This window comes from Macrotis lagotis, chromosome 2 (genome assembly GCF_037893015.1).
Source record: "Macrotis lagotis isolate mMagLag1 chromosome 2, bilby.v1.9.chrom.fasta, whole genome shotgun sequence".
Lineage (NCBI taxonomy): Eukaryota > Metazoa > Chordata > Mammalia > Peramelemorphia > Peramelidae > Macrotis > Macrotis lagotis.
Genome location: NC_133659.1, coordinates 22,112,501 through 22,255,704, shown reverse-complemented (window position 1 = coordinate 22,255,704; position 143,204 = coordinate 22,112,501). Strand labels below are relative to the sequence as shown.

Genomic DNA, 143,204 nt, shown 5'->3' with positions numbered 1-143,204 from the left:
ATCATGGCTGAGAGGGGCTTTAGAACAGTGAATGTCAAGGCTAGGAGGGACTTCCTGGTATACATGCTATATGATGTTAGGATTGGAATAACCCTTAGAACATAGGCTGTCAGAGCATAGAACATAAACCTGAAAGAAGACTTCTTCACCTATTTTGTGTCCTGGACCTTTGGGGCAAAGTGAAGCCTATGGACCTCTTCTCAGAATCATTTTAAAAACATAAAACATAAAATAAAATATTTAGAATTACAAAGGAAACTAAAAGGGTCAACTATCACAAGATAGCTTTTAAAAACAAGTTCATGGACCCGAGATTAAGAAAAGCTGATCTAGAAGGTACCTTAGATCAAAGAACCGTAGAACACAAAAAGATAAAGCTGAAAAAGAAAATATTAGTACCCCCCTAGTCTAATCCCATTATTTTACCAATCAAGAAACTGAGGTCCAGATTGAGGATGTGACCTGGCCACGATGTTGATTAATCAGTGTGTGCTAATTGAAGAGGTGAAGGCTTTCTTTCTCTACTGGAGCAAAATGTTCCTTGCTGAAGAGAGTCATTTCCTCCCACTAAGTGATTCCTATCCACACGATATTTCCCAGGTCTTAGGAGCCTAGAAGTCTGTGACTTTCTCCCGTTATGTCCATCATTTCCTTCCTTGTTTCGAAGCCATCTTCAATTGAGTTCCAGTCCCTGCCCTGCCTATCCATCTTCCTTATCCTTCGATATTTCCTCTGCACCTCATGACCCATCATAACCTCAGTAGTATTTTTCCTTTTGCTCCATCCACACCCTTTGGTATTCTGATCTGATTCATTTGGATCCAAAGCATTTCAACTTGTTTATGGCCCATTCAGTCAGATGTTAGTCCTAAAACCCCTTCCTTGGCTTAGTTTCTCCCAAAGGAATATATGTCTGGGATCCCATCCAGTCCTGGAGATTAAGTTTTAGCTTTTTTCCCTAGAATGCCAAGGGGAAAAATACTGCATATGTATGTGGTGTGTATGCACAATTATGTATGCAAATAGTATATATGACTTGTATTTCTATATAAAATATGCACATCGACTTCTGTGTATGTCCTTGTATATGTGTGTGTATATAGAATCTACATGTCGTTATATAAATATGCCTGCATATGCACATCGACATATCTCATCCTGTGTCCAAAAAGTCTAACCACTTACTTTATCTAAGACTGACTTCCAACCCATGTCTTTTGGTAGCTCAGTGGCTCCGGACTAGCTTCCTTTGCAGATATATAAAGACCATTTGACATTTATCTCTGTTTCCTGGGCTATTTATGGTCTGTTACCTTCCTCTGCCTAACATGAGATTATATTTGGGGGACTGATGAAGCAAATATATATATTAAAAGATATCTTGTGTAGTTGACCCTTTTAGTTTCCTTTGTAATTCTAAATATTTTATTTTATGTTTCATGTTTTTTAAAATGATTCTGAGAAGAGGTCCATTTTATATATATTTGAGATTAACATGCCAAAGGAAAATTTCAGGACACTCACACACCCACTCATGATGGATGAACGGATTTTTAGAAGTCTAAACTTGACCCATTTTTGGATGGTATGAGGATGACCCAGTGGCAAGTCCTATTTGACAATATGGGTATATTTTCTTGGGTAGGTAGGAAGAAGAGAGTCCTGAAATATAGTCCATGAGACCCTGCACTCTTCATGGGGACGTATGACACCAGAGAACAACAGAATCATCGCATCCCACATTAATTCCAGTGGAAAAGGACTTGAAAAAAAATTTTTTTTAAAACACAAATAAAAAAGAAAAGGACTTGAAATCTTGGTCTTTCTTTCCTCTTAATGTGACCTTGGATGAATTTTGTCCCCTTCTGAACCCTCCCTTCTCTTCATTCATGATCCTGGCAATCGTAGTCCTTTCTCCATCCATTCTTCCCAATCAGTTCTTCAGTTTTCAGGGCCTCCCATTGTCCTGGCCATCCTTCTCTGAAGTCTTTGCTTCAACTTCCCTCCAAGGTGGGCTCCCACAATTATCCAGTCTATGTCTCTTTGTCCATAGTTGTTTGCATGTTGTCTTCTCTAATAGATTACAATATCAATATAAGAATTAAGTGGCTGAGCAAAGGTGAGTGCTTGGCCAGGGCTTTGGCCAAGAAGTTATAGCAAGCTAAATGGTCCCTACTTCACACAGCTTCAGAATTAGAGAGGTCCTTCGATGCTCTGGGGTCAGTCCCACAAAGATGAGGAGACTTGGAGCCAGAAAGGGAAAGGGACTGACCTTAGGTAAAGCCATTCTCTGGGTTGTTTTCAGGAATGTGCTTCTTCCTCACTTGTGTATGATAATCTTTAAGGGGTAAGTCCAAGATCACACAGAATACATGAACTCTACTTGAGTCTCTTTCCCAAGTTGTTAATGTATCCCCCATGAATCTATAGTCATGTATTGGAGGCAGCTCAATGGTGCAATGATAGAGCACTGGCCTTGGAGTCAGGAATTTGAATCTGGCCCCGGACACTTACTAGCTGTGTGACCTTGGGCAAGTCACTTAACCTAACTACCAACTATCCAGAACCATCTCCAGTCGTCCTGATTCCTACCTGGCCACTGGACCCAGATGGCTCTGGAGGAGAAAGTAAGGCTGGTGACTTTAGCACAGCCCCCCTCACTCAAATTCAATTCATGTGCTTGTCATGGCATCATGGCCTTCTTTGAGAGCAAAGGACAAACATCATCATCATAGTCTTGCAAATTACATGACAAGGTAAAAAGGGTATTAATTCTCTAGTCAGAAGATCTGGGTTCAAATCCTACCCCACCCCAATTTTTATGAGCCTTGTGAATGTCATTTCCTCATCTGTAAAGGAGAGGATTGGATTTAGATGGTCCCTTCTAGCTCTGGGTCCATGATCTTCCCATAAAAATATTTTGTATTTGCTTCTCTGGATCTTATTTCCCACCTCCTCCAATAGAATGTAGGCTTCTTGAGGGCAAGGACTTTTTATTTTTGTCTCCATATCCCAGTACCTCACAAAGCCACCCCTTCATTGGATGTTTTTAATAAATTGAATTTAATTATGAATCAACTTGGTAAATTTCATTTCTGATAGCGACTGGAGCCTGAATAGAATCATAGCTTTAAAGTTGAAAGGAATTATCTGGCTTAAGCCTGGCATTTTTACAAATAAAGAAACTGTGGTTCAGAAAGGTTGTGAGCTGTCCAAGATTAAACAGCTAGTTAGTAAATAGCAAAGGCTGAATTCGAACCAAGGTTCTTGTCATTCTTTCTGTTAAACCACACACCACCTCTGGAAATGCATGAAAGAGCTCAGAGTATATTTGACCAAAGGTAAGCTTAGGAGGGCATCGGGTTCTCAGAAGTTCCCATACAGGCCCTAGCAAGGGAAGGAAAGATCCAAAACCAGCAAAACTGGGCACTAGACTTTACCAACTTGGCCATGTTTCCAATGGCTATTCCAAATTCAGTAAACAGTGGCACTGCTCTCTTCCCCACCCCCAGCTACCACCCCTAAATTTCAGGGGTGAACTTTTTCAACATGGCCCAGATATTGGTTTAACATGTGTTTTTCTCTGAATACTAAGCTCTGCTAAGACACTTTTTTCTTTAAGAACAGAAACTCCACTGGAGATTTGATTTGGAAGGGGGATGGACAGGCTGATGATATATCCTCCCAACCACACCACCCCCCTCAAACACTCTCCTAATGGGAACCACATGGCCTGGCATTCAGGGAGGCCCTTCTCACTTTGACATCACTGGGGGAGGGGGAGTCAGGGAGGAATAGCTCACCAAAGGATGGAGGACTCCGGTAAGGAAATGGTGGGAAGCTGAAAGTGGGGCTTCAGGCTTTGTGCTCCCTCCCACCTCCCCAAAGTCCCCACTGATGAAAAGGGTCCTCTCTCTCCACTGACATTTGTTATGACTCCAATTTTGATTATTTACATGGTGTAATGAAATACCCTATTCCTGGTCTCTTTTGCTCTACCCACATATGACTGTTACTGATTAAGGCAGAAGCGTGTGGTCAGAGGGAAGGGTCCTGTATCTTGGACCTGGGATCCCAGTTGGAGACCTGGCTCTTCAACATGCTCCCTGGGTAACCCGGACAAGTCACCCTAGCCCTCAGTTTCCTAGATAGAACTGTGTCTAGCATCCCTTCCAGTCATAAATTCTGGGAAGCTCAGTTAAGTGGAGAATCCTTGAGGCTGCTGTCATTTAATCAAACAGTAGGAGTTTAATAAGCCCATACTCAGGGCCAGGTGCTGGGTTAAGTTCTGACACATTAAAAAATAAAAACCAGTCACGGCTCCCAAGGAGTCTCCCTTCTATCATGAGAAACAAAAGGTATACATCTAGGATACATTAAAGAAAAAAGATTGTATATGTGTATGTGAATGTGTGAATAAATGAATGTATGAAAAAAACCATTTATTAAGTACCCTACTATGCTCCAGAAGTCTGCTAAGCACTGGTGATATAAAGACAAAAGAAATAAAAATTAGTAGGGGACAGCTAGGTAGCAGATTGGATAGAGCATCAGTCCTGGAGTCGGAGTCGGGAGCACCTGAGTTCAAATCCAACCTCAGACACGTAATAATTACCTAGTGTGTGACCTTGGGCAAGTCACTTAACCCCATTGTCTTGCAAAAATCAAAAACCAAAACAAACAAACAAACAAAGAAATACAAAATAGTTCCTGTCCTCTAGGAACTTCCAGTAAAACTGGTTGGCTATAGATCTAATTCTGCACCATCTCAGTTAATATTAAAATGTAAAGGGAGAAAGGTCCCTGCTAGAAGGAATGGTTCTGAATATCAAGGTCATTAGCTTCCATTAGCTTCTGGTCTACCATAATGAACTGCTGTTGTATACTGAGTTTGCTGTCCACTAAGACCCTAAGGACTTCTTCAGATGAATTCTTTTCTAGCCAAACAGCGGCTATCTTAATTTGTGAAGTTAATTTTTTAACAAGTATAGGACTTTACACTTAGCCCATTTAAAGTGCATCCTGTTAGATTCGCTCTTAGCTACTCATCAGTCTAGATCATTTTGGATGACTGAATAGCATTCAATATGTTAATTTACTGTCACCCTGCACTAAATCATTTTTAAGAATATTAAATAGCATAAAAAGAGGAATATTCAATACAACAAAAGAAGAAGATACAATTCAACAAACAAAGGGGGACTGCAGGGAGCATTCCACTAACAATATCCTTCTAAGTTAACATCAAACCAATAATGGGCTTTTTAGGTCCAAAAATTAAAACTATTCCAAGTTTACCTAATTGAACCATCCTTTAAAGTCTATGTCTCTGTCTTGTCCACAGAGATAGCATGGGACCTTAGAGATTATCCAACCCAGTCCCTTCATTTGGAAGATGTCTGTCTTTCAATCTCAAAGAAGACCATGACATCAGGGGAGGTGATGCCATGTGAGGGGGTGCTGTGCTAAGTCACCAGTCTCACTTTCTCCTCCTCATTCATCTGAGTCCAGTACCTTGATATGGAGATTGGAGATAGACTTGGATGTGAGGTACTCTGGGGTAAGTGACTTGTCCAAGGTCACACAGTTATTAAGTGACAAGGGTCTGAGGCTAGATTTGAACTCCTGTCCTCCTGACCCAAGGTCAGTATTCTATCCGCTGCAACACCTTCATTTTATATATGCAGTAAATAAATAAGGTCCTACAAAAGGAAAGTAATTTGACTAAGATTATATAGGTACTAAGTGGGAAACTCAGGATTTGAACTTCAATCTGATGCTAAACCAACACTCTTTCCACCACAGCGTGAAAGAGTGAATTTGTCCAATGTTTTGAAAAAATCCAATCAAACTCGATCTGTAGCATTCCCCTTTATGAAGTGAGTTTAGCATGCTCTCTTCTTACTAAACTATTCTGGCACTCTGAGATCACCATTTCTTTTTGTACATGTCTATCCCTTTAATAATTTCTTCTAAAATTTTATTAGGAATCAAAGTCAAATTCATTGGTCTTAGTTACACTCTTGCCTTTTTTGGAATATTCAAACAAAACTTGCTTTTTCTAATCATAGAGTACCACAACTGTCCTCCGAGTGTGATCTTTCCAAGATTATTGACACTGACTCATTCATTTCTCTTGCCAGCTCTTTCAGGACCCAGAAATGCAATTCATCTATTCCTAGTGACCCAATCTCATCACGGTCTGCTTGGCTCTCTTTTATTATATCTCTAGTCATCCTTTAGTTACCGTCTCCTCTCCTGCTCCTCTTTAATCATTCAATCTTTTCATCTACTGCCAATTACGGAAACCTGGTTCCCATTGAGGGAAGATGTCTCATCCCCAGCTACACTTTCCAAAATCAGAAGCTATTCCTCTTATAGCTCTAGACACACTCAACAATTCATTCATTCAGGAGGCATAGTCCCAGCTATCCACTGCCTAGTCCAGGCTCTTCCTCTGCTACCATCTTTTGGCAGCACTTCTTCTTTGAGTCTTCCTCCCTTCAGTCCAGATGCTCTTTGTTGTAATCTACCAGTCTCCAAGTCACCTTCCCTCCTTTCTCAAGTATTGAGTATGTGATTCAGAGTTACATCCCTCCCTCCTCTTGCCCTCATACTTGGGGGTTTATATATATATTTATATATTTTTTTCATGTGGCCTTAGGAATACCCTGTCTTCTTAGTTAACCAACCTCCTTAATTCCCAAGAGCACCTCAGCCACCACAGGATTGGTCAGACCCATATTTTTCCTATTCCATATAAATCTGATTCTGATCAGAGATCCCTTCCTTCTTTCCCTGTGCCTCAGTCCTGCTAAACTTATTCTTTCTTCTAATGTTTCAATTAAACCTTTCTGTTCTTCCAATCCATCATCCCTATTCAGATTTTACTTTATGGTCTTCAAGGTGTTGACCCTTTAGTTGATCTGTTCAAATATACTCTGTCTTCCACCTTTGACCCTATTCTACCACCATCCAAATACTGAAAATCCTCAACCCCAGGTAACCCCCACTATCTGTCTTTCCTCCTACTCCTATGCTGCTGCATATAAGGGAGTCACAAAACCAAGTCAGCTAGGTTAGATATAGATTCATGCTATCTAATCGCAACTGGGGGCTCACAGCTAACATAAATCCTTTTATTCTTATCTGATGGACTCTGGATCATACTCCCAACAGGACCATTTCCAAAGTGTCTCTTCAATCCTTCAGTGCCTAATTCCATTCCCAATCCCCTCTCTCAAGAGATAACCTCACCACTTTCCTGATGAAATCAAGGCCATCATTCATAAGCTCCCTTATCTCTACTCAAAACCTCACTGCTATTTTTCAAGGTCAGCTTCTCTACTTGCACCTTGTTCCTATCCTTTCTCATCTCTTCTGCAAATGTACCCCAATGATCCGTCATTCCCTCCTTTTATCTCATCTATAATCCTCCCTACTGATGGCTATAAACCTACACTCAAGTCTCTAAATCAAAAAAGAATCTCTTCACTTGCCCCAAGCATCTCATCATGTTATCTTCTCAATCATCCAATCTCTTTCCATCCCAAAACAATCAGATTCCTAATCCAATCCAACAAAAACTTATTAAATGGATAGACCTACAAAGCAGACCATTCTAAGAGATGATTCTTTCCAAGAGTAGCTTGATTACTAAATTAATAACCTTTCTAAAATCCTCATCTTCCTTGAAAGTTTTCTGTGCAGCTTTTGATACTGTGGACCAAATTTCTTTCCTAACCTATGGTTTGCAGGCCCTCCAAGAGATTCATGGGATAAACTTAGGGGTTCCATGAATTTAGATAAGAAAATAAATAAATCTTTATTTTTTACTAACTCCTATCTGAAATTTAGCATTCCCTTCAGAAATGATTTTTGAAAAACATTCTTCTAGAAAGAGACCCATGAACTTTGGCAGATGGCAAATGAGGTCCATGATGCAAGAACAGGTTAACCACCACAAATCATCCTGGATAGTCTCTCTTCTCTTAGCCTCTATGATACTTCTTTCTCCCAGTTCTACCTACCTGCCTACTTTATTTCAATTTTTTGTGGGGCCACTTTCCATCTCTCAATGCCTATGCATGGGCAATCTCTTGAACCCTCTGCTCTTTTCTCTACATTCTCTCATTTTGTAGGACCATTAGTTACTCTGAGCTCCGCTGTCTTCTCAATATAAACAAATCCCATTTCTTTGTATGGGACCCTAAAATTGTTCCCGAGTTTCTGAGCTGTTTCATCTACTGCCTCCTGGACATCTTCATATGCATATCCTTCAACAGCTCAGATTCAAAATGTCCAAAGCAGAATTGATCATCTCCCTTTTAAAACAGCTCCTCCTCCTAGATTACTTTTATTTAGGACATCACTGTCCAGACACACAGATCTTAGCATCTTAGTATACAAAAAGTTCCATAGGAGTTAGCATCATTTTGTGGCAACAGCAAAAGCTAATGAGATCTTGGGCTACATTAAGAAGGACAAAGGTAGATGGTACAGTGAATAGAGCACCTGCCTCAGTGTTGTGTTCAGAAGCAGAGAAGTGGCAAAATAAATAGAGAGCTGGGGCTGGAGTTAAGACTTGAGTTCAAATCCAGTTTCAGACACTCTAATTGTGATCCTAAGCAAGTCATTTAAACTCTGCTTCAATGTAAAAATTTTCCACATATGCAAAATGGGGCTATTAATAGAGTTCTTGGTCATGACTAATATAGAAATATATGTAACATGATTGTACATGCATAATCTATATCAGATTATTTACTATCCTAGAAAAGGGGGAGGGAAGGATGGGGGGAGGGAGAAAATTGCAACTGAATCTTGAAAACCATCTTTACACATAATTGGAAAAATAAGTAATAATTTTTAAAAATAATAGGGTTGAGGGCAGCTAGGTGGCACAGTGGCTAAAGCACCAGTCCTGGAGTCAGGAGGACCTGGGTTCAAATCCGGTCTCAGACACTTAATAATTACCTAGCTGTGTGGCCTTGGGCAAGTCACTTAACCCCATTTGCCTTGCAAAACCCTAACAAACAAACAACAACAACAAAAAATAATAGGGTTGTTGCAAGAATCACATATAAAATGGTCCATGCTGCCTGCTTCTAGCAGTGATGATAGAGGAACAGAAAAGGGACTAGCAGATGTTAAGAATAATATAATTTTTAGACCTCTTATGAACATTAGGAGTGCTGTGGATGGTGAATCGACTTCAAAGCCAGGGAGACCTGAACAGCTATGTTCAATGACCAGGGCATTTCCTCAAATGGAGGTTCTGGAACTTCCCAATAGGAAAAGGGAGTCAACTGTAAGATTAGAGTCAAGCCATTGGCCTCCTTTATATTCCTATGTATTTTATTTTATGGATTAAATATACTATTTTGAGAAAGGGTCCATAGGTTCTGACACATACCAGATGGATGACTGTGGGTAAGACACTTAACCTCTCACTGCCATGGATAACTATCTAAGACTATAACTTTCTGAAAAGATATCACTTCCCTATCACAATTAAATTGACCAGTCCAGTCCTTGTTCCTATAGATTTTAATTTAACTCTGAAGACTCAAAATCTGAGATTCTTGTCCAATGATCATTGAGAACATTCTACTAGGAAAAAAAGGAAGAATATTAGTGTTGGCATTCTTGCTATAAATGAATTTAGAAAAGAAAGAAATGAAGTTGCTTTTTAATAGGAGGACACTTCAGAGATTTTTCTCAGAGGAATAAAGAAGCCAGTTTATTGAGCCTTCAAAGACTATGAAAACATCATTTCATGGGATATTTGGTAATCTTGTGTTCCTCTCAATAAACATTTTTTTTAGTTTTTTTTTTTTTGCAAGGCAATGTGGCTTGCCCAAGGTCACACAGCTAGGTAATTATTAAGTGTCTGAGGTCGGATTTGAACTCAGGTCCTCCTGACTCCAGGGCCGGTGCTCTATCCACTGCACCACCTAGCTGCCCCGCTCAATAAACATTTGAAAAAAAATCACCATGAAAGTGATTACCATTTCTGCCCCAGTATCTATTACAGAACAGGAACAGACAGATAAATTCACTGAAGAACCTGATGAAACCCTTGAAACTGAATCAGCCTATATGGCAATATTTAGTAGTTTCAATGCCAAAGTAAGCACAGGGCAAGATTCTAAAAAAGATCATTTAGCAGTAAAAGAGGTAAAGGGTTTGGGAGAAGCCTCCTATCTAGACAGCATAAATATTTCTTTCTAGAAGCACCTAACAGCATTTCAAAAAAAATGAAAGAGATAAAAATTGAATTGGTAAGAAACACCTAATTAGTTATATGAGTCTCATTGATGAAACAGCTAGATGTATAGACTTAGATTCCTGACTCATTAAAGCAAAAATTAAAATCAGTACCAAATTAGAAGGGGTTAGTAGGTGCTAAGCTTGTGATACCCAGAGAAGGAAACTCCTACTACCAAGGCAGGTTTAGCCTTTCTCTGAAACTGCTCTGATTGGATATTTGCCTGGGTCACCAAGAAGTTCAATCATTTGGCCAGTGTCCCATTGCCAGTTTGTGTCAGAGATAGGATCTGATTCCAGGGCTTTATGGCTTCTCTCCATGATGCCAAACATCATAAAAATAAAAAAAAGATGAGACTTAGATTGGAAGTAACTTCAATCTGTCCTTTTAAATTTACTGATGCCAATAAATGGAAAGTGAAAGCAAGAACAGGCCCCAAGATAAAATATGCTCGTTTCTTATAGAAGGATTACCAATGCAAAGAAATTGCTATGAAGTCAGCCAGAAATCACTTGATATTCTTTCCAAGGAAGATGTGGCAACTAGAAGAAGGGAAAAGAAAGAAAGGGGAAAGAAAGGCAAGGCTAGACAAGGCTCATTTTAAAATGACCAACTAAGTATAGGCATTGTAAAGCTAAGTGCTCTACTATTATTATTATCTTTTTTGGTTCTCACAACAACCAGGCTAGGTAGATGGGGTTACACTGCCTGTTTTGTAGTTGAGGCAAACAAAGATCACCCAGCTAGTAAGTACCTAAGGGTAGATTTGAACTCAAGTCTTTCTGATCACAGGACTCGTACTTGATTCATTATGCTACTAGCTACCCCGATAAGATAGATAGGTAGATAGATAGATAGATAGATAGATAGATAGATAGATAGATAAATGGATGGTAGATAGATGGGTGGATGGATGGATAGAAAGATAGATGATAGATAGATAGATGACAGATGAATAGATAGCCAGACTGATGAATTGATAGACTGATAGATGAATGAAAAGACATAAAGATAGAATGATAGATATGTAGAAAACTAACTAGATGAGAGAGAGGAGAGAGAGACAGAGAGAGAGAGAGAGAGAGACAGACAGACAGACAGACCAATAGACTAATTATTGAGTACTTTGCTATGGCTCAAAAATGACAAATACAAGAAAAAAGAAAGACCTCTGACTTCAAGATGCCTTTCTAACATGAACATGGACAGACAGTACATAAAAGGAAGCTGAAAAGGAGACGGGGTATCCCAAAGTAGATAAGTCTGAAGAGTCAGGAGAGGAGCTGGGAGAGATGTTATTCAGGAATGACCAAGGGAATTTCCTCAAATGGAGGTTCTGGAACTAACCAATAGGAAAAGGGAGTCAACTGTAAGATTAGAGTCAAGCCATTGGCCTCTTCTATATTCCTGTGTATTTTATGGATTAAAAATGCTATTTTGAGAAAGGATCCATAGGTTTCACCAAATGAGTCCTAGATTAAAAGGCTAAAGTCCCTGCAGGGGCTAGAGGAAAAAACTGAGACTTAGCCAGAAGTTAAGTGACTTGTCAGAGTCATACAAATAACAAATGTCTGAGGTAGGACTTGAACCCAGGATTTCCTGACTTCAGGTCCTATGCTCTCCACACTATGCCCTGATATTTCTACATTTAATATTCCATCTAAGACAGTCACCATGATGATCAGTGTGTTAGGAGAAGAATCAAATCACGCTTTTGATGACCTCTGCTTTATGACATTAGCACCTGGTGAAGGGTGGACTGGAGAAGGGAGAGTAGGGAGACCAATTAGGAGACGAGTTTAATAATTCAGATGGAAAGTGGTAAGGACTTTAACCAAAGTGGGGCTATAGGAGTAGAGAGAAGGATTCATATGCAAAAGACATTGTGAGAATAGAAATAAGAATATTTGGCAACTGATTGGATATGTGGCATAAGGATGGATGATGACTCAAGAGTAATACAGAGGCTACAAATATGGGGAAATAGAATGATGTTCCTTTAAGAGAGTTAAATTGGGTTAAAGAGAGTTTAAGGGCAGAGCTATTTTAAACATTCGAATGTAAGCTCCTTGAGGTCATAGACTGTTTTTTCCCTTTTTTGTTTTTATATCCCTAGGACCTACCAAAGTACCTAGAATAGGATAGATACTTAACAATGCTTATAGAGAGGGGCAGCTAGTGGTGCAGTGGATAGAGCACTGGCCCTGGAGTCAGGGGAGCCTGAGTTCAAATCTGACCTCAGACACTTAATAATTGCCCAGCTATGTGACCTTAGGCAAGTCACTTAACCCATTGCTTTAAATAAATAAAAAAAATTAAAGAAACAAAAAATAATGCCTGTAGAAGGGCAACTAGGTGGTACAGTGGATAGAGCACCAGTCCTGGAGTCAAAAAGATCTGAGTTCAAATTCGGCCTCAAACACTTAATAATTACCTAGCTGTAAGACCTTGGGCAACTCACTTAATCTCATTGCCTTTGCAAAAAGCAAAAATAAATAAATAAATAGATTAATAGAGAGATAGATAAAAATGCTTGTAGAATTAAATTAAATTGAATTAAATGTTGTATATTTATGTCTCATTCCCCTCATTAGATTTAATTGTCCCTCAGAGAAGTTTAGGATTAGCCTCAAGAAGACAAATAGAAATGATAGGTCTGCTCAAGCATTTGATAGATTGTTTTATGGAAGGTGAACTAGGCTAATTGGTTTTAGACCCAAAGGACTGAATGAGGGGAATATGAGGCGTGAGGTCTCATGCTAAGTCAATTGTAATACAGAGGCTACAAACACAGGAAAATAGAAAGAATGATGGTTTCATTGAGAGAGTTAAGTTGGATCAAGGAGAGAGTTTGAGGGCAGAGATATTTTGAGCTTTGGAATGTAAGCCACTTGAAGGCAAGAAAACATTTTTATTATCAAAGGTGCCAGTAGCCATCCCCCTTCTCAGAGATGTTTAAGGAGAGGGTAGACTACCATTTGTGACAAATAAATTCCTTTGAGGTAAGGGTTAGACTGGATGGTCACTGAGGTCTATCCTAACTCATGAATTCTGAGAGTTTATGATTTCTGGGAGCTTCCTTAGAGCAAGAAGTAGTTGACTTCAATTTTAACACAACCCTAGCCTGGTACAGTCCTCTCAATACCCAACAACCTTAAATTCAACAAAGTTGAAGAAAAAGGCATTGAATGGCATGGGAGAAAATAAATCCAATGCTAACATAGTTGGCTGAGATCTCTAAAATCTAGTCCAAATGACCTGATTTGACACTGGTGTCAGTCCTGTATTGTAGGTACATAGAGCATCATTATCCCCATATAGAAGATCTGAGGCCTAGAGAGGTACTAAGTGACAGTGCAAGCTTGTCAGAAGCAAGGTCAAGACTTGAATTCAGGACTTCTGACTTTAAGTCGATGGTTTTTATAGTATACCTTCATGTTTCTCTTAATGCGCATGTGTGCAAGTTTTTGTTAGGGGGTGAGGAGAAAAAAAAATCTATTTTCCTTTGGACCTACTATGCCAAAGTGACTTATAAACTTCCAATAATAATAATGGCACTACCCCAGAGGGTCAAAGTTGATCATAAAAAATCATTTTAGGGAAGTTTCTCTTTAGAGGCTGGTGGGTAGTTGGGAAGAGCTCAGAACTCAGAGAGCATTTCCATGAGGAAACACATTGGGTGGCGAGGAAAAGGGCACCCAGCTGTTGATGACCACCCACATTGGGTCTTCTGGAAGTCAATGGTAAGTCATAGGGTAAAGGACTTCCTCTCCTGTGTATAATCAGGTCTGAGATAAAGCTGTTTCTATGTGATAGCCAAGCAAGACAGGGCCTCAAAAGATGCTCAAAGGATATGCAAAGGCAATTTGCAGATGAGGAAATAAAACCTATCCATAGACATGAAAAATTGTTCTAATTCATTACTGATTAGAGAAATGCAAATTAAAGCATCTTTGAGGTACCACCTCACACCTCTCAGACTGGCCAATATGACCAGAAAGGAAAATGGTCAATGTTGGAAGGGATGTGGGAAATCTGGGACACTAATACATTGTTGGTAGAACTGTGAACTCATCCAACTTTTCTGGAGAGCAATTTGCAATTAAGCCCAAAGGGCAATAAAAATGTGCTTACCCTTTGATCCAGCAATACTTCTACTGGGTCTATACCCTGAAGAGATCATGAAAAAGGGTAAAAACATCACTTGTATACAAATATTCATAGCAGTTCTGTTTGTGGTGGCAAGGAATTGGAAATTGAGTAAATATCCATCAGTTGGGCAAAGGTATATTGGGGTATACCATAAATTGTGACATATGAATGTGATGAAACTCTTATTTTTGTTCTATTAGAACCCAGGAGGAATGGGATTTCAGAGAAGCCTGGAAAGACTTACATGAACTGATGCTGAATGAGATGAGCAGAACCAGAAGAACATCTTAAACCCTAACAGCAACATGGGGGTGATGATCAGTCCTAATGGACTTGTTCATTCCATCAGTGCAACAATCAGGGACAATTTTCGGGGATCCATGATGGAGAATACCACCCGTATCCAGAGAAAGAATTGTGGAGTTTGAACAAAGACCAAAGACAATTACCTTCAATTTTTTTAATTGTCTTATGTACTACATAATTTTCCTATCTCTAATATTTTATTTCTTCCTCAAGGATATGATTTTTCTCTCAACACATTCAATTTTGATCAATGTATATAGCATGAAAACAATGTAAAGATTATCAGACTGCCTTCTGTGGGGGGGAGAGGGAAGGGAGAGTGGGGGGAAAAGTATGAAATTCAAAACCTTACCAAAAAAGATAGTTATAAACTACTATTGTATATAATTGGAAAACAAATAAAATATTTATATAAAAAATTAAAAATTAAAAATTAAAAAAAAGAAGATGCTGCCATGAGGCAATGGAGCATCATGGAGAGAGGCAAGACTTGGAGAAGGATCAGAGAAAATCATGGGATCATCAATTCTGAGTTGAAAGGTCTTACAGGTTATCTAGGTCAATCCTCCCCTCCCTCATTTTACTGAAGAGAGAATTTAGGACCCAAGTCATTCAGGAAGTAATTGGCAGACCTAGTACATAAATCCAGAACCTCAGACTGCAAGATCAGTTGCCTGGGGGCAGCTAGGTGGCACAGTGGATAGAGCACCAGCCCAGGAGTCAGGAGGACCTGAATTCAAATGGGTCCTCAGACATTTAATAATTACCTAGCTGTGTGGCCTTGGGCAAGTCACTTAACCCCATTTGCCTTGCAAAAACAAAGAAAAAGATCAGTTGCCTCTATAAGTACTAGATTAGGAGGGGTCAGGAACTCAATGTGTAGACGCATCCCTTGGGACTAGTCCTTGCCCATTAACTATTGTAAAAAGAACCAATCTCTAATTGAGAAACTGAGGAGGACCAGAAAAAACCCCTTTAGAACTAATAGTATTAGAACCTATAATATGCTAGAACATAGAATATCAAATAATAAAACCTAAAATATTAAGATATAGAACCACGGATATTAACATATAGAACCCAGGGGCAGCTAGGTGACACAGTGAATAAAGCATTGACCCTGGAGTTAGGAGGGTCTAAGTTAAATCTGGCTTCAGACACTTAATCATTCCTAGCTGTGTGACCTTAGGCAAGTCACTTAACCCCATTGCCTTGCAAAAGCCAAAAATAGTAGAACCTAGAATGTTATAATATATCATGTTATGATATAGAAACTAAAATATTTAATATAAAATGTTAAAATAAAAAATCTTGAATGTTGGGGTAATGAACCATAAAATGTTAGAAAGTATCATATTATGATATAGACTCTAAAAGGTTTGAGTTCAGAATATTAAGTAACTTATTTAGAATTCAAAATGTTAAGATTAAAAAACCCTTGAATATTAAAATGTAGAACCCAAGGATGTCAGAATGTTAGAATATCATGTTTTGATATAGAATCAATGTTTAAGCAAAGAATGTTAACATAGAACTGAGACTATTCAAATGCAAACATTTCTGACTAACTAGCCTTTCCAGTCTCCTCCTTTGAAAGATGAAGAAATCTGAAGCTCCATAGTACCTGAATGATTCATCCAGGTCACACAGTTCATTATTGACTCTATGCCCTCCATTCCTCTCCCCAAGCAACAGTTGATATTCTAAATGACATTTTAAAATGGATATAAAATGGCTAATATGGAAATATGTCTAACATAATGTATAATCTGTATCAGATTACTTGCTATCAAGAGGAGGGGGGAGGGAAGGGAGAGAGAAAATTGTATAACTCAAAATCTTATAAAAAAAAAGAATGTTGAGAACTATCTTTGCATGTAATTGGAAAAAATATAAAAGAAAAAAGAAGTGCATGTAAACTCCTTTGTAAATGTTAGAGTGTTATGTAACCATCAGCTTTTATGGTTATTTTTTAATAATTAACAATGTATATACTCATTACCTTAATATTTCCCAACCTAAATTTTCTCTAAGAAAAGAAAATGACAATGTCTTTCCTTTTTTTTTCATTTAAAGATAAATAAATTTGGGAATAAATCAAAATCATTTTCATAAATGTCCCAAAGGTTTACTATGCCTGATGACATCTATTAGGTGAGATGACACTAATGGGAATAGCTCCTATTTACATGGCCCTTTACTGCCTTGTACTTTTCATTTTGTGACTCAGGGCAAGTGACTTCACCTTTCTGTACCTCAGTTGGACCAAGTAACCTCTTTTCTAGCTCTAATAATATGCAGAGTATACATTTGCAGCTTTTCCCCCCATATTTGAGTGAATCATGCTACCCCTATAAAAGATGAGGTTTTGAATAGCCCATTTACATTTAAGATGATATTAGAAAAGAACTTACCCCTTGTGGTTTAGTTTAATTCTGTACCCTTTCCTCAGAATGAATGGGTCAACTGGAGACTCTTAGGTAGTTTTTTTTTTAAACTGAGTAACCCAACTTCAAACACATTGAGCATAAATGGTCATGACTTGGATGTGTTCTCTTGTATTGGAGTAAAAAATTGGGAAATGTACTAGATGGTCTTTCACCAAAACAGACCAGGCACTGGATTAAATACAGATTTTAGAAGGTAAGTCTCAACCTCCATTTGCCTTCCTCCTTCCTAGGAAGTAGAAAAGGAGGAGATCTAGAGAGACTTCTTCCAGTCCTAGGCTAAAGGTCTCTCTTCTTTCTGAAGTGGCACAGCAGCAAATATCCTAGCTTAGGAATGATCTGATCCAAAACCTGAAGTTGGAAATGGTAGATACTACCGAAAGATGTAATGCCAAGGAATTCTTCAGAGAAACCTGAGAGAATCAAGCATAGCTGAACAACCTCTTTAGAAGAAACTCCAGGTCTTCTGAAGGACAAACTCTGTTAAGCAAGCCATGAACCTATTTTAATTTTGAACCCACTTTTCCCATAGACACCATGCATATTTATGGGAGATTGCTTTCTGCATTTATGGGAAGTATTTTGTAACTCTAGTTCTTGTTTATTATTTGAATAAATTCCTTTGCTAAAAAGTTAATTAAATCTACTGTCTAATTACTCATAGGAAGCACACCGATGGGGGCTTGTGAACTATAATTTTAGAATGTGGTACCACAGGGTGCACCCTTAATCTTTGAGAAGTTACCCTATGTTAAGATGTAGGAATTAGGGAAATTAGGGAAATAACTTAGAAGTCTGTCCCCTATGATAGAGTCAGACTCAACCTCCCAAGTTGTACCTCTCAGACCAGTACTAAGATCAATGTACTATAGCTGTCTTTCACTGTCAACTTGTCTCTGGAGGGCATTGTAATACCAGTTTTCAAGTAACTCAACGTTTTTTAAAATATACACCAGAGGAAAAATGTCTCAGAGCAGTGGGCACAGAAAAATATAGGAAAGCCCCGGAAATTTGGCATATTTTCTCTGGCAACCAAGCCAGAGCATCATTTCATTACTCAGCAGTTCCCTCCTCCCTCTCCAGAGAGCATAGGGTGTTTTCCAAATTGCAGGGTACTGTTTGCTGTCGGCTCTCTGGAGATGTTAGCTCTTTGGTAAAACCAGACCAGGCTCTCATTACAAAGCCTCAAACCAGACTGGGCCCAGGCTCTGCTCCAATTTGGGCCCAACAAGTCCATCCTTTGACTTGAATCTGAACTTTTCACCCCCAATCAATTCAGAACTAGACTATTTAAAAAATAATTTTATTTTGTCTGACCTTGACAACTGAGGCTAAAGAGCCATCTCTTTTGCTAGAGGATTAAATAGCTTGGTTGGTGAAAAGAAAAAAATCTAAGAATTATATTGGAGACTTAGGGCTAGAAGGACCTAGGGACAACAAATATTAGAGCTGAGAAGCACATAGAATATCAGCATTGAACTGGACTGTAAAATAAAGAATATTAGAGCTAGGAGGGAACCTCACAATAATAATTTTAGGGTACTTTAATTTTAGCAAAGCAGTTTTCAGATATTATTTTACTTGCTCCTCATAACAACCCTGAGAGTTGTTAGATCTTTTACTATCATTATCCCCATTTTACAAATATGGAAACTGAGACAAATAGAAGTTAAATGATTTATCAAGGGTCACACAATGAGCTGTGCCAGATCAAGGTGTCCTGGCTCCTAAGATTACTAATGCTCTTTCCACCACAGGATGGTTTAGAAAATAATTTTATGGTTTTACTATTTTGAGTGTCTTCTGGTTTAAACTTATTCAATCAATTAAAATATGTTAGGTGTTCAAACAATAAATATTTATTAATCTCTATTATGAACAGGAAGAATTCAAGAAAGAAGTCATTTCTTCTTCAATCCCTTTTTTTTATTTTTAGGTTTTTGCAAGGCAATGGGGTTAAGTGACTTTCCCAAGGCCACACAGCTAGGTAATTATTAAGTGTCTGAGACTGGATTTGAACTCAGGTACTCCTGACTCCAGGGCTGGTGCTCTATCCACTGTGACACCTAGCTGCCCCCTCCAATCACTTTCTGAAAGATAAGAATGATCCATGGATATGGCAATTCATGGTAGCAATGTAGGCCCTATTTATGATGTCAGATATACATTTTCCATGCATGAAGATATTTTACACTCCTTTAATCTAAACATCTGTATTAGCCTCATATTATAGATGAGTTCAGAGAGTTGAATTGACATGCCCAGAATCTCACAGTGACAAGAAGCGAGTCAAACTTAAATCTGATCCAAGCTCCCTAGGGTTCCTTTGATCACCCTCTGCTTCCTGGTGAGGCATCTAATATCTGAGTCCCCAGTGCTCTATGAAGACTGTGAAGACCCCCCCCCCCAAAAGCTCACCATCTAGAATAACCATGAAGGACCATCCATATAGGACTTTAGAGGTCTGACTTGGTTCAATCTCATTTTACAGAAGAAGAAGAAACTAAAGCTTAATGATCTATGTGTAAATGTTACAGTCTCCCAGTCATTCCTCGGGTCACCTTCCTTTGCTATCTCCTTCCCTTTAAGTTAACCTCATGTTCAATTTAACTTTGAATATTAATAACAGTAGTTGTTGTCCTTTGCTCTTCATTATGAGAGAGTAGTATGACCTCAGGGAAGTGATGCCAAGACTTGCAAGTGTCTTAGATTTAAATGCAAAACCTCCAGTCTCATTCCCCGCTCTGGAATCATCTGGGTCCAGGAACCAGATATAGATCCTCATATATATTATAATTATGAAACTCAGATTTGAACTCAGGCCTTCATGATTCTAGGTCTACCACTAATTTTACTTTGCTCCCTATGACTAAAGGCAAATACCCAAGTCCTTTTCATTGCAACTTTGGGCAAATTAAGATCAGCATTAGAGTACCTGGGCTTTGATCTTATCTCTGCCGTTATGTGACTGAGGGAAAACCCTTTCCCCTCTTTAGAACTCAGTCTAGCAAAATGATGGTTAGGAAGGACAAGATGACTTCCAGGATCTAAAGTCTAAGGTCTAGCTTTGGAACTTCATCGCCCAATTGCATTGTGTTAGATGGATGAGACAAGTGTCTTCTCACCCACAGCCTCCATTATTCTCCTTTTTTTTTCTTTTCTTTATTCTTTTTTCTCTCCTCACAACAACTTTTTTCTGTCTCCTTTCTCTCTTGGCTCATAGGATTTAGAAAGGCCCTGAAGAAGACCACCTACTTTGTGCCTTTATTTTATAGCTAAGGAAACTAAGGCTTCATTAAGTGACATGGTTAAAGTCATAAAATAATAAGCAATAGAACTAAGATTTGAATCCATATATTCTGACTCTTTAGAGCTAAAAGAGACTTCAGTGGCCATCTGGTACAATCCTTTCATTTAATAGAAGAGGAAACTGAGGCCCAGGGCAAGTGACTTGTCCAGGGTGAGTAAGTAAATACAGCTTTCCCTCCTTATCCATGCTGTATTTCTGCAGCACCATCTTTCTAAATCATATGCCAATAAATAAATCAATAGATTATATGCTAGAGATACCGCCCCCCCCCCCCCCCCCCCCCCCCCGCTTCTTACCTCACCCTTGAGGCCAGGCCCTTGTAATTCTAGGCCAATTCTCTGCTTCTCCTTCATCTTGCTATCTCGAGTGTCAAACTCTGGATCATATCCGTTCAGTGTTAAGGAGAGGAGGACAAATTGCGAATAAGAAAAAGTAAACATCCACCTTACCATGGCAGTCAGAACATTTGGATTCAGCGGTTGCTAGCCAAGCATTGGCTCCATTCGGAGTGTTATCAGCTGCTTCTGAGGGTGTCAAGGTCTCCCTTACTGGATATCTTTAAGGTATAGCTGGATGTCCCCTGGTGGGTTCTATTGCTGTCTTTGTATTTATGGCTGTGGTGCTTAGTGTAGGGGAGGTGGTTAATGCATGAGCACATGGCTTTGAACTCTGGCTCTGCTGCCAGTTCATCTGTGAAGCCTCAGTCAACTTGCTAACTTCCAGGGTTGCCCCAGAAGACCTTTTCTGTCTCTAAATCTGTGGTCCTCTTAGAGCATAATCTTTGGAAGGTCTTCAAAAAGCTGAAAAAGCCTACTCTAGGGGCTAGGAGACTGATTGACTCTGTGTGTGTGTGTGTGTGTGTGTGTATGTGTGTGTATGTGTGTGTGCGTCTATGTGTTTATGTGTTTGTATGTGTGTCTATGTCTATGTGTTTGTGTGTCTGTGTGTCTATGTGTTTGTGTGTCTCTGTCTATGTATTTGTGTTTGTGTGTGTCTATGTCTATGTGTTTGTGTGTGTGTGTGTGCGCGTCTATGTGTTTATGCGTTTGTATGTGTGTCTATGTCTATGTGTTTGTGTGTCTGTGTGTCTATGTGTTTGTGTGTCTCTGTCTATGTATTTGTGTTTGTGTGTGTCTATGTCTATGTGTTTGTGTGTGTGTGTGTGTGTGTGTGTGTGTGTGTGTGTGTGTATCTGTATGTAAAAACCCTGAGGGTCATGGTCTTCTTCAAGAATGAAAGACAAGCAATAACCTCTGTGAGTAAAAGGACTATCCCCACTGCTTAGAAGTTGACTACACAGCTCCTTTCTTTTCCTCCTTTTCTTCTTTCCCTCTTTCCTTTCTTTCTTCCTTTTTCTTTCTTTTTTCTTTCCTATATTTGCCATATCTATAGATGCTCTGCTCAGAGGCCTAGTATCATTTCTTGGGGTTTGCAGGCCCAAAATCACTCTGGCTCTCCTTCACAGGTCAACAACAAAGGATCTCTGGGCTAAGCTGACTTGGTCATAGTTTGGCCCAGATTGGCCAACCCCTTCTGGGCTGATTTTTTTTTCTTTTAGAGTATGCAAACCAAGCTCTTTTTGCTTCTTTTTTTCTTCCCTGCCTTGATCACTGAGAAACTGTAAAGGTCTTACTCTTCTACCAGCTGAATTTTTTTTGGAAGTGGTCATTCTTGGCTTCTTTGCCTCATCTCTCACTTACTTAACCTTAATCACTGAATAGGTGTTGCCTCAATCAAACTGTTTACCTGGGAAAGACCTAGCTTTGAAAGAACAAGGTCTCCTACTACAATCAAGGCCATCTCTAGTTATCCAGATTGGGCCATCATATCTGTCCACTCAACCCAGATGGCTCCCAGGGGAGAAAGGGAGGCTGGGAACTTATCACAGTGTCCCCCCACTCCAATCCAGTTCACTTGAATGTCATGGCATCACCTTCCTGATGACATGGTCTTCTTCAAGAATGAAGAACAAACAAGTCTGAATTTGTCTATGTGTATGTGTGTGAGTGTGTGTGTGTGTGTGTGTGTGTGTGTGTGTGTGTGTGGTAGAGTCTGTGTCTATGTGAGTCAACACTAGCCTGGTTACTTTGGAGAGCCTCACACCCATGTTGGCACCAAAGGCATGGATATTTCGAGTTTTCCATAATTCCATATCCCTAGTTCTATAGGGTTGTGATCACAATGATCACTACTAAGTGAAGGACTGTCCTTCCTTGGCTCCCACTCTCTTAAAGTGCTGTCTCCCATTAGAATGTAAGCTGAACATAGTGACCAGTCTGGGGACATAAATGCTTGAGTTCAAATCCAGTCTCAGGCACTTCCTAGCTTGTGACTCTGGGCAAGTCACTTAACCATTGTCTACTTTACTTTCCTCATCTGTATAATGGGGATAGTCGCCACCCCTGGATTCAAGGAGATAATATTTGTAAAGTGTTTTGTAAATATGGTAAAAAGTGCTTATAGCATTAGATAAATGAAATGGTATAGATACTCACCACTACTACTCCTACTTCTACCCCTCCTCTTATTGCTACTACTACTGCTGTTCCCATTGCTACCACTGACTCTGATTAAGATTATTCCTATTATTCCTCCTCTGAGAGCTAAACCAAACTCTTCCCTCATTAATGAGTCAGTATTTCTAAGATGCTACTGAACAAAAGAAGTTAGAGGAGAGGATCTTGTCCTTATCTAAAGCCAGAAACATAAGCTCCTTGAGGGCAGGAGATAGAAATTAGACCCATGCTTTCCTTAAAACAGGGAATTTCTATATAGGGAACTCCCTCCACTTATTCTGGACAGCACCCATCTCTGCAGCTTAGTCTTAGTTGTCTAGGGGCTGACTTCCAGTGTTTCTGACCCTTAGAACAGCTCTTCTTCTTCTAGGAAGCTCTCTACAAAAGCAAGGCAAGGACCATTTTCACTTTTATCGTTATATATACACAGGAGGCTCATAATGCTTTTCAATTTCATTTTTTTGTTATTGTTTTTGCAAGGCAATGGGGTTAAGTGACTTGCCCAAGATCCCACAGCTAGGTAATTATTAAGTATCTGAGGCTGGATTTGAACTCAGGTCTTCCTGACTCCAGGGCAGGTGCTCTATCCACTGGGCCACCTAGCCACCCCCAATGCTTTTCAATTTCATCCAGTGGAAGGAGGACCCAGACAAAAGAAATCCTTCCTGTTCCTTTGAAGGATTCTCCCTGACAGATGTAGGTTTTTCTGTAGTCTGAATAGAATCAGAGGAGAGCCTGGTAAAAGGGAGAAACAGCAGGATGCATGGATGGATTATAGGTTGACTTCCCCAGTGTGCCATGGACTGACTATGACTCAGATCCCCAGCACAGCCTCCTGGGCCTTCCCAGTCAGATAATGGGCATTCAACTGATCCCCTAGAGTTGGCAAAGAAGGGGTAGATAGTCCTTTCATTGAACTTAGCCCTTTCTCTCCAGCCTGGAGGATCAGCATGATCAAGGTCACCAGACAGACCTTGTGTTGGCCATGTGGCTTCCTCTCTGTGTGTGCAGTTGGGAGAGAAAGCGTGAGTCATGTGCTAAGAGTAAACTGGGGGTTTTGCAATTACTTGTTTTGGGGAGTCTGCTCTTTAGTCTGTCCTCAAGGAGACCCTGTCTGAAGCCCACTTTGCAGTAGGTCATTGAGAGCCTTGAGGGAAAGAATAAGTCTGAAGGCTCTCTGGAGACACCAAACTGCCATCCTGAAATATCCAGATGCTTTGGAGAAACTGTATTCTTGCTATTTCCTCATCTGTGTATTCAGTCCCTTCAAAGTAGAGTGTAAGCTCCTTGAGGGCAGAGACTATTTCATTTCCGCCTTTGTAACCCTAAATGTGTTGCTTTATCACACCTTAAACTTATAAATGAAAGGGATTCTAATGACCCCTCAGTACAATTTAGGAGACTCACCTGGCAGATAGCCTTGGGAGTTTTCTTGGCAGAAATACCAAAGGGGTTCCATTGGCTAGCTAAGGGGAAGTTGGGAAGACTCATCTTCCTGAGTACAAATCTAACCTCAGACACTTAAAAGCTGTGTGACCGTGGGCAAGTCACTTCACCCTGTTTGTCTCAGTTTCCTCATTTGTAAAATGAGCTGGAAAAGGAAATGGCATATCACTCTAATGCTGTTACCAAGAAACATCTAAAGAAGGGTCAGGAAGAGTCAGACATTACTGAAGCAACTGAACAAGAATAAAAGATAGCAATGGGAATGGGGAGAGGGGAGAGGGAGCAGACTTTGGGGCCTTCTGGGTTGTTCAAAGATCAAAGCTGAGGAGTATTCTACCATCTGGGGTGCTATTGGGGAGACTCTTAAAGTTGGAAGGGGCCATAGAAGACTGTATGCTAATCCATAGTCTTGGGTCCTGGTGCTGATACCTACTTGCCCATTTCTCCTTAATTGCAAGTCAAATAAATAATGTTCTGCAGCTGAAAATGAATTGCAGTAGGGGAGAGTTTATCTGGCTTCTCCAAACAATGGAGCCCTGACCACGATGGTGCTCTGATCCCAGGAGCCATCCTTTTCAGCTCTCCTGACTTCCCCAAGTCACAGAGAGGGACAATGAAGCACACAGAGCAGAAGTAATTTGTTAAAATAAACTTTTTCTTCTCTTTGGAAACTTTCTCAGTTTCCTCTTCTGTCAAAGGGGGCGGTAGATTAGTCAATCTCCAGGGTCCCTTTGGGTTTGGACATGCTACATCATTCCTGTTCTGGGTCCCTCTAACTTTTGGATTAACATTCTACTTTTCTAAGATCTCAACACATTTCCTTAACACTCTCTAGTCTAAGATCACTTTCAGTTTTACCATGCTGGGTCTTCTCTAAGGACACTGGAGGGGCTGACATTTCAGTTCCAACAGCCCAGAAAATGAGGGCACTTTGCACCTGTTAGAAGATGACTACTCTGCCTTCCAGTGGTATATCCTCAGGCTTCTCTCAGTTCCACCAACTGGAATTTGGGGGGGTCGAATCCACTCTTTCCTGACATAAAGTTACTTGGAAATTTAGTTCTCTCCTCCCCACCCCCAGCCCCAAACAAACCATCAGTACAAAGTCTTAATGCTTAACAGCCTCATCCTCTCACCATTCAAAGAAGGAGCCCGGGAGTGAAGCGACTGGGGTGTTCTCTCATTGGTCCGGCTCCCAGAGACCCTTGGGAAACACCCTTCCCAGTTCAATGCAGCTGGTTCCCACCCCCTCTTTCTCTGTCTCTGTCTGTCTCTCTCTCTGTCTCTGTCTCTCTGTGTCTCTCTGTCTTTGCCTCTATTCCCTCTGTCTCTGTCTCTGTGATAAATCACTGTCTTTCTTGGTCTCTTTATGCCTCTATTTATGTAACTCTGTCTTTGTATATCTCTGTCTCTCCACCTCTGTCTCAGCACTGACATTTCCCTCTCTCTGTCTCTCCCTAGTCTTTATTTCTTGGTCTCTTTATGTCGCTATCTCTGTCTATTTCTATCACTCTGTCTTTTTCTCTTTCCCTTTATTTCTCTTTCTGTGTGTGTCTTCATCATTATATCTCTCTCGGTCTCTTTATGCTTCCCTATCTCTTGGCTTTCTTCCTTTGTCTCTCTTTCTCTATGTCCCCTTCATTTCTCTCTATGTCTCTGTGTCTCTTTCTCTATCTCTATCTCTGACTGTCTGTCTCTCCTGGTATCATTATCTCTCTTGGCCTCTTTATGTCTCTCTGTCTCTATCTCTGTCTCTCTTTGGGTCATTCTGCCTTTGTCTCTACTTCTGTCTCTTTCTCCATCTCTTCCTCATTCATCTCTCCATCTGTCTGTCTTTCTGTCTCTGACTCTCCCCTTTCCTTCATTTCTGTCTCGATTTTTGGCTTTCTCTCTCCCCCCCTCTTGCTCTCTCCCCCCCACTCCCTGGCCAGTCTTCCTCAGTGCTCCCCCCAGACACCCTCCCGGGCCAATGCACAGCTATAACAGTGGATTAAAGTGGGGAAAGAAAGCCAGCTGCCTGGGTGGGTTCCTGGAGAAATCCAGCGAATTTTTGTCAAGGGGGAGGGCGACGCGCCGTTTGCACTTGGGGCTCAGCCTGGCCCTGGGCCTAATTCTAAGGACTTCAAAGATCCCTGCCCCAGGCAGCTGAATTCTTTTTCAAAACAAGAGGGTCACAGGGAGGGGGTCAGGGGCTGAAATTAGGGTTATTTTTTTTTTTTACAACTTTCCGCCTGGCCAGAGACACATTAGAGGGAGCTTGGTGGTGGGTTTCTCTAGGGGGCCCAGGGCTGCCTTTCAGTTTTTGATCCAAAGGGAAATTGTAGCCCCTGAGTCCTGGCTGGCCCACGAAGGGCCCCAGGCCCCAGCAGAGGGGAAGGGAGTTCCCTGGGAGACTCCTCCCCAAGGCTTCTCTGGCCAGGTCTCCAGAATCTGGCCTGGGCAGAGGGAGGCTGCAACAACAAGCAACACCCTTCCCCTAAACTGGGATCTGCAGGAAGACAACCAGAAACAAGAATGAGATACCACTTTGGAGTCAGTTAAGGAAGCCCCCGGCACCATCCCCCCAACAGGCTGCTCCAGCTGGGCAAAGATGATCCAAGTTATTTGGGCCTCACCAAGCCCGAAGGGCTCACAGATGGCAGAACCATGGCCTGTGTCTGGGTTGGGAGCAACCTGGACAGAGATTTTGTAAGAGCACAGAATGGGAAAGGAGCCTTAGAACTTGGAATTTATATGGAAGGGATCTTAGGGAATAGATGAAAGAGATCCTAGGAGATCAGGTGTGGGAGCAGGAGAAGCCATGAAATATAGATTGTAAGAGCTAAAAACAACCGAAAAATATAGATTGTAAGAGCTAAAAACAACCTTGGAACAGAGAAAATCAAAACAAGTTTTAGTAGAAGTGAATGTAGAATGTTAGACCAGGAGATGACAGACCTGGGAGGGCCCTAGAACAGGGGGTGTCAGAGCTGGGAGGACCTAGAACAGGGGGTGTCAGGGCTAGGATGGAGCCTAGAACAGAAGACTGGAAGGGGTCCTAGAACCAGGAATGTCAGGGCTGGGAGGGGTGTGAGAACAGGAAATGTCAGAAGGAGAGAAAGAGAAAATTAGAATATATTAAGGTAGACCTGAATAGACCACAATAAAAACATAGAACATTAAAAAATAGGACTAAAGGATCATCCAGACCCTCTCATTTTACAACTGAGGAAGGAAAGGGAGCTCCAAAGAGGTATAATGATTGTTTTTAGCCACACAGACTGAATTCCAGGACCAGGGATCTCGGGGGGGGGGGGGGGGGGGGGGGGGGGGGGGGGGGGGGGGCTTGGAGACAAATAAGGAAACTGAGTCAGTGGACAAAGGTCAGCAACTAGTCAGAGGCAGGATATAAACTTCCTTCCCAGAATACTGTTTTTAAGTGTATAAAATTAAAAGGAAAAACATAATTGCACAAAATAAAATACATGGGATTACAACAAACCTGGATTATATTGAAATATAGTTGTTAAAAAAAATTAAAACCAATTTGGGTACTTCAGGTGGCATCCCTGCTCTGCACTCATCTTATTGCCTAAATGTATAAGGAAATGAGAGACTGAGGTCTATGATTTGCCCAGGCTGCCATACATCATCCACATACACCCCAAGAACTTTCAGGTAATTCTTTTTTTTTTTTTTACTTTTTTGCAAGGCAATGGGGTCGAGTGGCTTACCCAAGGCCACACAGCTAGGTCATTATTAAGTGTCTGAGGTCGGGTTTGAACTCAGAGACTCCTGACTCTAGGGCCAGTGCTCTATCCACTGCACCACCTAGCCGCCCCTTTCAGTTAATTCTTTACAGGTGAATTTAACCCTTAATGCCCCAGTCTGGCATTCAAGGCTGTCTACATTTTGTTGTGATCCTGTCTTTCTTATATCACTTTCACTTTAATTTTCCCTTCCTGTCAGATTGAACTTTGATAGTGAGATTCTATATTGACAGAACAGGAAGAGATCCCAGAGGTAATTTTGTACATCAACTTTGCAGATGAGGAAAATGGAACACCAGAGAGTCCAAGTGATTTGTGGCTCAGTATTGGCAGAACCAAGGTAAGCCCGTTCATGATTCTCAGACTTAAGCCTTTTACTCTTTGGGCATCAGGTACCCTGAGGTGGAGACTCATTCAAGGTTCTAACAAAATTGGATGGAATTATTATCCCCATTTTATAGATGAAGAAACTGATTAAAAGACTTGCCCAGGGTCACACAATTAGGAATTGTATTTGAACCTGAATTCCAATAGAAACTTCTTGAGGGCAGGTCCTGTTTATACTTCATATTTGTATCTTATTACATGGGAAACACTTCATAAATGCTTGGGGACTGGATTTTTTTTTTAAAAAGTGTTTTGGAATTTTTTGTTTTGACATCACTTTTATTTCTAAATCCACTCCTCCCTTTTTTCCTCCCCAGAGAGTCAGCTATAACAAGGGAAAAACAGTGGGATGGGCAAGCCATCAAAGCCAACCAATCCATTGACCACACCTGATAGTTCACCCAAGGCTCCATGGAGGGCAATGGATTTTCAAACATTAAGCAAAGCAGACTTTGCCCTGTGATAGGGAGAAAAACAAAAAAAAAATTTTTTTGCTAAGGCTTAAACAAAACTGGGAATCTGATTGTACAGACAGCTGGAAGAACCAGAGGAAATGGAGAAGCAGGCATCCCTTTTTACCAAAAACACTGAATTTATCAGAAAAGTGAAGTGATTGCCCCAGGGTCACACAGCCAGCATCCAGCTGAATCTCCTCATTGAATCATAGATTTAGAGATGGTAGGTGTTTTCAAGGTCATCCAGTTTTTACATTTTACAGTTGAGAAAATGGAGTGGCTATTACTAATAATAGTATTCATATAATGCTTGGACACTTGCAAGGCAAGTGACAAATATCATTTCATTTAATTCTCATATAACTCATAGAGATTAGTGCTATAATTATCCCTATTTTACAGATAAGGAAACCTGGAGTCTGGTTTGTCAGGGTGGAGGGTAGGGTATGGGAGTAGGAGTTGTTAGAGAAGTCTCGGGATAAAACAATTAGGTGAAAAATGAAGAAAGCGCCTAAATCCTAGAATGGAGATGCAGTGATGGAAAGACAATGGGATCTCCAAGATCTAGGTTCAAATCCCGACTCTGTTTATTACCTCTGTTGCTTTACCTCACTCACTGGCAACTAGTGAGATCTAAATCTAACACTTACCATTGATTGTACCTCTATTTACTTCAGTTTCCTCATCTGTTTGAATCTGACCTCTGACACTTTCCACTTACCAGCTGTGTGACCTTGGGCAAATCACTTAACCCTGATGGCCATCACCTAGATGGCTCTGAAGGAGAATGTGAGGCTGGTGACTTAGCACAGCATTCCTCCCTCTCTCAAATCCAGTTTACCTGCTTGATATGGCATCAACTCCCTAATGTTATGGTCTTCTTCAAAAATGAAGGACAAAAAAAATTATAATATGGAAATATGCTCAATATATATATAGTTATTTATATATAATCTCTATCAGATGACTTCTGTCTAGGGGAGGAGAGAGAAAATGTGAAACTCAAAATCTTACAAAAGAATGAATGCTGAAAACTGTCTTTGCATGGAGTTGGAGAAAAGAATAATTAATTTTAAAAAAACAGTGGACTTAAAAAGATCACCTTGAAGGTCCCCTACCATTAAATCCATGATTTTCCTCCTGAAAATTATGAACTAGATAATCTCAGTAGATAATTGGGAAGTCTTATGTGTCAGGTTAGAGACTGAGAGACTAGAACTAGAATCTCAGAGCCAGTGTCATCCCAGATTTGCCACCCACACTCTTAAACCAATGACATGCTGCTTGTAATCCCATTACCTTGGTCAGCTTCCTTTGCTTTTCTTCTTCCATCCCTCCCCTTGATTAGGTGACCACCCATTTATTCTGTTGTCCTGAGTCAAATATCTGTCCTCCCCGGGAAACAGGAAAAGAGAAGCGATGGGACAGAAAAGGGAAAGTTTCTGTTTACCCACAAATACCACAGAAATGAGGGAAAAGGAAATGCTGAAATAAAGGGCAGTGAATCATAGGATCTCAGTGTGTAAAGGGACCTCAAGGAGAAATCTTCGAGTCTGGGCCTGAACCAGGTATCACCTCTATTCTATCCCTGATAGTCCCCCCATCTCTCTTTTTTAGGGTTTTGCAAGGTGTTATAAATGAATGAAAAGAAAAACCTGCTAGAATGAGAGAAAAATTGTACATTTTATTCATGAATTTTGCAAGATACACCTTATGGGCACCTCACACCTAGGCGTGAGGCACAAATCAGTCCTGGAACTTCAGTAATTTATGGTCTTCAGAAACTCCCCTCCCTCTTGGATGTTCATAGGCTCTCAGTTTGAGTTACAATCTAAGAGGTCCACCTATTCCATGACATGCCCCTAATATGATTCCCACCCCCCCACATGATCCAAGGCATGATATGCTAAAGAACCCAAATCGTCACAGGGGGTGTGTGGGTTAATATTCGATGCAAACTCAGTAGCATTAGGTCAAGAGTGACCCTGGGTTTGAGGTTTGCTATCCCTGGGATTAGGAAATCTCTTTCAGTCTTGTGATTGGCTGGGCCATTCTCCCTTTGTAATGGATTCCCTAAAGGCTCCCCTCCAACACCCTACATTCCTCACACCAGGCCATGGGGTTAAGGCACTTGCCCAAGGTCACACAGCTAGGTCTTTATTAAGTGTCTGAGGCTGGACTTGAATTCAGGTCCTCCTGACTCCTGGGCTGGTGCTTTGTCCACTGTACCCCTAGCTGCCCCTCCCCATATCTCTTATAACCCCAACAAGTCATTTCCAATTGCTACCTAAATCCCTCCTACTGACCCAGATTACCTTTTGCCTAGTGAGGCAGCTTTGATTTATACAGAATCCCAGAGTTTCAGAAGCAAATTCAGTAGACATCTAGTCCAACTGTTTTTCATTCCTGCAAAAGAAAAAAAAATGCCTTTAATAATATATGCAACTATAGGTCATTTCATCTTTGCTGAAGACTAACAATGAAAGATAATTCAGTCTTCTGAGGCAACTTTCTCCATTTGGGGATGGACTTCCTACTTGAGGAAGGGTAAACTTAGATCATATTGAGAACATTTGTAATTAAAAATGAAAAGCCAACAACTGGCATACCTTATTGAACATTACAGCCCAGTGACATTGGTGTCCTGGCTTTCCCCGCAGATAGGACCTTCCATCTCCCTGCTCTGGGAATTGTCTCTGGCTGTCCCCCATTTCTAGAATATACTCCCTCCTCAGCTCCAACTACTGAGTTCCCTAGTTTCCTTCAACTTCCAGTAGAAAATTCTATCTTCTCCAGGAATCTTTCCTTAACTGCTCTTAATTTTTGTGCCCTTTCCTCTTTTTAATTTTTTTTTCCTTTTTAATCCCACAATCCTGTGTATAGCTTGCTTGTGCAAATGTCTTTGCTTGTGAGTTCCTTGAAAGCATGGGCTGTCTTTTGCTTCTTTTTGAACTTTAATTGCTTAGCATAGTACCTGACTGTGCTAATTAATACTGTTATCACCATCTAACAGAGGGGGAAACTGAGGCAGGCAACTCTGACCTCTCTCCCCAGAGTCATATTGCTATTAAGTGTCTGAGGTCAGACTTGAACTTGGTCATCCTGATTCCTGGTCGAATGTTCTAGTACCATCCACCACCAGTTGTAGTTGGTTATAGATACTAACTCAAGTGGAGCTAGAACCTCAGCAGTATGAATTTTGCCTCCAGCAATGCAAATCAATTCATCTATGCCTGCCCATCCTGTGCAGTCTTTGAGCACTTCTTCCCATGAATTTACCACATGGAGACCATTCAACATGCTAGAGGCATGAATATCAAGAATTTTGACATTTTTAGGATAGTTCTTTTTTACCATTACATTTGAAAAAATTTTATTTAAGGCAATGGGGTTAAGTGATTTACCCAAGGTCACACAGCTAGGCAACAATTACTAGATATCTGAGGCCATATTTGAACTCAGGTCCTCCTGCCTCAGGGTGGTTGCTTTACCCACTGTTCCACCTAACTGTCCCAGGATCCATCTTAACAAGGGAACAGCCCATCTTCTTTTTTGCTCTTATATTTCTCTGGTGCCATATTGTTTGTTTTCATTGGCCCTTTCTTGTTTGGAATGCATTACAATCCATTGGCATGCACCAACTGAAAATCTTCTGTTCTTGCAATTTTTTAGGATCCTAGGGCCGTAACAGACCTTAGCAGAATTTGAAGAGACCTTCCCCCATTTTACAGCAGGGGAAAACTGAGCTTAAGTGTCTTGCAGTGTTAGAGGTTAGATATGATTCCAGGTCTTTCTGATTCTCCAGTCTACCTTACCTTATTACCTTAGATGGCCCACCCTCTTAGATTCTTCTCAACCCCAATATTAGTGGATTATAAACTCACTGGAATGCTATCCCTAGTCATCTCAAAGGAGGCATGGCTCAATGGACAGACTCATCTTCCTGAGTTCAAATCTAGCTTCAGACACTTACCAGCTGTATGACCTCAGGCAAGCCACTTCACCTAGTTTGCCTCAGTATCCTCATCTGTAAAATGAGCTGGACAAGGAAATGGAAAACCATTCCACTATCTTTGCCAGGAAAACCTCAAATGGGATCACAAAGAGTCAGTCACAACTGAAAAATGACTGAACAAAAGGATCATTGAGGAATGGAAGGGATTGGAGACAATATGGGGTTCCAGGTTCCTTAGAGAAAGGGACAGATGGACTTCCCCCAACCTTAGAATCCTTTGTTTTATTCAAAGCACAGCTCAAGGGCTCCTTTCTACCATAAGGTCTTTCCTTTCAACCTCCCCTCCTCATTAAATTATACCTACTTGTTGCCTTTTTAGGGTTATGCATCCATTTTTGTTTTACAGCAGTAGAAGTCAAAGCTACTTCAAGAAGGCCAGAGACTATTTCACTTTTGTCCTTGTATTCCTAATATTGAGCATAGTGTCTGACACAATCAGCCCTAAAGAAATGCTTGCTAAATGAATGAATGAACCCACAACCTACTGGAAATATGTAAGGAAGTCAATTCAGCTGAGGATAGTGGCTGGTTAATAGAATGACTCAGAGGTGGGATGGTGAGATTGCACAATGGGTGGGAACAATGATCTTTCCTTCCTCTGAACCCAAATAGCACCCTGTGTACTCGTCTCTTGCTCTTTAATCTTCTCTTTTGCAGGGAAGTGCTTTTCCCAAAGCTAGGACTAGGGATAAGCAAGGGAACCAGCTTCTGCGGTACAATTGCCTACCTACATGCACACATATGTAAGCTTCTTGAGAGCAGGAACCCACTTTTGTTTCTGTATGAACCTGTTAGGAGAGGTACCTGAAGGAAATAAAATAGGAAAAGACTGGAAAAGTACAGTTGACTTTAAAAGCCAGAGATGCCTTCCTGAAGACAATGAGAAGCCACTGGAGTTTACTGAATAGGGAGTGACATGATGATCAGGGCTGCTTTTGGATAGTTGAGTTGCTGATGGAGTGGAGTGAGGAAAGGAGAGGAGTGAGGTTCCCATCCTATAGTGGTGGCACTCTCAGAGGACAGAAGTGGGTCTACATAAGGGAGATGTAAAAAAGGGAGATGGTGGCAACTGATTGGAATTGTGGAGTGTGAGAGTAGAGACCAGACTGGGGTTAGGTGTCTTGTCTTGGGACACAAAAGTCATGACAGTTCAAGGTCTCTAAACTCCAGAGTTCGATATCCCCACAGTCCCCACCCTGAGACCCCGGCATACAAGGAATCCAGAACAGCCAGAGTGTAATTAGTCGTGTTATGAGCTTTTATTTCAAAAGCACATTTATACAGCCAGGGTTTTGCGGATACAAACTTTTGTGTTCTTGTATTCTACAAAAGTCTCTGAATAGTCTTTTTCTTTACAAATGTCAACATTACAAAAATACGAACAATATCACCTTTTTTTATACAACCATCTCTAGCTGTCACTATCTTTTCTTCATTTCCTGACAACTCCTAGAGAGCTACAAACATTTTAGTTGACTAGATGAAAAAAAAAGTAACTTGATGCTTTTTCAAGCAGCATGATGTAAATAACACAGGTCAAGACACCATTGATAATCATAGTGGATATATCTAAAATTGTTTCAGAAATAATATTTTACATAGTTAATTTTTAATGTTTTATACATTATTTATATAATATTTATATATAAAAATCATAGCTTGCTATAGTTGAAATGGCAGGACGGATTCTTGAAGATGAGTGTGCTGATGGCCAATCCGCTTGGTTTTATATGGCCCCCTCAGATGCTAAGCCCTTTGCAAGGTCTTCACCCAAGATCTAGAAATGTGGTGGTGGTGGTGGTGGTTTTTAAATCCCTTTTTTCCTTCCCTGGGAAAGCCAAGTCATTGGATTGCTACCTACTGCCTCTAAGAAAACCTAACTTGTCGGGCCTTCCAGATAGAGGATGAGGAAATGAGACTGCCAAGAGATTCTAGCAGGCATGGTTCTGCCCTGCAGTTTGTGAAAGCCTGCTGAATCCTCAGCTCCTGGGACTCCATCCCAAATCCATAGTGCTTTACACATCTCAAGAAGAATGCCTAAGAGGGCCCCTGGGTCTCATGAGCCCCCAGCGGAGGTGCCCTTAGAGGGGAGGGACAACCTGTTGCCCTGGGCCAGGTGGTCTTTTTTCCCATCTCCCCCTACCCCCCCCCCCCCATCCCGTTGTACTTTTAAGGTTGATTTCCTTCAGGGCAGAATCCAGCCCTAACCCTGGACTTGTCTAAGATTATGTGGCTCAAGGGACAATGCCAAAATTGATTAATTTTAAATCTTTATTGGGGGGGAGAGGAAGGGGGGGGCAAATGCCTCACTTCATCTAAAATGCACCTGGACTTAGCCCAATGCAAGTACAGATCAACTTTGATGGCCATTCCCTGACCAGTCTGAGAGCGATGCATTCAAAGATAAGGGGTGAAGGGCAGTAGAAGGGCATCACTCCCCCTCTGCTTTTCACCCTTGTGCTGTCTGTAAAGTCAGTTGTCCACTCGCTAAAAGCGAGCTAACTTCGGTCACTGGTTGGAACGAGGGTAAGAGGGTAAAGTGGTACGTAAATAAGGTACTAGTCCTGTCTGGACAGCTCCTTCTGAGCAGCCAAACTACTATACTTCTGACATTCTGACTGGGGGGGGGCTCCCGGCAGGCACAGTAGGGAACCACACGCCCCAGACCGGGAGGCCAGAGAAAACGGTGAGAGGCAACTCCAGAGATCGCTACCCACAAACCTCAGTTCAGTGCTGTCTTTGCCTCCTGGAGGGCTACAATCGGAAGTGGCTTGTAGGATGGGGCTGGACCCGTCTCCGTGCTCACCTGTGAACTAGCCAGCATTCACTACAACATGAACACGTTGGGCCAAATACGTGCCCAGAACCCAGGCACTTGAAAAGGACGTGTCCGTTTTCACTGATGTCTCCGTCTGGTTGAACCACAACCAATTTCACAAGGCCACAGAGTAAGATTTTTTTTTTTTAAAGATTGGGCGGGCAAAAAACAGTTTTCCCCTACATTCTACTGTCTGATGAGATTTGAGAGCAGCAGCAGGTGGGTTGCTGTCAGCAGTCAGTTTGCAAAATTCTCCAGGGGAGCCAAGCGGCCTACACCATATTGTGGTGATTGTTTCTGTCTATGATGTCCACAGGGGAGAGGATGTCCTTTCGGATAGGAGGGGGAGGCAGGGAAATAGTTGTCTTGGTTTTGAAGAGGTCGGACACAAAGAAAACCTAGAAGCAAACACAAAGAAAGGAATCATTAGGCTACAACCAGGCTTAGCAAATGGCATCAAAGAAATCAAAGCACCTCTTAGATCAACCCGTTTACCTTGTATCCTGACTAGAAATCAGTCTCCTAGGCACTATTTGTATGTATATTGTTAGTGACCCACAGTACCCAATACTCAGTAGGCACTTTACTTGTTGATTTGGTATCTTCTTGAATACTTTTGGTGATGGGGAACTCACTACTTTATGAGGAAGGCCATGTAATGGACCAGTTCTTATCTTTCAGAAGCTTTTCCTTTTTTTCTGGGCAGAAATGATCACCCCTTTCCTTTTAACTCTCTCAGTCACTAGTAGAACAAAACTTACCAGTTCTCTTCCACACCCAGGTTTTCCAAAAAACCATCTCTCCCCTTGGGCCTCTTTGAAAGGGACAATCAGGGACATCTAACAATTGTGATCATTAGTTTCTTTCTTACTTTTTGGTTTTTGCAAAGCAATGGGGACTTGTGAAGGTCACACTGTCAGGTAATTATTAAGAGTCTGAGAATAGATTTGAACTCAGGTCCTCCTGACTCCAAGGCCCCTACCCACTGTACCACCCAGCTGCCCCAAATTTGTTAGTTTCTAACTATCGTTCTGCCATCTTTATCTCTCTTTTTTTGGTTGACATCAGTCCATTAAACACTCACTAGCAGATTGGTAGAGTCTTTCTTTATTAAGAGTGGCAAAAACTGAACTCATATTTTGATTTTCTGACTCTCAAACTCAATCCTCTTTCTTCAGGACCACCCAATCCCCTGAAAAAAACAAGTGAGCCTGGACCTCCACTCCCAGAAAAATCATTTTCATGGTCACAGGACCGACAGTCTCCTAAGAGTTTGGGGGACCATTCCCTTGCTTTAGATCGTGTTCTCTTATTTAATTTATAGCTAAGGTTCAGAAAGAAAGTGACTTGCCCAGAATTAAATATGACAGTTCCATGGCATCATCAGGGTATAAGATCCTTACAAGGATGGGTTTATGAAATCATGGATACCAAGGGCTCAACCTAATCCAAGCTGCCATTTCCCAGTTGATGACACTGAGGCACAGGGAGATAAGGGATCTGGGAGAAATCCTGTGAGCATAAGCAATAGACGTTCCTGAGGCAATATTCAAAGCCTGGACCCAAGTCCTTTGTATCCTTTTAGATGAAGGAATCTAGAGTCCAGAGACATCTTGTGACACAACATGATTTGTTCAAGGAAAAGGCATGGCCAAAACTTGAACTCAATTCTCCTGACTCACAGAGGATGGAGAATAGGTCTGAAGAGCCTGAAAAACCTGGGGTTCAAATCCCATTTCATTCATTTACCAGTCATGTGACCAGCCAATTTCTCTCTATCTCAGATTCCTCATAGGAAAAATAATTTACTACATAATGTGATCATGGGAAAGTCACTTAGTCACTAGGGATTACCTTCATCTCATAAGGTTATTATTAGGAGCAAATGAGATAAAGTGTTTTTTGCAAACTTTTACGAGCTCTACAAAGATCCATTGTGATCATGGGGGTGCTGGTAAATGTTTAACAACCAGTCCCCCCATTTCCCACCCCCTGGCAAAAGTAGGCACACACTTCTAAATTTAATCTGTGTATTCATATTTTCTCTATCACCTTAAGTCTAAGCAAAGAGTAAGACAATAAATCAAACCCTAATTTGTAGCATTTGCTAATTCAGAAGTATAACAAATATAACAGAAATATATATATATATATCAATTTCTCTATATAAATATTATAAAAATTGCTCATACTAAAAACTGAAAAAAATCAGCTCTTGTTCCCTGCTTCCAAAACATCCCTGGCTCTGATTATTCATCCAATGAATTTTCTACCATCCCGTGATTCCTTCAAGAAAATCATATTTTTGATTTATTATTTGAAGAAAGTCAACTTTGAAATCCAATCTTTGAGGAAGAAGTGACCCAAAATGGAGGCTAAAACGACAAATGCATAGCTTTCACACCAATCCCGAACAGCAAAGATGTAAAGTTAGCTCTATCTAGCCAAATCCCCTTTCCAACTGTATTTCTCTGTCTCTCTTCTCTCTCTCAGACTGGCTTGAGGTTATATAAACACTTTGAGGATTCATGAAACACAATCTTGGAAGGGCTTAAATACTGTGTTAAAGAGGCCTAGGGCTTATGCCTGAATGGGAAGTGGGGGTTGGGGGGGGACACACAAAAAGAGCAGTGAAAATAAAAACTTCACCACTTGGATCAGAGCCACTTCCTGGAGAAGGCGCTCCCCACCCTTAAAGAAAACTTGAAGGCGTCAGGAATGTCCCACAAAAATGAAGGATCTCTGACTATTCTATAAGGCTATCCCACCCTTACAAATTCCCATCTGGCAGTTCCTCTTGGATCTGGAAATGGGAAAATGAACCAAATGACCATTATGCAGGTTCTAGATTGATTCTACGATTCCTCCCAGCTCTGACATTCTATGTTCTCTGACCTCATGTTATTTGTATCAAGGTCCCTTTCAGTTTCAAAATTCTATGACAAACAAACAAACAAACAAACAAAAAAAGATCCATATACTTTTTTAGGTCATTGTCCAAAAAATAAAAAAAATCTGAGTGAAACACTATCGAAGTTATTGGGTTTCAAGCTGTACTATTCTTGGAATCCCTGCCCTTTCCATCAGAGATAAAATAAGGAGGTTTCCAAAGCCTGGCGCTTCACTTCTGTTATAGGTCCATGTGTTACTTACAGAACAAAATTATCCTGGTCACGTTTAGCCTGTGATTGCTCCCTTTGCTGGTGCAAAGCCCAACCTGCCATTCTGATTTTGAACACTGTCTTCCACATTGTTCTTGTACAGCTCGCTGTGTTTACATGTTGCTTCCCCTACTAGGATGTCAGCTCCTTTCTTGGGGGCCATGCTGTTGGTTTTTTATCTCCATCACCCTCTGCAAATGCTCATTGACTAAAACGCTCCAGGAACATTAGTGTCAGAATCCCAGAATTCCAGTGTTGGAAGGGAGCCCAAAGGTCTTTTAACCCTAGTGTACGGCCAAATCAATGGGCAGCCCAGACAAGGATACAGTTTTCCCAAGATCACACAGTTTCAAGGCCAAGACTTGAACCCAGGGTCTTTGAAACCTAATCAATGCTCTCACCCCTCTACTATTCAACTTCATGAAATCCAGTAAAGGGGTCTTGGTGGTTTTCTCCTGAGTCATGGTAGAAGAAAGCTCTTTGTACAGAGTGGGTCTATGTGTGAGGAAAGTCCTTTGAGTCACTTGTTAAAAAAAATGTGACACTTCCTGCAACTATTTGACTAGACAAAAATGACTTGTCAGAGGGCTGTCAGGGGGAAGAGTTCACCATGGGGTTCACCATGTCTCCCAGTCACGGGTCCTGACTTTCAATGGTCCGATCCAAGTCTGAGAGCTAATGCACAGACCAGTCACTCTTTTCTACTGTCTCATCTACTTCCTTGGGATATGTACAGATGTGCAACACCGCCATCGGGCAAGGGCTGAGCCTCTATCTTTGGGGAGGATGGAAAAATCAGCCTAAGAAGAAGTCTTGAGATCTAGTGCCAACCCTAAAAGGAAACTGAGTCAACAATCAATTGATGAACCTTTAAATGGAGAGCGCACTAGCCTTGGAGCCAGGAGGACCCAAGTTCAAATCCAGCCTCAGACACTTTATAATTCCTAGTTGTGTGACCTTGGGCAAGTCACTCAAACCCCATTGCCTTAAAAATTAAAATAAAAACAAATAATCAATTGATAAACTTCTAGCGAGCACCAACTATGTCAGGCAAAGTGGGACATGGAGAGAAAAACAAACAACTCAGCCTTTGTCCTCAAGGAGCTCACATTCTGTCTGTCAATCAACCAATAAGCATTTATGATTATGTTAGGGCTGGTCTTTGAGGTTAAAAAGACAAAAATGAAATCATCCCTGCCCTCAAAGAGCTTACTTTCTTTTGGAGGAGAACATAGACACATATAAATAGATATTTTGTGTTGGGAAGGTTTTAGAAACAAAACCTCTGGTATCTTTTAAGAAAAATCAGAATCTTTGCATATCAGAGCCAGAAGAATTGAAGACTACAGGAGATTAATTGCCTCAGATGCTTCCTACCTCTCTAATTCAAATCCTTTCACGTTCCTGTGCCTTGTCTTCCCCCTCTGTAAAAGAGAGGTATTAAATCAGATGGAGATAATTACCTCATGAACCCCAGATAATAATTAAGAAGCAGAGGAAGAATCCAGGTCTTTCTTTGGCATTGTTCCCTCATAACACTGAATTTTCAAGATATGGAATTTCCCTTCATACAGGGGACCCAAAGCAGTCAGGGGAAGCTGGTAGTAGATTGAATGGAATAGAAACTCCTGAAGGCTCTCCACAAGTGAGAATGATGCCAAATAGAATGAGATGGACTTTTATGGAGATAGATGTAAAGTCCTGTATACTTAGATTTAAAAAAAAAACCCAACAACTGTTCAAGACCCATATGGGGATGGGGGAGTTGTTCCTGGGCAGCAGTTTGTATAAAGGAGAATTGGGGGAGGCTGGGGACATGAGGTTCAAGGAATGAACTGCTGAACACATCTCTCTCTGGTTCAAACCAAGGGAGATTATAGACCTACAGCTTCCTATATCACATCGGTCCTCCACCTGGAACATTCACTCTGTTGGGTCCTGGATATGAATTATCCTGAGTTTGTCTGCAAGGTGGTCTAGTGAAAAGGTCCACCATTCTGCTGAGTCTAGGGTCTGGCCCTGTAATGGATGCTTTATAAGTGGAATGGAACTGAATTTGATATGAATCAACAGGAAGCCTTTCTCAAGAGCCCATCTCAACTTGCCAACAGGCCAGCATTTGGCCTTAACTCTCCCCCACCCCAGCTACAATACTCTATTGTCTTTATAATGATCTAAAAAGAAGTTTTCTTGAGGACCAGATCCTCCCACAAATATGTTTCTTGGATGTTTGTCTGGAAAATGTCCATTGCCTGGGAATCTGGCTGCCCATCTGGCCCTCTGTATGGTAAAGGAACTCAAAAGCCCTGCTTGCCAGCTTCCTCTATTCAGCTGAATGGGAGTGATCCAATTACTATCATTACTTTTTGACCTCAATAATGGGGCTTCCTTCAGAAGCTTTTTAGTGCTGGGATTTGGCCAATAGCTTTGGCCTCTCTATTTTCTGAAACTTGGGAGGCAGCATGGTGTGGTACAGTCTGGGCTGGGCAAGTAGCTGAAGACTGGATTCTAAGCCTGAGAATCAGTTTCCTCAAATTCAATAGGAGAAGACTGGACTGGCCTTTCTCAGATCTGACATCCCCTGTTCTAGCTCCTCCTAGTTCTGACATTTCCAGTTCTAGGTCTTCCCAGGTCTGACATTCCCTGTTCTAAGCTCCCTCCCAGCTTTGATATTCTATGAGGCCAAGAGATTCTTTTTCAGTGCTCTTTTTCTTGTCTTTCTTCCCTAGTCAGAGATCATGGATGGCAGTGCCCTTCTTTTGGCACACAAAATAGTAAGTTCTAGAGTCATGGGAATCTGGGGAGTCATGAGTACTGGTCAAGGAAAGACACTGTGTTTTTATGAATTTCATAGGTAACCATTTCCTATGCAATGGAGGGTTAACCCATGGAAACAAGGTTCTTACCCTTTTCCCCAACCTCTCCAGGAGGGAGGAGCTGATCTGGCTTTGTGTTACCAATCAGGAAACAGAGCAAGGTCTGTGGGTATACATATGTATGGACACCTGAGTGTATTCTACTCTGGCAGACTCTTATCTCTGTCAGAGAGAGAGAGGGAAAGAGAGAACTGAATAATAAGCAGATGAGGAAATCAGACCCCACCCACTTCAACTTGGGCCATTGTCTAGACAGACCTGCAGAACAGGACTCAAGCCACCTCCATGGGGAAAGAGCATGCCATTGTTCTACCCTGTTCCCTAAGGCTCCTGGGCCTTAAAGCAATTCCCTGACCCAACTGTCTCCAGGCCAGGGAAAGGCTTCCAAGAGTCCCCAGCAATAGCCTCAGCCATGAGCAGAAGGTTACCTTTCCAGGCCCGGCCATGAGCGGTCAAACCTTGTATTTCCAATCCTCATGCTCCTAAACACCTGAGAGGATTAAATTCCAAGGTCTTTCTCTCCATGTAGTTTGCTACAGTGGGTAGGACATTTGCTTTGGAGTTAGGAAGACGTGGGTTCAAATGCTGCCCCAATATTTACTACGTGACCCTTAAAACTTGGAGCTCCCTTACAGCTCTATGGACAAATTGAGACCCAGAGGAGCTGGAACTTACTTAAGGTCACAAACTTGTCCATGGCAGAGCCACATCAAGTCCTTGGACCTTCCACCACTCCATGTGTCTTCCTCACTAGCCAGTAGCACCACTCCACTCTCCTTGGTCCAGGCTCAGAATTATTTTTTCCTTCTTACTAAGTCAAGTGCAGAGAGCTGAGCTGACCTTGGGTCAGGCTCCCATCCTGTGGAGCCAGCCAGAGCTTCACAGGATGGAAGGCCAGGCCCTCATTTCCCTTCTTGAAAATAAACCTCTGACCAACTGGATGCTCCAGCCAAGCCCTTGTTTTACTCCAGGGTAGCAACCACAATGACACAAGAACACACATTTACATGGAACAATTCACAATCTCATTTGATCTTCCCAAGAACCCGACAGGCAGAGAGATGAGGATTGATTATAGCTGCTTTGGGAAGATGAGGAAGCTGGGACTCAGAAATGGGGTGACCATGCCAGAATGGAACAAGCCCTGGACTGAGAGGCAGGCAACTATCATTTTCCAAGGTATTACCTCTGGCATAGTTAGGTGGCACAATAGATAGAGCACTGGCCCTGGAGTCAGGAAGACTCAAGTTCAAATCCAGCCTCAGACTTAATAATTGCCTAGCTATGTGACCTTGGGCAAGTCACTTAACCCCACTGCTTTGCAAAAAAACCAAAAAATAAAACAAAACCAAAAACCAAAAACCAAGCTATCACCTCTTCTTCTAAAAGACGAGGTTGGGTCATATAACCATCAAGGCCCTCACCTCTCTGAAGGTTCAGATCCTACCTATAGCAGTGATTCACCAGGCCACCACACCACTGGATTTCTGAGCCTCAATTTCCCTATTTGCCCAAGAAGGATAATGAACATTTTCAATCCCTGTCTTGTAAGGATGTTGAGAAGAAAATGCTTTGTGAATCTCCAAGACTCAGCTGCCAAGTACCTCTCTGTAATTATCATCCTCTGCCTATGTTACATTCAGGATCACAGAGTTAGGAGACAAAAAACCTAGTGAGGAAGGAACCCAGGTTCTTGACTCAATGGTCAATGCTTTCTATTATCCCCCAGATGCTGACAAGGAAGGTTTGCATTTTGTTCAAGTGGGGGAGTGTGAGAATGTAATTAAGGTAATCCAGTGCCAAAGAGGTCAGCTTCCCACTAAGCAAGGGATGGCATGGGCCTAGGCTTATGCCAGGAGAGCACAATGGTTATCACCTGAAAGTCCCGAGTCAGGGAAGTGGGGCATCTCTGGGAAGGGAGGGCTGCTTCTGGGAACTCATTTCTAGGGCTGTTTCCTTTGGGTCTGAATCAAAACATGTCCAAACAAAAAAATGGAAGGGGAGGCTTCATCTCCATGCTTCAACAAGTACTGAGCACTGCCAGCTTCTCAAGTCAGGAAGACCTTGGTTCAAATTCCACCTGTGATATAGCCAAGGGCAAAACCTTTCATGTCTCTGGGCTTCAACTCTCGCATCTGTAGAATGAGTCTAGGGATTCACAAAGGCAGAGAGTATGCCCTTCCTAGAACTCATGTTACCACTGAGCCCTAAGCAAGAAGTGGGATTGCAAAGGTGAAAGGAGAGAAGGTATATGCATGGACAGCAGATGATTGGTAGAGTCTCAATGGCCAGATAGGAAAAAAGAATGGTCTAGTGAGGTCATATAAAGACAAGTTATTGCTAATATTTAACTGCTTAAGGAAGTTGAAGTCTCTTTGGAGTTCCCTATATCAATGAAATTCCAGGTTTACAAGACATCAATCTGCATTGGGAATTCCCTAGATCACTGAAATTGTTGGTCATATTTCTATTATGCTGAAAACAATATTTATTCATTCATTCAATGAACATGGATTACTCAAGTGTCTACTATAAAATAAGGGTTGCTACTCACTATGCAGAAGGCCACCAATGATCCTTGTGCAAATCCTGCCAAGACATCTGTGGGGTGATGCTTGTGGTCAGACACTCGAGACAAGCCAGTGTAGAAGGCCATCATAATCAGAGTGAATTGCAGAAGGGGCCGGAGCAGGCGGGCTCCTCTCCAGGTGAAGCGGGCCTGCAGGTACAACTGGAAAAAAGGAGAGAAGACGATAACATGAGTAGCAGCCTCTAGACGTTGGACATCAGAATAAAAGGAAGGTTCTTTAACCAGAAGTCAGATGGATGGATGGGGGTGTCAAAGTGAAAAAGGGATTAGATGGCTACTGAGGACTAATTCTGGGCTTCATCTTTAATACTCATAGTGTCCTCTTGGACAACCCTTTCACTTGCCTGGATCTCATCTGTTAAATAAGGGATTGACTTAGATGGGATCTTGAGGTCCTTTTCAAGGCTAGATCTGGTTCCTATAAGGATCATCATGATGAGAAATAGAACCAGATATTTCCAGATAGAGTTGCCTACAGTCCTAGAAAGAATAACACTTGTAGAGTCCAGTGAGCCTGGACTCAACTCTTGGATGATGAGTCTAGACAAAACTTTTGGGGAAAAAAGAGTAGACAGTTATAGCACAGGTGTCACGAAGTGGATGAGATCACATATTCACTGAAACCTTACCTCTTGGCGTCAGTTTCATTTATTATACTACCAAAATGGGTACAACCATCCTTATCGTACCCATCGTATAAGATTATTTGGAGGTGGGTGCTTTAGATATCAGGAAGTGCTAGAAATGGGAGTTTTATAAATTGTTGTTCAGTTCTTTCAGTTGAGCCTGACCCTTTATGACTCAACTGAAGATTTTCTTGGCAAAGATACTGGAGTGGTTTGCCATTTCTTTCTCCAGTTCATTTTGTAGGTTAGGAAATTGAGGCAAACAATTAAGTGACTTGCCCAGGGTCACCCAGCTATTAACTGACTGAATCCAGACTTGAACTCAGGTCCTCCTGACTCCAGACCCAGAACTTCACTCACTGTGCCACCTAACTTCCCCACTTTATAAATTATATTTTATTAATAATCAAATAAAATCCTGATTTAAAAAAAAAAGAATCTGTGCTCTGATTCATCATCAAAGTTATAGCCACAGAGGGTTAGTCATATGCAGGATGGAAGTGCATTGGATCTGAATAATATCAAATAAGACTGGAAGAGATGATATAATCAGAAATAAAAGAGAGATTTAAAATGCTTTGTAGGACAGGGACAAATTGTGTGTGTGTGTGTGTGTGTGTGTGTGTGTGTGTTTGTGTGTTGGGGGGGGAAGGGGAGTCACCTGAAGAAGAAAAGTGGGTGAGAACTTTGTCTGAAGCAAAAAAGAAAAGCAGAAGTGACGTCATTTGGTTATTGTCCACTGGAAGTTATCTGGACGGAGTTTCCGTTTTAACCTTGGGCCACAACCCACTTCCCAGGTTCCTGTGGGAACATGGGAAGCAAAAGGGAAGAGACAACCGGACAAATGGCAACTTCCTCCCTCAAATCAAAGTGAAGAAGGCAGGACAGGATGGGAGAGGAAAGAAGGGGGCGAGGAGAGGAGTCGGAAGGGAGCCAGGGCAGGAGAGGCTAAAGATAGAGCAGGACGGTGCCCTTCCCCAGACAAATGGCCACCTTCCTGTGGCAGGCAGGAGGAGGAAGCTGGCAGAGCAGCTTGGGGAGGGGAGGAGGGGCAGGGTCATGAGGTCCTGGTGTGACAGAGGGCTCAGGCAGCATGAGCAGGGCTGGTCTCTGAGGAAGGAGGCAGAGATGGAGACAGGGCTCAAAAAGTTCTATGAATGGAGAACAGAGAATATCAGAACTGGAAAGGAGCCCAGAGAACAGGGGATGACTGGGGTCCAAAAGTCCAGAACACAGAACATAAAATGTTAGAACATAGCTGCTAGTTCACAGAACACAGAACGTTGAGAACCTAAAATCTCAGTTGTATAAAATAATTGGTTTGGAAGGAAACATATTTTCTCTTCAAAAACATTCCTTCAATAGGAAAAAAAAAACTGAAGTGTAGAGAAAGAGAAGTGACCTAAGATTACACAGCAAAGTTAAGACAATGAATGGTCCCTCATCGATACCAAAAAAATTAAATTCTGCACTAAGCGAGAAACCAACCAAATACAAACCGAAATTATGTTGCAAAGAAGGCAGGGAAATAAAACAGATGAGGTAGAATCAAGCAATTTTGATGGAAAAAGGAAAACTCCCATTGAAATGTCTCTAAAACATAAAATATTTAGATAATTTAAAGAAAATATTTAAATCTATGTGTTAAATTTGATATATTAAGTATATTTATTAAAAAAACACAACAAAATATTTGAGAAACATCAAGACACCATGTGATTTTGTCCAGGTGAGAGAACTGACCCTCTGGTCAGATATTAAGATTGAAATTGGATTCATAAATTCTGAGCTTAAAATCTCATTCTGCTGTGTGTCCTTGATTATTTCCTCTCCCTGGGTCTTAGTTTCCTCATTATAAATGGGGACACTGAATTAGATGATCTCAAGTTTCTCCTTGAGCTTGAAATCATCAAGTGTGCCTATAGGGTCTGCTCTTAATCACGGACTACTGGCCTCAAACCAAGCGATCAAGCTAGCAAAGTTAAAAGGTGAAAGGGACAACCCGGTGGAGCAAAGAAAAATAAACTTACTCTAGAGTGCCATCATCTACAATCTAGGCCATTCCCAGGGGCTCTTCTGGCCCATCCGGTCTCAGATCAGTGGACCAAAAGCCAAAGAGGGAAGCACTGTTCCATGACCAGATCACTAGGATAACAGATGTCAAGAAGTCCCACCTAATTTTGGAAAGGTGGGGAGGGGGATGGAAATAAGGAGAAATCAGACCAACTGAGTCCTGGGCTTGGAGGAAAATTTAAAGAACTGGAAAGAGGCACCCTGGGGCCATGAAAAAAGAATCTGAAGTAGGGGGATTGTTCTGCTCTATACTGCCCAGGTGAACCTGGGAAAGCTACTTTCCTCCTAAGATCCAAGGCCCCTTTTATTCTAAGCCATAAGCTCTCTCTCAATTCCCCCAGAAATGATGACCTGGCAACTGGCAAGTGATTTGGAGCCAAGAGGTTAGCTAAATTTTGCTTGATCAGAAGAACACAACTAAGAGAAATGGGTAGAAGGAATAACAAGACAGCTAAGAGCAGTGAGCACATTTTAGGATTCACAAATGCTTTATGTCGTGAGGTAAAGATTATTACTATCCTTACTTTGCAAAAGAGGAAATTGAGGCTGGAAAAGGTTAAAAGGTTCTCCTGGAGACACACAGCTAGCAAGTCGCTGAGGTAGATGTTTGAATAAGATCCTGAGGATGAAATTGTCCTATAGCTCATGGATTCTGGTCAGAAATTCCAAAGGCACTGGACTCATCTCTTCAGCCTTCAACCCACACCACCCCCAAGAAGCCATTCCTGGGAAACCTTTGTCCCATACTCACTTCCCTTCCCTTGGGTTGGACTTCCCCTCTGAGCAATCAGTGAGTCTTATCTGGCTTCCCTGATTCAGCTTGTAGCAACTTTTGGGAGGACACGTTCATTCTGATCCCCATCCCCTAAAACACACTCACACTCTTTCTCTCTCTCTCTCTCTCTCTCCAGGCCTCAGACTTTCAAGGGTTTCTGAACTCTAATTCCTAAGGGTTAGATAAATAAATTGCAAGAGACTGATGCATAATAATAAGAGCTAGAAAAGAAGAGAAAAAGAATGAATGAAGGACACCTGAGGGAAAAATCCACTTTGAGTATCTATGTAGGAATAACAGTATAGATGATGTAGCAGCTTTCATCTTCGATCTCATTCAAGTTTCAAGACAGAGACAGAGATAGAGATAGACAAAGACAGAGGGAGGGAAAAAGAGAGAGAGGTAAAGGAGAGAGAAAAGAGAAAAGAGGGTTTTTCTTTTCCTTTTTTTGCAAGGGTAATTCTGACCACAGGGAGTTCTGGGTAAGGAAATACAGAATTTACCAATGCAGACTGATGCACCAAATTTAAGAGACTTGCCCAGGAACACACATCCAGAAATTTAAATTCGGCCTGCCAGAGATGTTTTTCCTGCTAGGGAGGATTAATTTCCTTTTCCAAATAAAGACACTCTCTAGTTTGTCTAAACTAGACTTTTTTTTTTTTACTGATTACTTCGAAGTCATTTGCCCAAAGTCCCAAAGCTAGAAGGCAATAGAGCTAGGATTTGAACCCAGGTCCTCTGAAACCATAGTCCCTAACACCAAAACTACCTCCTTCTACAAAGTGATCAAGTTAGGGCCAAGACCATAATTACGGGGTTAGGTTGTAAGCACAGAAGAAGAGGGGTCCTTACCTTCCACCCAGGGGAATAAATACTTTTGGGGAAACAAATCTCTTATGGACCCGTTCAGTCACTACTGTATCAAGATTTTAGAGAAGAGAGGGGCTTAAAACATGGGATCTGAGAATACTAAAGTCAAGATCTGAGAGCACAAAAGATGAGGACAGACAGAATGAAAGAAATGAAAGGGACCTTAGATGCTGAATATTATTAGAACTAGAGGAAATCTTAGAACACGAATGGCAAGGCTAGAAGACCCTTGGAGATGAACTCTTTCAACCTACATACTTTACAGAGGGAAAAAATTCCTAGAAAAATAAATGGACAGCATAGAGAAACCATCCATCCATCCATCCATCCCTCCATTCTGAAGTTGGGTCTCCCATTATTGCCCCAGCTGAAAGTTCTGAAGCCATTCAATGTTGATTGGCATGAAATATTTGCCTTAAAAATTCAGGGGTGTTCCAATTATTTCCTCATCAATACAATGAGGAGCTTGGGAGGATCTCTATGATTTCTTCCAGTTCTAAAGATCAGGAAAGTATCTGCATTTTTTCTGAGGAGAGGGCAGGGAGAGGTCCTTAGAATTTGATAAGTTAGAAAGGAAAATACTGACTCAGTTTGATGCCGGAAGCAGATTTGGGAGGGATGGAGGGAAGTCACAAAGAATCTCAATTAGGTCAGGGGTAAACATCAGACAGACCGATCCACAAAGTTGTAGAGAGAATTTCTGAGTAGGTAGAGGCAGGGCTAAAAATAGCAAGGGATTCTTTCCCAGTTCTGAGATGATGAATTGAAAATCTTCCAAAAAAGATGGTACTGCCTTCTTAAACAAAACCTGATACACACAATTTAATAAATATTTTAGGGCAATTGTAAAATGTGTTTTAAAGTTAAGAGGTAATTTAGTTCAATTGTCTAGTTTTAAAAAATAATAACGAATAATAGTTGCCATTTATATAGAACTTTAGGGTTTGAAACACACACACACACACACACACACACACACACACACACACACACCACACACACACACAGAGTTTCATCTGATTCTCACGACTGCTGTAAGATGAAGAAGCTAAAGTGCAGAGCCTTTCCTGGGCAACAAGAAACATAGTTGGGGGCCTGACTACTTTGGGTCTTTGGCATCCAAGTTCAGTATTGTTACTGGGATGTCCCATCTACTTTTGCGGTTGGGGTCTCCCTTGCCTGACCCCAGTCCTAGACACAGTAGTCAGAATAGAAATAGTTTACCTTTGGACTCCTGAATAGTATCACAGCTAAAGCTCTTGTATCCCATTAAATGATTTGCAGATGGATGGAACCTGGAAATGTTTCCCATCCCTCACCCTGCCTCCATCAGCCTGGGGATAGCCAGGGCTACAAACAGTAAAGAATAGACTCTTTGTCATTAATCCCACCTACCACTCTACTTCCTCCAGACCAGTCAGTTTGGAACCACTCCCTACACCTTATCATTGAAGTCTCCCAACCCTCCATTCCACAATCCCCCCAAGGAAGTTTGAAGGTGACCTTGGGTTTTCACAGACTATACCAGCAAAAAACAGCCAACTCTGTCAATCTTTACCTAACCCATGGAGCAAAGAGTAGATATTTTGTCAATATAAATCGATTGACTGATTCATTCATTCATTCAGTCAGTCAGTCATTCTTCTCCAACATTTAACAAACATTCATTAGTTTTTGATTCCACATCTCTGAACTAGAGATCTGAGCATATCTGAACTTGGGAAATCCAACCTAAGATGGGGCACCATGAAACTGGAAGAGACTTTAGAGACCCACTAATCAGTGCCTTCACTTTACAGATGAAACATCTAAAGGTCCCAGAGGCCTCATAAGCTGGTCAAGATAAAGCTGGAAAATGACAACAATCCTGCTTCGGATCTAAAGATGCTACCTCAGAATTCCAGTCAATGGATTCATAGGGATCATAGGTAGCAGGACAAGATTATAGATTTAGAGTTAGGAGGGACTTTGGAGGCCAGAATATAATTTACTCTCCCTGCCCCCCCCCCCAATTTTAAAGATGAGGAAACAGCCTCAGAAGTCACATGACTTGTCCAAGGCCATACTGCTAATTCATGTCAGAATTTGAGCACATTTGAACCCAGGTCTCCCAGACTTCAGGACTCTTTTCCAAGAGTTAGAACATAGAGCCACCAGGTCCTTCCCTGCTTGAACTAGCGCTAAAGGAGTTAATTTGAGAGAACTAATGCATTATGGGAATGGCAGAAGAAGGGAGAATAAAATCAGAATCTCTGAATCTTAGTATGAAGGAGGACCTTAGGGGTCTCCTGCTCAATCCATACTTGATGCAGAAGAACCCCTATGTCAGGCCCTCCACAGATTACCTGTCCTCTGTTTGAAGACACCCCCCCCCCAATGCTGGACCTCATACCCTCCCCTAGGGCAGTCACTTTACATTGAAATGACTCTAATTCTTAGGAAGTTTTTGCTAACATTAACTTTAAATGTGCCTGCTTGCAATTTCTGCCCTTTTACCCATTCTGCCTAGATTTTGGAAATCATCCCTCTTTGTTTCTTTCTCTGGGAATGAAATGGATTTTTTTTTCCAATTTGGAAAGTAGAGGGCTCATTCAGACCAGAGAGAAGATACCAGATGCAGGCTGTATGTTATTCCACCCATATGGGACAAATCCACCATGACTAAATCACACAAGCCCAAGGTTCTCAGAATTTGGCTGCTACCCTGTTCTGGAGGCCTTGGCCAAACTCTCCTGTGCATCCACAGTCCAGCTGACAGAAACATTTGGATACAAAGGCAGGCAGGGGAAGGAGTGAACCAAGGGTGACCCTGATGGTGATGCTCTTTGAATGAATGATGGGAGATAAAAAGACAAGGCTTAGGAGGAGGATGTAAGTTCCAAGTGATGGGCTGTGTGACTTTGGGCAAAACACTTGCCCTCTCTGTGCTCCAGACTATAAGGAACTAGAGATCATCTCATCCAGTCTATTCTTTCTACAAATGAAATGGAAGCTTTTAGAGGTGATTCTGTACCTCCTTCATGAATCTCATGCTCAGGTAGAACTAATCTCCCTTCCTCAAACCTCCCTCCACCTAGTAGAATCCCTATATCTTTCAAAGTTTGACTCCAATGTCATCTCCTATGGAAGGCCTTCCAAGATTCCACACTTTTTAGTGTCTTCTCCAGCCCTCTACCCCACTGGAAATTGGGGTATCCCAGAATCCCAGGGTAAAAACGACCCTATAAAGGTCATTTAGATCCAACACCTAATTTTGCAGGTAGGGAAACTGAGATGGAGGAAAGTCAGATTGCCCAAGTTCACATAGGTACTAAGCAATATAAACCAGAATAAAAATGATAAATATGAATGCTTATTGAATGGACTTTTCCAAGATCACTCAGATAAGGTAGTAGGGAACTTTGGCCTTTAAATAAGGTCTTCTAACTCCTAGCCCAAACATCTGTTTTCCACCTATTGAGGCCACCATCTCTCTTTGGCCAGACCCTGCACATAGTAGGTCAGTAAGGGCTGCTGGCAGGAATCAAAGGATTTCAATTGCCTACCCCTCCTACAACTGGCATGAAAGACCAAAGGCCAAATCAAGCCCACATCCGCCAAATGAGCCAACCCTCTCCTGGGGAAGAAACACAACCCGGTCCCAGCTAGGACACTGCTAGGTTGTGGACAGCATGATGCTTAGCTAGGGCAGATGTAAGTTTCTGGGGGGGTTGTTGTTTTTAATTAACATTAACCTCCTCCATAGTCTAACCTCATCCTCCTTCAATGCCCAGAAATAATTAAATGTTTGGGACACAGCTGTTGCAAAAACACCCCCCAAAAAACACCTTTTCAGATTATGGTCTAATACCGAGGACATCAAGAGGGGGATGTGCCCAGTAAAGGGTCAGGGGTCACTATGGAAGTCATGACTGTTCCCATTGACTTCTCCTTTTCTTCTGTCCTCGTGACAGGAGGAGATTTGAATGAGATGATTTCCAAAATGACTTTGGAGACCAAACTAGGTTCTCAATCCCAACTTAGATATGAGTTGTGTGACCCTAAGCAAGTTTCAGTCTCAATTTCCTCATTTGTAAAATAGAAATAATAATAATTCCTACCGTCAGAGTTAGAGTAAGGATCACGTGAAATAACACTTCAAGACTTAAAGGACTGAGTAAATATGATTAATATCATTCCCCCCTCAGAGAAACAGGAGCAAATTGGGGGGAGAGATGGGGGGGAGAAGGCTCAATGGTCTTAAAGGAATCATATATTCAGAAACCTGTCCCACTCCCCACCCCACTAAAGTTCTTGCTGGCATCACAATTGGCCAAAAGAAAAACATGGGAGTCTGTATAATAAATTTGAAAAAAAAGCTCTATTCCCTACGGAAACCTACGCACGGAACACTTCCCAAGAGGTGTTCTTCACTTGTTCCTGAAAGTAAAAGAAGGGAAATTCTGGGAGGGAAAAGACATTCAAGGGGTTTTCCTTTCAGTGAAAATCGTTTGTTCTGATTGCATCCAGAAAAGATCAGCAAGGCAGCCCCAACACCTGAGCAGCATTCCCTTCCCTCTTGCCAGAAGGTAATTAAATTAGAAAAATAATTTCTAGTCCCCCAGTCAAAGTGAGCAGTGGGTAGAGCTTTATTTTGGAATAGAATTGAGAGAGATAGAGAGAGAGAGAGAGAGAGAGACATAGACACAGACACAGACACAGACAGACAGAGACAGAGAAGGGTGGGGAGAAAAAGGCAGGAAAGGAGAGGGAGAGGGAAAGAAAGGATCAAAAGAGAAGGGGGGAGGAAGAGGGAGAGACAAAGGAGAGAAAAGAAAAAACAGAGTGAAAGAAAAAGAGAAAGGTGTGCTAGTACTCAAAAAAAATATGAAATCTGTGTTTCATGTTTTTTTAAGTTGGGGTCCGCTTTTCAGTTTCATATCTAAGATAGCAGGAAACTCAGGGGCCTCCCACTTTATAAAGGTTTGGAAAACAAAACAAAACAACTTCTCCTGTTCTCTTCTTCAAATCCCTAAAAATGCTTTTTTAAACAAATCCAAAACAAATGTTCATTTTTCCACCAGATTTTCCCCTCCCATCTCTGTGTCTGACCTCCTCAGACCCCTCAGTGAGGTCTATTTGAGGGCCAAAGGCAGGAAGTTCCTATGCACACCTGCCTCATTCACTGGGAGATGAAAGGAAGGGCAGAGTCGAAAGTCTGGGGCAAAGACAAACAGAAAAGCCCACACAATTTGGATCTGGCATCAGCCTCAGGAAGCAGGTCTGGTCAGTGGCATCTAGCCGGCTGATAAATAGAAATCACATTTAAGGTTCAGTCACCTGAACCATCTGAATACTAATCATCCTTTATAAATTAATAGGACTTTATTTCCCTTAAGCTTCTTTCTTCATTTTACATATAGAAACTAATCATGGGTAGTGGCTTAACCACAGTCCAAGAAAACAGTAATCTACCGAGAATCCACCCCCTTGATGAACACAAATGAATTCTACCTTATTAAAAGAGACAAAGCAAGTCAGGGGAATACTTTGCCCTCAATAGCAATAGATCCATGTTTGTTGACCTGAAGGAGGCATGTCTGTTGGGTTCAGAATTTAAATGGAAGGACCCTCAGTGATCTAATCCAATCCCTAATTTTAGAGAAGAAAGTTGAGTTGGATTTCCCCAACATCAATAGCAGGAACAAGAGGTTTCTGACTACTCATCCAATATTTTTTCTGAATTTTCATTTCAGATGAAACCACTCAATTGTCCTATGGGTAACAACACCAAAATGAAGCAAGCCAATGGTCAGTCTTGAGTACTTACCGCCAAGTAGAGCATGGTATACATAGAGAAGGAGGCATGACCAGAGAAGAAGGACTTCCTACAAGAGAGAAAGGTAAAGGAAATTTTAGTTGAGTCAGTTGGGAGAGGACAGGTAAATATAGGGCTTCCTAAATCACACAGGAGCTCGATTCTTGTACTCAATCAACGGATGCTTCCTTACATTGGTATACAGTTGGTGTCATACTAAAGACAAACTCACACTGATGAGCAGAACCAGAAGAATATTGTACACCCTAACAGCAACATGGGGGTGGATGATCAACCTTGATGGACTTGCTCATTCCATTAGTGCAACAATCAGGCACAATTTTGGGGTATCTGCGATGGAGAATGCCATCTGTGTCTAGAGAAAGAATTGTGGAGTTTGAACAAAGACCAAGGACTATTACCTTTAATTTAAAAAAAACCCAACAAAACTGTTATCTTATTATATAATTTTGCTATCCCTTATACTTTATGTTTCTTCCTTAAGGATGTGATTTCTCTCTCATCACATTCAGCTGAGATCAATGTATACCATGGAAACAATGTAAAGACTAACAGAATGCCTTCTGTGGGGGGTGGGGGGGAGGGAAGCCAGATTAGGGGAAAAATGGTAAAATTCAAAATAAATAAATTAATTAATTTTAAAAAAAGAAGACAAACACACTAATTTTATTCACAAAATCACCTTAACTAATTGAACCCACTCAAAAGGAATTCCCACTGTAACATACTTCAGATCAGTACTGGGGATCTGAAGACCACCAAAGTGGGGGAAACTACCATGTCTGAGGTAACCCATCACACTTACTTATTAGATTAATATTGTAATAATTTTTAATTAATTCACTAATAACCACTAAAATAATTATTATCAAGTATGTCTGCTTTTCCATAGCTTCCACCCACTCATTCATTTGTACTGTAGGACCAGGCAGAACAAGTCCGATCTCTTCCATGATAGCTTAGACAGTTGAAAAAAGAAATGATCATGTCCCTCTCCTCTCCTCTACCTGCGGAGACTTCCTTTCTGCAGGCTACATATCCTTAGTTCCTTCAACTAATCCTCACTTGTTATAACAGAGCACTAGACTTCATACCAAATAGATCTAAGTTCCAATTCTGCCTCCGAGACACTTAATATTTGACCTTGTACAAGTCACTTAAACCACTGTGTTAAGTGCTAGGCAGGGGGTGAAAGGGGGAGTCTCTGGCCTCAAGAAGGTTCCTTTAAGGTATAAAGTGAACAACCCAGTGAAGTGGGTGCTAGGAGTAACATTAGTTCCATTTCACAGATGGTGAAACTGAGGCTCAGAAATTAAGTGACTTGCCCAGGGTCCCAAAGTTATTACCTGGTAGGATTCTCCCCCACACACACACCCAGAATCTACACTTGTGTCTAAGCTTTTTCTAAAATACCCAGGAAGGTAATAGGATTCTCTGATTATTTTATTGTCTGCATTCATCTGCTTTATACAGAGTTGTTTGCACGTGGTCTCTGTTGCCCCACTATTTGCTCTATGTGAGCGGGGAGTATGTTGCCTTTGTATTGCTAACCCTTCACATGATGTCTGGTCTCCAGCAGATGCTAAGTGAATGCTTATTCCCCAACTGAGCCTGGGCCTGGCAGAGGACATCCATCCTTATCTGTGTTTGGGGTTCTGCTTTTGTCCTTTTCTAGACACAACCTTCCACCCTCATACCTGGCTTCCTGGACCTTGCTGTCATCTCCGCGGCACTCATAGATCTGGACGTAGCCCACTGAGCAGTTGACTTTGCTGAAGTCGGGATTACAGACTTCCAGGAAGTGGGGCCGCAGGCGGCCTACAGACACCTTGGCGATGTCTGTGAAGGACTGGCTGATGGCGCAGCCAAAGACAAAGCAGCCCACTTGCTTGTAGAGTGCGGCCACATACGGGTTCTGGATCACAGATGGAGATTTCTCCTTCAGGTAATAGATTCGGTAGAACTCTCCTGTAATGATCTGAAATAGAAAGAGGAGAGCAACGACAGGACCATTACACAGGGTCAAAAAATTTAGGAGAGAAGAAAGGGTGGGAAACAGAAAGAGAGGACTTGGGGGGGGAGGGGACAGAAGAGGCGGAACTACAGAAGAGTTCTCCTAGGACTGGAAAGAGGGACATTGGCTAACATTGGAAGCTAGGTCTAGAGACCTATGAAATATTAGTCCAATGGATCCATTTTAACACACGGGAAAACTAAGACATGAAGAACATTATGGCCAAGACCTTGTAACTAAGAACTACCTATGCCAGAAATACTAAGTATTACATTAGAGTTCAAGAGGCCTGTAGAAACAGGGTCAGTTTTGGGGGTTGGAAAAATACAATTTCAAGCTCGACCAATGACACATTCCGATTGTGTGAAAGAAGTTGGGAAAGTCATGGAATCTCTTAAAGTTTTGGTCAATTTTCTGAGAGTATTAGCAGCAGATCCTGGCTGCTGACTTACAACCTGAGTGACCTTGGGCACGTCATGATCCCACTTTTAGGCCCCAGTTTCCTTTCCTATAAAATGGAGTCTGGACTTACTGGCTTTTAAACTCCCTTCCAGCTCTGACATCCCCTCTTCTGAGACCCCTCCCAGGTCTATCATTCTCTAGGTTCTGACAATCCAGGACTCCATGATAGTAAAGCTAAGCAGTGAAACACACCAAATGTATACCAAATGGAGAGGCCATCTGATGAAACACATGCCTGGTCCCTCTTGTCTTAGCTCCAAAGTACAACCTTGGATATTTCCTGATTTCAACCACAAGCCAGAAACAGCAGCATTCAACTGTCCACTCACCACAAAGATCCCTTTTGTACTTCCTTTCCCTGCATGTGGACAGGCCTCTTGCCCTTTCTGGGTGACACAGCTGTGGAAAGCAGACAGTGTGTCTACAACCACAACGGAAATAATAGATGGGCATATCTGGACTTCCTTCTCAGGGGCAGTTGGGCAGCACTAGACTTGGGTCAGGAAGACCTGAGTTTGAATTCTTCCTTAGTCACATATGAGTTGTATGACCCTGGAAAATTGCATAACTTTTCCATACCTCAGTTTCCCCAACTTAAAAAATAAAGATAATAGCTTTACCTGCCAGGATTGTTGCAACAGTGATAAAACATAATACAAAACTGTTTCTCTCTCCTCCACTCTCTCCATTCCTCCTCCCTCTCTTCTCCGTATATCTATCATTCTCCCTATCTACCTATATACACATCCATCTACCCAACCATCTACCCATTCATCTATCCATCTAACAATAATATAAACCTTAAAGTGTTATATAAATTCTAGCCACCACCATCACTACCACCACCATCATCATCACCATTCCAAAGTATGACTGAAAAAGTTCCTCTGAGATACCTTCCAAAGGGGCCTATGTCTAGCCAGTTGCTAGGTGTGTAGTGGGCACAGGGGCAAAATCAGCCCACAAATCCTGCCCAGATTATAGCAGGAGGTCACACTGTTTACAAGGGGAAGGTTAAGTCTTTTCACATCCCCAAGGGACACAGGAGGCAGGCTATGGTAACTCAGTTAAACAAAAACAAACCAAAAAACTGAGTTGATTACTGACTTTGTATCTGTCCCAAGCATTATTCCGTCACTGTATTGTTTCTATGTTACTTTGCCTCCATCTATATAAGGGGCACATGCCTCACTTTGTTTTCATGAGGGACTAACCTCAAAAATCTTAAAAATATATATATGTGTATGTATATATATATATATCTATATCTATATAAACACACACACAATTATATAAGGATTACAACTTGGAATTTATGACTTTTAGTTCCACTCCTGTCATTAATTAGAATTAACCATGGTCAGGTAACTACCCTTGAGCCTCAGTTTCAACAAGTGTAAAATGAAGATAAAAATCCCTATTATTCCTACTTCTCAGGGCTCAAATAGTCAATCAATCAAGAAAAATTTATTAGGCCCCCATTTGCATCAAAGGATACAAAGACAAAGCAAAAACAGTTCCTGCCCTCAAGGAGCTTACATTCTAAGATACCATACACAAAAATGAGTATACATACACTAGAGAAAGAAGGACTTCACAGCCTAGAAAGGCCTCCTGAAGCAAAAGTCTCAAATGAGGGCTTGATGGTAAAGAGCTTTGCCACCCAGAAGGTGATGCATACATGCCAGTGATCACTATTCTTCTGTCCTACCTACTGAACAAAAAGGAATCCTTCTCCGAGGCTGGCATTCTTTCCCCCCACACTGAAATCTTTGTGATGAGGGGCCCTCATTCCATCGGCTCCTGTTTACTCTCATTTTTTGCTGTAGTCAGGAAAAACCACTTTCCTCTAGAACTGCAAAGGCATCTGTGCCCTGGCCTCAAGGCGGTCTGTGTGCTGAGGAGTCCACGGTGACCCTGCCCAACTCAGTTTCTTCAGTAGGTCCTCCCGCTCAGGCCATTAATAAACAACTAATTATTTGTTTTCTTTCTCCTGTCTCAGAGGCGACCCTCGGAGTTGACATGTAGTAAATCAACATTGGGATCCAAGCTCGGCTAGCTCCTTGTAATCCTCACTCTTGAAAAGTCTCTTGGTGAAAACTGCCCATGGATAAGTTTGTCCAAAAGTCTCCCACCTCTCTCAAGAAGGGCAAGATCGTGATGGCCCAAGATCACCTGGCACACCTAGGCCGAGAAGGCCCCCAAATTACAGCAGCGCTAGGATTTGACCCGTTATGCTAAATGTTTTTAATACCAGAGTAATAAAACCAACCCTTCTCCTTAATAGATGGCTATTCTGAATCCCCACCCCTTGCTGTGGCCTCCTCCTCATCCCACAGCCTCCATTCCTGCTCTGGTCACCAATGCCTGCCTCTCTTAAGTTTAACTGTCAGTAAAAATGCCTTCATGCTGATCCCTCTCTGAAAACAGCTAGCAATATAATCTGGGAGGGATGGCCGACTGCCAAAGAGCATGCTGAGGGGAAGTCTCCCCTACCTGCCCCTGAAATGCTGGCACAACATTTGGAAACTAATAAACTGGGGAAACAGCACAATTAGGCTCCACCAAGATGAAGCCGTATCAGCCAGTGACTGAAGGCTGGTCTCGGCCCCAGATGAAGAACTGGACCCAGCCTAAAAAATAGCTGGGCATCTCTCACAGAGGGTTTCCGGCCTTCTTAGAGCAAAAGGTTATGGTGAGGTGAGTTCAATGAGGCATAACAAACTCGTTCCCTAAATCCAGTTTTGCTCGACTTCCAAAGGGTAAGGGAGAAGCAGGACAGAAGGAGTGAATTTCTAAAAATAATGGTCATTAAATAAAGCACAATTTTCTTAACAATCAAATGTCTGCTTTTTTTTAGTTTACATTCATTGGTTAAAACATCTCTTGGATTTTTAAAAAGTGTGTGTGCCGGGGTGCTTAGGAAGCACTCCTCTGGCAAGATGTTAGCCCCCCTCTACTGAGCCTCAATTTTCTCATGTGGGTAAGCAAAGGTCCTTTCTAGATTCTACTATCATCTATTAGAGCTGGATCTCAATACAACCTTCTATCTGTCTCCTATACCCGAAATGCTACAACACCCCACCCCACCTCCAATTCCATTCATCTCTGTCTCAGTTTCTCTGGCCTCCTTCAAGACTTTGTATGTTCTTCCGGTCTTTCCCAGCCCCTCCTCGGATGCCAATGCCTTCCCTTTTCATAGTCTTTTCATTTACTCTATATATCTTAAATGAAACTAGTTACTTACATGTTGTCTTCCCATTAGAATGTTTCCTGACGGCAGTAATAACTTTTTGGTTATTTGCCTCCTTCACATCCTCACTAATAGCACAGTCATTGTTGCATGAGGGAAAGGGAATAAGCTTTTATAAAGTGCCTACTGAGCAGCAGGCCCTAAGTTATTCTTATCCTCACTTTACAGTTGAGTAAAACTGAGGCAGACAGTAGTTAAGTGACTTGCCCAGAGTCATACAGTTATTACATTTGTCAGGAAGAATTCAAACTCAGGTCTTCTTGCATCCAAGCCCAGTGCTCTCTCCATGGAGTCAACTAGCTGCCTCTTGATCGACATCTTATCCAACTCCCTCAGCTGAAAAATGAGGAAATCGAGGCTCATAGCAGGGAAGTGACCTGACCAGGGTCCCACAGCTAGTGTTCCAAACTAAGGCATCCTGTCCGCTTCCCAACGTGGACTGCTTCAACCAAAGTTCAGTGAACATTGACTGTCCTGTTGCCTTGTTTATCTAGATTATTTTCTTACCCTGCCCTTTTCCAAAAACCACTCTAATTTCTTAAATGCTTATGCAGTTATATCACCCTTCTTTTTAAGTACCCCAACAATCTCCTTTTGAGACAGACAAGAATCTGTCTTCTTCCTTCCTCTTTTCCCTGCTGTGATGGAAAGAAAGCCAAAATCAACAAATTCCCAACCAAATAGAGGGAAATATTTTATTTAAAATCTTGGGTTCTGCAGGGAAGGGGAAGGGAGGGAGGGAGGGAGGGACAGAATAGTGCTGCCATTTTGATATGCTTCCTTCCAATTAAATGCCACATAAGACAAGGAACTTCTTAGACCTTGCTTTCTGGCACCATCAGTTCAGATTTAGAACTGGATAGACTTTAGGGCTCACTTAGACAAATACCCCCTCTTTTACAATGAGAGAAACTGAGGCTAGAAGATAATCAGGTAAATGAGTTCAAATCCTCCCTTATGCTTTGATCAGACGATGATCCAAGGCAAGGCCTTTAAATCTTCTGATCTCCATTTCTTCTTATGTGAAAACTTTCAGGTTCATTCTTTTCAGGTTCTAAAATCTGTGATTCCCAATCTAAATCTGATTACAGGAAATACTTTCACAGGATTTTAGAGTTAGAAAGGATCCTAGAATTTTCCTAGTCCATTAGCTGTGTGACCGTGAGCAAGTCACTTCACCGGGTTGTTCAGCTTCCTCATCTAAAATATGACCTAGAGAAAGAAATGGCATACCACCCCAGTATCTCTGCCAAGAAGACCCCAAATGGGGTCACAAGGACTCAGATATGACTTCAATGTCTCAACCAAGGGATTCATGTACCTTCTTTTCTCAAAAATAACAGAGCTCCCAGAAGTAAGTAAGTAGTAAGAAATAAGTAAGTAAGGGGGGGCTGTGAGTCATATTAAAGCAAACTTCACCCTATGCAATGAAATATTTGCAATTGAATCCCTGAGGTGGCTCAGGGGACATTTTATCTAACACATGTAAAAATAAAAGTTCTCTCTACAATAGAAATGGTATTGAGCTTCTGTTTAAAGTTACTTCTTAGATTTCTTTAATAATAGTGTAATTTAGGGGCAGCTGGGTGCTACAGTGGATAGAACACCAACCCTGGAGTCAGGAGGACCTGAGTTCAAATCCAGCCTCAGATACTTAATGAATACCTAGCTGTGTGACTTTGGGCAGGTCACTTAAACCTAATGCCTTAAATAAATAAAAATTTAAAAAATAATAAGGTAATTTAATATAATAAGCACAAAATTTAGAGGAGATAACATGGAGCAGCAGATAGTAGAAGGAATCTCTGGGGTTAAACCCTGCTCTCCCCTAGAACTGCCTCTCTTTGCCCCAGGTAAGATCTCTAAGGAGATGTTGGCCTTTATCAAGAAAGGGGCTTTTTATACCCCAAGATTCAACAGTTCTGTTGAACCAAAATCTATCTCTACAACCTTTAGCTTCCATTGCTACTAGCTCCCTGGGAGCCATGCAGAATAATTATAGTAGTAATAACTAACATTTAGATAGCTATGTTAAGGTTTAAAAGTTCCAAAGAACTTTCTAGATGTGATTGCATCTGACATTCCTTACACAAAGCCTCAGAATTTTGGAAGGTAGCTAGTCCAGCTCCCCCTCCCCCAATCTTCTTTTCTCCACATTAGGTATTGCTAGTTCCTTCTTCAAGGTCTCACACGGCTCCTTATTTTTCAGTCCTGCTCCCCCATTTTGCGATTCACTGCAACGGGTCTCTCGCTGTTCTAGAATTCAGCTGTCATATTCTGGGAACCTTTTCTTTGAGTTGATTAAATACTGTCATCGAATCCTGGCTCTTATCCCAGTGGCTCAAAATCCCTTAATCTGCACCCCACCCCCAACTGTGATTTTCTTCAAACATTAGACACTTAACAGGTTTGGCAAGTCTCTTGGGAGCGTCTGCCTTAACACCCTAAGCCTAGGCCTGCCATTAACACTGCTCTCCTGATATACAGATGTCTTTGACTCTTTCATGCTGCTAATCATTTAAAATGGTTATTATTCCTGGGTGCTGGGTGCCGCTGGTCTTCCTATAAAGGTTGGGAGTCCCTCAGCTGTGGAGCCAGTAGGCGTCCTGGGGTTAGGATGAATAAATGAATGAATGAATGAATGAATGGACTATGAATTTATTAAGAGCTCATTAAGCATCATGTTCTGGGTGAGGCACTGGAAACAAAGACAAGAAATATAGTCTCTGATCTCAAGGAAACTTATCTTTAAATGGCTAGAGACAGCACATAGAGACAACTAGTGACCAGGAAATGAAATCTGGGGAGTCACAGAGATGTTGCACTGGTCTACAGGCAGCAATGAGTATGTCCTTGCCAGAAGCAACAGTGATAATAAGTTGACTGCTATTCTTAAAGTAAGGGTAGGCCAAAGAGGGGAAGAGACAGAGGAATGGCAAGATGTCTAGGGTAGATGGCTGGGCAGGGAGGTATGGTCCAGGGATGGTGATACTAGACAGTTTGGAGCCTTTGTTCTAAATTACCAACCAAATGGGGCCCCAGGGAATGCAAAGCTGTGGGGATTACTTCCCCCTGGGAGAGAAAGGGAGGTCATGTTCAGAGAGTAGAATCCCAGTAGAGGGCATCACCGCAAGGCAGATGGCAAGTCACTTGGGGAAGGAAGATGGCTGGCTGACTAGGATGCAGCAGGAGGTAGTAGAGGAGGGACACACAAAGTGATGAACAATATCATCCCAATACATACATAGGGGAGAGTCACAAATGGATGCCACCCTCTCCCCCCTTCCCCAATATGATGAGAGCGTTAAGGACAGTTTCAGAAAAGCTTCAGCCATTTGATCAGGGGACAACAAAGCAAGAAGATTAATTTGCTCCTTCTCGGTTGGTGGTCTTGGTAATTGCCCAGATGGAGTAGATTGTAAATTGGGGGATTGGGTCTCCTGCTGCTACCCCACTGGGTAGGCACAACTTCACTTCTTAAAAGAGCTGAAAACATGACCGGACTCTAATGAGGAACCCAAGTCCCAGAGCCTTGTTTTGCTGGTGGTGCTGTCTCCGATAAAGGAAAACGGAGAAAAGTAATTCAGCCCAGATGTGTGGAAACTGAAGCCTGATCCTGAATAAACACGTCTTCGAGATATTAAACTCTTCTTGTGTCTCCAATAAGTCATTTGCATGTGGTGCAGAGAATGTTTCTCTGTGTGAATTGCTGGAAGTATTTAAGGAAGATATTTGAGAAGTAAATATTGGGCTTCTCTTCCCTCCCAAGTTCATGGACTCCTAGAATGTCAGAGCAGAGAGGGCCCTCAGAATGCAGACCACTAGGAGACAGAACACCCAAGATCAGGACTGAAAAGGGCAGCAGAGTTGAGAGGGACCCTCGAATACAGAATGTAAAAGCTAGGAAAGCTCTCAGGTCATAGAGCATCAAAACATGAAACACTAGCATGTGAGAAATCATTTAATCCACTATCTTCACTGGACCAGAGATATAACTGAGGCTCGGAGAGAAGTGACTTGCCTAAGGTCATACATCACTGATCTGAAAGCAGAGTCAGGAGGAGAGACCAGCTTCATTATTAATATCAGGGATTCTTGAGCTTTTCTTCTGTTCTGGGCCCCTTTGACAATCCTGTCAAGTCTAAGGGCTGCTTTGAGGAATCATATCTTTAGAACATATATAAAACAAACTATGGAGAATCACAAAAGAAATACGTTAACATTAAAATCAAACATTTATCGGGTTGCTCCGGATACCATGAGCAATCCCAAGAATAAGGATGATTTGGAAAGGTAGATGTTTCTGAAGAGTTCTTGAAGGTCCTTTGACCAGTCTTAGCTGCCATTATTCATTTCCTTTGACCATCTGGAAAGTTTTCTCTTTATCTAAATAAAATAACTCTGGCACTCTCCCACCTCAGTCTCAATTGATGGAAGCAAAGTTCCTTGAGGCAGGGACTGTTTCACTTTTGTCTTTGTCTGTCTAGAGCCTGACACCAACCCTAACACATAGCAGACACAGCACATGCTTATTGAACTGATGATCAATATTTTTCTTTTAGGTTTTTTACAAGGCAAATGGGATTACATGGCTTGCCCAAGGCCACACAGCTAGGTAATTATTAAGTGTCTGAGACCAGATTTGAACTCAGGTCCTCCTGACTCCAGGACCGGTGCTCTTTCCACTGCCCGCCCTTGATGATCAAATTTTGTAAATTTCCCCTGGGTGAGGATCAAAGCTCTGTATACTGAAGAAGTTTAATAATTATTTTTTAACCAACAATTCTGGTCTTGAGGGGGTCCTTGGAAATAATAATGCCTTCAAAGCAGCTCATTTTACAGAGAAGGAAACCGAGGATAGATAAGAAGTACCATTTGAATTGGTCTCAAAGCATAAGAACAATTATCCACAGGTGGAGATGGAGATGAGCCAGGGGGTTAGATCAGAGTGCTTAAAAGCCAAGAAGTCACCCCTCAGAGGTGAGGGGGCGGCAGTTTGGAATGGGAGTCAGGAGACACAGATTCAATCTCTCTATTTTCACTCAATAACCAAGGGACCCAGAGCAGGTCCCTCTGTGGGCCTCAATTTCTCATTGGATGAAGGAGTTGGTTGCCGTCCCCTACAGGTGAAGCCTTCTGGGAAGGTCTGAATGAGGGCTGCTGATTGAAAGTTAAACTCTTTGCCTGCCTGAAAGGCCTCTGCCAGGCCTTGTTGGCTTGCTGCAATCCAAGAAGAGAGAAGGGCAGAGCAGATAAAGAGTGGATGGTATTTTCTTTCTCATCCCTAATCCCCAATCCCCCTGCTAGAATCATTAAGGGCCGGTGAGGTAAATGCTGAGAGGGGAAAGAAAAGACCTGAGGCTTTGTGGATTTGGAAGATACTTAGCTTCTGCTGTGAGGATCTGGGGGCTGGGGGGCCATCTGGAAAAGAGGTCAGGAATGACAGACTTTTTCCTTGTCTTTTGCCATCACAAGGGCCTGTTTCCTCAATCACTTGTTAAAGGTTTCGGTCCTGGGTCTCTATCCCGTTAGCCTCATGCTGAGGGCTGGGAAAGCCCAAGCCAGGGCCTCCATTCTGCCCAGGGCTCCCGGTGAATCCATCTTATGCCAAAAGAGCTGCAAGTCCCTGACCATGTTTGCAGGAACCTAGGACAGGGTGACCTATTTACTCCTCTTACTTAGGAGGCTAAGAATGATGTCACCACAGCAGAAGGTCCCTACTCATCTCTGACTCTTATCGTCCAGTGTCCACCTTGGGATTCTACACAACAGTTTCAGAAAGTGGGGGGAGACAGTCAGCCTGAACAAGAGAAGGCTCAGGGGAGAAGTGATTGATTGCTGTGGTCAAGCATCTGAAGGCCGTGGCATGGAAGAAGGATTAGCCTTGTTGTGTAAGCTCCCAGACAACAGAACTCACAGCAATGCATGGCCGGAAAGCAGATTTAGCCTCAATGTCAGGAAAAACCTACCAATCTTGAGAGCTGCCCTAGAGAGCATGGGGCTCCCCCTTACTCAAGGTCTTAACGTAAGATATACATCATGAGACAAGACAATCCTTTGGGAGGGGGTTGGCCTAGTGGACCTCTGAGGTCCCTGCCATCTCTGAAATTCCATGATTCTGCAATCTGGGAGGGAGGTATTTCCAGAGTCATTTCCCCTCTGTACAAATAGGGAACTGAGGTCAGAGACAATGCCACATGCATTACTTAAGGTCACTTCCCTTGATTCTGTCACACTTCTCTCCATGGCCTCTTCCAGTTCATTTAGATGAGAAAATGGGTTTTTGGAAAATAATAAATACTAAAGAGCATTTCAAAATACTTTAGACCTAGCAATTCATTATTCTGTGAGTAACCACTAAAGGTGACTCCACGGGGTCACGTGTCCAGTGCACTCTAGGGAGTCTTTCTACCCAAGGCCTCCTGGCTCCAAGGCTGGTACTCTGCCTCTCAGTGATTTTAAGTTGCCCATGGGCTTTGGGTTGGCCAGAAAAAAATTAGTTTTGGGAGAGATGTGGCAAGTTTGTGTGGTCTCTTCTTAATGACCTCACCAAGGGCTCCAGAAAGGAGTCTGAACTAGCCCCCTTCAGAGCAGGGGGAGAAGCCACACACAGATACACGCAGACACACACAGATACAGAGACACACACACACACACACACACACACACACACACAAACTTACTGCAAGGATGGCAATAACGATGCCCACAGCACAAAGGACGGCATCATTGATTGTCTCCCCCGTCTTCAGGGGATACTTGATGCTCTCATCGCTGCAGTAGAAGCCTCTTCGGTATGGCTTGATGGTGCTGGTCTCAATGATGAGGAAGGGCAGGCCCGCTGTGAGAAAAGAGAAAGAAGGTCAGAGCCAAGGTACCAATTAGCAACAGAACACAGGAAGATGGAGCCAATCAAAGTATCATGATCATTTTGTCCTTGGGCACCCTTTTTGTGATACATCAATACAGACTTGGCCCTAGTAGGTGACAAATTCCTCTAGGATGGAGACTGTATTTTCCTCCTCTCTTATCTATTCCAGAATCCACTGTGCACTGGAATTATGGATGATGCCCCATAGTTTCTGCTCCTGAGTGGATGGCTCCTCTCAGAACTACCCCTGTCAATTGAAACCCTTTAAAACAGCCCTGGTGAGTGATAGGGAACTGACTTCTATTCTACTTTTCAATGACTTTGATTATTTTGGATGAGCCTGTATTTGTCTCTCCAAAGTTTCCTCACTTGTGGGTAAAGCAAAAAAAGAATAGCTGGCTAATAGTTAATATTTATATAGAGCTTATCATGAGCCAGGCACATGTCATAATGACAACCCTTTAAACACATGAAGACAGTTTTGATGTTCACCCCTGAGCCTTGCCTTTCCCCCCAAAGTGTCCCCTAATTGGCTATCATGGGCACTGCCTTTGGAAACCCTGCCACTCCATGACCAGAGCCAATTCAGGCAAAGGTCACCCATGGAGCCCAGTCATGCTAAGAACGCAGCATAGCGTCTCCACCTTCAAAGGTCAGGGCCCAAGTATGTCACCCTCAGCCAAGAGCAGCCTACTCACCCCCCTCCCCCACCCGTGATAAGAGAGAAGAGAAGTTGGTCTTGTCTTGTCCCAAAAGGCCCCACTTGCATAGAGACACAGGGGCAGAGCCAACATTCCAAGCTCTTTGAAGAGACTCATCAAGGCTGGGGTGGGTGCTGGAAGGAAACTGGGGTGTTTTTTCTCTGGGTCACAATCTTGCCATTGTTGAAATGGGCTTCTGCAGCAGGATATGTTAAATATGCAACAGGCTACCAAGCAGGAGGCAGACTGGATCCCCAGGCCAAGAGAAAGAGTAAATGGCATTCCTTGAGGGGTGGGCCTGATAACCCTCTATTGCTTCGTCCACCCCAACTGGAGCAAGTCTATGATAAGAGTACCATCACATTACTTTTTTTCTCCAGTTAAATCATCTCCAAATTGAATCCTCAAATTGAAAAAACAAAAAGTTAAAAAGTACTCTTAAATAGAAATAGAACACTGGGCTTCTAGTCCAAACTCTGACACTAACTTTGGTCCTTTATCCTCTCTGGCCCTCAGACTCTTTCTCCACAAAATGGCTGGACACCTAGGCACCAGTTATCGGAGAACTGGTCTCATTGGACTGGAGTCCCATGAATCTGGTCTTTGCCATTTTTCAAGACCCGGCTCAAGTGACCAGTGAAGTCTTCCCTCATTCTGGGAGCAATAGAAATGACTGCTCCCTCTTAGGAGTTTGTCTTTCCCTACAATTTCATCATCTGCTTCATTCTTGGCACAAAAGTTTAAAAACAAATGAAACAACGACAACAATTAATAATTAAAAAATTAAGAAAGCTAAGACTGTGTCTCACTCACTGGATCAACTAGTGCTGAAAAAGATTCTAGATATTATCTAAGACACCTCCTCAAATATAACCATGGAAACTGAGGACTGACTGGAAAGCCACTTCATAGTGGCTTCTCCCAGGACCTAGGTCCAAACTGGAACTTCTTTCCATGACATTATATCACTTTCCAAAGTCCATTCATATTATAGAATCTTCATAAGCATACACTGAATGGGGGAATCCAAAGGAGAATTTAGTTGGTCAAAAATTCTCAGATAACCCAACCTGGTATTAGAACATTCATGGCTACTTAAAATTCACATCCATATCTGGAATGCTATTCGGAAAAGAACTGAGTCCAAGTTTGCTTCAAGGCACATCACCTCTGGCATCTTTAGCCTTTGGCTTTCCATCTATACAAGAGATTAACAATACCCCCTTCCATTAGACTGTAAGCTCACTAAGGGAAGGGACTATTTCCTTGCATAAGAAATGTCTTAGAAAAGAACCAAGTCTTAAAAAAAAAAACTAGAGATGTGGAATTGTTAATAATGATGATTGTACTAAAATATATAAATTTACTATAACAGTTTCTTTGCCAGAGACCTCATCTGAAAAGTTAGAGATGGCATAACTATGGTCACTTTTGTTCTGGATCCCTTCCTGGGGGTGGGGGGGAAGGGGTGTGTGTGTGTGTGTGTGTGTGTGTGTGTGTGTGTGTGTGTGTGTGTGTGTGTGTTGGGGTATAGTGGTATTTATTATTTGTATATTGTCACAGATGCACAAAAGGATTTACTTGGCTTTGTTCTTTGGATTTATTTAAATTCCATTGTTATTTACTTTTGTGACCCCTAACTGCTTCCTGTTAGAACAACAATTTACTTTATCAAATTTATATTGGCTCACAAAAGAAATAAAAGCACCAGGTCCCATTATTGTGCCTGACATTTAAAAAGTAAACAATGCAATTATGAATGCTTTTACCTTTCAGCCTCATATCATTCCAGTGAAGAACAAAAAGAGAAAATCAAGGAAGGTAAGAAGGAAGGTAAAAAGGAAGGAGGGAAGGAAAGAAAGAAGGAAAAAAGGAAACAAGGAAGGAAATAAGAAAGGAAGGAAGGAGAAAGGGAGGGATGAAGGAGAGAATCATTTATTTCTTTTTTTAATTTATTAAGCATCCTTATTTATTAAGTGGTAATGATGCATAGCTTTAAGGTTGAAAAATTCTTTTTATACATTATGTTTTTCTTTTAATTTCATTTTTTTCTAATTACATATAAAGAATTTCCAGCCTTCTTCTGGTTAGATTTTGAGGTCCATCCAGTTTTCTTCTTCCCTTTCTCTTCCCCAAGATAGGGAGGAATCTGATTAGATGTCGAATCATATTTAATTTATATATGTCATCTTAATTCATCTCCAAAGCCTAAGAGATGACTGCTCACATCATACCCATTTTGAAGATGTTAGAACTGAAACTCAAGAAGAAAGGAGTGGCCCCAAATCACACAGAATCTAGAGTGCGACTTTGGCCCAGGCTTTCCCAGGTCCAGTACTCTAGGTATTGAAGGCCACAATAACCTTGGAAGTTTATCGAGAGAGAAAATATTATTTTTTCTTTTATAAATGAAGAAGCAAAGACACAGAAAGCCATGCATTTCATCAGAAAAACAAAAACACTCATGTTTACCCCATCACACCTAAGGGTTGCAAACAAGCATTCTATACTTTGGGGTAGGTGGGTGCACAGTTTCCTTTGAGCACGGGACCTCAAGATGGAAAGATGGCCTTAGGAATCCTCTGGAGTCCAGCCTCCTCCTTTTAGAAACAAGGAAACAGTCCAGAAAAGTGAAATGCTTTGTTCTTGTTCTTTCCCCCACCCCCCTGACAGCAGTCAGGTTACAAACCTAGATCTCCAGCAACCAAACCCTTTCAGTCACGCTGCCCTTCTCTGAGTAAGTGGAAAAGCTAAAGTTGTCCTCATCCTTCTGACTCCTGACTCTGATGGAGTCCTGTGCATCAGCTAGGCCGCCAATCATTTGGAAGGAGCCCCACTAACAGGCAAACTCTTTATATTAAGAGTGGGTGTGGGGGGGGGGAGAAAGGGGAAGAGCTCTCTAACTCATCCTCATTGAACTACCTAAGCATCTGAAACCTGGCCAAGCTGATTCCACAGAACAGTTCTGAGGCCAGAAACTGGATATTTCTAGTCTGTTTTTAAAATCCTCACATCATAATGAAAAAACACAGTTCCAACACAGAGAAGCCTGCCTCCTCTCTCCAGAGCCTTGGAGCTGAAGCCATAGACCTGGGGGGGGGGGGGGTGCGGTAATGGCCGGGCCACAGTTTCTCACATACGTGGCTTATGGATGGGCCAGATCTTCTCCTTGGGTAATAGCTTTCACATGACAGGTCTGTAAAACACATGTTCCTAGAGACAATTAAACACGCCTAAAAGCTGAGTGAACTGGGAGAGAAGAAATGTCTGGCCTGTCCCTTTGCCCTCTCAAAACCCAAGCAGAAGCTGTTATTTTTCTTCCTATTTTTTTTTCATTTACCACCTCCCACCCCCCCACCCCCCACTGCCTCCAAACAGGAGGAGTGTGTTCCTGAGCCTCTACTATATGTACCATGATGGGAAGCAGATGAAAGGTTGGTTTTAAGAGCCTTCTAGCATGTTCTTTCTCGTGGTGGGCCCCAAAGCCAGTGACTTCTCTCAGTTCTCTCCTCTTTCTAACTCTCTGTCTCTCTCTCTCTGTCTCTTCCTTTTCTCATTAAGATTTGTGGTTTAGATATGGTGACTGCCAACCCAATCTTGACACCTCTCCAATAAAGAGGCAACCTCAGATCTCCTTCTTTGATAAGAGACAGATAAATATGGTCGTCCTTGGCTGTGGGAAGATATCCCAAACTGGGCCCCTGGAGAGGTCAACTCCTACTTTCTAGTGAGGGTGCCCATCTTTAGCATGAATGAGATGGATAAAGATAATCCTTCCACCATCATGACTTGCAAAGAGAGAGGGAGAATCAAGCATGTAGATCTCAAATTTCCTGGTCTTCAAGAACAGTGGTTGGTAGAGAGACTAAAGAACACCCAAATTCCATTTCCCTGAGCCATTTCCCCCCTTTTTCCAGCATAGCAGGACTTGGAAGTCTAAAAGAGTTGAGTTCAAATCCCTCCTGACACATTTGGCATGTGACTTGTCTGAGTCTCAACTTCTCTATCCATAAAATGGGAATAATGATGCCAACAGTACAGGGATATTGGGAGCAATAAATGAAATGAGGCGAGATGGTGCAGTAGAAATTAGGAAGATGTGGGTTCAAATTACTAGCTGTTTGATCTTGAGCAAATTATTTAACTTTCCTAGACTGTAAAATGAGGGCATTGATTGGATCCCCTCTGATGGCCCTCCTAACTGTGAGATCTTATGAGCTGGGTGATGTACTTAAGCTTTAAAACAATACATAAATGTTCATTATAGGCATTTGTTCTCTACCTGTGACCAAACTGGACTCCTCACTGATTCCTAAACACACCTTCCTATGTCTTACCTTGCATACACTAAGAGGTCTTCCCTTATGTAAAGCATTGAGGTTTACAAAGGTCCTTTGTCCTCAGGGGGTCCCATGAGTGAGGCATACGCATATTATTACCTTTCCCATTTTATAGATTAGAAATTTGACATTCAGAGGTAATGTGACTTGCTCAGGGTAATACAGTTAGTTTTCCCGTATCCATGTCAAAATTTTGCCCATTGTACCATTCAGCTCTGATCTCTAGGATTGGGTAGGAATATCCCTACCCCACTCCCCTCTCCAAAACACACCCACACCCACACCCACACACACACAGAGTAAGCCATTATCAAAGGCTTTATTGCTCTATGTATGTATATCTATATGTATAGATATTATCTGTCTGTCTATCTATCTATGCCAGAGTTTCCCCCTTTGGAAATTGTGGATAACAAAACTCAAACTCCCCCTCTTCCCAGGCTTGTTAGAAGGAAAATGGGATGTTTTTACCCCTTTTTCATCATCACTTCAGGGTATGGACCCAGACTGACAGATTGCTTTCTGTGGGGGAGTGGGGGGAGGAGAGTAAGCTTGGGGGGGAAATTGTAAAACTCAAATAATATCTTTGAAAATGGGAGCAGAGATGTATGGATACAAAGCCCTCTCCCCACGGTTCTTAGAATTCTCATGACATTTCCATGAAGAGGAAGGAACAGAGCTAGGAGAATTGGGAAATCAAGGTCCAGAGAGGTGGCCATGGTAGAGGCAGGTTGAGATCCTAACTTCTCCAAACCCAGTTATCCCTCTCATGTGCCGAGATGTCTCTCAGGTATCTCACATGCACCAGGACCGAGGCTTCGCCATCTTTCCTACCATCCATGCCTGGCTCTCTCCTTACCACATCGTATTGGAAAGGCAGTCATAAAAAAAGCAAAAAATAGTACTCTTTGGCAAACTCTTAACATACTGAAAATCAAAGACCTCTGTGTGGGGTTCATGGCTTTGAAACGTGAACACTTGTGCAGAGATGGAGGGCGGGCTGTGAACAAACACAGGCTAAGTTTTCACTGCCCACCCATTGATACAGTCATATGGGAAGGGTTATTGCAGGACCCGGCCTCTGACACTTTGATTCCCCCCAGCCCAGGGTTCACCTCTGCACTAAATTCAACACAGATCCCTTGCTCCCTGAAATGTTTTGGGGAGGTTGTGGGAAGGGGGAAATCACCTTTTATTTTCTACACTGAAAATCTGGGGGTCAGAGGCGGGGTTTGCATTTCCCACATCCAGACTCTGATTAGATATTCCAAAACCTAATTATAGCCAGCACCAGTCAGACTAGAAGGGCCAAGACCTGGGCATGAGCCTCCTTCCTTTACTAACTCACTGGGGAACCACCTTCAGCAAATTCCTTTCGCTACCTCCAACCTGGTTTCCTCATCTATGAAATGAAAGGGTGGGAGCCCCTCAAATTGCTCATCTGCTCATCTTTTTTTCTAAAAGTGGCTGTTCTAAGGGCTCTCCCAGATCTGACATCCCATGAGTGGAGAAGACATTTGCCCAACTCCTCAGTTTCTCCTCCTCCGTTGGTAAAGAAGACAAACCAAATCCTTCCTTGGAAGTTACTAATGCAAATATTTAGGTAACATGCAAGTGACAGGCTTTCTAGTTAAAGTAATTAATAGGCGCTAGCCTTGGGAATGTGCAGCCCACCTTATTTGGTTTACAATATTTGTTCAGATTTTGAGCCTGGACACAATCCAGACTCAACCAAAGTGGATTTACTATGTCGATTTGTCCCCGACCTGGACAAGAACAGCCAGGCCAAACACTAGCTTTTTACTGGTGTGAACGTCAAGTATTTGGAGTGTGGAGGCCTTTCTGGAGAAAAAAATGACTAATTCTTTTGAATTGGCATAGTTGGGCCTTTTTGGCCCTGGGCAGGGAGGCCTCTGGTGGTGTGATACAAGTAGAACCATAAGAAATACAGGTTCAAACCTAGCTTTGCCACGTCCCATCTCTGCAAACATTAGGTAAGACTTCTCATCTCTAAACCTCCATTTCCTCACCAAGGAAATGGGGAGATTTGAACTACTTTCCATTGCAGAATTTTAGAAAAGGATCTCCTGAGCTAACATTTTCCAGAGATGCCCCACTCTGATGTCTCATCACAGTGTGAAAGATGGCCCTGGTTTTTCCCGGGTTCTGACCATGGATTCCGAATTCCAGTCACCCCTGGTAAGCCAGGCAGGTTTTAAGTATGGCGGCAAGTATGGATTGGGTAATGGATCAACTTAAGGAAGCAGGAGGCTCACCAACCAGAAGGGTGGTCATCAAGCAATGGGATTCCTTCTATTGCAACTGCTCATGAAGGATATCTAGCAAAACAAAGAAGGGTCATAAGCTATATCAGTGGAAGGCCTGGAATCACTAGTGAAAGAGCCCTGAAGTAGTGAATGTTGAATGACAATCCCAGTCACCTACCATCAAGCAATAAGCATTTATTAAGCTCCTACTGTATGTTTTGCACAGGGGATACAAAGACAAAAAAAATTTGCTCCTGTCCTCAAGAAGCTGCTATTCTATTCCAAGAGACCACTTAAGGTAAGAGTTCATCTTTCATTCTGGCCTCCCCAACAGATACGTTACATAAGTCCCATGTTATTGTGGTATGAATTGTAGGCCAATATGTTTATAAAACACTTTAAGCATGGAGTAACTTCTATTTTTCACATATCTGTACACACACACACACATACACACAATCCTCTACCTAACCCCTTGGGAACTTTCTGCTATCACCCACCTGGTGACGTCTAGCAAGAAATTACTGCAGCCCTTTATTTGAGGCTAAGTTCTTCTACCCACGCAACATTTCATATATAGTCACTCCAGGGAGTAAGATCCAACATTCCATCCACAGGCATGGGGAACATTCCCCCAGATTAATAAATTCATCCCATAAATAGGCCACTCAGACTAGGCTTGGGTTCCTCTCTCACCCTCAACTCCCCCCATCATATGTTTACTATGGCTAATAAAGACTGTGGCAAACATTCCCCCAAACAGCCCATTTCCCATTTGGGAGGACAGGGAAAAGGGGAAGAAGGTCACCTCAGGTCACTTAGATCATACCAGCCCCACCCTGGGCTGGCCCTGGGCACTTCAGGGTCTTGGAGCCCACACCCTTCTGCATTCTCTGTCCCTACTCTCCAAAAGGATACCTTTGCCCAGGCTCACACTTAGCCTAGCAGCTGCCTCAAGTCCATCCTGAGAAGCGCCTTCTACGTCCACCCGCGATGACTTCTGATGTCCTGCCAACACATGGCTGAGTTTATTTTACCGCCCTGTGAACCTCCCAGTTCCAGCACACCTGGCCACGGGGCTTGGATGGGCACATTCATTCAGAGGAATGCATTTTTAACCATTTGAAAAACAAAAACACTTGGGGGGGGGTTCTCTTCAATTATTATTATCACAATTATTGTTATTACAGGCTTGCCTGTTAGCCAGCGCCATGCAACGGTAAGGGTGTGAATGACCAGGTCCACAACTTGAAATTTCCTTTCCTGGGGCGGTGGTTGATGTCCTGCTGACCACAGTAAAAACCTCAACTCCTTATGATGTCAGAGGCGGGCCTGGACAGCCCCCTGCCTCCTCCATCCAACAGAGCAACACTCAATGTGTGCTCTTGTGGGGGGGGGGGCTGACTCCCGTCTGGAGTACCCAATGAATGCTTTTCAGCCAGTCGCACCCAAAAGCACTGAGGCCAGTTATGTTTATTTATTTGGTGATGGCAAGGAAAGGGATTGGGGTCAATGGCAAGTAGATTGCCTTTTGGGCAGACTCGTCCCTTTCTCAGTCTCACCAAAGCCACACACTGGACGTGGGCCCTAAGAGGAACCTGGTCTTGACTGGCTTATTAGCTGAATAATTATTATCCTACAAATCCTGGAACAAGGAAGAGGGATGACTGTGGGGCCAATGGACATAGAACCTTGAATAAACACTCGTGATCAGTACTAATAGTAATGATGTTTTGTCCTTCATTTTTTTTTTTAGATTGTTTTGCAAGGCAGTGAGGTTAAGTAGCTTGCCCAAGGCCACAAGGCTAGGTAATTATTAAGTGTCTGAGGCTGGATTTGAACTCAGGTACTCCTGACTCCAAGGCCAGTGCTCTATCTACTGCACCACCTAACTGTCCCTTGTCCTTCATTTTCTTTTCTTTTTTTTTTTTTTAAGGTTTTTGTAAGGCAAATTGGGTTAAGTGGCTTGCCCAAGGCCACATGGCTAGGTCATTATTAAGTGTCTGAGACTGGATTTGAACCCTGGTACTCCTGACTCCAGGGCTGGTGCTTTATCCACTGTGCCACCTAGCCACCCCCTGTCCTTCATTTTCAAAGAAGAACATGTCAAGCGAGTGAATTGAATTTGGGTGAGAGGTACTATGCTAAATCACCAGCCTCACTTTCTCCTCTAGAGCCATCTGGGATCAGTAGCCAAATATGAATCAGGATGACTGGAGATAGTACTAGATGTGAGGCAATCGGGGTTAAGTGACTTGCCCAAGGTCACACAGCAAGTAAGTGTCAAGTGTCTGAGGCTGAATGAAATTAGAATGGACAAGGAGAAAAAGATGGGGATGAAACTCAATGGGGAGACTGCATGGTGTGACCATGTTCTCTGCCCCCATCCTCAATTCTATGATCTAGATGACGGCTACGTGATTAGGAAGAACAAAACAAGGGAAGAAAGAGCAAAAACTAGAAAAACAAGAAGCAAGATGGACAAGAACCACCAGCTTTACTCTCTTTTATCTGAGACTTCAGATTTGCGGAGCACTTTGCATAAATAGGGATATTACAGATCGTGAAACTGAGGTTCAGTGAATTCATGGCCTAGTAACACCCAGTGTCATACATACTAGGAGTAAGCATCTGAGAAAGAATTTGAATCCATAGGATAACACATTGAGAGCAGAAGGGACCCTGAGAATCAGCAAAATCTACTCCCTCATTTTCTGAGGTTAAATGACTTGCCCAAGGTATTAAATATCAATGTCAGTATTTAAACCAGGACCTCTCCCATTTTCAGAGACATATGAGTTTCCTCATTTGTAAAACAAGAAGGCTGGCCCGGACTACTCCTGTGCTTCCTTCCGGCTTTGGACATACCATGTTAAGGAGTGAGGATGCCATACTCCTAAACCAGAAATACCATTACTCGCCCTATGGCCCAAAGAGATAAACGAAATAGAAAAGGTAGGAATGTGTACAAAAATAATTATAGCAGCTCTTCTGGTGTGGCAAAGATCTGGGAAGGAAAGAGGTGTCCATCCAAACAGGAAAAGGATGAACACCTGGAAGAGGAATGTGATATAACATAGTATCATTGCGTTATAAGAAAGGACCAGGGGGGACGGTTACCAAAAAACTTGGGAAGATTTATGTGAATGGATACAAAATGAAGTAAGTAGAATCAGGAGAACAAATTATATAATAATAATTTTGTAAAAACAAACTTAAGAACTCTGATTGGTCAGATGCTCAACCATGATTCCAAAGAACAGATGATGAAACCTGGTACCTTATCAACTCATCTCCTGCAAAGACTCATGGTCCAGAAAAAGAATATATTTCGGGACATGGCCAAGGCAGAAATTTGTGTTGCTCAACTATGCTATAATGAACTTGTTTTTCTTAAAATGGTCAGAGAAAAACAGAGGACAGAGGGAAGGGTGAAGAGAAAAGGTAGATATTTTTGTTCATTAAAATACAAATTAAAAAAAAAAGAATGGGGAGATGAAAAGGAGCTAACAGTAAGGCAATAATTAGCATGACAGCCAGCACTGAGAGCTAGCTTTGAGAACCAGTAAAGGAAAAGGCTAAAAGGATTAATTATAAAAAGTTTAGAATTCTAGATTGAAGAGTTGTAACATAATCAGCCCGGGCAGCATGGAGTATTTTTTTCTTTTTAGAAAGATTTTATTTATTTTGAGTTTTACAATTTTTCCCCTAATCTTGCTCCCCTCCCAACAACCACACACACACACACACACACACACACACACAGAAGGCAGTCTGTTAGTCTCTACATTGTTTCCATGGTATACATTGATCTGAGTTGAATGTGATGAGAGAGAAATCATATCCTTAAGGAAGAAAAATAAAGTATAAGAGATAGCAGAATTACATAATAAGATAACTGTTTTTTTCTAAATTGAAGGTAATAGTCTTTGGTCTTTGTTCAAACTCCACAATTCTTTCTCTGGAGAGTTTTTGAGCAAAGAAGAGATTTCTATTTTTAATACATGGGCCACAAGTCTACATCTGAAAAATTCTAAAATACCTTCAGGTGGACCTGAAAGTAAAATCGTGTCCTAAGCTACACATAGTTCCCTCCCACCACCACTTTGGATTGTGATCATTCCAAAGTCCCAAATCCACCCTCTTCAAAGGCCATACCTACAAAATTCCAAACATCTCTGGGAAAATTCAACAATTAAATCAAAGACCCAGCTGTTCTGTTTACATGGTGAGTAACCACCGGTTTCCCCAGTTTGCTCAATGAGGCTACCATGTTGATTGAATGTACTATGACCTGCGGATCGAATCAGACAGATTCGGAACCAGAACTAGAGAGGGTAGGAAGGAGTAAATGTTTCTGTTCTACAGAAAGAGGAGTTTACTAATACTGTCGTTGTCCAAAAGTGCACCAAAGTGGGAATGGCCTGCTTTGTTTGAGTTGCCAGGATGCTGGAGATTGACAAGGGGATAAGTAATAGATGACAACTAAGATATGGAGTTAACCTGGCAAACCTTGGGGACTTTTCCTTCTCTAAAACACTGAGATGGGAACTAGTCTGGAGAAAAGGAGAGAAAAGACAGCTGGAATTGATGCCAGAGGGCCAGGGTTCAAAACAGCGGGGGGCAGGGGAGTTAGATTAGATGACCTCTAATTCTACCATTTAGGGAAGCAAGACCTGGACCTGAAGTCAGCAAGATCTGAGTTCAAATCCATCCTCAGTTGCTGTCTGTGTGACTTTGGACAAGCCACTTAACCTTGTTTGCCTCTGTTTCCTCAGCTGTAAAATTGACTGGAGAAGGAAATGGCAAACCATTCCAGGATCTCTGCCAAGAAAACTCCATATGGTATCATACTGAAATGACTGAACAAGAGCAAAACTCTTTGACCCTGCAACTCATGTGACCTCTCTCTGGGCCTGTTTTCTTTTCTGTAAAATGAAAGGGACAGTCTAGATGGCCTTTGAAGGCCTCTCCAACTTTAGGATGATGACCCAGTGATTAGAAAGTGCTGCCAAAAGGGACCTGAGGCAATCCCATAGCAAGAAGGTCCTCCTTCAGCCTTGGGAGCACTGCTAAAAGGGGTGCCCAGGGCTGCTCCCACCTCCCAGGCTCTGTCAATGTTCCTTTTGTAAAATGTAGACATTTTCTTCCAATCTGACAGCCACCACCTGCACAAATAATCTCGGTGGGTAATTCTGTAACTGAATACATGTACTGAGAGCAGCCGAGTTTGAAGTCCCCTCAAATCCCTTTGACCTCCTACTTAAAAGCTCACTAATCACTTTCTAATTTAGAGTTGATTTCCTTTCTATAGGCCTTCTCTATAGGATTCTCTTGTTTTGAGTATCAGGGGAAATGGATTACATGAACCCCCTTCATTAAAATGGAAGCCAGGCTTGGCCAATGATATTCGAGGTCTGACAGACTTGCCTGAGACCTCTCCGAAAGGTACAGGGGGAAGAGTGGCCATGAAGGGGAAGAAAACACAGCCTTAGATGTAACCTCTTGCTGAGAGAGGCCGAAGCTGGGCCAGAGGAAAACATGAAATCCAGTTCTTTCTCCACCCCACCCCCCCACCTCCTGCTTCAGTCTCATTCCAAAGGTTTTACCTCTTGGGGGAATCTTCTCCAGCCCACATTTCCCTGGGTGGTTAGCCAGGCTCACCTCCACATAGTGCCCAAACAGGAAGGCTACCAGTCCTCCATGTCTGCCCCATACCAGGGATCTCCACTGCCTCAAGGTACAAAAACCAGTCTAGTCTTGGGGGGGTGTGTGCTAAATGAGAGTAGTCAGACTTTGAGGAGAGAAACAAAGCTTCAGCTAGTAACTTACAACAGACAAAGGCAAAAACATTACTATTTTTATCATTAGCAATATTGATGGTAATGACAATAGCTCATATTTTTGAGATTTTTTTTTTAGCAAAAGTTCAAAAGACTTAAAGAACACATCTCTTGTGATCCTCACAAAAATCTTATGAAGCCAGAGACTGCTCCTTCCTGTCTCCCAAAGAGGCCCAACCTACTAGAGAGCTTAGAAGCACACAAAGGTACAACAAAGACTTCATAGGAGAGGTTTTATAGGAAGAGGAAGATCAGGAGGAGGAGGAGGAGGAGGAGGACTCCAAACCCTAAAAACTTGGAGTCTTCCTATAAATAGAGAGAGAAATGTAGACCCAAGTGTCTAAGTCACATGCATGGATTATCTGTTCTTTTCCATTATCTGTTTGATTCTCCACTGCCAAGTGGTGACCCATCTCTAACAGGAAAGTTAGTATATCAATGGGGTTTGGAAAGCTATAGACATTCTTACAGTCTCACAGGACTCAGGGTTGGGCTGTCTGAGCTCCCTAAACTGCCTCCCACCCCCCCAATATCACTCACCCTGAGGATGGATGAGAGTTGCAAGTTTGAAGAAGGCCAGTCTCCTCCAAAGTGCAGAGGCCAAGAAATAAGCAATAGGAAATTAGGGGAAAAAATCTGGACTTTATCAAAGTCATCTAATCTGGGGAGGAAATGTCTTATCTGGGGCAGAGGTTAGAACCTGTGGCAGGAAATCACCAGAATTGAGCAAATGGACTTGGGAGGCAGGAGATGAGAGTTTGAGGCCCCTATGGATCTGGCCAACTGTGAGCTGGTATGTTCTTGGTCAAGTCATTCCCAAGACACCCACCACCACCTTCTGGGCCCTCAGGCTACCTCATTAGTAAAACCAGGTTGCCTTGCCAACTTCCCAAGGCTGATGAGAAGATCCAGTGGGACCAGAGATGTGAAAGCATTTTGTAATCATAAAACCTCCTATAAATGTCAGTGATTAGCAGTACTGTGATGAATTAGAACAACAAATTGGAGAACAAATGAACTCACTCCACTGGGATCATTTCCTTGTTAATGAGACTTCTATTAATGAGCTAGTAGCTAGCTTTCTCTCTATAGATGTCACTGAAAGCCCAGACAAGAGGAAACAGAGAAGACTGGAGATGAACTTAGCCCAGTCATTTACCAATTGATCTCACGTTCAAAAAAGAAAACACTCAATGGTTTGGGAGGAAAAGGAACCTTTATTTCCAAATGGAAGACTCCATAGATAGGAGTGCTAGACCTTAAGTCAGGAAGATTCCTTTCCCTAATTCCAAATCTGGTCTTAGAAATGTGCTAGCAGTGTGGCCCTGGATAAGTAACTTAACCTGGTTTGCCTCACTTTCCTCATCTGTAAAATGAGCTGGAGAAGAAAATGGGAAACCACTCTAGTATCTTTGCCAAGAAAACCCCAAAATGGGGTCATGAAGAGTCGGACATGACTGAAAAATGATTAAAAAACAACATGTATGTGACCACAGGCAAGTGACCCATGGCCAAAAATCTAGGAGCCTCAGTATCCTCATCTGCAAAATGAGACTAATACCTGTCATTATTCACAGGAATTGTTGGGAGGTGCAAATGATCACCTGTGTTGAGCTCAGGATCTTCCGCTGAGGAAGCTCCCTTCTACAAAAGCAGCAGAGTCAGGGTTTCAAAACTCCAGCTCTTAGAGAGACAGAGACAGAGACAGAGAGAGAGAGAGAGAGAGAGAGAGAGAGAGAGAGAGAGAGAGAGAGAGAGAGAGAGAGACAGTTTCACTCTGTGACTTTTTTGTCTTCATTTCAGAAATCATTATCATCCTAATATCTCCTATGCATATAATATTTTACCAACAGAATCTCCTCTGATGCTCAGAACCCACCCTGGGAAGGAGATACTATTGTGAGGAAACTGAGGGTGAGAGAAGTGACTTGCTCAGGGTCACAGAGTTAATAAATGTCTGAAACTGGATTTCAGCTCAGGTCTTTAGAACATTCTTCCTTCCCTTTACTCAGTATCTACAAATTTCATTAGGACTTAGGCCCCTAGAAAGCAGGGCAGATTTTGTCCCTTTCCAAGCCCAGAGCTTATTAACAAAGTAGCCAGAAAGAATAAGTCCTAGATCAAAGTCTGACTATCTTAGCTACTATCCTTATTGTTGTGCTTTGGTGTTTATTGTTGCCACTCTCTCCTCTAGGACCCAAGATCTCTCGGGCTCCCATAGACCAGGGTCCTAGAGAAACAGGGCAGTGGCCCACCCCCTAATTATGTGCAAACTTAGATTTTCCAGGACCACCAAGACTGCTCCCCACCCTTCCGGTTAACTGAGAATTCCAGCCCTGGCTCACCCAGCAGGAGAGAATGCATCTCAGTCCTGAAGCAGTAATAAACCCCTCTCTGCTCCAGTGGGGCCGAGCCTGCCAAAATTCTCCCAGAAGCCATTGCTGGCTGATGCCTTTTCCAGCTGTTCAGGTAAAGGGTGGCTTCAGGGGGCCCTGGGGGAGCTTTCTTCCTCAGCCTCTGAGGCCAGGCCCCTGCTTTGTTCTTCATCTTCCCCACACAAGGGGAGGCCACTTGGAGCCTGTCTCTTTGTCCCGGGAGAGGTTGGGACACAATGTCTAGAGTGTTCCTTTAAAAATAAAAGTGGATTGCTTGCCACTTCCCATTCCAGTCCCTTTCTGCAACAATGACCAGTCCAGCAATGTGTGAATAAATGGGTGGGGGGGTGAGGGGAGGAGAAGGTTAAAGCAGCCAGAGGGAATTGAGAGTCTTCCCCTCATCCCACCTCCCACCAACCACCAAGGTTCCCCCCTCCATGGCAATAAATGTCCCACAAAGCCCCCAGTGTTCTTTCCCCCCCAACTCCACCACCCCCATTCAAGAAAGAGGGCACTGTGCCAAGTAACATTACTCCCCCTCACCATGGTATTGGCATGAATACGGCCTGGTATGTTTGCTGAAAAATCACTAGTTTTCATGGAAATGCCGGTCCCACAACAACCCCCTTTTGTCAGATTGGAAGTGAAAAGAGGAGGTCTCTGATGGGGACTGAACGGAAACAAAGGACATGATTTGACCGGGTCCCCTTCCAGGCCCGCCTTCCCCCAACCTGGTTTTCTCTCCCACATTCCCCCAGGATGCTTCTCTCCAGCCCCCCTGCCCCAGCCCCAGTTAGAGAGTTCCCCCTGCACACCCTGTCACAGGGTGAGACCTTATGATCCCTTTGGAGCCATAGGGCTCTGGGTTCTAGGTTCAATTCTGAGATTTGATACCTCCGAGACAGCTTTGGCCACTTTGGGTCCCAGTTTGTTCATCTGTGAAAGGAAATCGCTATACCCATCAATGGGGCAATGACTGAACAAATGGCAGTCTATGGAGGAAACAGAAAATTATAGACTTGTCCGAAAAAACAAATTTGAGGAATTTTGAGAACCCTGGCGGCTCTTACATGAAGGTTGCAGAGTGAAGTAAGCAGAACCAGAATGACTGCAATAATGGAAAGGGGAAAAGAAAAATCAAATGCAGCCAAATTCTATATAATTGGAATGACTAACCCTGGCTCCCCAAAGAAGTCGGATTTCCTTTGAGAGGTGGAGTGGAGAACAAGGATGTACAATACAGGAAAGGGTATTTTCTTGGGTCTAATTTTTTTCCCTTTATGGCAAGAAAAATCTTGGTCTAGGGGAAGAGATTCAGAAATGACTATAAAAAAACCAAAAGACATCTATTAAAAATTTTAAATTAAATAATATTTTAAAACTAAAAATTTTAAATTAAAACAAGAGGGGAAAGAAGAAAGTAGCACTAAATAACCTCTGAAGTCACTTTGAGATTCAATACGGTAGCTACTTTTACATTCACACATACAAACATACATATATATGTGGGCAGCTATGAGGTACAATGGATAGACTGCCAGGCCAGGAGTCAGGAAGACCTGACTTCAAATCCAAACTCAAGAGACTTACTAGCCATGGATCCTGAGGAGGATTTGCCTCAGTTTCCTCATTTATAAAATGAGCTAAAGAAAGAAATGTTTCATCATTTCAGCATCTTTACCAAGAAAACCTGAAATGGGGTTAAGAGTTGGATAAAAATAAAAATAAACAAAATATATGTGTGTAATACATATATATATATGTATGTATGTATGTATGTCTAGATGAGTTAATTCATTGATTAGCTAAGAGATAGTTTGAGATGAACTTTCTGCAAAGAAAGAAAAAATGCAGGGGAAAGGAGAAGGGAGTTGGATAATTTCTCCTCCTCCTTTCTTATCACCAGATTGCACATTTTTTGTGGTATCAGTAGAAAAAAAGTTTTCACTCATATAAAACATATTCCATTCATTATCTCAAGAAAGCCTCCCAACATTTAATCATTCATTCAACAAACATTAATGGGTTAAGCCTCCACAGTGAGCCAGGGCTCAGGGATTCAAAAGACTGAAATGAAACAAGGCCTGCCCTCAAGGAGCTTAAGTCTAAGGAGGGGAAACAATGTGATTACATTAGATAAGCAAGGGATACAAAGCAATTTCTCAGCTAGGCATTCCCAGAGAGGGTTAAAAAGGTCTATTCCCAGAGAGGGAGGAAGAGAATTGTGTCTGGGGAACAGCAGGAAAAAGTCTGGTAGTATCAGATTGTGAAAGGGCTTTAAAAGACCAAACACAGGGTTTTATTCTAGAGAAAATAGGGAGCCAAGGGTGTTCTTGAGCAGGAGAGTGGACAACAGATATTTATGAAAAACTACCTATGTGATGTGCCTGCTGAGCCAAGGCAAGCGTTTAAATGAATTATACAATCAAGGGATTTTGCAGGATCAGAGACCTAGAGATCCCTCAAACTTGGGGAAATTAAGTCTAACTTTATTATTTTACAAGTATGCAAAAATAATTTCAAAGAGATTGAGTGATTGCAGAATCCTGGACCTGGAGTCAGACACTCACTAGCAACTGAGCTAGGAAAGTCAACTCACTTCTGTTGTCCACAGTTTCCTCAACTGTAAGATGGAAATGATAACAGCACCTACCGCCAAGTGTGGTTGTGAGGATTAAATGAGATATTCACTGGAATATAATAGGTGCCTAACCCATCTTTTACTGTCCTCCTCACTTTGAGGTACTCAGGATCATACTGAATGCCAGAATGAAGATAGGAACCTTGTCTTCTAGCCCTAAATTCTTCCTATCAAACCCTGTTTTCACATCTCAACAAAATCACTGAATGCTCTTTCCCTCTCCTGAACATAAAAATTATATAGGCTCATTTTCTCTCCATTTCAGAGATGGGGAATGAGCTCCAAAGAGATGACTTGTCTAGAGTCAGTGAGGAACTAAGATAAAGTTAAAACTTGGAAATCACCTAGTTCAAAGCTCACTTTCCCAATAAGGAAGCAGAGGCCTAGACAGGTGAAGTGATTAGAAGATTAGAGAAATAAGTGGTAGCTTCAAAATTTGAACTCAGTTCCAGTGGACCTAAACCGAGAATCTTTCTCCTACATCACAACAAAGCTCAGACAAAGGCCCCCTGCTTTTAGAGGTCCTGCCTCTAAATCTCATAGTGTTCTCTCCATCCTGGAGGCCAGACCCTGGGGGCCTGTGAACTAGGCCAGGGGATGTGAGAAAGGGCGGCCAGCCTCTTCTCCTTGGGGGCCAGTCACCCGTACTTGGGGCCATGGGACCCCTGCTTGTCTATCAAGATGACAGAAGGAGTCTTGGAGAGGATTAATTAATTATTCAGCAGGCCGAGCTTTTAGAAATTCCCTCAAAAGGATGGATTCCAGGCCTTTCTACAGGCTGGCTCTCCCGAGGGCTGAAAGGCCCAGACACTTCAAAGGCCACACAAAACCCCAGACTGGGCTTGGCAGGAGTTCACCAGCCACTGGGGCTTTCTGTGTGTGGCTTGTAATGACAAGCAGACTTGATGCCAGCCGGCCCCTCCTCTGGGAAGGGAGTGCCAATTAGCTGCAGGTTCCAGGCCTTTGGAGGGAGCCTAATGAGCTTGGGGTGGCACATGGCTCCCTGGCTTGAGAAATGCACCCCACTTTTCATAGGGGAGCTCCTTGGGCCCAGATATCAAGGGAATCACACATGGGGAAAGAAAATTAATGAGAAGAGATAGATGCAGAAGGAGGTAGCAGATAATATGGGAAGGAGAAAAAAAGAGAGGAAGATGAGGAGAATAAAGAAAAGGCAGGGAAGAGGCAGAAAGGGGGGATGAGGAGGCATTCATAATCACACACACACACACACACACACACACACACAAACAGACTAACTACTCATTCTAGGTCTCTAGTGTTTGACCAATGCTGATTTTTGTGGATCTGGAGTTTGAAGCTGGCAGTCGCTTTAGACTCTGAGATGTTGTCACTCAAATTGCCCACAGTCACACAGGCAATAAGTACCAGGAGTACCAGGTCACCTAACCCCTAATCCAGGGCCCTTGCCACCTGATTACTGAGGCCTGTCCATTATCCCTTCTTCCTCTGCCAAGGGCAAATGAAGACTTCCTCTGAACAAGTCTTTCTTCTAGGAAGCAAAGATGGCCATCACTAAGCAGCATCTCTACCTCTGAGGACGGTTGGTGAAGTGGGCAGGATGTCAGACCCCTCAAAGTTCAGGACAGGTGAAAACAATTGGCTCAGAGCAGGTAAGAGGAAACTTCTGAAAGATAATTGAGAAGTCTCTTGTGGTCTTTAAAATCAATGCCAACAATGACAGCTGGGCAAATGGTGTTGATGTGGAAAAATGTCAGCTGTGTCACCTCTCACCTCATCCTTCAGGTGACCCCTCCTCTTGGAGGTTGTCTCCTCCCACCCTCCAACCCCCACCCCCAACGGATGGAGCACTGGCTAAATAAATTCTAACTCAGGCACGGATTGGACCAGCAACATCTTCTGAACTGTGGGATTCCACCAGAAATGTAGGTATTTATTTAACCCCACTTGAGACTCAGTTTCCTTACCTATCAGATACAGATAACAATAGGGCTACAACCTAATTCTCAGAGGTAATTCATGAACTAAATAGGATAATAGATGGAGAAATATGAACAATGATTAGCCCAGGAAGACACATTTCAATTAATATTTCTGTCAAAATGAAAGGATTAAAAAAACCCAGAGGATCACATATTTTGAACTATCAAGGATCTGAGAAGTATTGAGTCCAAACTCCTTCATAAGGAAACTGAGGTACTGGTAGGTTGTGGCCCTTTTTCCCCAAAAGCACCCAGTTTGTATATGCTGGTGGTAGGATTGGAATCTGTCTTCCTGATTCCAAGTCCAGTGATCTACTCTGCCCTATGTAAAGTCAGTGACTTTGAACAGCTGCAGTCTTCATCCAACACTTCATACAGGGGCCCACTCACAATTCTTTGGCTGGAACCTAGGCTAGAAGACCTGCAGAGACCACATGCCAGGATCCATGATTAAGGATGAATTAATTGAAAAGTCAATGCCACCATTCTCCATCTATGAGTTCTCTTTTCCCAGCCAGTCCTCTATCAGGTAAATCCTGGGAAAGATCAAGAGTGAGTTCTGGTGTTGAATGGCAGAGGTAATAGGAATATAACCTGGGAAGCACATGTGTTGGGATCTGTGAGAAAATAAAGGTGTGACTCAAGATTTGGACTGCAAGGACCAGAGGAATAAATGAGACCAAACGTATTGGGTGGTTTCCCTGTGGCAAACTTAATGGCAAGAGTTGAGGAGGATGGGAAGGTGCAGCTAGGGTTTGGTATCTATCTTTGTAAGGAGTGTCTGTATCAATGAAGCAATAAATGACATTGACACAGAGATTTAATCCACAAAGCACTTTGCCATCACTTTTCTTCCTGGTCCCTCAATTTAATCCCCAAGGGTAGATGATCCCAGTTGGGGACCCTCTGGTCAGAAATTAAATGACCTTTCTGATCCCAAGTTCAAAAATTGTAACACTGGAGGATTCAGGGCTGAAAGAGACCTTAGGTCATCTAGCCAGAGTCTCTCATTTTATATATGAAGTCCAGAGAAGAAATGACTTATCCATTACCCCACTGGTGATAGGCAGCAGAGGTCCCTGAGACATCAAATTAAAGAGGCTTCATTTTATCACCAACAGTTTCTCCTTATCTCCAACACTTGCATAAACTGTTCTCTTACTAGTTATGAGATTAAAGATCACACTTAGTTTGTATATAAGCCAAAGTTGTAGGAGGGTTTTTTGGGGGGGAGAGGAAGACAAGGAGGAAGGGTGGAGTTGACCTTTATTCAGACCAATTCAGTGGATAGAATGGTCTTGATTAATTAAAGGGTTAAACTCACTTCCTTTTTTTGTTTCCAATCTCATTGCTAAACATGTCTAGAATGTCCAATTTACCTCCAGGACTCCCTGGGTAGGAAGGGGAGCTTAATGAATGCCTTTATGAAGATGAAGGATCTCAAAAGCTCTCATAGTCACCATTGGAAATATGCAAGATTACCGGACAGTGATAGACAGAAGTTGCTCTAAGACAATGGCTCAGAAACCAGCCCTGAAAGACAGTGAACTCCAGTAGGAAGAGCCAGAGAAGAATTGAGGCCCTATCACTCCTGTCCCCTCAGTTCCTTCATCTGCAAAATGTGAATGATGATATTTGGACCATCTCTTCACAAGGATAATAATTTAAAATAATCATATGCTGATTATGTTTCACATAAATAAAAAAGATAAGGCTATGTATGTATTTTGAATAGAATTGTAAAAGGGCTAACATTAATATAGCATTCAACATTTGATCCTAACTTCAACAAAGATGTTATTATTCCTATATTACAGATAAGGAAACTGAGGCAAAGGTGACTAACCCAGGATCTCTCAGTTAAAGTACCTGTCATGGTATTTGAGCCAGCATCAACACTGTTTTAGCATCTATATACTCTAACCATCTTTGGTCTAGCAATCTCTGTTCTAATCCCTTCTGGCTATAATCTCTAATTTTTATATTCTAAAGGCTCCAGCACTAACAATCTACAGTCATTCTTCTAAATTTAAAGGTCCTTTCAGGTTCCAGGTGATTTTCTGTGATCATAACAAACAAACCTCTTTATGTTTTGGAAACAAAAGTTCATCCAGGAAGGCTGGGATCCCAAAGAGAGAGATTTTTCTACATTGTTGATAACAGAGAACCACAATGAGGGAGAAGTTTTCTTCCTTCCCAGACTCTCTGGGCACCGTCTGAGCCAGAGACCAGTCTTCACATCTCCTGCATGAGACCCCAACAATCCCCAGCTCCCATGGAGGGTGACTCCATGACAGTTGACCCTAGACACCTGGACAACCAGCCTTGCTGAGGGCAAAGGGTCTGTCTGGCCTCCTGCTTTTTCCTTTTCTTCCATTGTTTCCTCTGCTATAAATTGTTCAGCTTAGTTGACAGGATACAGGTCCTGTCCTGTCATGGAAGTTTCTGCTTACCCATGGAGTTTTTAATAAACTGAAGGTGAAAGAGAGAGTCGGAATGATGGAGGCCAGAATGGATTGTTCTTTTAAAAAAACCACAATGTCCTTTTCCTTAACATAATTATTAGTTAAATCTCTGTGCATTTCTTCCCAAACCTCACTGGTTATATTGCTCCTCTCAGTGTTTGTCAGTATAGCAAGGAAACAATCCCAGTGAAGCAGAGAACGAAGTCAAAGCTGAGAGGGACCTTAGAATGGAGAAAGTCAGAGCTGGGAGGGGCTGAACAACGAGGAAGGTCAGATTTGGGAGGGGCCTTAGAATGGAGAAAGTCAGAGCTGGGAGGGGCTTTAAAAGAGGAAAGGGCAGAACTTGGAGGGGCCTGAGAACAGGGGATGTGTGGGTGGGGGGATTGGAGGGAGGTGTTAAACTTAGAACAGGGAATATCAGGGGCAGAAGGAACCTCAGAAGAAGGAAATGTTGGTGCTGAAGAGACCTTATGCATCACCCAGACTTGTCTCCTTATTTTACATATGACTAAACCGAGTCCCCAAAAAGGCAAATGATTTGCCTGTAGTTACCAGGCTAGTAACTCTTCAAGGTGGGACACAAATCCCCATCTTCTCTGATTCCAAGTACAAGAGACTTTCTTCTACCTCACCTTGCACCTCCAACATCCCTTTCAGCTTTAAGGAGAATGGGTCCTTTAGAAGCCAGCAGCAGAGTCCAGACTGGAAAACCCTGATTCCCATGGGTTAGGGGCCCTTTCTACTTACCTGCCCCAACCCCACAAATCAGTAGAGGAGAGCCTTCATCATTACGGGAAGTACTCTGTTTGCCAAGCCTATTGTAGCCATCAAAAGAGACCATCACCATTACTCTTTCCTTCTTTTCCTCCCATCAAAGCCTTCCCCTTGTTGTACAGGCAAAGCAATTAAGCTAACAGTGGAAAGAGAAAAGTGTCTGAGACATACACATACACATACACACACACAGACACACACACTCTCTTGAGGGCTTTAAAACAGACCGCACTGTGCAAAGAAATCTTATCAGTTTCCCCTCTGGATCTCTGAGTCCCTATTTCTCCTCACTGAGTCCCAGGGGGATTTTCCAGGCCCTGGCTCCTCTCAGTATAGCCAAGGCCTAACCTCTCTCCTCAAAAGCCTCTTTGTTCAGCTGGCTCTCCAATCATCCTACCCTGAACTTGGCTCCCCTCTGCCCCACCCCACCCCCCACCCCTCCAGCTTTGGTGTGGGCCTTGGCAGCAAGGATGGGGGGGATTGGGTCCATAATCGATTTTCAAAACTTCCTTTTGAGGACTCGGGTAAAAGGCTAAACCACTTTTCAAGTGGGAGAGAAAGAGGGGAGGTTTTTTAAAAGGTATTTTTTAAAGAGCTGCAGAAACAACTTCAAATTGACCCCTTTGTGTTTAATTGCTACCAGAAGACTAAGAAAATCTCGTTCCCTGGTGTCTGACTAAAACAAGAACCTTAATAATCAACACAAATAATAATACTATTAATAGCTGCCTTTCGTTCTTTAATCAACTCAAAATAATATAAAGTCAGAATTCAAACCCAGGTCCAAACTTCTCGTCCAGAGTGCTTTCCACTATTGCCTTAATGACATTTCTTTGTTATAAAGCAAAGATCTAAAGGTGGTGGGGGGGGGGGACTGAGGGAGCCGTTTGGAAGGGACAGGGATTTTTAAAAATACTATATTAATAATAATAAAATACTTAGTAACAATTTTTTTCCTTCAAAAACCAAAACTACTCCAAAGTCAATTCATCTGCCTCAGATGGTATAGAGCCTCCACCACTGAAGGTATTCAAGCCGTGCTTGTATGACTTATTTTTTAGTGTGCTGTGGGAGGGATGCTTGTCCAGGTCTCTACTGGAAACAATGAGGGCTGAGGGCTCTCTTGCTCCCTCTCCCTTTCATTAGTTCAGTGACACACTGAGAGAAAGGCAGTATGAATAGACAGGAAGGCCTAGGTTTGAATCTTATTACTAGCAGTTACTAGCTGGGTGACTCTGAGTCTCAGTTTTCTCTTCTGTTAAATGGAGACCATAGTATTTGAAACAGTAAAATTCAGATGAAGATAATAAGCATTTTCAAAACCTTAAAATTGCTGCATTAATGTCAACTCCCTGTGGATCAGATCATTTCACCTCAATTTCCTCAGCTGGAAAATGGGTCATCTGTCAGCTTGTACTCCCCATGTTGTGGAGTTATTTGGTGGAAAGCATCATAGAAATGGGAGCTATAATTATTGCATCTCAACAGCAAGCAAATGAAAATTCCTTAGGCTTCTGCAATTCCAACAAAGGGAAGAAACAGCTGTTTTCCATCTTGGGATGCCCCTGGTAACTGGGAGCTGTCCACAGCTGATGCTCACTTAGAGCAGCATGGAGGTCAGGGTTGGCACCCTGTGCCAAAGTCGAAGGAGGCATAGGGACTCTTGTTGGGCAAATACACTTGCTAGGGGTACCTCCCTTTAAACATGAGTTTGGGAGCCCTTATTAGATCTTAGATCCTGGCTTTTCTCATCTGTCCCTTGTATCCCACCAATCTGCTGTACCACCTACCCATTTTTCTTATGGCCAAAATGTTTCTTGACTTTGGTGTGTTTGTTTTGTAAAAAGCTTCATTAATATAGATATGGAAGGGTCTTCAGAAGTTATGCCACATCTTGATAGATGAAGAACCTAAGAAGAGAAAGGTTGGATTTGACCATGTAGATACTAAGGGAAAAGGTGGCTATTTGAACCCAGGTCTTCTTAACACCAAAACCATTAGTCTTTGGCAGGATGCCTCTAAATTACACAAGATACTCTGGTAAAGGATCAGGCCTGAAGTTCACATGACTAGAATTATGGCTTTAGAGACTGTCCAGTCCAAATGAGGCTATCCTGCCACTACTGATGCCTGCCCCAAGAGGGATCATAGCCACAACTCTCTGCTTCTGAAGGTATTGAGGAAAGGAATTGGAGACAAAGAAAAATCTAACCCTCAGAAATATGTTCAATCATTAGTAAAGTCCCCAATGATTAGAACTTTTAAGGTTCCACCCTAAAGGTGAATGGTTGATATTCTCCTTCTAATGGAAGGCAGAGAGAGAGAGAGAGAGAGAGAGAGAGAGAGAGAGAGAGAGAGAGAGAGAGAGAGAGAGAGAAGATCTGAGTTCAAATGTGGTTTCAGAAACTTATTAACTGTGCAACCCTGGCCAAGTTACTTAACCTCTTTTTGCTTCAGTTTTGTTAAGTAAGGGTAACAATAGAATTAACTTCTCAGTTATGAGGCATAAATGAGATCATATTTGTAAACCACTTTGAGAAATTTATAATGATAACTGTTATTATTATAAGATACCTAGGATAACAGAAAGACTTGACTTCAATCCAAGCATTCTTGCACAGCTCATCTCTTTGAGCCTCAGTTTACTCCTCAGAAAAATTAGCACATTGGATGAGCTGAGCTGTAAGATGCAGCCCAGCCCTCAGTGTGTCACAACATCTAGAAACATGTTTTACAAGAAGTGGTAGGACCCCATTATTAGGCCAGCATGAATGAGTTCAAAGGGAAGAGAGAGAACTAGGTTAAGACTATGGGTTTGGGGGAAGACTAGAGGGCATTTTCACTGGAAGGTATCTGAGAGTCATAAGGGGAGAAGGGACATTAAACTAAAAGCATCCTTCCAACACAGAAGCATCTTGTAAACCTTAAAATGCTACTTAAATGTCAGTTATTTTTACTTAACAGAATATGTTGGAAGGCCTTGGAGAGGCCATAATCTACCTTGATTTTTCCAGTGGAGAAACTGAGATCCCAGAAGAGGAAGAGATTGGCAGATGAACCATTTTTTTGAAGGAAGGCCAGGATAAGAAAAATATTCATCTTATTTAAATTCTTGGTCATTTAATTTTTTTAAAGTGATCTCAATGTGTTGTTTGTTACAAATCCATTAGCTGACCAGGCTTAAAATCTCTCGTGAAAGGAAATGACTACTTCCAGACTTTCTGTTCTTCTGCCAGTGCAGGTGTCAACTCTCTGGGAACTAAGCAGTTTGGGTTTAGAGTTCCCATGGCCAAAAAAGTCATGGTACAGGCAATGTAGATAAGCATTACTAAACTAAGTTGGATGTAACTGAGTGGTTAGAGGGAGCACTGAGCCTGTAGTCAGAAAGACTCATCTTCCTGAGTTCAAATCCAGCCTCAGAACTCTGGCAAATCACTTAACTCATTTGTCTCAGTTTCCGCATCTGTAAAATGAGTTGGAGAAGAAAATGGCAAACCATCTTGCCAGTATCTTTGCCAAGAAAACCCCAAATGGGGTCACAGAAAATTGGACTGGAAACAACAGAACAACAAAGCTAGGAGAGGCAGGAAGTCAGCAGCTTAGACATGGTCTAGTCTAGATGTGTCCAAATTCCAACCAAAATATTGAGTTCCCTTCCCCCAAATAAAATGTAATTGGGAAATGTTTAATAAGAACGTGAAAATATAATGTAACAGATAATGTTCCTAAGTCAAAATGACACCTATCAGGATTCATTTTATTTCTATTCAAATTTGACACCACTGATCTGATCCAAATCACAACTGAACAAGAAATAGTCCATAAAACTAGTCCACAAATCTCATCAAAAGTAGCCATTAAGTGGATTTGAATACCCTCAGTGAGAGGGAGCTCATTACCTAAGAGGCAGTACTCTCTACCCTGCCCCAGCTTTGAATTCTCCTTTCTTTTCTTCTCTTTCCTTTGTCTCTCCTGTGCATCTCTACACACACCCCTCCCCAGAGACCCAGTTTTTTATATAGGGAATTCCTATACAGAAAATTGAGACCATTGAGCCAGCTGGCAGTTCCCGTTGGGCAAGTGGAAGCAGCGGGGCAATGGAGGAAAATCGAGCTTGCCACACTCTTGGGATCTCTGGACCAGGGCCTATTCCCAGCTGGCTGTTCCCAGAAGCTTTTTCATTAGGAGCATGACCGGTTTCCACAAAGCAATCTCTCCCAAGGCCTATTCGACCAGAGGCTCTCTGTCAAGAATTTTGCGCCAATTCCACCAGAGAAATAAAAGCTATGGGACTTGCCTTTTAAAGGGCCAATGGGGAGGGGGAGCTAAGGACCCACTTTATATGCTGGCTCTTTTGCTAATCCTTCTACTATTCAGTGCTCAGCTGAAGAGAAATCTTACAATAGTGGAGAAAACACACTGGACTCATTGGTCAGGCTGTGGGGGCTTTTTTCCAGCATGCTGCCTGTTTCCTTAGGATTTAACTCCTCTAAGGAAGATCGATGAAAAGAGAGAAATATAAAACTCTTATGGGGGTATCTGGTTTGGGGAGGGGCAGGGAAGGGGAAGAAGGAGAGAGAAAGAGAGAATGGGAGAGGTAGAGATGGAAGGACAGAGTGGGGGAGAGAGAGAGAGAGAGACAGAGAGGAGAGACAGAGGCAAACTTGCTCAAATTGGCCAAAAGTAGCTACTCTGGTCAGGTTTTTAGTAAAATCCCACTACATGTGAAAAGTAACTGAGCCACTTCCTCCTGGTGGTTACTCACTTCAAGGCCAATGGGGGAGGGCCAAAGGGGGAGGGAAAATCTTTGCTGTATTTAATGAGGGGGATCCCTCCACAGCCACTAAACCATGAAACTTGGGGTTTTCCGATTTTAACCTAAGCAAGGGAAGGGACCCTGACCACTACCAGGCACAGGCTAAGAGTCCCAACAGCTTGTGTAAAAATAGCTCACATTTGTAGACCTCATCACATTGCCACTCTGGAAGGCAAGGTGAATAAAGCTGTTAGTAAGTCACCAAAATACAGGAGAGAGACAAAACACACACACACACACACACACACACAGAGCTAGCACAGACCAGTCTCAATTTCTCCCAGTTGCAGCTTTGCTCTAGCTTCTTGAAGGAAGTAGCACCTGAGCTGAGTCTTGAGGGTAAAGAAGCACTCTTTGAAGGAGAGGACAAAGGGAATGGCCTCTGGAAACACCTTAAGAGATGGCATGTCAAATTTGGAAATCAAGTGGTGGCTTGATATCTTCTAACCTGCAATGTTTAGCCTGAACAAAAGATTTAGGTAGGACATCAAAACAGTCAAGTTCTATAAGAGGGGAGCTTGGCTGAATTCAGGAAGATCCTTTCTTTTTTATTTTGGAAATTCTAACTCAGACTTTCACCTGCTGTGTGACTGAACAAGTCACTCAAATTTATATCTTGGTTTCCTCATCTGTAAAGGGAGGGTATCAGACTGGATGACCTTAATGTTCCTTCCAGCTCTAAGTCCAGAGACTTAAGACTTTGATTCTTGGGTCCTGCCATGGGCACAAGGAACTGACCTTGATTAGCTTGGCTCCAGAGGCCAGAACCAGGAGAAGATGGAGAAAATGCAACAGGGAAAGGGAAAGTAACAAAGGGGCACATACATACTTTGTATTAGTATTGTCTCTGGAGTCAACAGATAAGCTGACTAGGAGTTGAATTCAAATTCCAGCTCTTTTATTTACTCTTTGTGTCGCAGTTTATTCATTTGCAAAATGAAGGGGTAGAGGGGAGATAACCAGACTACCTCTCTAGTTCCTGAATCAGTAACACTATAATTCAATAACCCAGTGGACTGACAGACCATTTTTCATCTATCCACCAGTATCCAGACATCTTTGCAACTGAGGGCCTAAAACCACAATGGTAGAACGTATAGTCATTAATGGCTTTTAACTCCTTCAGGAAGTAATCTGGGGGTCTCAACTTTGGAGAGAGCCTAGCCTTCCTTTCCAGCTCTAGCTGAGCCTGGTGGATGGAGAGCTCAGTTCAAATCTTACCTCTGCCTCTGTCAGAGGTGGCAGCCATGTGTCCTAGCACCAAACCCTTAACCTTGCTCATCTGAAAAATGAGGAGTCTCAAGGATCTAGTACCTTAAGACACAATCCAAATCCTAACAGTAACAATACAACTGCAATGAAAACTGATGTGTAAATGGCGTTTCAAAGGTTACCAATGGATTTTACATATATATATACATATACACACACACACACACACACACACACACACACACACACACATATATATATATATATATATATATATATATATATATACAGTGCATTAAACCAAAGTGGGCATCTAAGTAAGGCAGTGGATAGAACACCAGGAAGTCAGGAAAATCTGAGTTCAAATCTAGTCTTACGACACTTACTAACTGGGTCCTCATCTGTAAAAATGAGCTGGAGATGGAAATAGCTTAACCACTCCAATGTCTCTGCCAAGAAAACCCCACTGGGGTCATGAAGAGTCAGATATGACTGAAATGACTGAACAACAACAAAATGGAACCAAAATAAATAAAAACCCAGCATAGCATTATTTGTACCACATCACAAGCCAGCGGGCCACATTTATTAGCTATGTTAATTAAAAGATATTTTTGAAAAACAAGCCTACACAAATAGATAATAAGCCCACTACCCACCATCTGTAGGTGGGCAAAGGTGGAGGGGGCAGGAAATTGCTCCTTAAGCAACCCAAGAGTCATAAGCACTATAATTACACTTTAAAGACACTAGCAAATATAGACTTAAGTAGTATCTCTGGAAATTCTGTTGATTGTTCCTTCATGCTAATTCCTGGGTTCTGCCCAGGAGGCCAGCATGGACAAGAGCTTCCCTGGGGTCTCTGCAATCATGGGCAGGCCCTGGATGAAGATCTATAAACAGGTACCTTCCAATGTCACTGATTTTTACCCTGATGCAAAGCTCAGTCTTGCTTCCTTGCTGAGTTTTGAGGGATATAATTTAGTTAATTGGTAACAAACCTCAAAATACACATGTATGTATCTTATGTATGCATTCTCTCTCTCTCTCTCTCTCTCTCTCTCTCTCTCTCTCTCTCTCTCTCTCCACCCCCCCCAGAGCCTCTGAAAGTAAGAGTCAGCCCAGCCAGTAAATCAGTTAGCATCACCAAACTAAGCCCCGTCATACAAATGAAGACAAAAAACAGTTAAAGAGTTTCTTGCAAAGGTTTCTCCATGCAAAGCTTGGTTGAATAGTTTTACCTTAAGTTTCAAGTCTCTCATATAACAGTGGCAAACTCTGACTTTCGAATAGGTCAAATTGCATGTGGATGGCCCTTCTGCAATTTATAATCTCTGTGACTAGTTATTTAAAGGCTTGAGGTTACAGAAAGGAAGTCAGTGACCTCAGGGGAACAAAGACTTTGCTCTACCCTCCCCCCCAAATTCTTTTGTTAGCCTCAGTTTCCTTGACTATAAAAGAAGACAAGATTAGATAAGGAAATCACTAGGGTCAAAAGACAACATGGTGTAGTGGATACTTAGATTGAGGCAACAGAAAGATCTGAATTCAAATCCTGTCTCAGATACTTAGGACACTGATGACTTTGGGCAGTCCTCAGTTACTACTTTTGTAAAATAAGAAAGCTAGATTCAATGGCTTCTAAAATAAAGTCCTTTCTAGTTCTAAATCTGTGATCCTGCCCTGCTCCTCTGATGTCTATGCTCTTAGGGACCTGGCATTCAAAGAAGTGGGTTTCATACCAGCTCTATCATTCACAAGTAATGGGACCTTGGGCATGCTATTAATTAAAGTCTCTGAGCAGCCTCAAATTCCTCACTCATAAATTTGATATAATACAACTGTCACTTTATCTCACACAGTTTCGGGGAGGATCAAATTAGCTAATGCCTCTAAAAGCACTCCATAAATGGAAGCTATCATTATCATCCTCAGCCTCAACCATCATTATCATCATCATCATTATTATTATCATCATTATCATCTGGTGATTTCTCTCTGACCCCCAGGAAGACTGGAGGGTTTTTGTTTCATAAGAGTGGACTCCCAAACTCTCCAATTTGGAAGGTACTCCAGAGGGCAACCCAACTACAGGTCAGCTGATAGCAGAACAAGAATCCCATCTATAACATCCCCAGGAAAGGCTCACATGGCTTCTGCTAAGAGTCTACAATGACAGGGATCTCATTCTTTCCTAAGGCAGCCCATTTCATTTTTGAATGATCCTCATTGTTAGGATATCAAGCCTGAATCTGCCCCTCTGCCACCTCCACCAACATATATATAGTTCTGCACTTTGGGAAGAACCAGAGAAAATTGAATTCCTCTTTCCCAAGACACCCTTCAAAGGGCTTGAAAACAATTCTCATGTCTCCACTGAATCTAAGCTCCCGAAGACTAAACATCTTCAGTTCCCTCATGCAAGCTTAAATTCTTTCCTGGCTGCCATATCCTGGTTTCCCAACATCTTTCCTAAAACATGGTACTCTAACTGAGCGCAACTTTCCAGATGTGGTCTAACCAAGGCAGAGTTCAACAGCACTAGATACTTTTCAATGATTAATGTAGCCTAAGGTCACTAATTCATTGGTGGTGGAGCACAGGATTGGCCCAATCATTTTGGAAAACCATCTGGAATTATGCAAGCAAAGTTACAAAATTGTTTGTACCCTTTGACCCAGGATTTCTACTATTGGGTTTATACCCAAAGGAGGTCATTGACTATAAGAGAAGATCTAATTATGCAAAAGTATTCCTAGCAGCAAAATGTTGGAAACAAACACATGCAGACTGCCCAAGGAATGGCCAGAAACTTTGTTATGTGAACATAAAGGAGTATTACATGCATTGTAAGAAAAGACAGTGTTCAGGCAAATGAGGGAAGGGCTGTATCAAGTGACACAGAATGAAGAAAGAAGAAAGGAAAGAATAATAGACAGCTAGTTTCAAATGGCAACAAAATAGATCAAAATAGTGGATAATGTAGACACTTTTTCATGCGGTTTTGAATTGCTGATGTATGTGAAGAGGGCTTTAATTTTCCACATCTGTGTTGGCATTTTGTTATCATGTGCCTTTGTTGCTTCCAATTTTTTTTTTAGGCAGGTCTTTAGTTTTCAATAAAAGCTCCAGGTCATTAACACTCCCAACTTTCTTTCTGAACAGTGACATTCTTTTAGTTTCTAACCTTGGTTACCTCTCCTTGTGAACTACCCCTCTTTACATGATCTTTTAAATTTGTTAGTCAATCAACTCCTAGCTGACTGGTCTCTTGATGTGCCCCCTACCCCAGCCCCAATTTCTTAATTTGAATCAGCTAATTTGTTGCCATTCTCCTAACCTTCCATGTAAGAAACTACATCCAAATTCCCTTTCTGCTCCCTATTACCTATGAAGCTTAGAGAAAATCAGTTTCCCTCTCTGGCCCTCATTTTCTTCATCTGTGAAAAAAAGGGAATTGTACTAGCTAATTTTGATGGGTCCCTTCTGGCTCTGAATCCAGTGATTCAGTCTCATCTCTGATATGACTAGTATGAACATAGGAAAATCATTTAACTTCTTGGAGACAGTTTCCTTGTCTGTAAAATGAGAGTTCTGGAAAATATGGCCTTTGAGACCCCTTCCACTTCCAGCCTATTAGCCTCCAGTCTTATGATCTTTCTGGGACAATGACCATTGCAGAATTTCAGCCATAGGGTCTGTGGATAGGTAAAGGTCCATCCATGTCCAATTACCTTCTCTGCTACTTTGGAATATAAGGTTTTCTTCCTTTCTACTTGACCAGTCAGTTATTTGGTTAGGGTTAAATTTCTTTATTCGAATATAAGCTCCTAGAAAACAGGGAGTTTTCCAATCATGGTACTTGCATGGGAGAAGACCCTGGAACAAAGATCAGCTTAAATACTTTTCTTGTTGATGGAGTGAATCCTCGCTCCTTACAAAGAAGACCCAACCTATCTCTGATACAGTTTTCATTAAATTGAGAAGTATTAAAATTGGAAGCGAGCTTTGGAGATCATCTTTTTTACCCATGGAGAAACTAAAGTTCATCAAAGAGGAAGCAGTTGACAAGGTTACCCAATGAGTTCCCCAGAATGGGGACTTGAACCAGTGTTGGCCTGTGACTTTTTTGCACTATTCTCATTTACCTGACCCATGGCATCAAGCAACCAGTGACTTTGTCCAGCTCAAGGCCATCATCTCTAAAAGTAAATATGTCCTAAGCAACTGTTTTCAAGATAGCATCAGCTTGGAGATAAGTGATACCAGTCACCTACCTATGTGATGCATGCTTCAAGTCCTCCAAACCTAACAATGTTGGGACTCATTGGCATCAACTCAGAGCTGCTTTTGTTTGCTTTCCTTTTTTTCTTTTTGTAAGACAATGGGGTAAATTGACTTGCCCAAGGCCACACAGCTAGGTAATTATTAAGTGTTTGAGGCTGGATTTGAACTCAGAAACTTCTGACTCCAGGGCTGGTGCTCTATCCACTGTGCCACCTAGCTGCCCTGTTTGACTTTCTTTAATTTCAATCATGGGGGTTGGGGAAGAGGGTGAAGGTATCTCTCTAGAAATAAATGTCAAAAGGGAATATCAAAATTCAAACAGATATGAAAATGTAATCAAGACAGACTAAGAAGTGACCAGGTGGAGGGAAATCACCTCATATCAGGCGTCATGTACATCAGTGTGAGCCACTTATTTTGTGTGACCCTATATGACCCCTCTAGGATCAATAGTTTCTTAATCTACCATATAAAAGGCAAGCTTTACAGTTGTTTATTAAACGAATGAGCAAACATTTGTTTGCTAGATTGAATTGAATCCATAAAATGAAGAGGTGAGATTAGATTGGAGTTCTTAATTTTTTCTGGGTCATAGACTGGACCCTTTATCAGTCTGATAAAACCTATGGACCTCTCTGAGGATAATAGTTTTAAATATAAAAATAAAGGAATAGGATTAAAAGGAATCAAATTATATTAAATGTATTTATCAAAAGATTACAAAACTAAACCCACAAACCTTAGGTTAAGAACTCTGCTACCTGATGATCTCATTGTGTCTTTGTTTGAAGGGCCCTTCCGGCAGAGACGCTCTAAATTCTGAGTCTGTGCTCCAAGATTCCTCCTATTTCTAACATACCATACCTGAAGAATTTCCTCAGTTCAAACAGTCTACATTCTTTTTTTTAAAAGTTTTTGCAAGGCAGTGGAGTTAAGTGACTTGCCCAAGGCCACCCGGCTAGGTCATTATGAAGTGTCTGAGGCTGGATTTGAGCTCAGGTCCTCCTGACTCCAGGGCCGGCGCTCTATCCACTGAGCCATCTAGTCACCCCAAACATTCTATATTCTAAGTCAGGGATGTAGCATTGCCTATTCTAAGGTTCCTTCTTACATTAATGTTTTATACCTGAGAACAAATAGGGCAATGAAATCGGTTCCCTTTGAAGGGATAGTGGGAAAATTCTGGGAAGAACTAACTTCAAATCCAGGAACTTTGGGAAGTTGATGTCAACAGTATTAGACCTCGGTTTTTTCATATGTAAGATGGGGGGAAGGGGAGTCTTAGCTCAAATTTAAATCCCAATGAAGGCTGGGCTCTTACAAAGGGCAGTCAGCCTCCAAAGGAGAAATTTGGTAGCCTGGAAGGAATGGAACCATCTGAGCCATGGATAAAAAGAACCCTCTACTTGTAGTAATGAAACCTAGCTTCTAATTGCTGTCTCTCCTCACTACTGCCTGAGTGAGCCTGATCTATTCACTTTCTTTCCTTTAAACCTTCCCACCTTCCTCTTCTGTAAAAGGAAGTTTGATGTCCATTCAGGCTTTTGTCTAAGAGAATGGAGTCCCAGGAGTGAGATTTGAACCCATACCTTCCTGGCCCCCCACCTAAGATTTGATATTTTTTTTTCCATAAGAACTAAACTTGAAAAAGGCAAAGACAGTAGGAGGCTCAAGACTTGTTCCCTCAAGGAACAGGCCCCCCCCCCCCTCATGGTGACTTCCCAAGACTGAGAATAAGAGAAAGTTAGGGAAGATAGAATCAGGAGCAGGGTCAGCCACTGAAGGGGAAGGGGAAGGGGAAGTGGAAGTGGGGGATGGGTACTGTGGTTTCACAGCTGTCTAAGAAACTAAGCGGGGATTACCAGCTAACCTGATGATAGAGAAAGGAAGGGGGGGAGCTTTGAACAATGTCCTCATATCCAGAAAGCTGACCACCTACAGCTAAGGAGAATCCATTTCTCACATTTCCAACAATTCATAGAACTTCTGTGCTAGAAAATGTCCTTAACCGTTGGAACAAGAACCATAGATATGGGAAGAAACATTAGGATGTTAGAATATGGGATATTACAGTGAATGCAGAAAACAGAACATAAGGACAGGGAGTAGGAGACAGAATATCTGACTAGACAAGGGCCTGAGAATGGAACGTCAGAATTGAGAAGAGCCTTAAAACAGAGAATGTTAGGACTGGGGGAACTGAGAACCTAGACTATGAGAACTGGGAGAGGCCTGAAAATAGAGAATGTTAGGACTGGGGAAACTGAGAACCTAGACTATGAGAACTGGGAGAGGCCTGAAAACAGAGAATGTTAGGACTGGGGAAACTGAGAACCTGGACTATGAGAACTGGGAGAGGCCTGAAAACAGAGAATGTTAGGACTGGGGAAACTGAGAACCTAGACTATGAGAACGGGGAGAGGCCTGAAAACAGAGAATGTTAGGACTAGGAAGGTGCTTAGAACATGGAATGTCAAATCTGGGAGGGGTTTTAAAATATAAAATACCAGAAACAAGAGCAGCAATAAGAGGCATCAGGTTCAGCCTCTTTGTTTTCTGTATAAGGAAACTGAAACTCAAAAGATGGCACCTGTATTCTCTGCAGTCATAAAACAGTCAACCAAAAGACCCAGCTGGTTGATCCATACTCCCAGCCTGAATGTCTTTCCTCAAAATTATGTAGGCCATATTTCTAGAATGTTTTATTTGGAGTTAACTGAGTTGAAAGTATTATCTCTCACCTTTTTTTTTTTAGTTTTTGCAAGGCAAATGGGGTTAAGTGGCTTGCCCAAGGCCACACAGCTAGGTAATTATTGTCTGAGACCAGATTTGAACCCAGGTCCTCCTGACTCCAGGGCCGGTGCTGTCTCTCACCTTTTATACCTGAGAACGATGCCAGGAGGATATTCATTACCTCAGTAATAATAATAATAATAATAATAACAATAATACTAATTTCTCCTTCATTCTTGAAGAAGACAACAACATTGGGGGGGTGATGCCATGACAAATACACAAGAATTAGATTTGAGTGAGGGGGGCTGTGCTAAGTCACCAGCCTCACTTTCTCCTCCAGAGCCATCTGGGATCAGAGGCCAGATAGGAATCAGGAAGACTGGAAATGGCCCTGGAAGGGAGGTAATCAGGATTAAGTGACTTGCCCACAGTCACATTCACATCCAGTGAATATTATGTGTCTGAGGCTGGATTTGAACTTCCATCCTACTGACTCCAAGGCCAGTGCTATATTCAGTATACCATCTTCTGGTCAGTCTTCTTCATTAATGCTCCCTTCTAACTTGGGGCAATTGTGGTCTTGGAGCTCAGGGAGCTAATTTTTGTCATTATCTTTTTTTTTATTTTTGTGACACCAAACTACCAAACAATTCTTTCCCTAGGCCTCAGTCTTCCCATCTATAAAATGAGGAGGTTGGAATTCATTATCTATCTCAATGGTGTCTCCTAGCTTTGACCATTCTCCTTTCATAAGGTCCCTCTCCGCTCTGACATCAAGATGGAAAATCTTCTTAGAGATTAATTTGAGAATAATGGAATGAGTTATTAGGAGAGATAATAAGTTCTCTGTCAAAAGGAGTATTCAAGTGAATGCTAGATGACCACTTGTTGGGGAGATTCATCCTTCAAGTATGAATCGGATTCCCTTCCAACAGCAAGTCTATTTTAATAGACTTCAAAATGTTGTCGAGAAGCATTTATTTCCTAGCCCTTCTTCCTAACAAATTCTATTCACCAAGCAATCAAACGTATCTATTAAGTACCCAATAAATGCCAATATTAGATAAATAAAAAAAGAACCATTCCCTGCCCTCTCCGGATAAGGAAGACTCCGAATTCAGTACCCCTCGACCTTTTCTTCAATTTAGCACAATTAAGAACACTTATAATTAGAAGAACACAGTACACAGTGACTCCAATATTGTGCAATGATCAGCTATAACAGATTGAGCTCTTCTCAGATACCATGATCCAAGACAATTCCAATAGACTCATGATGAAAAAATGCTATCCACATTTGAAGAAAGAGCTATGGAATCTGAATGCAGCTCCAGGCATACTATTTCACTTTGTTTTTTGTTTTCTTTTCTCAGATTTTCCCCTTCTGTTCTGATTCTTCTTTCACAATATGACTAATGTGGAAATAAGTTTAACATGATTGTTCAGATCTGTAACCTCCCTCGGACTGCTTGCTATCTTGAGGGAAGGGGGAAGAAAGGGAAAGAGGGAGAAAAATTTGAAACTCAAACTCTTACAAAAGTGAATGTTGAAAACTATCTTCACATGTAACTGGAAAAAAATAAAATACTATTAAGTACAAAAAAAAAAAGACTGCTCCCAGCACAAAGCCTCAACACTAGATTAAACAGCCAGGATGATTCAGGAACTGCGCAAGTATAGATTTCTTCCTCTGCTTTTAAAAAGCTAGACTATGGTGAAAGATAAATCTCTTTTCTTGTTATGCTGTTTCTTAAAAAAATATACCTCATGTATTGAATTAAGGAATGTACACAGAGCCGCTTCTGGAAGTCCTAAGTCCCACAGAATGTTGGTATTGGAAGTGAATTGGTTGACATATAATGCGATTGCCTTGTTTTAAAGATGGAAAAAGTTGGAACCCAGAGAAGGTAAGTCACCTGGGCAGAACTGCACAGTTAATCCTTGGCAGAGTCACAACCAGTAGATTCTGGTGAAATACCAAGGAAGGGAAAAGACACTGGTGATAGAATTGGCAAGATTTCCCAAAAGCACTTAGGCAAGAAGATGAAGCTAAATCAGGGATCAAGAGACTTGAGTTCTACTCCCAACCATGCCAATGTATGATTTTAAGTCAATTCCTCCTCTTCATTCTGGGTCTCCTTTATCCTAGTCTGTAAAATGAGAGTTGGATTAATGCACTTCTGAGCAGCAGGGATTTGTGTGTGTATGTGTGTGTGTGTGTGGACACACACACACACACACATACACACTAACATTAGAGAAGCTAGATGGTACCACACTTACTAAGTTCAAATCTGACCTCAGACGCTTCCTAGCTATGAAAATCTGGACAAGTAATTTCACCCTCTTTTCCTCAGTTTGCTCATCTGTAAAATGATCAGAAGGAAATGGCAAGCCCCTCCAACATCCCTGTCAAGAAAGATTCCAAATAATGGGGTCATGAAGAGTCAGACTCTACTGAAAAAGGAATGGACTACAAATATTCTAGCATTCTACACTCACGATTTCGTATTCACTGTTCTAAACTCCCTCCTGGCTCTGACAATTCTGTTTTGAGTTCCTATTTCTGATATTCTCTGTTCTATAGTCCTTTCTAGCCCTGATAATCCAGGTTCTAAGCTCCTCCCAAATAGGACATCACATTCTCTATTCTAAAGACCTTTCCAGGTCTGACATTCCATGTTCGAAGTTCCCTCCCAGCTCTAACACTGTGTGACTGTGTATTCTAGGTTCAAAAATACTTTCTAGTGCTATTAATCTGTGTTCTAGGCTTAAATATTCTTCCAAGTCATTAGAGACTCTTTGAACTGACACATTTTATTGGTGCTTGGATCCTCTGGCTTTCAGTCCCATTAACTATTTCAGGAGGGAAAGCTCAATCCATTTCCACCCATTGTTTCTTGTCTCATTTGAAAGTTTTACTTTGAACTGAGTTAAAGTTGTGTTTAAAATTAATTCTCCAATTGTTCTTATGTATTCTGGGTGCAGCACCAATTCTAAAATTGCACATCTGGATATTGATTAAAAGAGAAAACTAACTGATCCTGGGCAACTGATTCAATGCATTCTTGCAACAGAGTCAAGGAAATGTCAGTGTTCTAGCAACGGTCTGGGGGTCAACCCAACTTTCCCAATCAGTGGGAATCCAATACCTTTCCCCGAGCTGACCTTGTCCCTGGGTGCCTACACATCAGCACAATAGAGGACCTTGTTTAATTAAGGTTCTGGCTGACAGGAAACACAAGGCTATGATTTTCTGAGTGGACACCTGCTTCCTTGAATTTTCCCCATCTTTACCAACTGCTCCGTAGAGCATCATCCCCAATAGGGTCATTGAGTCTATGAGCGCCCCAGGGAACCAAAGGAACTTTTCTGAAAATGAACAAAGGAGATGAATGAGTTTCTATTTCAAGATGGATGTCAGACCTAAATGGGAATTCTGACTCCACTGGGTGCCTCCTGGTAAGTTACAATCTCTCTGAGACTCTCTGAGACTCAGTTTCTCTATCTGTGAAAGAATTTATTAAGTACCTGTTCTCAATTGATCATTACCCAAAACTCTGGGAGGCAGCTGCTTTTTATTATCCCAGTTGACAACTGAGGAAACTGAGGCAGATAGCGATTTAATAACGGTGACTTTTGAGATCTTTTTCATCTTTTAACCCACAACCTTATGAATAGTTGAGTTTTACTCTGATTGTCTTCCTTGGTACTTTCCCCTTCATGTTCTATAGGCCACAAATAGACTAGGGAATCTGTTCCATTGCCACAGTAATGTCTGGCCAAGACATTTCAAAGTCTCAACTTCTTCATCTGAAAAATGGGGATAAAAATGCTCCTACACATATATATTAACAAGGCTGGGGTAAAATTAAAGGAGATACTATTTAGAAAAGGGGACTGATTAAACTATATAGCATTAAGCCAAACAGAAAGCAGGGGCCTCCAGTCGAGAACTTGAGGGATGGAGTCAGGAACCTTGGATCTGAATCCTCTCCAACTATTTTTTTGCCCTTGTGGCCTTGGGCAAGTCACTTATTTTCCCTGGATCTCAGTTTCCTCATCTGTATAGCAGGGTAAAGGGAAGGAATTGGACCAGATGATCCCCAAGGTCCTTCCAGCTTTCAATCTAGGCTCTTAAATATCATTGACTCCCATTACCAGTTAGTTGACTGATGGGAAGCCAAAACCTCCCTGAGAAGGCTACACTCCCAAACTAATTTGAAAGCATTTATTAGGCAAAGCTATAGCCCTTTTGTGGGCAATGATTAACTTTACCCTACCCAGAAATACACATGTAGCCTAATTCCTCTGTACCCCAAGCTAGAGTGAGCTTTTTATTTTTCCCTTGTTTTTTTAATTTAACCAAGAATTTAACATTCCAAAAGGTAGATGAAAAAGTGAAACTCGTTGCCTGGTTTCCATTTATATAACTTTTTATATAGTACATCAGCTATTTTCTTTTTTCCAGATACGGGGAGGGATGTAGCTTCCTGGACTAGTATATATTCCTGCGGGAAAATAAATAGAAAACTATGTCTCTCTTCTTAATATATTAGTGCCCTGTAATCCAGACCATATGATCAATAGCCTACAAAAAAATTAAATCAAACTGACAGGCTTAAGCAAAATGCGAAGAAACATTCTCCCCCCCCCAACCCCACAAAAGACTGTGGCGTGTGGAATATTAAAATCACATGCTCTTGTGTTATTAATTTTTCTTTTGGAAGTCGACTAAGAGTTTTCCTGCATGAATTTCTCAATTGGATGTTTACCCATCACACCAAAGGCCTTTTGAAGGGGAATTTCATGCCAAAGCTGTCAGAATAAGCAGTAATCCTGTCATTTGTGGGTCACGGATGCTTCTGGTACCTGAGACAAGGAGTTTCAGGGTTGGAGAAAGCCACTCTATTGTTCCAGTTTTCAGCGAAATCCCAACCCCTGGGGCTGGGCTCCAAAAAGGTAGGTGTGTGTGATCTCTCATTAGCAAAAGCAGATCCCTCACACAATGCAACAGGGGAGGGGAGGGAACCAGAAAATCAAAAATAAACAAAGCCAGGTGTGGGGAGGATGACTTGGGGCACCCCTAACAAGGGATCACAAGAGGTAGTCCGGAAAGTAGAAAGGTAGCTAGATCAAGGAACAGAGTATGTCAGAGAGCTGGAAGGGGGGACCGTCCAAAAATTCTGGGTGAGACGACGACAAAAAGTCAGAGGAGCACCAGATCTAATGATAAGCTAGGCCAACCCCTTCATTTTACAGATGATGAAACTGAGGCTCGGACTTGCTCCAAGTCCCACAGGTAACCATTTAGCAGAACCTGTTCTTCAGTCATTGGATCCAGCCACTTCCACCCAAAGGTTGTCCCCTGGATTTCATTCCTCTCCCTCCACCTAGATTGTTATTTTGTATATATTTTACATCCATATAGAAATTACTTATGTATATTTTTAATTAACAAAGAGGCTACTTTGTAATGTTTTGTATAGATATAAAGGTTACTTTGTATCCATATGGCAACCAATAGAGAGGATGCTTTGCTTGTATTTTATGCATTGTGTATCGATGTGGAAGTTACTTTGTATTTTGTATCAATATAGAAGTTACTTTATATATTTTTTGTATCTGTATCGAGGCTATTCGATTTGTATCAATATGGAGGATGATTTGTTTCTTTCCCTGATAATGTGAAATCTTGTTTTTTCCGTACTTGAAATATATAATATTTGACATATAGATAATTCATAGGATCACCGAGAGTTCAAGGACACTTCAGAGACCACCTGATCTAATGTCCTTAATTTTACAAAGGAGGCAACCGAGGACCAAGGTCACAAAGATTTTCCTATATCCTTTTTTCTTCTCTTTCATATTATTTTTTGTTTATCTTTGATACGAGGCATGGCTTGTTCTAAGCGAGAGGGAACACTGTATCTGAAAGTTAAGATAAAAAACAGTCGATAAAAACACTGAACTACTGTTTATCTATTTCAGCTTTGCCACGATGGTTTCTTTTCAAAATGTCTGCTGTCCTAACCATATCAAAAAGGTAGCGTTTTCCCAAATCTCGTTTCCCCCCTAATAAAAATCTAGAAAATGCTTCAAAATGGCAAGCTCAAGGAGCGGAGGAAAAACAATGAAAGCAACACAGAGACCTGTCAAACGATGGCTTTCCCAAATCACCAAGCTTGTCCCTAGGGACTCCACAACAACAAAGTTTACAATCTCGATTCCCCCTTCCCAGAGAGCTTGCAAAGTACTCTGCTCACTTCCAGCAAGGAGTCTCACCCACATGGGATTCATTTGCTGGGAAGGGGGGTGGGGGGGTGTGATCTGAAGTTTCTCACTATCTCTTCCCCCCCAAAACAAAACCAACCCTTCCAGGTAAACACCAGAGCCCAGGACGCAGTCCCAACAGGCTGGTGGTGAATTGCCCGGGGGGAAGGACTCAGTTTCCCAGGCTGCAGCCCACAGAACCAGGCAGACCTTTTTTCCTTCTTCCTGAAGTTAAGGTTTTAATTTAATTGCTAATCGGCCGAGTAGTGCAAGATAATAAGAGGGGCCCCGGATCGGGTCCACCGAGGCAAGTCCTTTACACAGCAGTTTAACTCCTAATCGCTATTTAGTGCAAGGGGACGGAGAGAAGTTTGCTGACCTCCAGTGACCTCTCTTGCCTCATTTGCATTATTTCACCTAGAGCGGTATGGTCTTAAAGGGGCCAGGCTCTTTTTTTTTTACACCTCCAACTTACCAGCCACCCCCCAGTCACAGTTACAGACATCGGGAGCTCTGGGCAGCTAAAGTGGGACCCCAAGTGGAGGGCAGCCCCCAGGCTTGATCTGGTGCCATCCCGAGGTGCCCGGCTGGGGGGGGGGGCGCCAGAGCGTATAGGAGATGCTGAGGGAGCCCCATGCAAGCTCCCATCTCACCCATCATTTCATCTCCTAAACAGGAGGGGAAATCCCTAGCCTGGGAGGCTGGGGTCCCGGGGTCCCCTTGGTGGGGCTCCGCGGCTCCAGAAGCTCCCGCTCTTGCCCTGCCCCCTCCCAACTTTCCCATACTTCCGACGGAGGCACCAGGCAGGAGCTACAAAGTGAGGACCGCACCCCACCAGTGTGCTCGGGCCCTCCCCCGGTCCTCGGATCAGGGTGCCACTGCCCCCCCATCTGACAGGAGCCCACAGGTCCCAAAGGTAAACTGGGCTCCAGGTGTGAGGGTGCGCCTGGCTGCCACTCGGGCTGGGGGAGGGCACAAGATGTGCTTGGCTCTTCCGGGGGGGGGGGGGCGTCCAGCAAGGGGCGCGGAGGAGGGGAGTGGCCCGGGTCCGGGGGGGGGGGAGACTCCAGGTCGCCCCGTTCAGGTCCCGGCCCCCTCCCCGGCTCCCGGTCCCGGGCCGCTGCGGCCCCTGGCAGAGCTCCCGCCTCCGCAGCGGAGGGGCCGCGGGCGCCCCCGAGGCGGCGGGGCAGGGGCAGGGGCTCACCCATGAACAGGCAGAAGAGGTCGAGGCAGACGAGCAGCACCCGCTTGCGGCCGCCCTTCCGGGGGTTGTTGTTCAGGGCCGGGCTGCCCCCGTTCTTGCTCTCGGGAGGGATCGCCTTGTCGTACTTGTAGTTCTGCATGGTGGCCGCTGCCGGGCCGCCTCCGCCCGGGCTCGGCGCTGCGCTGCTCGCGGCCGCCCGGCCTTCTCCGCAGCCCTCCGAGGCTGCAGCTGGCAGGAGGCGAGGAGGGGCAGGCGGCCGGAAAGCCCCCCCAAACGAGCCCGCAGCCCCTCCCCCGCCCCGGGAAGCCGAGCCCCCAACTCTCCTCCCGGCTCCGAGCGGATCGCAGAGCCGTGCGGGAGCGTGCGTGTGTGCGCGCGGGGCAGGCGCTCCCGGCCGCTGGCCCCCTAATGAATGGAAGCTGGGGGCGCGGGCCGGGCGTCGGGCGGGCCCTGCGGGGCTGCGGCCGCGTCGGAGGCTGCCTGGGCTGCACTGCCGGCGCTCGCTGCCTCTCGGCACTTTTATTTCCCCGGCGACTTCTCCGGCCCCCTCTCCCTCCCTCCTCTCTCTCTCTCCCTCTGTCTCTGTGTCTCTCTCTGTCTCTGTCTCTCTCTCTCTCTCTCTCTGTCTCTCTCTGTTTTTCTCTGTCTCTCTCTCTCTCTCTGTCTCTCTGTCTCTCTCTCTCTCTGCTGCCTCTCGCTGCCTCTCTCTCTCTCTCTCTCTCTCTCTCTTTTTTTAAAGCGGACCTCCTCGCTCGGCTGGGACGGGACTGGCCAAGCTCAGCCCCTTCCTTCGGCTGCCCCAGACGTAGGCTAATTGAGGCCACATTTCCCCCCACCCCCTCTCCTCCCCAAATAAATAAATAAATAAGGGGCTCGGCCAAGGAAAAGTTGTCTGTGGTCGGGAGCCGGGAGCCCCTAGCGTTCAGAGAGGCGAAGCCGTCCCTGCCGAGGGGGCGGGGCGGGGCCGGGAAAGGACACAAACACAGCTCCGGCCGGGGGCGCGGGGAGGACTCCCGGGACCACTGGGGGGGCTGCGGCCTGGGGGGGGCTGGGATCCCAGAGACCCCCCCCCCCGGATGGCCGAGCGCGCCAGCCCAGCCTGGGGCACCGGACCGGGCGAACCGCTTCCACTGGCATTTTTTCAACACTGGGGGGGGGCGGGGGGCGGGGCCGCAAAGCAGCCCAGAAAGTCAGGGAAAAGCGGCTCGGAGGAGGCGGGACTTTGAAGGTTCCTGGATACTTTGTAGCGCTCCTGGGGCGGCCGTGATTGGTCCGTGGGTTGTTTCGTGGGATCCCGCGCAGAGAAGGCGGGGTGAGGATCCGGAGGAGTGTCAGGTCCTTGCCTGTGCCTGGCCAATCGCCTGGCATCTCCGGGGCCCCACGATGTACCTGGACGGGCACCGGGAGCCGGGCAGACAGCTGAAAACAAAACGGCCTTGGCCCCCCCGGGAGTTCACATTCTATGGGGAAACGGCGTGTCCACCCAAGTGAAGGGAAGTCAGCCCAGAGAAATACAGCCCAGTGGGCCAAAGGCAAGGGGGCAGGACGCGGCTTGGGGGCAAGGCCTTGTGCCACTTTGAATTGGGGGAAGCAGATGGCGTGCCTTCGCACCCAGGGACTGGAGGAGGGCAGCATTCCCTCCCCCGATGTCACTGGGCACCAACTCTGCAGCTTTACAGGAAAAAAAAGTGGGGGTGGGAGGGGCCTGTAGGGGATCCCCAGACGTTATGTGCTTGGGTCAGAACTCGAACTCAGATCTTTCTAAGACTGAAGCCGTCTCAAGCAAATAGGGAGTCCTGCTTCATTAAACGTCCTCGATGTTTCAGGTCCCTAGGGGACCGGGACAAAGAACGAACTGACCCTTGTCAGAAACGGACTTCTCATTCTGCTCTCTCTCCCATGATAAAGTCACTGCTTGTCCCAGTGTTTTGTCTCGGCCCTCACGCTGCCAAGAGGAAAGGGGCCAGGACAGGAAAAAAATCGGAATTTGAATTCGATCCTCCAACTTCCTCAACCCCAAACAATGTGCAAGCCTCCCCCTTTCCTTAACTTGACTTTAGCCAGCATGTTCAAATCCGGGATCTGCCATTTTGCTATTTTCAGTTGAGTTGATCATACTCTAAGTTAAGCATGCCTGCCTCAGAATGTGGAGAGAACCTAGGAGAAAAACCCCTACTTACCTTGGCATTCGATGCCCTTTATACTTTAACCTTTCCAGACTATTTTTATTTTATCCCCTTTCAAAACCTTTAGGTTTCAGTCTCACTGGTTTTGAGGATATTTCTACCACCCATCTTCCCATCTCCTACCTTCCTCCATTTCTCCCAGCAGACCTCCCAGCCTGAATGAGCTCCCTTCTCTAGAACTGTTGACGATTCTATGAAGATGTCACTAAACCTCTCCTGATTCCACCCCTTAATTTTTCCCAAGGATTAGTCTTTTCCCTCTTATTTCTTTTCTTCAAGCTTTACTTTAGACAGTTAAATGACTCAGTTGATAAGAGTGCTAGCCTGGAAGTCCAAAGACAGATTTTTTTTTAGGTTTTTGCTAGGCAATGGGGTTAAGTGACTTGCCCAAGGCCACACAGCTAGGTAATTCTTAAGTGTCTGAGGCCATATTTGAACTCAGGTCCTCCTGACTCTAGGGCCGCCCCCCAACGACATATTTAAACTCAACCTCAGATACTTATTAATAGCTCTCCAATCCTAGGCAAGTCACTTAATGTCTATTTGCCTCACTTTCCTATACTGAAAAAATGGAATAAGACTAGCACCTGCCTCCCAAGGTTATGGTGATGAACAAATAAGATATTTGTATACAAAAACTAGTTATTTTGTTAGTATTGTTAATCATGGAATCATAGAATTAAAGCTGAAAGGGACCACGGAAGTCAGGTCCAAACTCTTTATTTTACAGATTAGGCACCTGAGGCCAAGGGAATGGAAGTGACTTGTCCAAGGTCACTTAGGTAGAAAGGCAAGGTTTTAATTCAGTATTTTTTTTTATTAAAGAGGCAATGAAGAAGACAGTCTTTGAGGGAAGGAAGAATATTATGTTTGTCTTCTACCTTCAGCACCTGGAACATGGTATTGGGCTTTTTCAATTGAATTAAATAGTAGCCTTCAAGTGTACTGTGCACGGTGCCTTCAAGTTTCGACCTTTGTAAACTTCAGGATGATATCAACCCACCACGAAGTTCAATGAAGGGACCTTAGAGATCACGTCATCTAACCTCCTTGATTTTCCAAACAAAGAACCAGGCAAAAGGAGATGATGTGTAACTCACATTAAATGCCGAAGCGTTTGGATCTATGTGCTTAGAAGTCAAAGTCAGTGTGCCCTTCCCACTCTCCCAAGCTCTAGTCTAGATCCTTTGAAGAATCTGAACCTAGGTCTCCCCGGATTTCTAACCCAAAATACCCTTTCCCCCACATCCTGCTGTCTCTCTCATTATTAGCAGTTTAATGAGCTGCCTTGGCCAGGACACAAGAACTCAATGGTCAGAGCTCAGATGCTATTTTGAAGTAATGGTCTCACATAACCAAGCCCAAAGTAATCCCTGTTGAAGCAGCAGGTCCTGTCAGTAATCACAATGACGATTTTCCTCTATTAACCCTCACTAATGGGAGAATGGGGCAGTAGGGTGGTGTCAGAGTGCAAAGAGATCTGGGCCTAGTGTCAGAAAGACTCATCTTCCAAAGTTCAAATCTAGCCACAGGGATTTAGTAGCTGTGTGAACAGAAGTATGTCACTGGGTCCTGTTTGCCTCAGTTTCCTCATCTGTAAAATGAGCTAGAGAAGGAAATGACAAGTCCCTCTAATAAGTCCAAGGAAACTCCCAAAGGGATAATGGAGAGTCTGGCATGGCTGGAAAGATTAAAAATAACGACCACCTGTCATTCATGGGTCTTAATCATAATTTGCCTACTTGGATTATTTCATTTTTGTGAGATAAGATATATGTTCTGAAATGCTCAAGGAAGATGAATCATAGATTGAGAGCTGGAAGGGACTTCCGAGAATGGGCACAGAGTTTAAACCTTTCATTTTATAGTTAAGGATACCAAGACCAAGACTTGACTAGGGTCACAGAGCATGAGTCAGAGGAGCAATTTGAACCCAGGTCCTCAAGTAGTCAGTGTTCTTTCCATTACACCTGGTTACCTCACCCTAAATCACATGTCCAGGCTAATACTAACAAAAATCATTATATAGTATTGGGAGTTTGCTATGAAATCTGCAGTTTGACTGGGTAAATGCAACGACAACAAAAACACCGAAACCTTTTAAATCTCTGGGGGCTTTAGTTTCCCTGTCTATAAAATTAGATTTTTCTCTGAGGTCTCTTCCATCTTTGACATTCTGTGATTTGAAATTCAAACTGTGGGTACACAGTTCTCCTTTTTGGCCACATTTCACAGGAATTCCCCATAGTTCAAAAGCTGCTGTTAATAGAAGCTGATCTGTTCTCAGACCAAATGGGCCATTTGGCAGCATGTGTGTGAGTATAGGTGCCTGTGAGGGGTGTGCAAGAGGAAAGGAAAATAGGTACATGCTCAATGAAGGCAAATCAATTAAATAGTTCTTTTTTAAGAAAAAGTAACTTAATATTTTTCAGGTGGCAAGCAAATCTTTAATAATGAGATTGGTTTCTAATTATAATGCAGGCTACATTATTCCACATAATAAAATTTTGACAAAATCTCCCCAAGATTTAGAGATTGGAAGTACCAGCATCTGAGTTGCAACTAGGGTAGGAAACTGGGGCTGTGTCCTAGGTCACTTAACTTTAGGAGGGCATAATCATTTAGACTCTAGCAGATGATGAACAATTGAGTTTAGTACCTAGTTAGTAAAACTTATTAGGCAAAATAGGAAATTGCCAGATGTTTTAATCTCTGATAGCTGTAATTCAGGTGAAGTCCTTCTGGATCATCCTGCCTGATCACCCTCATGATGTCTCTGGAAATGACCTATTCTGGACATGAAGTCTGGACATGAATTTGTAAGTTCTGGGTCTGTCCCCAATTTCCAAATAAATTATTAAATTAAATTGTATTAAATTAAATAATAATAATTTAATTTAATATTTAATAAATATTAATGAAATAAATAAAAATTTATTAAATAAAAATTTGCTTTGAGAATATATTTCTTTCTGTCTACCTGGAACTTTTTTTGTGAAGTTTATATCCCACATCAAAATTTCTAACTACAACTCTGACCACGCCGTCAGTGTAGCATAATGGATAGGGAGAATGGTTTGGAATCAGCAAGACCTAACTTCTGATTTCAGTTCTGATATTATCTACTCAGTTTCTTTGGACCTCTGTTTTCTTATCTATAAAATAGGGACAATAATTCATATAACTTCTACTTGCTGGGGTTGTTGTGAACTGAGGGGCTGTATATTCATATGTGTGTATTTGATACATATATACATGTATTAAACTTTACATTTTCAAATAGACATTAAAAATCAAAATCTAGCCTTCCTGTATAAATGTTTTTTTTTTCTGTAGCCCCTCAAATCCCTTGCTGAGCTCTTTAAAGGGTCATTGTGTAGAGATGGTGGATGTCAGCTTCCATTACCCAGTGTTTGGGCTTCATGAGCTCCATTCAATTCCCCATTAAAAAGGGAGGAAAATCTGTTATTGCAGCAACAAATAAAAGGGAAGTTGATGGGTGTTTAATTTAGAGTTTTCTATTTCCCTTTACAAGACTCTGTAGGCTATAAACTTTTACATTTTCATAACAAAACTGCTCACAGCATTAGACACATGCAACTGCATACAAAAAAGTGTTACATTTGGAGAACTTTTCTAGGACAAGAAACACTGGAGATAGCCATTAAAAATAATTCTTACAAGCCATCCGTATAGCGTCAACTTCACTTTAAGTAAGCGTGAGAAAAATCAAGGCACCAGAGTGGAAGAAAACATTGACCCCGGAGTTGGGAGATCTGGGTTTGAATCTCTATTGATCAGCCAACCAACTTCCTAGGCATCTTCCCATCTTACTGCCTGCTCTCTGGGTGGGTCCATCATCCTCATTCCCTTCCCACTGAAACCTTGGATTCTGTCCTGGGAAGCCAGGTTCTACAAAGCCCTGAAGAGCTGACCACTTTAAAGACAGCAACAGTCCTCTCTCCAGAATCTGTCCCAAGGTACTTCTGTTTGGGACTTCCTTTGAAGAAGAAGATCTTTTCCTCCTTCCCCAGCACCTATGACAACAAGAACACATTGGACTCAAAACCAAGATCTGGCTGCATTCTACTTTTATCCCTGAGCAGAAGTGACCAAACAGCAATCTTAAGATGCACTTTTCCAGCCTGGGAAGCAACTTTGCATGGTTGGAAAGGTCTCCGAGATGTCTAAGGTCAGAAAGATGAACCAGGGGGTCAGGAACCTTGAGAGAATTAATAAGACAGAACTAAGATGAGGTTGAAATGCCCAATCCAATTAAATATCCCATGGAATATTGCATGTTTTCATAGTTTAAATATCAAACTCCCAGAGGAACCTAAGAAAAGTTGTAGGTTATTATAAATGTTTTAGGTCTCTGTCAATGCAAACTTATGAAGTTTTTATGCTTTCAGCATTTTTTATGTTTAGAGGAAATTAATCATTGTCCTAGAAGACCTACTCTACACTGTCTGTTGTAGGTTCTTTTTTAAAATTTTTCCTCTTTGGGGAGAACCAGGATATAAGCCAGACCTAAGGGGTGGATGTATAATAAGCCAAAAAAGAAAAAAAAAGTCAATCCATGTCCCCCCCACCCCCCAATTCAGGATAGAACCTAAATAATAAAGATGCAATTGAACAGGCTTGGTATGGTGTTTTTTTTTGTTTTTCTGTGGTAGGTGATTTAACCTCAATTAATAATTGATAATATAATTAGTATTAATTATTAATAATTGATATTTGAAGTAGCAGGGATAAAAAGAAAAGGACTACCATACTTCAAAGGATTCCTGATCTCACTTGGGGTGAGGAGTTGGGGAAATGGGATCTACCTTCAGTTATGGAAATTACTTTATATCTTAAGTAGGTTAGTCTTAGATCTAGAGTTCTTTTCTTTTCTTTTTAGTTTTTTGCAAGGCAATGGCATTAAGTGGCTTGCCCAAGACCACACAGCTAGGTCATGATTAAGTGTTTGAGGCCGAATTTGGACTCAGGTCCTCCTGACTCCAGGGTGAGTGCTCTATCCACTGGGCCACCTAGCCGCCCCAGATCTAGAGTTCAAAGGACCTTGGAGGCCTCATTTTTAGATAAGGAAATGGAGGTATCCAGAGTGAAGTGATTTACTTGTTCAGGATTATAGTTAGAAAGTATGTGAGATTAGGTTTGAACTCAGGAAGATGAGTCCTCCTGACTGCAGGTCCTTACTCTACCCACTGAACCATCTAGCTGCTCTTTACATATACATTTATGTTTGTGTGTATAAATATAAATGTGCATATTAGATTTACATGTGTGTATATATGAATGTATGAGCATCTAGGTGGATAGGATATTGGGCCTAGAAGGAGAAAGACTCATCTTCCTAAGTTCAAATCCACCCTCAGACACTTAGTAGCCATGTGACCCTGGTCTAGTGACTTGGCTCTTTTTGCCTTAGTTTCCACAAAAGTAAAGGATCTAGGGAAGAAAAAGGCAAACCACTCTAGTATCTCTGCCAAGAAAATCCAAATGGAGCCCTGAAGAGTTGGACACAACTGAAAATGAGTGAACAAAAAAAACTATATCTATATCCTTATCTGGATATGTATGTGTGTATATACATCATCTATTTACATATAACCTTAAATTCTATGTCCTTGCTATGATATACATACAACATATAAATATATTCGAAATACAAATGTAAGAATGCATCATATACATACTCTCATATATCTGTATCTCATAGCAAGAAAATTTAAGGAAGGCAGGAATAAATACCCTTTTGAGATTAATTTATTACCAGCCAACAATGGCACATCATTCTTAAACAGCCACCACCTCTAGGGAGACTTGAATAGCCCATATTTCAAAGATCTCTTGTTACCTTATAATTCTTCTTCTTTTTTTTAACCCCAGGAATTTTAAGCATGAACCATTTCAGTTTTTCAGAGGTGTGAATCGTCTCTGAAAGTGTTTAAGGAAAGAGGAGCTGAGCCTCTGAATCGGATCCAAGGAGACCTGGGTGCTGACCTTCACCTTCCCTCCAGACTAAGAGGAACCACTGTTTGCTAGGAGAGCCTCATTCCAACTCCTTAGAAACTATTACCACCGACCTCTGGCCTTGGCTGAGCCCAGGTTGCCAATTGGTCGCTGTCTCTGTTTGGATTTTGTAACATGAATGCCCACCAAGGACTTTGCTGGGGCCACCTAAGTACTGCTTCCCAGGAGTCAAAGCGTTTCCAATATTAATCATTTTAATGGATGTCACCTCTCCTGGGGACACCAAAATGTTAACACATTCATCCAAGAAGCAATGAAGGAAGATCTCTGGTGCCTAGCCCTGAGAAGAGCAAAGGTTACAGACAGAGAGCTGTTAGATCCCAGAGACTCTCGAGGCCAGCCGGTTCATTTTACAGATGTGGAAACTGAGGCCAGGGAAGTGGGTTGGATAACAAGGACTCTGAGGGCCATTCTGCCTGCAGATCTAGTATCCCATAATCTCATTGGACATGCACTCTCATTTAGGGTGGTGTCTGGGAATGTTTCAAAGCGTAGATTGTGTTTAATAAATAATACTGTAGATGGATGGAAGAATTTTGCCTTTTTTTGAAGCCATTTTCACCCCCTTTAAAATAATTTTGTCTTTGTGATCATGGCAAGTAGTTTTTATTGTTGTTATCCAGCTATTTTCAGTCTTATCTGACTCTTAGGGTTTTCTTGGCAAAGATACTGAAATGATTTGCCATTTCCTTCTCAGCTCATTTTAAAAATGAGGAAATTGAGGTGAATAGGGTTATGTGACTTGCCCAGGGGCACATAGCTAGTAAATGTCTGAAGAGGGATCTGAATTCTGGAAGACTCACCTTCCTGACTCTAAGCCCAGGGCTCTACCCACTATACATCTATCCAGTCAGGATATGGATTATTTTGATTTTCCATATTCAAAATCTGCTCAACAAGATGCAATGGAAAGAACCCTGAGGTAGGTAGGGCTCAGGAGACTCAGCTCTGACATAACCTAACCATGGACCTCCAAAAAAATTTCACTTAATCTTCCCCTGTAAAAAGGAAAGGATTGAACTAGAACACAATAGACACCAGGGGATAGTCAAAATCATGTCAAGGCTGTGAGTTCAAATCCCAGCTCTGTCATTCACAGTCTATATGACTTTAGACAACTAATCCACATGCAGTCATTAACCACCTCTTTTGTACCAGGAGATCCCCTCCTTTGAGGAACTTTGGTCAGGTGATCTCTTGGATCCCTTCTCACTCTTAATCTATGATCTTGGGTCATCTTAAAGGTCTCTTCTTGCTTTCATTCTTCAATGAGATATATCTCATCCTAGATGTAGGAAATCTCTGCACCTTAGTTTCCTTCTCTGTAAAATGGGAAGGTTAGGTTCTAAAGGCCCCCTCTCAGGGTCCTTTTCCTACTTCAGAAACTGAGTCACTTTTGCCTAGTCCACTGAAACTGCCTGTATTCTGATTTTAAAATAGATCATTGTAATTCTTCATTAGAAAAGAATGATCAGAGCTGGCCCCATATCCTCCTTTTAGAGAAAGGTAAACAGAAACCGAAGGAGAAGAGGAGGCTTGCTCAAGGTAATGGTGACCAAACCACCCTCCTCTGTATCCCACTCAACCCAGATCTGATTTTCCCCTGACAAAGAAGGATGCTTCCTCAAGCAATACATATACAGAATATGCTCACTTTTGCAGAAAGGCCCTACGTTTTGTAGCGGTCAGTGAATCTGGCTACCCTCCCTACACAAATGGCTGCGGCAAAGTTCTGCCAGGACTGGTGAACCCCCATGCTGTGAAAGGGAGGATTTCAGTCTTAACTACTCAGTCCAGATGATTCATGAACCCTGAACTAAGTATGGGAGACAACGTGAGACAGAAGTGTCAAGTTCTTTGGACAAATTGAGGGCTTTCTGTCTCATGCTCAGTCTCCCATACTTACTTCACGGTTCACAAACCATCTGGACCTAGGAGATAAAGGCACTGGATTCTCTGGAACATGGAGTCTCCTAACTCTGATCTAGTCTAGCTGTGTGACCTTGGTAAAGTCTCTTCCTTTCTGCTCAGTCTCAGCTTTGTCATTTCAAAAATGGGGATGATTTTACTGTCTTGATCAAACTCAAAAATAGTGAAAAACCTATGGACCCAAGAGGGACTTAGCTATTATTTAGGCAGAATGTAGGGTGGGTGATTAATAACGGCATATGAGAATATTTGTAAAACACATTGCAAATATTAGAGTTCCATAAATGCTAGCTATTAATGTTAGTGTTATTAGTTCTCTTACTTGCTTTAAGGTAGAACAGCACATGAATTGTTGAATTTGGTTTTCCCCCAAATACAAGAACAGATTCCCTTCCCTGTTTTGTTGAATTGTGTCGTAAAGACCAAGGAGAAGCCGGAGGACATCTTGTCAAGGATATTGTGGGCAGGATTCACACACTGACCTGGGGGTTAGATCAGTTGTATGGTCTGATGCTCCTTCCAGCTCAGAGCTGGCAATTTTATGAAGTAATATCTTTGGTACCACACAACATTCTGGGTGCCTCCAACAGATACATTGACTGGATAAAGAGACTCACCTTCCAGTTCTATCTCTAACATTTACTAGGGACAAGTCCTTCTGGGGCCTTTACCAAAAATGAAGAATTCGGTGACTTCTGAGGCACTATCCAGCCCTAAAGCTATGATCTATGACAAGATCAGAGAACCATTAGATTCATTCCCCTATGCTAAGCTGCTCACTAATTGTGACCTTGCCTGCCTCAGTTTCCTCTTTTGTGGAAATGAGAAAAATCATATCTATTGGTAGCTACCTCACAGGATTGCTATGAGGATTAAATGAGCTAATATGAGTGCAGCACTTTGTAAACCTTAAAGCGCTATATAAATGTCAGCGATTATGAGGATGGATGGTTAGAAGGTGGACCATAAACTTGATTTTAGTTGATAATTGAAAAGGAGACCTCTGCTGCCCCCTAGTGTCATTCTAAGGATTTGCCAAAACTCAACTTGTCAAAGGAGTTAAGTCACAGTAAGTTAACTAATATTTAAAAAGCTCTGACTATGTGCTAAATAAGTCCCTGTCCTCAGGGATCTTATAGTCTAAGAGGGGAGACAGTGAGCAAATGACAAGTTTTAGGGTGGGTGGAAGGTAGGTATTGCGGGAGGGGAAGCCATTCACAAGTGGAAGGAGAAGGCCATACCTCCAGCAGAAGGTAAACTTGCTGCTCAGGTTGGAAGGAATCCCTAAGAGAGAAAGGACAGGGTCGTGAGGAGGAGGGACATCCAGGGCAAAGGTGACATCCCAGGGAGGGATGCAGTGTTGGAGGATGGCAATGTCTGTGAAAGGCAGGATGGGCTCAGGGCTCCACATGCCATCTGGAGCTTTTGTTCTGGAGCTAATAGGGAACCCTTGGAGTTTATTTGGTTGAAGGATGATGTGAGAAGATCTTCATTTTTGGAAGCTGAGTGGAATAGGGAGAGACGTGTAGCAGGAAACAAGTTAGAAAACTATTGAGGCATCCAAGTGACCCAGTGGATAAGGGCCCAGGCCTGAAGTCAGGAGGACCTGAGTTCAAATCTGGTCTCAAACACTTATTAGCTCCTATTATTATATTATATTCTCCAATTATTAACTCTGATTGCCTCAAAAAAAAAAAGAAAAAAAGAAAAGAAACTATGGCAGAAGTCCATGTGGGAGATGCCAAAAATCTACAGGAGGGGAATGACTTTATAAGTAGAGAAGAGACATCAGGAAGAGATTCTGTGAAAGAAATGACAATGATTTGCTAATGGATTGAGTATGCAGAAGGAATGAGAGGAAAGGAATTGAGGATGACATGTCAAGTTTTGGAAGGAAGCAGGTGCTGGGGCTGGCTTGTTTGTTTCATTAATTCAAAAGATGGAAGAATCTCCACTGATGAAAATAGCAGCCTTTCAAAGCATTAACAAATAGTGTTTATTAGTTGCTGTCACCAAAGAGATCATCCCTGGATCATTGATCAGTCAATCAACACTCACTTTATATGTAGACTGGAGAAACAATTCTTGCCCTCAAGGAACTCGCGTCCCCTTAGAGGAAACAACATAGACAAAAATGAATAAGTTCACATACAACAGATACAAACAGATTTTCCAAATCAATATGAGCTACTGGAGGAATCAGGGAAGACTTTCTGGAGAAGGTGGGTTTTGAACTGAACCTCAAAAGAAGAGAGGGTTTCTAAGAAACGAAAATTAAGGACACATACCAGGTTTGGGAGGCAATCTATAGACACACAGCTACTCCATTCCTTGAGGCCCATTCTCCAATATATTCTACCTCCATTGGACTTGCCAGAGCTTGTGACAGGTAGGCAGGATGGGCTTGACTTCTGAAATATTAGCGTCCACTTGCTATTACAATGAAACCTCGTGGAAAGATCTAGGGCATCATGGTTCCTTTTCAAAAGAAATGTTCATTATTGGAGGAAGCTACTGAAAAATTCAGATATTTGGAGGTTGCCCCAGGTCTGTAATCTTAATGTTGCTCCCAACTATCTCCACACATACCACGATTTCCATCTCCAGTCCTTCAGATGTCCCTCTATGTCCCCACCTCTGAAAAGTGACTATTCACCTTATGTTGCCCAGATCCAGCCTCTGCTACTTCCTAATAATTTCCAAATCACAATAATAACTTTAACTTATAAAAGATTTTAAAATTTGCAAAGTACCTTGCAAATATTTTCTCATTTCCTTTCTCATAAAAACCCTAGGAGGGTCATGTTATCAGTATCCTCATTTTATAGATGAGGAAATTAAGGCAATCCTTTCCTTATCTACCTATTTGTTACTATTCTGCCCTGCTTGTGCCCAGTGCACAAGGTTGCAAACCATTTCATTAAAGACTGTATAGCCTCCTCTTCTGGTTCATGACTGGACACGACCAAGACAAAGGAGGCAAAGGAGATAACCTAACAACTTTAGGGAAATTCGTCAAATGAGACAACTGAGGGAATCAGGGGAAAAATCCAAGGTGGGAAACAATAGACCTGGGATTTCGGAAATCACATTGTCTAATCCTCTCATTTAATAGGGAAGAAAATGGAAGCCCAGAGAGGAAATGACTTGTCTATGGTCATGCCGGTAGAAACTAATAGAGTTTATGTTACATATAGGGAGTAATATGAAGGAAGGCTGGAATGGATGGGTAAAGCTGACGGCAAAGGGCTTTGACGGTTAGTCTTTTCTAGCAACAATAGGGAGCCGGTGCAGGTTTTTGGAACAAGGGAGGGACCTACTCAGACTTGGCGCTTTAGAGACATTGTTTTGGTAGCTGGATAAAGGATGGCCTGGAGAGGAGAAAGAACTAGTTAAGAACAACAGATTCTAGAAACTATATAGGCGAGAAACTATAAATACAGGTAACAGAGGAGAGAAGAAGGATAAAGTCAAGAGGCTTTAGATACAAGTGATACAAAATACTGAGTTAAGGTGGCAGCAGTGAGAATGAAGAGGAGGGCCTGGTATAGGAGACATGATGAAGGTAATATACCCTGTGTGATGTTAGTTGTTTGAACAGAATTGCTGTCATTTTTCAGTCATGTCTGATTCTTTGTGATCCCATTTGGAATTTTCTTGGCAAAGATACTTAGAGTGGTTTGCCATTTCCTTCTCTAAACCATGTTACAGATCAGCAAACCGAGGCAAACAAAGTAGAGTGACTTTTCCAGGGTCACATTGTAAGTTTCTGAGGCCAGATTTGAACTCAGTATTCTTTTAGTCTTCCTAACACTAGGCTCTGCACACCCCCTAACTGTACTATTTGAACAATAGCATTATTATGGTTTTCTTCTTTGACCCAAAGGTAGAATTGATGATGATTTATTTTTTTTAAGTTTTTGCAAGGCAAATGGGGTTAAGTGACTTGCCCAAGGCCACACAGCTAGGTAATTATTAAGTGTCTGAGACTGGATTTGAACCCAGGTACTCCTGACTCCAGGGCCGGTGCTCTATCCACTGCACCACCTAGCTGCCCCCAATGATGATTTAAAGTGAGCAACTGGAAACAAAGATTCTGAAGATGGTCTCTTACTAGAAGTACTGGAGAAAGAAAAACATATTGGTGGAATTCTGGGGAAGGGACAATATAGCACCATACAGGTTGTTCAAGTCCCCCATTTCTTTTGTCCTTGGATATTATTTCCTGGTAGACATTCCTTTTCAGTCCACAGAACAGAGGATTCTGGATATTTCGCCCTTGAAACTGCGAATTTCTAAGAGGATCTTGTAATCCGTCACTCAATAGGCTTGTATTAAACTCCTATAGCACGACAGCTACTGTGGTAAGTGTTGAAGGCTCTCAGGCCTCCTCTATCATATCATAATAGCCCAGCGTTTATAGAGCACTTGAAGGTTTGCAAATTGCTTTCTAGTTATCTCAGAACCCTGAGAAACAGATGCTATTATTATTCTATGATATAGATAAAGAATTAAAGGTGATAGAGGTCAAATGGTCACATGGCTGTCAAGGATCTGAGGCTAGATTAGTACTCACATCTTTTGAACCCTAGGATAAGTCCTCTACTTACCACTCTATCTACCAGTTGTAACCAATCGCAAAATCTTATCGATTTCCAAATCTTCAGTAGCGCTAACAACTTTCCCTCCTCTCTGCTTATACCCATCCACCTTTAGTCCAGGCCTTCATCACCTTTCACCCAGAATATCATCATCACCTCCTAAATGGTATCTCTGCATCCCCCATCCCAACCCCAAACTCTATCCAAGAGCTTAAAGCAACAGAGCACGAGTCTGACTGGGTCTCTCATCAGCTGAAGAAGCTACAATGGCTCCCTATTGCCTTCTGGATTCAAGTTAAATTCATCTGTTTGCCCTTTAGAGACCTTTTTCATATGTTCCCAGCCTCTCTCCCCAGGCTAATGACACATTATCATTCCCTTCACATCCTGGATGATCTGGTCAAACTGGTCTTTCTCTTGTTTACTCAGATCTGAAATGTTCTTACTTATCTCCCCTCCCCATTAAGAAACTGGAGAATAGCAATTAAGGTAGAATTAAGGTAGAAATCAAGATCTTTAGGATTAACAGAGATGTTTGGTCTAAAGAGAAGAGTGAAAGGATTGAGGTGGGGAGGTCTCTTCTTCAAGCATTTGCAATAGAGAACTATCACATGGAAGAGGGACTGAACTCTTCCTGCTTGAGGGTAGAACAAGCAGCATGAGGTGAAAGATTTAGATGGTAGAGGTTGTAGTGATAGTGGTAGTAGTAGCAGTAGTGGTAGTATTGGCAGTAGTGATAGTAGTAGTGGTAGTGGCAGTGGTAGTGGTAATAATAGTGGGACTGGGCAGCTAGATGGCACAGTGGATAGAGTACTGGCCATGGAGTCAGGAGGATGGAGTTTGGATTCAGCCTCAGACACTCACCGCTTACTAGCTGTGTGACTACCACTACCACTATCACTACTGCTGATTGCCTGGCATCCAGGGCCACTTCCTGTCATCCTGATCTATATCTGGCCCTGGAGCCAGGTGACTCAGGAAGAGAAAGTGCGGCTGGTGACTCAGCACGGTATCTCCCTCACTCCAATCCAATTCATGTGCTTGTCATCACATCACCTCCCTGATGTTGTGGTCTTCTTTGAGAACAAAGGACAAACATCATGAATAGCGGGAATAATGGGAGTACTAGTAGTGGGAGTAGCAATAGTAGCTGCAGCAGTAGTCGTAATAGTAGTAGTAGAACCAATAGAAATAATAGTAGTGGCAGGGGTAGTAGTAATAGTAATTACTAATAGTAAATAAACGTAAAGCCCCAGGTACTATGCTAATCCTTAGACAGATGATTTTTGGATGAATGTAGAGATGGATAGATTAGATAGATAGATAAATAGATAGAAAGGTACACGGATATATAGACAGATGATAGCTATATGGATGGATGAATAGGTAGAGAGACAGACAGATAGATAAACAAATGATGGATAGATACTTAAAAAGGAAAAACTTACAAGCAATTAAAGCATTTTCAAAGTCCAGTGATCTGCCTAGGGCAGAGATGGGCTCTCCTCATTGGAAATCTTTGAGAAGAGGCTAATATTTTATACAGGGGATTATTGTTCAATTTGGGGTTCAAATCCTTTCTCTGAAAGTACCTGTTTGACTTCAAGCAACTCATTTCCCTTGTGTAAGTCTCAGTTTCCTCATCTGTAAACCAGAAGGTTGGATAAATCCATTTCTGAGGTCCCTTCCAGCTCGAGGTGGCATGGTAGATGGATGGATGAGGTTAGGGTTTGAATCTCGGAGTGTGAGTCCTGACTCAGAACTTACTCAGCCTCTCCTCCTTTATCAAACACTGATCTTAATAGCACCTACCTCACTGGTTAAGGTAAGGATATAAAACAACCACTACCACCAGCAAAATATTAATAATTGCATTTATATAGTACTTTAGGAATTACAAGGTACATTACATGCTATCTCATTTGATTCAATGATACAATAGATAATGACGTGTTTTCATCACGTGAGATAATACATGTAAAGTTCATTGGAAATCTTAAAACTAATATTTATGAAAATGATTCTGTAGTTATTATATTGCTCTTATCATCCAGATATTATGATTATTATTCAATTATTTTAGTCTGCTACCACTACTGTTATTCTGTGATTATTTTTCCATTGATTCTCCTTTTACTATTTAAGATTATTTTATTTTTCTGCGATTTTAGTAAATGACAAGAAGAAACTAGGTTATTTTGAACAGTGAGTTGACAGCACTAAAATAAGTCTGTATTAATTTCCCTATGCTCCTATTTCCTAAGCATTCTGGGGGCCTGGGGTGCGGAAGTGGGAATTGATCTTATTTGGGGAGGCCTGTTCTGTAAGAATAGCCTGAAGAAAACATCTTTGTCTCAGACCTCATAATCATGAAACATTCTTGAAGTTGAAATAGGCTATTTGAAAAAGTAGGGCTAGGGTATGGGAAACGTCTTCGGCCCTGTAGCTGTTGGAATTTACCTTAAAAGCCAATCATCCCTCCTGGCCTAGGTCTGCTGAATGCTCATTCTTCTGATAAGAGGCTCGGCTGGAAGGTCTTTTCATCTCCAACAAAAACTACCCTGCTCGGATTTGGTGTGTAACACAATAGGAAGAGACTTGTTTTAAGTTTAATTCATCTGCTAAACTCCAATTTCCTTTTACTGTAAAATAGAGAAAAAATAACACTTGCTTTTCTCAGCTCCCAGACTTATTGTGAGGAAAGGAAACCATAGTTAGTCTGCCACACAAATGTGAGAGTGAGGACCATTGACAAAACCAAAATCTCGGAACCATCTTCCACACAGCTACTGACAAGGTGATTTTGTAAAAATCTACCATCTTGCTCAATAATGTCAGTGACTCCTCATTACCAAATTTTATTTGGCCATAAAAATCTTTCACAAACTGCCTCATCCTACCTTTTCAGGTTCATTCCCTGTAACTCTCCATCATTTATAGTTTGTAGTCCAGTCAAACCATCCTCCTGGCTCTCTCACAAATAATACTCCATTTCCCATTCTGTTTGCCTTGATATTACACAAGCTTGGAATGCCCTTCCCCCCCACCTTCTCCTCTTAGAATTCATAGGGCACTGGGCCTGGGGTCAGGACATCTGAGTTCAAATCTGCTCTCTCACTCTTACTATTTGTGTGACCTTGGACAAATTACTTAACCACTATTTGCTTTGGATTATGTGCCTGCCCTCACACAGAGCAGGCTCTATATAATTATTAGCCATTACTGTTATTTTTTCTTCGAAACTTAGCTCAGTCCTGTAATTCAGTCATGTTGAAGGAAATGCTTCAAAAATGAAGCTTTTCCTGATCACCTAATTCTTAGTGTATCCCCCCAAATCCCAAACCGCCCCACTTTGTCATCCTTTACTTGCCAGAATGAAACATGTTGCTGTCAACTATCTTACCAACAATGGTGCTCTTTTTTTTGTTTTTTTTCCAAGGAAATGGGGTTAAGTGACTTGTTCAAGGTTACACAGCTAAGTATTAAGTGTCTGAGGTCACATTTGAACTCAGATCCTTCTGTCTCCTGACTCCTGTGCTCTATCCACTGTGCCACCTATCTGCCCTTTATGTTCATTTTTTCAAAAGAACACTTCACTGTTAGTACAAAAATGAAAATATTTGTTTTTACAATAGAACAAAAATTTGAAATAATAGAATATGGTCTTCAAACTCCAAAATAGGATAAGGTCTCAGAATATCTCAAACGATGATATCGCATATTATGAAATATTCAGGAAAAATAAAGGAGGCAAAGTTGCATCAACTTTGTAAACAATTACAAGGAGCAGAAGTGTCCCAGTGATAAAACTGGAGTATCTTTTGTGGATTTGAGCTAACAATAAATCATATTCCTCTTAACAGAACAGCCATTCTGACAAAAAACCCCCAACAACTTAAAGTTGGTTTAAGGTCACGCTAGAACACAAACATGAAACATGCTGTTAAATGTTTACTGAAGTATTGGATGGTTCCATTGGTTTAAAATTTTATTTCAATTGCTTAATGTTAAAATTACCGGAGAAACATGCAGACCAGGATATGGCAGCTAGATCTCTTGAAGTTTTGAAAATATAGTCTAAGAATGCGGATATCTCCTGATCCACAAATATTTAATGGCGATGTTGTTGTTCAGTCGTTTCAGTCGTACCTGACTCTTTGGGACCTAATTTGAAATTTTCTCGGTAAAGATACTAGAATGATTTTCCATTTCCTTCTCCAGGATTGTGCAAAAAGTGTACACATGGTCTCCTCTGATCCTCAGGTTAATCCCGAGAAATAGGTAGAACAAATGCTACATCCCTATTTTACAGATGAAGGAACTGAGGTCCAGAAAAATAAAATAGATTTCCCTTCACTAGCAAAAATGAAAACTTTTTTCTATATACTGCTAATGGTTGTTGTTGTTCAGGCATTTCCAAATCTTTGTGATTCCCCACTGGAATGGTTTGCTGTTTTCTTCTCCAGATCATTTTATAGATGAAGAAACTGAGGCAAACAGGGTTAAGTGACTTACCTAAGGTCACAAAACTAAAAGTATCGAAGTTCAAATTTGAACTTGGGAAGATGAAGCTTCCTAATTCCAGGTCCAGTTCTCTTGGTCTCTGGTGCCCCCTACTTTCCCTGACACCCTCAGGACTCACATCCAAGTCTCCGAATTTCCCTTCTTGCTCTTACAACTACAGGAGGCTAGTTAATGTGTAAATGTGTTATCTCTCAGGTAACAAAGTAAAGAGGTACCTTCATGACAGGTGCAGTCAGGGGCAGGGGCAGGGGAGGCTAGGCAAATATTCTTTACAGATTAGGAAACTGAGGTAACTTGGAGTTCAACATGGCAAGTTGGAAAGTTTCTAGGATAAGAGAAGGACTGTATTTAACTATTATAAATAATTTTGAAGAAACCTGAGGGCCTACAATTCCTGATCAAACATCTAACCCCCTGTGCATTGCTCCATCTCATTAATTGGAGATGAGATTTGAACCTGTCTCCTAATTCCAACCAAATTGACTTTCCCTCCTATACCTGGCTGCCTCTGTGCATAAATTCCTAACCCTTCCTCCCCCAGGGACATTAGAACACAAGTCTGGGAGACTTGTGAAAAGAAAACCAAAGGCCACAAATACAAACCCCAAATGATTGCACGTAGGCAGAGAAAAGCTGGATCCCCCAAACAAAGAAGGTGGCCCAGATTCCTTCTCCGCTCCGTCATCATGACCTCTGGGCCATGTGATTGTATCTAAGGAGGGAGGCTGATAAGAGGGAAGCTCCTCCCTGCAGCTCTTCTGCAGTTGTAGAACTGGTCAGAGCTTCTGCCCTTGCTGAAGCATGAGGGCATCTCATCAATTATCTCTAATGGTACAGACTGCTATAAAAATAAGAGAAATTTTCATCCAGACGGGACCCGGGAAGAGAACATCGGAGCTGAGAGGAACCTCGGAACAGGGAATGTCAGAGCTGGGAGGGGCCTAAGAGATCAAGAACCTCAGGACACAGTCCTAGGTTCTCCTCAAGGCTGCCAAATGGTTAATGGGAAAACTGGGTCTGGCTTCCAGGACCAGGTACTTTGCACCACACCCCCATCACCTCCTGTTTCACTTATTGTTATGATCAAAAGGGTATTTGATTTTGGAGCCAGAAGTCTTCAGTTTGAGGCCTAGCTCTGCCATTTCCTAGCCACGGGAACTCCACTGAAGCCTTAGTTTTCAAGTCTGTAAAATGAAGCCTTAGTTTTCAGGTCTGTAAAATGGCAGTTGGGGAGCAGGTTGGATTTGGTGAACTATTGTATACTGGATCATGAACCAAAAGGAACATTCCAGACCATCTGGTTCCTTCTCCCATTGTTCCTTCACCCCCATTTGATGGGTGCAGTCATTGAAATATAGAAATATAATATAGAAATATAAAGACAGAGCCTGGAGATAAACTGAGGTCCTCAATCTCCCTCTCTGGCTCCTTTAGGTCTCTGACATAGGTCTCCTTCAAATCACAGAGCCAGTCATAAGGCCTGAGGCATTCCTCAGACCCCTCCCTCTGACTGTGTGTTCTGGCCCCAAGTCCTTAGAATCTGGGCCATTCCGTGAAGTCTCTTTGTGGATGTTTTTATTTTTTCCCCATCAAAAAGAAATTTCTTGGGGTGGCTAGGTGGTGCGATGGATAGAGCACTGGCCCTGGAGTCAGGAGTACCTGAGTTCAAGTCTGACCTCAGGCACTTAATAATGACCTAGCTGTGTGGCCTTGGGCAAGCCACTTAACCCCATTGCCTTGCAAAAAAAAAAAAAAAAGAAATTTCTTAATTAGGAGCATAGTCCTAAGCTTGGCTGCTAGTTCCAAGGAGAGACAGACTGAAACTTTGTTCTTTTCCTCTTATTCCCCTAACTCCCATCCTGTGGGCCTCCCATTCTAGTAGCCAGTGTTCAATTCACAGTAGTCTTTGGGTCCTACTTGGTAGATCCCAAATCTTTCCCTGTCTATGGAGTTTCTAGAATCTCCTGGTCCTTTCTGGAACTCAAATCCATCTGATAATCAAAAATTCCCAACAACTTCCCACTCAAACCTCTAACGAGCTTATATTCATTTTTATGTCTAATATCTTTGACTGACTTGGAATTGGAGAATATTTGAAAGGTAGGATGGAAAGCACCTTTCTGTGGGGGTGCTCATAAGATGAAGGGAAAATCCGAGACAGTTTCTAACTCATTTCTAAGAAATTCTGCTATTTAGAAAATTGAGCTCCAAAGAAGTAGCAGAGGAAGTTGGAAAGGCCCATTCCAGTAAAGACAGTGCTTGACAAAAATGAGAGGATGACTAGTTTAAAAGATCTCTTCAGGCTTTCAAGGAAGCTAGGTAGGGCTGTAGTAGATAAAGCACTGAGCTTAGAGTCAAGAAGACCTGAGTTCAAATTTAGTCTCAGATCCTTACTAGCTGTGTGACCCTGGGCACGTCACTTAACCCTGTTGGCCTCAGTTTCTTTATCTGGAAAATAAGTCAGAAAGAAAAAGTAAAGCACTCCAGGTATCTTTGCCAAGGAAACCTCAAACGGGGCCAACGAAGAGTTGGATAGAACTGAAAAGGCAGGCCAGCAACAATCAGATTTTTCAGAGAGAGAGTCTAGGTTTGCAATTTCAATGGCAGAGAGAATTCAAGAAGCAGGGAACTCCCCCCACCCACCCACCCACACAATGCAGTTAGTACCTTCTCTTCAGTTTATGAGTTGGCTAAAGTTGAATGATTTCTGAGATCAGATAAGTATGTGTGAGTAGCCAGACTTGAACCCAAATCATCTTGGTTTTTCTCTCTCCACAATAACATTTGAAAGGCATCTCAAATTTCTACAAATTAGATATTTGAAGAGTTAAAACCACAGTAACAAAACACCCACATTGAAGCACTGGTGTGAGTGAAGTTGGGCCATGTTAAATCCTATCTCCCACAGATGGCAGTGGTCTTAACGGACTTGTTCATGCAAGAGTGATTTGATTTCCATCTAGTAAAGTCCAGGGTGCACAAAGGCAATGGAACGTCCCCTCATGCCAGATCAGATCAATCATCTACCACTCCGCTTCCTGTTGGCATTTCTACCCTAGGAGATGGCAAGAGTCCCATGTTCCAAGACATAAAAGTAGGTCTGACTTCAATGGATGAATCACTCCCCAAGTATTTATTAATCTTTAACTTTAGACTAATCAGAGAGCCAGGTGCCCATGCAGGCTGGGTGGTACAATGGCAAGGGTACTACCTTGGGTTCAAATGCAGTCTGTGCCTTACTTCTTGTATGACCTTAGACAAATTGTCTTTCCTTGTACCTTAGTTTCCTCCATATGCCAAAGGAGCAGGACAATACTAAGGGACCCCCAAGGTCTCTTCCAGATTTAAATATGATGCTAGTGGGCAATATATTTTGGATCAGTCCTGTCTGGGCTCTTATGAGCTGGGGAGGAATTGAAGTTTAAGGAGAAGTTGGTTGTTTTTCAGAATTCCTGTGTTTAACCCATGAGCTGGATGTGTGACCTTGGCCAAGTCACTTACCTTCCAGGCATTTCAGTTCTTACATTTGTAAAATAAGGTGGTAATTATCTTAATGAATAAGTCTGTAAACATTTACCTGTATACTTGGGACAGTGGTAGTGTTCTCAGGAACCTTTCTTTCAATGGTGAAAACAGCCGGTTGATGATTTCTCAGGTTTCCTCTAATTCTAAGTCTCTTGAACTTTGTTTTTTTTTTAATTGCAAAAACGAAAGGATTGACTAGATCCTTTTTAAGGTTTCTTCTAACTGTATGATTCCATGACTGAGGTTTGTTTGCACAAAAGTGGCCTGTTTGAAAAATAAATGAATAATTGAATAAAATAATATAATATAATATAATATAATATAATATAATATAACAATATAAATTAAGTAATAATTATTATTGGATGAATGATAATAAAATAAGTATAAAATAAAATTTAAAAATAACAAAAATGATCAAGTACTCATAACATGTCACTGTGCCAAATAGCAAGACGATCCCTGCCCTCCTGGAGCTCACATTACCATGAGGGAAGAGGAGCACTCGTAGGTGAGAGTCCTCCAGGTTGGTGGGTGGAGTTTTGGCAATTGGCAGACAGATCCTTTCCTGGAATGGTCTTATTTCCAGAGCCAGAGGTGGTGCTGGTTCTAGCTAGATAAGATGATTGCTTACCAATCAGAAGCCTGAGCCTAAGGGGAGGGAGATGGGGTCAAAGGAGAAGGGCGTGAGGATGGGTCAGGCAGGCAGCTTGGGGAGGGGAGTAGATGAGTCTTTCCTTTCCCCATTCCACTGGTCCTGTTGAATATGGCTCACCTGACATCCCCAACTGCTGCTCCAGTAACCCCTTAAACACTAGAGCCAGTTGTGGCTAATCTGTCCTTAGGATCACCAAAGGGAATTGCTCACTGGCAATGATACATCCTTCACTGATTGGAGGAAGTATGTCAAATTAGACGAAATATTTGCTTTGGCCCCATGGACACAGGAAATAATAAAACATTATTCTTTTTTAACTCGAAACAACAAGGCGTTTTATGAATTGGGGAATTCTAATGGTGTATCTCAATTGCAATTGCCGGCCACCCCTGCCATCTAGTGTCCAAAGAAGAATTTACAGTCATTTGCAAGTGATTTTAAGGTCCCAAATCCAGACTCGGAAAGAAGGGACTTCCGAAACAATCACGAGAGGAATGGAAACTCCCCGCTCCATGATGCTTGAATGCATACACTGCGCCATTTTTGAAAATCACATTCTCCATGTGAGTAGCTGAGATTTATTCAGCCCTTTGTGGGCACAGATTGGCAAAGGATCATGGAACCAAAAACTAGAAGAGACTGCAGATGCTGTCTACTCCAACCCTGTCATTTTCCAGTCAAGGAAACTGAGACCCAGGGAAGTGAATGCATTTGCCCAAGGTGACTTATGGCATAATAGGTTTAGAGATGGAAGGGACCTCAGAGTCCATATATTGCCCCTACCCCCCCCCCCTTATTTTATAGACAAGGAAAACAAAGAGTAGAAACCATAATTATGGTCACTTGACCAAGATCACAGGGAATCCAAGTCCCCTGACTTCTAGCATTTACTCTTGTCAGTGGACTACAGTGGAAACATCTTTGGGTTTCCTGAGCTCAACAGAGCATGGATGTCCAGAGGATGTGGATTCCAATTCTGGTTTTTCTTACTTAATCTTGAATGATATTGGTAGTTCATTAGCTTCCCTTGAATCTTAAACTTGATATGCTAAAACCAAACTACTATTTTATCCCCAAGCTCTCCTTTCTCTCCAAATTTCCTATTATCATGGAGGGTACGAGCTCAAGATCATCTTCCTCCCCCACCCTCCCACTCATTCCACATAGTTAATCTGTTACCAAAATTTGTCACTTCTACCCTTAATGTTTCTCACAAATGATCCTTTCTCTCCACTCATGAGACCACTAGACTCTAAGAGGCTCTTGTCACCTCTCCTCCAGGCCGCTGCAAAAGCTTTCCAACTGGGATCCTTTTCTCAAGTGAAGTCAGTTGTTTTTCCTTTTAAATAATATTTAATTTTTTCCCTAATGACATGTAAAACAATTTTTTACATTTATTGATTTTCTTTTGCTTGTTTCAAATTCCAAATTCTATCCTTCATTCCTCTTTCCCCTCCCTGAGACAGTAAGCAATTTGATGTAGGTTAGACATTTGCAATCGAGGAAAAGATGTCCATATTAGTCATTTTGACTAAGTAGGCTAGAACAAGAAAGAAAGAAAGAAAGAAAGAAAGAAAGAAAGAAAGAAGGAAGAGAAAGAAAAAGAAAGGAAGGAAGAGAAAGAAAAAGAAAAGGAAGGAAGAGAAAGAAAAAGAAGTGAAGGAAGAGAAAGGAAAAGAAGTGAAGGAAGGAAGAGAAAGGAAAAGAAGTGAAGGAAGGAAGAGAAAGGAAAAGAAGTGAAGGAAGGAAGAGAAAGGAAAAGAAGTGAAGGAAGGAAGAGAAAGGAAAAGAAGTGGAGGAAGGAAGAGAAAGGAAAAGAAGTGAAGGAAGGAAGAGAAAGGAAAAGAAGTGAAGGAAGGAAGAGAAAGGAAAAGAAGTGAAGGAAGGAAGAGAAAGGAAAAGAAGTGAAGGAAGGAAGAGAAAGAAAAAGAAGTGAAGGAAGGAAGAGAAAGGAAAAGAAGTGAAGGAAGGAAGAGAAAGAAAAAGAAAGGAAGGAAGGAAGAGAAAGGAAAAGAAGTGAAGGAAGGAAGAGAAATGAAAAGAAGTGAAGGAAGGAAGAGAAAGAAAAAGAAGTGAAGGAAGGAAGAGAAATGAAAAGAAGTGAAGGAAGGAAGAGAAAGGAAAAGAAGTGAAGGAAGGAAGAGAAAGGAAAAGAAAGGAAGGAGGGAAGAGAAAGAAAAAGAAAGGAAGGAAGAGAAAGAAAAAGAAGTGAAGGAAGGAAGAGAAAGAAAAAGAAAGGAAGGAAAGAAGAGAAAGAAAAAGAAGTGAAGGAAGGAAGAGAAAGGAAAAGAAGTGAAGGAAGAGAAAGAAAAAGAAGTGAAGGAAGGAAGAGAAAGGAAAAGAAGTGAAGGAAGAGAAAGAAAAAGAAAGGAAGGAAGAGAAAGAAAAAGAAGTGAAGGAAGGAAGAGAAAGAAAAAGAAGTGAAGGAAGGAAGAGAAAGAAAAAGAAAGGAAGGAAGGAAGAGAAAGAAAAAGAAGTGAAGGAAGGAAGAGAAAGGAAAAGAAGTGAAGGAAGAGAAAGGAAAAGAAAGGAAGGAAGGAAGAGAAAGAAAAAGAAGTGAAGGAAGGAAGAGAAAGGAAAAGAAGTGAAGGAAGAGAAAGAAAAAGAAAGGAAGGAAGGAAGAGAAAGGAAAAGAAGTGAAGGAAGAGAAAGAAAAAGAAAGGAAGGAAGGAAGAGAAAGGAAAAGAAGTGAAGGAAGAGAAAGAAAAAGAAAGGAAGGAAGGAAGAGAAAGGAAAAGAAGTGAAGGAAGGAAGAGAAAGGAAAAGAAGTGAAGGAAGGAAGAGAAAGGAAAAGAAGTGAAGGAAGGAAGAGAAAGGAAAAGAAGTGAAGGAAGAGAAAGGAAAAGAAGTGAAGGAAGGAAGAGAAAGGAAAAGAAGTGAAGGAAGGAAGAGAAAGGAAAAGAAGTGAAGGAAGGAAGAGAAAGAAAAAGAAAGGAAGGAAGGAAGAGAAAGAAAAAGAAGTGAAGGAAGGAAGAGAAAGAAAAAGAAAGGAAGGAAGGAAGAGAAAGAAAAAGAAAGGAAGGAAGGAAGAGAAAGAAAAAGAAGTGAAGGAAGGAAGAGAAAGAAAAAGAAAGGAAGGAAGGAAGAGAAAGAAAAAGAAGTGAAGGAAGGAAGAGAAAGGAAAAGAAGTGAAGGAAGGAAGAGAAAGAAAAAGAAGTGAAGGAAGGAAGAGAAAGAAAAAGAAGTGAAGGAAGGAAGAGAAAGGAAAAGAAGTGAAGGAAGGAAGAGAAAGGAAAAGAAAGGAAGGAAGGAAGAGAAAGAAAAAGGAAGGAAGAGAAAGAGAAAGAAAAAGGAAGGAAGGAAGAGAAAGAAAAAGGAAGGAAGGAAGAGAAAAAAGAAAGGAAGAGAGAAAGAAAGAAAAAAGAAGAAATGAAGGAAGAAAGATAAAGAGGAAGAAGGAGGGAAGAGAAAGAGGAAGGAAGGAAGAGAAAGAAGGAAAGGAAGACAAAGAAAGAAATGAAGGAAGGAAGGAAGGGAAGGAGGAAGGAAGGAAGGAAGGAAGGAAGGAAGGAAGGAAGGAAGGAAGGAAGGAAGGAAGAGAAAGGAAGGAAGGAAGAGAAAGGAAGGAAAGGAAGAGAGAAAAAAGAAAAAGAAGAAATGAAGGAAGAAAGAAAAAGGAAGAAAGAGAAAGAAAGAAAGAGAAAGGAAGGAAGGAAAAAAGAGAAAGAAGGAAAGGAAGACAAGAAAGAAAGAAATAAAGGAAGGAAGGGAAGAAGGAAGGAAGGAAGGAAGGAAGGAAGGAAGGAAGGAAGGAAGAGGAAAATAATATGCTTCAGTTTGTATTCAGTCAACATGTCTCTCCCAGGAAGTGGATAGCGTTTTTCATTGTGAGTTGAGAAGGTGTTTTGATAGATTGGATATGATGGGGAGAGAGAGAGAGAGAGAGAGAGAGAGAGAGAGAGAGAGGCAGGTCAACCAACCAGGAGGCAGAGGGGGTCATTTAGGGGAGAGGGGATGAGAGTCAGAGCTAGGGTAGTGATGCAGCAAGTGGAGAAATGCTGTGGAGGCAAGATTTGCCAATTTATAAGCTAGGGTGCCTTCCTTGTTAGAAGACATGCTCCTTCTGAGTCTGAATTCTTCCATTCTTTGTATCTGAACAGCCACTGCTGGCACAGTGTTTGACATATAGTAAGCAGGTTGTTGATTGAAGCAATGGGATGCACAAAGAAAAAAACACTTCCTGTCCTCAAGGAGTTACATTCTACTGGGGGGGGGGGGGGAGGCGGGGGAGGCAGAAAGAAGGGCAGGGCATTTTTCCTAAGGCCACTAGGTGGCGCAGAGGATAGAGTACCAAACCAAGAGTCAGAAAGATTCACCTTTCTGAGCTCAAATTCAGCTTCAGTGACCCTGGCTAAGTCACTTTACCCTGTTTACCTTGATTTCCACCTATGTAAAATGAATTGGGGAAAAAATGGCCAACCCCTCTATATCTTTGCCAAGAAAATCCCAGATGGGTCATGAACAGCTGGACATGAATGACAACCAAACAGTAGTCCATTGAGTAATCCACTGAGTAACTCAGGGAGCATTTTAAGGTACATCCTATATGTTTACACTGGGCTGAGTCCTGAGGTTACAGAGAAAGGTATATGGAGTGGGGATAAAATATGGGACACTGGAAATATAGAAAAGCTAGAGGTTATGCCAAACAGAAATTTTCCCTTGATTCTGGAGGTTATAGGGAGCTCCTAGAGATTGTTGGGGGGTTGCTAACATGATCAGACCTGTGCTTTAGGCAAATCACTTTGTCTGATGGATTAGGTGGAGAGAGGCTTGAGGAGCAGTCAGAACGCTATTGCAAGAGTCTAGGCAAGAGGTGATGAAAGCTTCTACTATGTTATTAACACCATGAGAAGAAATAAGAGAACATTAAAGAGATGTGAAAGGAAAAATGACAAGATTTGGCAATAAATTGTATGTACATGGCATGCAAGTGTGCAGAGACAAAAATGGCATTATAGTTGTGAGCCTGGGGTATTGGGTGGTCACTTCAACTGTAAGAAAGGACTTGAGAAAAGGGGAAAATAAAATTAATTCTATTTTGGACATAGCAAATAGTTTCTGACTCAAGATAGCCAAAGAATGATTTGGGATTGTAGCTCAAGAGAGAGATTAGGACTGGATTTTAGATCTGGGAATCATATTTAGAGAGAGGATCACTGACTCCATGGGGACGTCTCAAATCAGTCAGTGATACAGTATGAGGACTTGAGACAAGTTAGTGGGCATGACATAGTTGAGGAACTAGCCAAAGAAACTGAGAACAAGAAGGACCAAGAGAGAGGGAGGTCGTGAAAGACCAGAGAAGAGAGAGGATTTAGGAGAAAAGAATCAACAGTGTTAATTAAGTGTTGCAGAGAGGTCTAGAAGGATGATGATTGAGAAAAGGACAATAGATTGGAGAAATAGTAAGAATGGGGAGAATAATTTCAGTTGAATGATGAGAATGAAAGCCAAATTTCAATGAGGATGGAAAGAAAATGAAGGAAGAAGAGAAAGCATTGAGAAAATGACTTTTTCAAGGAATTTAGCCATGAAGGAGAGTAGAGATATAGGGTAACAACCAGCAGGGAAGATAGAATCAAACTAAGGGTTGAAGACATAGACATTTTTGTAGGCAGCCAGGATAGAGTCAACAGAGAGAGTTGGGATGATAGTCGAGGCAGTCTTCTGGGACCAATGCTGAATGTAAAGTGATTACTTTTAGCAAGGAGAATGACCACCTCTTCATCTAAGACTGGAGCGAAGGAGGACCTGAGATGGTAAGATATCGGAATGATGTGTGCTGAAGATGAGTGATGAAGGGAGAACTTTTCAAGAATGGTCTGGGACTTTCTGAGTAAGGTGGGTGCTGTGGGAGGTTTGAGAGAAAGTTGTGAAAAAGCCACTGTAAAGAGTGGGATATTTTTATTTAATTCTTTAGGAAGTAAAATGATTGCCTCACTGTAATAAGGGCCCAGTTGATATAAGATATTATAAATTTGGGGTGGCTAGGTGGCACAGTAGATAGAGCACCGGCCCTGGAGTCAGGAGTACCTGAGTTCAAATCCAGCCTCAGACACTTAATAATTACCTAGCTGTGTAAGCCACTTAACCCCATTGCCTTGCAAAAATCCTAAAAAAAAAAAAAAGATATCATAAATTTGTAGTTCATTCAGGAGATTAATAAGAACAAGGGAGGCAGACAGGGAGAGAATTTTGGGACTGGGTTTTGGCAAGCCAAGATTAATGATAGGATAGGGGGGCAAGGATTTATTTGGTTCAACAGACAGTCAAAGAAGGGAAGGGAGCAGAATATAGCTAGTGAATAGTCTGGTGAAGAACTATGGGGTGGAGGAATGGAGATCATGGTGAGAATGAAGAATTACCTTAGAGGTTCTAGAAACTAAGGAAAGATAGAATGACAAAGGATATTAGGATATTATATGCTGCTATATGATATTAAAATACATAGGTTTAAATTAAATATGTTAGATATCATATATCATTGATATCATTGATAGAATAATAAAATATCTTAAAGGAATGTTGGAGTTTTGAATATGAAAAGAGAACACTGCATAATGGCAAAATTCAGAGTGTGACCATGTTTTGGACAGTTGAGGTGGAGTAGGAAGTAGCTAATGGGACCTGTGTAGATAATTGGGAAGTTAGGAGCTTGGAGAGAACATCAATTAGTATTTTGGAATCCCCTGGGTTGAACGCAGGAGATGGGAAGAGAAAGATGTTATGAACCAGGCAGCGAAAATTATTGAGAAAGGACAGGCAATGCCCTAGAGTTTATATATAGTGGTCATTAGGATCCATTATGGTGCTTGAAAGGGCCTATCCTAACCCAAAGAACTAGAAAAAAAATTAAAATCAATAACAAATAAAAACAAAAAAAGAAAGGGGGAATTTCCTTTGTGAGGGGAAACAGTCTCAGATGAACTCTGTGAGCATAGGGGTCTGCAAATGCTGGCAATCTGGAGTTGACTGGAAATTACCTTTTTCCTTCCTTAGTGAGAAATCCAATAGGTTTGAGTCGATATTCTTCTTCTAGTTCTCTCCAGCACATGGGACAATCCATATATGTCTCAATTGAATCCTTGCCAAGTTGTCTACATATAGATATTTTATATATATATATATATATATATATATATATATATATAGAGAGAGAGAGAGAGAGAGAGAGAGAGAGAGAGAGAGAGGTGTAAATATCTTATCCAAGAATCCTTACTAAGATGATTAGCATCCCATTTTTTTTCTCCAAGGGATCCCTAAAACACCATATGACATCACTGTTGGTGAAGTTGTGAGCTAATCCAACCATTCTGAAGAGTATGGAACTATGACCAAAGAGTAAGAAACCTGATCATATCCTTTGATCCACTAGTACTAGGCCTCTATCCAAAAAATAATCAGAAAAAAAAATGGAAACGTCCTAAATATTCCAAAATATTTGTAGCAGCTCTTTTTGTAGTGGCAAAGAATTATAAATTGAAGAGATACCTAGCAATTGAGAAATGACTAGACAAGTTATGGTATATGAATGTTATGGAGTCCTATTGTTCTAAAAGAAGCCATGAACGGGCAGACTCTAGAGAAGCACGGAATGAGTTACAGGATCTGATGCTGAGCAAAGGGAGCAGAACCAAGAGAACATTGTGAATTGACCCACTAGGGTGGAACCTCTCAGCAGTTTAGAGAACTCTGGACAATGACATCTACATCCAAACCAAAAACAAAAACAAACCCACCCACCCCAGAATCTGAATGAATATTATGTTCACTTTTATAAAATTTCTCTTCAGCTTTTCCTTCCTATCCTATGGTTTTCTTTCTTTACCCTTAACCTTCATTTCTCAAATACAAAATGAAATACACAAACATGTTAAACACAAATGAACATGTGCACTATTCACTAGACTATTTGTACTGAGGGGAGGGGAGGGAAGGAAGGAGGGGTGGAAGAAAAGTGGGAAACATAAATATGCACCTGGATGAATGGAAAAAACTTTTATATCATGTAATAGAAAAAATAAAATAAAATATCCATTAAAAATCCACAGGGCATTCTAAATGCAGGGTAAAGCTCATCTGATAATTCTATAAACAGCCTGTGACAAAAGAAATCAAACAGCATCATATAACCATCTAATTGAGTGGAAGCTCCTTAAAAGGAATAAAGTACAAGGGATTGAATGAAATTGGTCCCTCAGATGCAAGAAGAGGTCCCAAGATGTTGCCTGTGGGGAGGTTGTCTCTCTCTCTCTCTCTCTCTCTCTCTCTCTCTCTCTCTCTCACTCACTCACTCTCCCCCTGGCTTAGTGCTCAATCAGACTCAGATTCAGGCCTGGGGAATTGTCTCTCTCCTAATAGAAAAGGTCATGCTTTTTATCACCCTCCCTGGCTCATCATTCCTTGGAGCTTCTCCAGGAAAATCTCCCAAGATAGCTTTGGCATGGCTCACATCTAGGGTCCCTCCTAAAAAGGATTAACAAGGTCTTTTCTGGGAAGGTACTCACTGTCCAAAGCCATAGGTATCAGGTGTAGGAACCAGGCAGTCAATAAATATTTATTAATTGCCTACTAT

The 143,204-nt window shown here is 42.1% G+C and overlaps 1 protein-coding gene across 1 annotated transcript; it reads right to left on the bottom strand.

Moving 5' to 3' along the window:
- Window positions 1-34,297: 34,297 nt before the first annotated feature.
- PLPP3 (phospholipid phosphatase 3) lies at window positions 34,298-111,450 on the bottom strand. The gene is made up of 6 exons (XM_074221343.1): window positions 111,165-111,450; window positions 67,076-67,233; window positions 56,361-56,641; window positions 54,655-54,712; window positions 44,463-44,639; window positions 34,298-36,269 (listed from the first exon to the last, which is right to left on the bottom strand). The coding sequence occupies exons 1-6, from the start codon at window positions 111,301-111,303 to the stop codon at window positions 36,144-36,146; spliced, it is 939 nt and encodes a 312-aa protein (XP_074077444.1). The 5' UTR covers window positions 111,304-111,450; the 3' UTR covers window positions 34,298-36,143.
- Window positions 111,451-143,204: the final 31,754 nt, after the last annotated feature.

Coding starts and splice junctions, on each gene's coding strand:
- PLPP3 (XM_074221343.1), bottom strand. CDS start 111,303: ATGCAGAACTACAAGTACGACAAGGCGATCCCTCCCGAGAGCAAGAAC. Junction 67,234..111,164: donor CCTCTTCTGCCTGTTCATGG/GTGAGCCCCTGC, acceptor CTTTTCTCACAG/CGGGCCTGCCCTTCCTCATC. Junction 44,640..54,654: donor ATACCATGCTCTACTTGGCG/GTAAGTACTCAA, acceptor CCTTTTTTCCAG/TTGTACCTGCAGGCCCGCTT.